Source organism: Salmo trutta, chromosome 21, assembly GCF_901001165.1.
Source record: "Salmo trutta chromosome 21, fSalTru1.1, whole genome shotgun sequence".
NCBI lineage: Eukaryota > Metazoa > Chordata > Actinopteri > Salmoniformes > Salmonidae > Salmo > Salmo trutta.
This window is the reverse complement of record NC_042977.1, coordinates 3,485,247-3,629,425: the sequence shown is the minus strand read 5'-3', so window position 1 is coordinate 3,629,425 and position 144,179 is coordinate 3,485,247. Positions and strand designations below refer to the sequence as shown.

The window sequence follows — 144,179 nt, the reverse complement described above, 5'->3', positions numbered from 1 at the left end:
TAGCACAGTAGTTAAGGACTGTATCTAATAACCAGGTATTACATAAAAGTACAATAATAACATCTTACCTAATACCATACAATGAGGCTATACAAATGGGCAACATAAATAGCAAGTATTACACATAGAAATTACACTAAAGGTAATAATACTAATAACAACTTCAGAATATAACATTGTAATAGCTACGTAGTTGTCACGTCCTGGCCAGTATATAAGGTTAATTGTTTTGTAGTTTGGTCAGGGCGTGGCAGGGGGTATTTGTTTTATGTGGTTCAGGGTGGTGTGTTTGTTCAAAGGGGGGTTTGATTTAGTATTTCCGGGGTTTTGGGTTGATGTTCTATGTTTATGTATTTCTATGTGTAGTCTGGTGAGTGTGTTTCTATGTTGTGCTGATTGGGGTTGGGACTCTCAGTTGAAGGCAGGTGTTGTCTATCTGCCTTTGATTGAGAGTCCCATATATTAGGGTGTGTTTGTGTTTGTTATTCGTGGGTGATTGTTCTGTGTTAAGCTTAGCTTGGCCAGACTGTTTGTAGTTGTTCGTTCGTTCGTTTCTTTGTTATTTTTGTACGTTCATTTTTTGTAGTCATTAAAACTCAAGATGAGCATACACGTACCTGCTGCGTATTGGTCTACCTTTTCAGACGACGATTTCGCATTGTCGTCAGAAGACGAAGATAACCGTGACAGTAGTGATATACAAAGCCAAGCTAAACAACATGAGGATAATGGCGCCGGAGGGGATGGCAGCTGTTTTACGGGCTCCTGACCAACTGTGATATTTTGTGTGTTTTTTCACATTGTTTGTACTTATTTTGTACATAATGTTGTTGTTGCCGTCTCATATGACCGAAAAGAGCTTCTGGATATCAGAACAGCAATTACTCACCTCGAACTGGACGAAGATTTTTTCTTTAATGAGTCCGACGCGAAGGATATACTGCGTGCTCAGTCCCCTCCTGTGCTCCCTGTTCACTCATGACTGCACGGCCAGGCACGCCTCCAACACCATCATTAAGTTTGCTGATTCTGCTGATCATTAAGTGATCATTAAGTCATTAAGTTTGCTGATCAGGCCTACCACACAACAGTGGTAGGCTTGATCACAGACAACGACGAGACAGCCTATAGGGAGGAGGTCAGAGACAACAACCTCTCCCTCAACATGATCAAGAGAAAGGAGATGATTGTGGACTACAGGAAAAGGAGGAACGAGCATGCCCCCATTCTCGTCGACAGGTCTGCAGTAGAGCAGGTTGGGAGCTTCAAGTTCCTTGGTGTCCACATCACCAACAAACTATCATGGTCCAAACACACCAAGACAGTTGTGAAGAGGGCACGACAACACCTTTTCCTCCTCAGGAGTCTGAAAAGATTTGGCATGGGTCCTCAGATCCTCAAAACGTTCTGCAGCTGCACCATCGGGAGCATCCTGACGGGTTGCATCACTGCCTAGTATGGCAACTGCTCGGCCTCCGACCGCAAGGCGCTAGAGAGGGTAGTGTGTACGGCCATTACATCACTGGGGCCAAGCTTCCTGCCATCCAGGACCTCTATACCAGGCTGTGTCAGAGGAAGGCCTAAAAAATGGTCAGACTCCAGTCACCCTAGTCATAGACTGTTCTCTCTGCTACCGCACGGCAAGTGGTACCGGAGCGCCAAGTCTACTGTAGGTCTAAAAGGCTCCTTAACAGCTTCTTAACAGACTGCTGAACAATTAATAAAATGGCCACCCGGACTATTTACATTTACTGATGCTACTCACTGTTTATTATCTATGCATAGTCACTTTACCTCTACCTACATGTACAAATTACTTCAACTAACCTGTACCCTAACACATTGACTCAATACCGATACCCCCTGTATATAGCCTCGGTATTGTTCTTTTATTGTGTTACTTTTTATTACATTATTTACTTTGGTTTATTTAGTAAATATTGTCATGACTCTATTTATTGAACTGCATTGTTGGTTAAGGGCTTGTAAGTAAGCATTTCACGGAAAGGTCTACACCACTGTTGTATTCGGCGCATGTGACAAATAAACATTTATTTGATTTGAACAGCAACAACTTACTTTGTGTTCACGTATCCCACACACATAACTCCACCCACAATAACACTCAAGCTCAGGAGTATATTTATACACTTGACAGAGCATGCAAACGGCCCAACTGGCCAGTGCTGGGCTAGCTATGATCATCTGACCAATCACTTGATGCGGTATCAGTGCATGGGCAATGTGTGGGGTGCATGGGGACAGTCTGATTGGCTGAAGCTACAAGCTGGAGGTGATCTATAACTCTCACAACACACAAGCTGGAAATTTGTCACACAGCTCCCTTGGCAGGGGGACTCTGTAAGACTGTAGCTTGGACTTATTGTAGCCGTTACTGAAATGGTTGTTCCAGTTCATATATTTAAGGTAGTCTCATATCTTAGTCTTCCCAACCCTGGCAGTCATTCTGAATGCAGGTTGCGGGTGAAGAAAAATTCTAAATGTTGGAAATTCCCATTCTGTCTGGATTCCAATGGGAATTACACATCACACAAGCCAGCATAATAATGTGGCCTGTACAACTAGGCCCTCAAAATAAAGCCTTATGAAATATATATTGTATTGTCTAATTAATTTAATTTGGTGAACTTGGTGAAGGCCACAGGACAGGAAATGTATGACTGCAACAACCATGACTCTATCACTAGAAAATGCAGTCACGTGCGTTATTTTTTTGTGGTTCTTCAAAGAACCATCCCATTTGTGGTTCTTCAGAGAAACTCAAATTGTTCCCCTTATGGTATCGCTCTCAAGAACCTTATTTGGTTCCAACTTGCACCTTTATTTTTAAGAGTGTGGGGACCAGCACTAGCATCCAGCACTAACATCATGATTCAACTCGACTTATCACCAAGCCCATTTTCAGTTGAATCAGCCATGTTTGTGCTGAGATAGAAGAGAAATGTGCACCCCCTGGGGGTTCACCAGGAATGGATTGGCATACAATTCTCACCATGACAGGTTGGGCTCTGATGCTATATGATACTGGCATCCACCCATGTTAGGAGACTAATATTTTGCCTTGATCCACGATTACTATTTTTGCACTACTTGTTTCTTATAGGTTAACTCTAGATTGACTTCATCAAATGTATAAGTCAGATCAATAAAAATAAATTGTCATTGTGAGAGGGGATTTAGGGGGGATGGGGAATGTCAAAATCAAAACATTTATTCAGTGTTTGAGGTGGGGGATGAATTTCTCCCACATTTCTTGAGCACTACAGTCTCCTAACCCCCTGGGTGCAGATGCAGATCTCTAGAATAGTCCGTTTGAAATATTTGATTAAAAGATATAAAACAATTTTTTGGGGCAGAGGTCTACCTCTTTCTGTAATTTGATCAGAATGGATGCTACCCTTTGTTGCGTTCAGAATTGATGAACGTGAAATTAACTCATTGCATTGCCTTGAGGTGGAAGTAGAATAGTCTGTTTGAAGTATGTGATTAAAATATATTTTTTTTTAATTGGGCAGAGGTCTACCTCTCTCTGTAATATGATCCTAGTAACCTCTTCCCAGACGCATACCACCCTGCATACCTCCGCTGGCTTGTTTCTGAAGCTAAGCAGGGTTGGTCCTGGATGGGAAGCCAGATAATGCTAGAAGTGGTGTTGTATTACCAGTAGAATGCACTCTTCCCTCTGGTCTAAGGAAAGCCCAATACCCCAGGATAGTGAAGAGGACATTACAGGGTGCTATCTTTCAGATAGGATGTTAAATGTGTGACCTGACTCTCTGTGGTTATTAAATACCCATGGCACTTATTGTAAGGGTTATAATTGTAAAGGCTTAGCAGATAAAAATAATAGACGATTAGTATTTACCTAGCTAAAAGAGAAGGAATATAATATCTATTGTCAACAGAAAACTCATTCAACAATTTTAAATGAAGTTGAGTGGGAAAAGGACTGGGGAGGAAATATAATTCTCCCATTGGCAAAGAAACTAAATAGGGGTGATGATATTAATTAACAATTTTGATGTGAATGTGCCAATTGTTCAAACATATCTGCAAGGTAGATGGATTATTTTAAATATGTTATTGGACCATAAAGAAATTTGGCAATTTGGACCAGCCACCACCGGCCTGAGGAGAGACACATGGAACGAGGGATTAATACGGTAATCTGGGGGAAGCTGTAACCTGTAGCATACCTCGTTCAGTCTCCTCAGGACTTTGAATGGCCCCACAAACTGCGGGCCCAGCTTCCGGCAGGGCAGGCGGAGGGGCAGGTTTCGGGTCGAGAGCCAGACCCGCCTCACTGCGGTGGCGGTCGCCTTCTACCGCCTCACAGCCCATTGCAGGTGCACATGAGCGGCGTCCCAGGTCTCCTCCGAGCGCTTAAACCATTTGTCCACCGCAGGAGCATCGATCTGGCTCTGATGCCAAGGTGCCAGAACCGGCTGATACCCCAGTACGCACTGGAAGGGGGAGAGGTTAGGGGAGGAGTGGCGGAGGGAGTTTTGGGCCATCTCTGCCCAGGGGATGAACGCCGCCTACTGCACCGGCCCGTCCTGGCAATATGACCGCAAAACCCTACCCACATCCTGGTTTACTCACTCCACCTGCCCGTTACTCTCGGGGTGAAAACCTGATGTGAGGCTGACCGAGACCCCCAGACGTTCCATGAACGCCCTCCATACCCTGGACGTGAACTGGGGAACCCGATCAGAGACTATGTCCTCAGGCACCCCATGGTGCTGGAAGACGTGAGTGAACAGGGCCTCCGCAGTCTGTAGGGCCGTAGGAAGAACGGGCAAAGGGAGGAGACGGCAGGACTTAGAAAACTGATGCACAACGACCAGGATCGGGGTGTTGCCCTGTGAGGGAGGAAGATCCATCAGGAAGTCTGGTAGGGGTTGTAACTTCCCTCTAGGCAGGTGCCTGGGAGCCTTGCACTGGGCGCACGCCGAGCAGGAGGAAACATAAACCCTCACGTCCTTAGCCAAGGTGGACCACCAGTACTTCCCACTAAGACAACGCACCCTCCGACTGATGCCTGGATGACCAGAGGAGGGTGACGTGTGGGCCCAATAGATCAACCGGTCACGGACAGCAGATGGAACGTACAGACGCCCAGCTGGACACTGGAGAGGAGTGGGCTCTGTACGTAACGCCCGCTCGATGTCTGCATCCAGCTCCCACACTACCGGTGCCACCAGGCAAGAGGCCAGGAGTATGGGAGTGTGATCCATGGCCCGCACCTCTGTGTCATACATCCGGGACAGTGCATCTGCCTTAGCGTTTTGGGAACCTGGTCGATAGAACAGGGTGAACACAAAACGGGTAAAAAACTTGGCCCACCTTGCCTGGCGAGGGTTCAGTCTCCTCGCCGCCCAGATGTACTCCAGATTGCGATGGTCAGTCCAGATGAGAATTGCGGTGGTCAGTCCAGATGAGAAAAGGGTGTATCGCCCCCTCAAGCCAATGTCTACAAGCCTTCAGAGCCTTGACGACAGCCAACAGCTCCCGGTCCCGAGCTGAGCTTCTTCGAAAAGAAGGCACAGGGGCAGAGCTTCGGTGGCGTACCTGAGCACTGAGAGAGCACGGCTCCTATCCCAGCCCCGGACACGTCCACCTCCACTATGAACACCAAAGAGGGATCCGGATGAGCCAGCACGGGAGCCGAGGTAAACAGAGCCTTCAGGTGACCAAAAGCCCTGTCTGCCTCAGCCGACCACTGCAGTCGCACCGGTCCCCCCTTCAGCAGTGAGGTAATGGGAGCCGCTACCTATAGCGGAGTATATCAGAATGTCGTTGATATACACCACTACACCCTGCCCGTGCAGGTCCCGGAAAATCTCGTCAACAAAGGTCTGGAAGACTGATGGAGCATTCATCAACCCGTACGGCATGACGAGGTATTCATATTGCCCTGAGGTGGTACTAAATGCCGTCTTCCACTTGTCCCCCTCCCGGATACGCACCAGGTTGTAAGAGCTCCTGAGATACAATTTTGTGAAGAAGCGCACCCCGTGCATTGACTCGATCGCACTGGCGATGAGAGGCAGCGGGTAGCTGTACCTCACCGTGATCTGATTGATACCCCGATAGTCAATACATGGGCGCAGACCTCCATCCTTCTTCTTCACAAAAAATAATCTCGAGGAGGCAGGTGAAGTGGAGGGCCGAATGTATCCCTGCCCCAGGAATTCGGAGACATATGTTTCCATAGCCTCCGTCTCCTCCTGTGACAGAGGATACATGTGACTCCTGGGAAGTGCTGCGTCTACCATGAGATTTATCGCACAATCCCCCCGTCGATGGGGTGGTAATTGAGTCGCCTTCCTCTTCCAGAAGGCGAGAGCCAAATCGGCATATTCTGAGGGGATGCGCACGGTGGAGACCTGGTCTGGACTTTCCACTGTAGTCGCACCGATGGAAACCCCTACACACCTTCCTGAACATTCTCGTGACCACCCCTTGAGAGCCCTCTGTTGCCACGAAATAGTGGGGTCATGACAGGCCAACCAGGGTAGGCCCAGCACCACGGGAAACGCAGGAGAATCAATAAGGAAGAGACTGATTCTCTCCTTGGACCCTCCTGCGTAACCATGTCTAGTGGAGCGGTGGCCTCCCTAATCAGCCCTGACCCTAATGGTCGACTATCTAGGGTGTGCACAGGGAAGGGTATATCCACAGCAACAAGGGGGATCCCTAAACTATGTGCAAATGAACAGTCAATAAAATTCCCAGCTGCGCCTGAATCTACGAGCGCCTTATGCTGGGAATGCAGGGAAAACTCAGGAAATGTAGTAAACACATATATGTGAGCAACAGGGGGCTCTGGGTGAGCCTGGTGCCGACTCACCTGGGGTGACACAATAGTGCCCTGCCTGCTGCCTCGACTCCCTGAGGAACCCCCCCGGCACCGACCAGCAGTGTGCCCTCTGCGGCCACAGATGGTGTAGGGAATGGCCCCTCCTCCAGTTGCCCAAAGCGCAGCACCTCCCAGCTCCATTGGCGTCGGAGAGGAGGTGTTGGGGGATGGAACTGACAGGCCCCGGTCCGGAAGTCCGCGGGTAGCCAGCAGGTTGTCCAGCCGGATGGACAGGTCCACCAGCTGGTCCAACGTGAGGGTGGTGTCTCGGCAGGCCAACTCCCGACAGACGTCCTCGCGCAGACTGCACCGGTAGTGATCGATCAGGGCCCTGTCGTTCCATCCCGCGCTGGTGGCCAGGGTCCGGAAGTCCAAAGCGAAATCCTGCGCACTCCTCGTCCCCTGCCTCAGGTGGAACAGACGTTCACCCGCTGATCGACCCTCAGGCGGGTGGTCAGAAACTGCCCGAAAGCGGCGGGTTAACTCTGCGTTATGGTCCAACGCCGCGTCTCCTTCACTCCATACGGCGTTTGCCCACTCCAGGGCTTTACCTGAGAGGCAGGAGACGAGGGGTGACACGCTCTCACGGGTGGACGGGTGGACGGTCGCCAGGTAGAGCTCCAGCTGGAGTAGGAACCCCTGGCATCCGGCAGCCGTCCCATCATACTCCCTCGGGAGCATGAGCCGAATCCCGCTGGGACCGGGTGAAGGAGGGGTGGACAGTGGAGTCTGCTGTAGTGGGGCTGGTGAAGGCGCTGGAAGACCTCCTCTCCCAACGATCCATCGTCTGCAGCATGCGATCCATGGCGGTGCCCACAGACTTTGCAACATGGTCGCATGCTGCTGGACGCGCTCCTCTACTGCCACAGGGAGGGCGTCTGCTCTTGCTGACTCCGTTCGGTGGTGAGTAATTATTTGACAATGCCTGTGTGTTGCTGGTTTAGAGGAGTCAGGCGCAGGACAGCAGAGATGAGTAATACATGTAATTTTACTCAAGACTTACAAATACAAGTCGATAATACCTTGCCCACAATACGGACCGTAAATACAACAAACAATCACTCACAAACAAACATGGGGGAACAGAGGGTTAAATAATGAACAAGTAATTGGGGGAATGAAACAAGGTGCGTAAGACAAGGACAAAATAAATGGAAAATCAAAAGTGGATCGGCGATGGCTAGAAGGCCGGTGACGTCGACCGCCCGAACAAGGAAAGGGACCGACTTCGGCGGAAGTCGTGACAGTGGGAGATTATAATACGGTTTTAAATACCTCATTGGACTGTAAAGAAAATCACACTACAAACTATCACTCTTATCTACTTAAGGAAATCACAAATATAATGAATATATTGGAACTAGTGGATATATGGAGGCTTAAATATTGAAACCTAGTGAGATATACATTGTGGAGGCTCAATCAAGCTAGTCATCTTGACTACTTTCTTATGTAATTTCGCTGGCACCAAAGCTTTAAAAAGTGTTGATAGGGGACAGAATGCAGTCCATATGGAAAGTATTCAGACCCCTTCCCTTATTCCAACATTTGTTACGTTACAGCCTTATTCTAAAATGGATTAAATAAAAAAATATCCTCATCAATCTACACACAATAACCCATAATGACAAAGCGAAAACAGGTTTTTAGATATTATAGCAAATTTATTAAAAATAAAAACAAAAAAAATGTATTTACATAAGTATTCAGACCCTTTGCTATGAGACTCGAAATTGAGCGCAGTTCCATCCTGTTTCCATTGATCATCCTTGAGATGTTTCTACAACTTGATTGGAGTTCACCTGTGGTAAATTCTATTGATTGGACATGATTTGGAAAGGCATATAAGGTCCCACAGTCTATATAAGGTCCCACAGTTGACAGTGCATGTCAGAGCAAAAACCAAGCCATGAGGTTGAAGGAATTGTCTGTAGAGCTCATAGACAGGATTGTGTCAAGGCACAGACCTGGGGAAGGCACCATAAATCCAGAGAATGCTAGACTTTGATGATAAAATTTGACCACGAAGGACCGCTGCCCCACCTTCCTGTTCAAGTGAGCACAGCACAACAAGATGAGTCCAAAAATGTATTGTATGCTGCTGCATAAATTATGTAATATGACAGGGAGATATGTATAATGTAGCTAAGAAAGTAATACTAAGTGTATGTTGTGTAGTAAGATGTTAGTAGCCCATGTGCCTGACCCTAATAATTTGATCTATTTACCCTTCTTAATTTTGCCTACCGTTCTGACTTGGTGGTGCACATGTAGCCTAGAACCTGTTTTAGAGAAATGTAATCATTGAATGTAAGGGCTTTCATTATCTGCTTATATACCCCTTTTATTTATCCTACGGTTCTGACTTGGTGTACAGGGAGAACACTGTAAGAATGGCCCATGTTCTGAATTCTGTCGCTGTACATTTCAAAAGTGCTAAACAAATAGTTATATTGACTACGCCCTTCCTAGCTCGCTCATTGCCTCTTATCTGCTTGTCGTCCCCTTATGCCATAGTTTGTACATCTCAATTGCCATTAGAAACCACATTTGTTTAAGCAAGTCAACCATATCAGCTATGTTTTTTTAAAGGCAGTAAAAGAGGCGGAATTAACTGTTTCGCTGCCAGACAAGGCTCCTCTGATAGCCAGGTGTAGCAGTGGTAAGATGTTGGGACTGCTGTTGGTACGACTTTATATAGGCCATTTGTGGGCACCGTTTGCCACCGTTATAGTGCAATTAATGTGTTGTGTTGTGTAGTGGCTAGGCTGGCATGCATCCCCCCCCCCCACCAAGATTTACATGCTAAAATTGCCAGGGGTGGTAGGGTTGGGGGAAAATAATAAAGGAAAATATATTTTAAAATATATATATTTTATACACAGTACCAGTCAAAAGTTTGGACACACCTACTCATTCAAGGGTTTTTCTGTATTTTTGTCACGGTTGTCGTCGGTGAAGGAGGGCCAAAACGCAGCAGGTATGTGCAGGCTCATCTTGACTTTTATTCACTATCAAAATGAACGTACAAAAATAACAAAAACACGAAAACTAACGAACGAACAACAAACAGTCTGGCAAAGCCTAAGGCTAAACACAGAACAATCACCCACGAATCACAAACACAAACACACCCCAATATATGGGACTCTCAATCAAAGGCAAAGAGAAAACACCTGCCTTCAATTGAAAGTCCCAACCCCAATTAATCACCCATAGACATACACTCACTAGACTCCACATAGACATACATAAACCTAGACCATAAACCAAAACCCCGGAAATACTAAATCAAACACCCTTTAAACAAACACACCACCCTGAACCACATAAAACAAATACCCTCTGCCACGTCCTGACCAAACTACAATACTAATTAACCCTTATACTGGCCAGGACGTGACAATTTTTACCATTTAATTTGTCATAGCGTATGCTGTCATTAAATGTGAAGACCGTTATAGTATCAAATCAATTCTCTATGTGGAATTATTCCGTGATTAAATGAATCACGTTAGAGTAATTAACTAGGAAGTCGGGGCACCACGGGAAAATGTTGTTTATAGAGTTGCAGTTTCCCGAATATAACTCTTCAGATATTTTATTATCTTATCGATTACAGTCTTCTATTAATGTATTATTACCTCATCAGTCCTGTTCCTGAACGTCGCAAACCCTTCGATATCTGCACGAACTCTAGCATCATAAATCATGAATCAGCGATATACAAATTGGCTTAATTATTTATTTACTAACTAACTAAGCAATCACAGAATTACATAAACACACACACAATAGTTATACATTGGTTACTGACATGATACATGGAAAGTCCCTAGTGGGCTAAGCCGATATGACGGCTTTGTAGACAAAGGAAAGGGGTGGGGCCAGCTCAAGAGCGGGAAACTCAGTGGACCCCCGTACATACAGTCAATAGCTACACTCATGGAAATGCTAATACTTTGAACATGAACAACCGCTCATTCAAAAAGAAAATGCAATTTACATATTTACGAGTGTATGCCTTTGTTGTCCCTCTACAATCGCTGGTCCGTCTGCTGCATAGATTGGCGCCAGAAAGTCTTTGGTTGTCCACCAGAGATCAAAGTCTTTCGTAGTTGTATCTTGTTATAATGGATATGTCAGAGTACCAGTCAGTCGTTCGACCAGTTGCGTTTACCAGACTAAAGTACTTAAACAGCTGCAGCCTGAATAAGTGTTCTTTAGTTTGTAGATTTCTTAGCCATTTCAACATAGGAATGATCTCCACGTTCTCTGGTCTTGTCCTTTGGTAGAGTTGCCAACCATTTCAACATGTAGCGACCGCTTCCATGTTTTCTGGTCTAATGTAAATTTTATTGGAAGTGGGTTTTATACTTTTAGTAGAAGCAGATTATTTCCATGACGCTGTGTAACGTCTGTGCTTACGGGGACGTGGCCACTGACTTATCTTAAGTTACTATAAAAAGCAATTTTCATTTAGAAGACTAAGATCACATTGTTATCTTTCCAAAAGTATTCTTATGCTTAATCATTTATTTTATACAACATTCAGATGCAAACCCCATAATTGAGAAGTGTATACAAACAAAGAAACAGTATTGTGTGTCTCCTGTCCTTCATGAGGTCACCAAATGAAACAAACTCGACATGACTGTTCCTTATGTGTCCACAGACCACTCCAACTGCTTGGAATACAGAAACGCTGTTCAATTATTCAACCATTGATGTCCAAGTGTCTCTCTGTGTTCCACAGTCACATTCCAATCTCAAATATTACAGAGCCCAGAAGCAGAGTATTTTATGACCACCATAAAGCAGCCCCCTCTACCTCTGCTTGAGAGAGAGGGAGCTGTAGTGCGGATCCACTGTAACCCGATCCTTAAGATCTTCACAGGAGAGTTATGACAAATACATTGTAAAATAATAGTGAGGACATCAAAACTATGACATAATACATATGGAATCATGTACAGTAGTAAGCTCAACATTAACTGTTCAGAGGAGACTGTGTGAATCAGGCAAAGAAACCCCTACTAAAGGACACCAATAATAATAAGAGACTTGTTTGGGCCAAGAAACAAGAGCAATGGACATTAGACCGGTGGAAATGTGTCCTTTGGTCTGATGAGTCCAAATTTGAGATTTGTGGGACTGCAGAGTAGGTGAACGGATGATCTCCGCATGTGTGGTTCCCATGTGAAGCATGGAGGAGGAGGTGTGATGGTGTGGGGGTGCTTTGCTGGTGACACTGTCTGTGATTTATTTAGAATTCAAGGCACACTTAACCAGCATGGCTACCACAGCATTCTGCAGCGATACACCATCCCATCTGGTTTGTGCTTGGTGGGACTATCATTTGTTTTTCAACAGGATGTTGACCCAACACACTTCCAGCCTATGTAAGGGCTATTTGTTGAAGAAGGAAAGTGATGAGTGCTGCATTCAGATGACCTGGCCTCCACAATCACCCGACCTCAACCCAATTGAGATGGTTTGGGATGAGTTGGATCGCAGAGCGAAGGAAAAGCAGCCAACAAGTGCTCAGCTTATGTGGAAACTTCTTCATGACTGTTGGAAAAGCATTCCAGGTGAAGCTGGTTGAGAGAATGCCAAGGGTGTGCAAAACTGTCATCAAGGCAAAGGGTGGCTACTTTGAAGAATCTAAAATCTAAAATATTTAGATTTGTTTAACACTTTTTTGGTTACTACATGATTCCATATGTGTTATTTCATAGATTCTACAATGTAGAAAATAATACAAATAAAGAAAAACCCTTGAATGAGGAGGTGTCCAAACTTTTGACTAGTACTGTATGTATTTAAAAAATATATATTTGTGGGATTGGAAATGATGCAGACAATTACATTGATGGAACCCACAATCTATCTGCAATATTAAATCTGATATCCCCCCCCCCCAACCACCACACACACAAAAAAAGTGTAGGGGTGTTAACCCCGGTGTCATAGCTAAATTCTCACCCTGGCCCCATTCCATCATGGCCACCTAATCATCCCCCTCATTCCTAATTGGCATATTCCACTTGATAGCTGATGTGTGGTGAGTGTTCTGGCACAAAGACGGTTGCCGTGCATTACCCAGGTGCCACACATTGTTGAATGAGGTGAGTTTCCCCCTTACTATTTATTAAAGTGCTTTGAGTTGGTAGACAAATGCTACATCAATTAATTAACATCACTCACTGATAACACGATATAAAAGATTTCTCAGATTTCAACCAGAAATGACATCAATATGACATCCCATGCCAAATGTCTGTTATCTCCACTTGTGTGTCTCGGACACTTTCAATTTCTTTCTTGTTTACCTGATACCCCAAAGCGGGTCATCGATTTTATCTTTTTTGCGATGCTATGAGATATTGAATGACTGGTCATGCTGGATGAATCCATCTGTGGGGGGGATTAAGGCTAATACGAGGCAAACATGCAGACAGGGGCTTAGCCACACTGGGTTTTACCTAAACTCTGTTAGGATGAGCAACGGTCACCTTTGCCAGTCACAATAGAGAAAGACAGGGGATATGTTCAATCAAAACTGGCAAACAGCTGTCTGGGGTTACATTGAAATGCGTTTTTTTTTATTTTCTTGTGCTCAATTACCTAAGTTATTTTCTTTGTTGGGGTGATTCGAGGCAGGTTGACGTTTATTGTCGTAAATCATTCCCTGGAGGCAGGTTGACGTTTATTGTCATAGATCATTCCCTGGAGGCAGGTTGACGTTTATTGTCGTAAATCATTCCCTGGAGGCAGGTTGACGTTTATTGTCGTAAATCATTCCCTGGAGGCAGGTTGACGTTTATTGTCGTAAGTCATTCCCTGGAGGCAGGTTGACGTTTGTCGTAAATCATTCCCTGGAGGCAGATTGACGTTTATTGTCGTAAATCATTCCCTGGAGGCAGGTTGACGTTTATTGTCATAAATCATTCCCTGGAGGCAGGTTGACGTTTATTGTCATAAATCATTCCCTGGAAGGAGGTTGACGTTTATTGTCGTAAGTCATTCCCTGGAGGCAGGTTGACGTTTATTGTCGTAAATCATTCCCTGGAGGCAGGTTGACGTTTATTGTCGTAAACCATTCCCTGGAGGCAGGTTGACGTTTATTGTCGTAAATCATTCCCTGGAGGCAGGTTGACGTTTATTGTCGTAAGTCATTCCCTGGAGGCAGGTTGACGTTTGTCGTAAATCATTCCCTGGAGGCAGGTTGACGTTTATTGTCGTAAATCATTCCCTGGAGGCAGGTTGACGTTTATTGTCATAAATCATTCCCTGGAGGCAGGTTGACGTTTATTGTCATAAATCATTCCCTGGAGGCAGGTTGATGTTTATTGTCGTAAACCATTCCCTGGAGGCAGGTTGACGTTTATTGTCGTAAATCATTCCCTGGAGGCAGGTTGACGTTTATTGTCGTAAATCATTCCCTGAAGGCAGAACTGAGTGATATCCGCTAGATGGGCAGTTGCAAAGTCAAAATTGGCTGTATTGTAAAAATTCATGAAATCTAAAATGAGCTTTTTGATGTTAATTTAAGGTTAGGGTTAAGGTTAGAGTTAGGTTTAAAATCAGATTTATGACTTTGTGGCTGTGCAAGCTGGTGACCACTCTGCATATTTTAAAATGTGAAATATTTAATGTAACAAAATTAACACTTTGTACAGACATTGGTAACTTGTCCTACTTTTACCCTAGTAGCCATAATGTCATAATGTTCTTACCTTGTACAATATATTTCAGTGCCAATGTCGTATCTAGGTAATTTATCCTATAATGAAATATTTATGTGCCAAAGATTTTGATGGGCAGATTAAATTGATTCATGAATAATTTATGTAGGTCTTCAATATTTTATGTTTTGTTATAGTTTATGAACTTCAACATTATTTTATAGTTCATTTTCATTTTATGTTTGGGGCTGTTATTGACTTACTAAAACATGGTTGGGTCATTACAGTTAGTCAGTGATGCAAAAACTTCCACAACTACTAAGAGTGTGAGGCTAAACATCATTAACGCTTAGTCTCAATTTAATTAATTTCAGTAATCAAACATACATGTAATCAGAACTTGAGAGTTTGTAAATATTTCTCTTCCTTTTCCTCTCATGGCCCACACATAATGACCCATAAAACTGTCATGAATCTAGCAAAACTGCCTTGAATCTTGAAATTGTAGGAAATAATATCTACAAGTGGCATCGTTAGGCCACGTTTTTTATCCAGCCCTGAACCTTTTTTTTTTTTACATTTCAGTCTGATAGGATTTTCCACAAACACCCATCACTTGCACTATGCAGTATTTAAAAAAAAAAAGTTTTACTGACACATTGTTATGACAAAAATAAACAATACAGTATACTGTGCTAGGCACTAGCAGGCACTGCAAGAAGCCCCTGGAGCGACAGAGTGCCTGCTGTGATTAGTCTAGATTTCACAATGCAGTGGACTGCTCACGTCTCTTGAACCCTCCCCCGCCCACACAATGTCATCCCTCAGCAAAACGCCTGTCACTCAGTCATTGTCTGGATATTGGGAACTTCTTCCAAGAGTGGCAAAACAAAGTGACCAGGTTGAGCGGGTTGAGGAAGCAGTGAATGCGGTGGAGATGACAGAACAGCCAGGAAGTCAAAGTGCAGCAGAGTTAGCCACAGGTTTGTGCAGGGTTGGTGTTGACAAACAAGCTAGTCTCCCATCGGCATAAGGGTTGGCTAATGCTAATAAGCTAGCGTTAGTGTTCAGCATCCTTAAACTATTGGGTGTCAGTCAGAGTAATTTAACAGTATATTTAGGGAATGGGCAAGCTAAGGATGTTAATATAAGCCATGATATTAGGAAGTGTTTATTTCCAGCGAGTGTATTTGATGGGTTTCAATTCTGTAGCTAGCTTGGCTTGCTAGCCTCTTCGGTAGCTACTGGCTGGCTAGCTAGCTGAGACCCAAAGAAAGGAGAGAACGTTATTCTGACTGAAGCATTATCTTCTGACAGTAACCCAGTGACACCCAGTGGACCGAAGCTGAATTTTACGCCAACATTATATTGAACCCTGTTTAAAATGAAAGGGGCTATCAGCAGTTGCTACATCCATTTTTAGACTTACAGTATAAAGTAATGATATGTAACCATTGATTCTTATAGAATATTACTTAGAAATGCCTCATGAGCTTATTTCAACAGTGGTACCCCATCAGGCCCCAAAATATAAGCATGTTTTCCTCCAATGTTTGTAAACAAAGAAAATGTAAACAAACACTATAGCCTCAACACATGGTTAAAACTATAGTGTTGAAATCATGGATGGTCAATCCTTGTATCCATAGCTCTGTCTATGAATTTGAGAGTGAATACATTTCTCCAGAGCCATCCCTCAGCTTTTTACAGAACCAGGAGTGAGGTGACTGCTTTGTTATTGTTTCTACTGCTGATTGCTGCTTTAAGGTCTTATAGCCTATTCCATTCTGCAGGTAAATATGGTTGGCTCATGTATGTTATTTCCATATAGGCTATGTAACTATTTGTAAACAAAATGACAACCCATTGAACTTAGGTTTTTATTCACTTGGCTACTTATATTTTTGTTTCATTGTCGAGAGGTTAACCTTCAAGTAAGCATTTAATTGCACTGTGTACTCCATGTAAATAATGTGTATATGACAAATAAACAAACTTGAACTTAGAAGGGGAGGGCAGCCAGAAAGAGAGGGGAAAAGTTGGCCAGCTTTGTGGTTAGATTGTAGGTGAACAAAACATTGAAAATACATTGGCCCTTAAATTGTGTCCTCGAATGTTATGTAATCTAAAAATCTCACATTAATTGGAAGAACTGACTAAATTAAATGAATCACTTTAATGTTTACATACTGCTTTACTCATCTCTTATGTATATACTGTATTCTATTCTTCTGTATTTTAGTCAATGCCACTCTGACATTGCTCATCCTAATATTGATATTTCTTAATTCCTTTCTTTACTTTTAGATTTGTGCGTATTGTTGTGAATTGTTAGATACTACTGCACTGTTGGAGCTAGGAACACAAGCATTTAGCTACACCCCCAATACCATCTGCTAAATATGTGTATGTGACCAATAAAATTTGATTTTCCATCCAATTTACTTCAGATTTTCATGTGAATATTCAAAACATCTGCATAAAACAACATGCTCATTTTCCCACCAGAGATGTGTTTCCATCAAACTAACTTTTTGTTGATTAAAGGCTGTGCGTGGTGACCTAATGCCCATAAAAATAACTTTTGCCGTTAAATTCCTATGTGCCGAATGAAAAATACAAGTTAAATTGCTTTCCATCGCATTTCCAACTCTGCTGATGGTATTGTCACAAAAACTGTTGCGTCATATAGCAAATGTTCCCACTCTGGTTTTGGCACATGCGCTCTAGCTAACAGCTCACAGATACATTGGGTGTAGGCTGTCTACATTGAGATTATTACAAATATTATTTGTATTTGTCAAACAGCAGCCAAGCATGGATCATCATGTCAGCAGAATAAGACCCTCAATATTTATTGGAAAGGAGCATCAAGCTCATCACCTTGCACTTTCACCACCCTGTGATGTTCATCATTTATTTCATCTGTAGCCTAATAAACTGTATGCTTTCCCAAGTCATACTGGGATGGCCACACAACATATTGTGTGACTCCAGGTTTACTTCAATATGATGGTAATTATATCAATATTTGCGCATAAAAGTGTTTCCACTGCCATTTCTAGCATAATTAATTTTACAGACACAAAAAGTTCCCACCATGTCTAAAGAACAAATTGTCTGTTGGCATTTATATCTATCTATATATATATATATATATATATATACCGGCATTTCATGTTACCATCAGCCCGGTTGTGACTTTTTTCATGCGTCAGGTAATTCATCCGCATGAAATGGTTGGATGGAAACGTGGTTATAGAGGTCTTACAACTTATTCCATTTATTGGGCTCTTGTCTCTTTATATTCACAAAGCCTAGGAGCTATGTAGTTTCTTATCTGTCATGTTTGGAGTTGTGTTGCGCTGTTATGCAGGCACTTGAATTTTTCTTTACAGTTGAGTTGCCCTGGTCAGGTCAGTATACAGTAACTTTAAAGAGCAACTGCCCCTTAAAAAAAACTTCTCATTTAGAAAACAGGCTATGTGGCATTGACCTGAGTCAAGCATTTATTCTTGTGTCAAAATTGACTACAAAGTGTAAATAGGATCATTTTGATCATAAAGTCAGTCTTGTCCAAAACATAGTTACATTTTTTTTAGATTTGTGGTTGTGACTGCATCACAACGTAAATTAAGTTTGGGTTTGTTTAAATCATGCCCACAGCTGGCAGCACATAAGCAATCAGCAATTTGGAGTGCAGCTGCAAGCGACCCGATCGTAATGCCTGTGGTAAATTTGGGTTGACTTTGGATTTCCCAATGGGGCTAGTTAGGGACCATCAGTAGTAAACTACACAATGTACATGGGGCAATATGTTAACATCCCAATAGCTCCAAATTTCACTGACTTAAAAACCTCAAACTAACTAAATTGTAGAAATGCATATACAAATATTTAAAGCATTTAATGAGAACTAAAATGTGTGCAACGTGAAAATATTGTCTCATTTACAGTACATATTGACGGTCCCTAACTAGCCCCGGAGATAGGCTATCCAAAGTCAGTCAGGTCGCACACCAACCGGCTGAAGCTAATTGGCAAAATCATTTGGCTAACTCTTCCCACATGGGAACACACACACACACACAAGATACCCACATCAAGCCACACCCGAATTCAGTCATGGCCGCTAGCATTTTATCAGAACTCAGGAAAAGACCCAGATGCCGACAGCTAGAATCAGATGTTTATTGACCCAAACGGGGCAGGCAAAAGACAGGTGAAGGGCAGACAGAGGTAGGTAATCCAGGGCAGAGTCAATAAGGTACAGAACAGCAGGCAGGCTCGGGGTCAGGGCAGGCAGAGGTTCGTAATCCATGGCAGAGTCAGGTAAGTATAGAATGGCAGGCAGGCAGAATGTTCAGAACCGGGGAAACTAGGAAACAGAAACTTGAGAAAGCAGGAAGACGGGAAAGCACGCTGGTAAGACCTGACAAGACGAACTGGTAACAGACAACAGAGAACAAAGGTATAAATACACAGGGGATAATGGGGAAGATGGGTGGAGAAAAGCACAACGACAGGTGAAACCGATCAGGGTGTGCCACCTTTCTTAATTAACCAGATCTAAAACAAGGCCAAAGCAGGAAGTACAGTCGCCCTTTAAAACAAACTAATGACATGTTGCACCTCTACCTTGCTACCTTTCAGATTAGCCAAGGAGGAGGACCGATGATAACGGCAGGCCAGTGGAGCACTTAGAACAGCAGCAGCTAGGGCAAATGGTAGGGAAGAAGATGATTTAAGTGACCCAGACACAGTCCCAAAACAAGTTTAACTACCCCAGTATCCCCTTGACCGTTTTGGATTGTAAAACTAAAGACACACATGAGACAAGACACAGAAAGCAACAGAAGAGTAGATGATGCAGAGAGACACCAGACAAGACACAGAGACAGCAACAGAAGAATAGGTGATAGAGAGACACCAGACAAGAAACAGAGACCGCAACGGAAGAATAGGATATGATGGAAAGAGACCAGATGAACAGAACAGGCCATAACAGAAGAGGACAGACAAAGGAGACAGTAACAAACAATAACCTGAGACAGCAACAGACAAGATACAGAAGAGGGCAGATGGAGAGAGAACAGAGGTTTCAAGCTGCTCTATAGATTCTAATTCGTTTTATTTATTTGCACAAATTATCAGAGGTGAAATACCGATAGTGAAATAGTAAAACATGGTTTACAAGGAATTTGCAGGTGAGGTGAAAAAGCCTGTGAAATTACTATTAAAACAATTGTTTACTTTTACACTTTTTACAACCAGGATAGGACGAGAGAAGAGGGTACACAAAGACAGCAACAGAAGAGGGCAGACAAGCGAGACAACAACAGACAACACAGATAAAGCTATGGAGAGATGCAGAGGAGGCTTATTGGACAGTTTGGCTAACTGGACAGGTCAGAGTCTGTTTGAAGTTTTTGGTTGTTTTGTGACAATACACGATAGATGTGTTCCAGAGTAGAGACTCACAGTAGCAACTGTAATTGAGTACTGGCAGTGTCTGCTGTGGCAGGTGGGAAGGTGCAAGTTACCTGAAAAATATCTAATCTCTTAATGTTCTAACCTTTCAATGTTCATCTCAAAGTGCACCAAATTCATGCATTTAGCTGTTGAAATTCCTGTTTTTTGGCCGGGGGAGAATGCACTCGGACCCCCCTACTGGCTTTGGGTTAAGCCCCCAATGTCTTCAAATCCTAGAAACGCCCCTGATTTCTACCCAACAAATCACGCAATATCAGTTGACTATCTGAGAAGAACACTAGGATGTTGAAAGAAGGCAAATTAAGGAAGTTAACTTTATTGCTTATACATCTAGTATAAGCATTACTATAGCACAATACAACCATATAATTTCAAAAGTAATACAATGAAGGGTCTAACTACCAAATAACCACAATCTCTACAACTCCCAAGCACAAAGGCTTAACTCCTCGACTGCAAAGTGTAGTCCTAGCATTACTGCAATAAATCATAACTGGCACGTGGACTGGTAGAAATGGTAGAATAAATTGTAAATTGGCACTCCACATGAAAAAGGTTGCAGACCTGTGGATTTACACATTAGTTCTCTATTCCCATGCCTTCCGCTCCAACAGATCCATGGAAGATGCCATTTCCATCGCTATTCACACGGCCGTAACACATCTGGACAAGAGGATGCTGGTTATTGACTAAAGTTCAGCATTCAACACTATTGTTCTCTCCAAGCTTCACTCCAAGCTCAGAGCCCTGGGTCTGGACACCACCCTCTGCAACTGGATCTTGGACTTCCTGACGGGCAGACCACAGGCTGTGATCGGAAACAACACCTCCTCCACTGACTCTTAACACAGGGGCCCCCAGGGTTGTGTCCTCTACTGTACTCCCTGTTCCCCCACGACTGTGTGGCTTTGCACGACACCAACTCCATCAAGTTTGCCTGATAACCAACAACAATGAGTCAGCCTATAGGGAGGAGGCAAGTGAACTGGCATTGGGGAATCATGACAACAACCTCTCCCTCAATGTCAGCAGAACAAAGGTGTTGATTGTGGACTTCAGGAAGCCGAGGAGGGAACATGCTCCGATCCGCATCAATGGGACTGCAGTAGAAAGTCACACGTTTTAAATTCCTCCGTGTCCACATTGCCAAGGACTTGACATTGACCAACAACACCACCGCTCTTGTCAAGAGTGCGCAACAGCGTCTCTACTTCCTAAGGTGGCTGAAGAAATTCGGCATGCTGCTCAGGGTCCTCTCCAAATACTAACGCTGCACCTGTTATGCGGAGCAGGTGAACCCAAGAGCAGACTCAGACGAGGAGACTGGGATAAGGTAACCAATGTATTTATTGAAAACCAGGGGGAAGATGGAATGCAGGCCAGCAAAAGCTTGGGCGGGTTGCAGGGAGCCAGGTACTGAGGCTGAGGCTAGAGCGAGGGGAGTTGGGGCTGGGTAAGCAGGTCTGGAGAGGAATCCAAGGAAGCAGTAGAGTGGGAGGTCCAGGACAGGGTAGCAGGACTGATGGGACTTTGGACTGGAGACACGGACCAGAGTAAGAGCGGACAGAACTGTAGCGGAGAGGAAAACAGCGTCAGGGAAGGGCAAACAGTCACAACACGAAAACAGGATCTATGCAGGAACAAACGGCTAAAAACGCAGACTGACTGAGCAGAGGTTACGATCTGGCAGCGTGGAAGTGGCAGGGCTGAGTATTTGGAGAGGTCTTGATTATGGAACAGGTTGCAGCTGATGGGGATCTCCAGCACACCTGTCTCCATCCACACAATCACACAGACACACAGACACACACACACACACACACACACACACACACACACACACACACACACACACACAGAGGGAAAGAGCACTGGGGGAGTGGCGGCAGGTTAGGGTAACACAGGATGAGCAGTAGAGGGCTTGGCAGGCGCAGATGTAACAACACCATAGAGAGCATCCTGACCATCACTGCCTGGTATGGGAATTGCTCCGTCCACGACCGCAAGGCCCTTCAGTGGGTGGTGAAGAGAGCCCAGTACATCACTAGGACCGTGCTCCTACCCATCCAGGACATCTACTCGAAACGGTGCCTGAGGAAGGAACACAGCAGCATCAACGACCTATCCTCGTGCAGACGGTATCGAAGCATGAGATCTGATTCCAACAGGCTCAGATAAAGTTTCTATCTACAAGCCATAAGACTGCAGAACACTGGAACTGGCCTGACCACCTGCTCTGATTGTTTGCACCTTAGCACACATGCACACACACACACACACACATCACAACTGCTGCTACCAGACTCTTATTGTATTGCTCAGTTTATACACTTGCCCCCCCCCCCCTCCCAAATGCATGTGTAAATATTGGACTATAAATTGTGTCTTCCTGTATTATCCTTATGCTAAAATGTAAATTTATGTTCATATCTTTTATTATTTCTTATTGTTGCAGTAACCTGAAAGTAAGCATTTCATTGGATGATGTTACCATGCGTATTACATTTACATTTTAGCAGGCGCTCTTTATCCAGAGCAACTTACAGTAGTGAATGCATACATTTCATTTCATGCATTTTTTTTTTGTACTGGCCCCCCGTGGGAATCGAACCCACAACCCTGGCATTACACACACCATGCTGGCATTGCAAACACCATACTCTACCAACTGAGCCACAGCATATCCCATACATACAACTAATAAAACTTGAAACTTAATCTGGGGACAAAATACCAAATACCAAAATACTTAAGATTTAGCATCTCTAAAATTGTCTAAAGGATTTAGGGTTAACTCCCCTACTGCAAAGTATAGCCCCAGAATTACTGCAATAGAGTATGCATTAGTGCCATCTTCCCATTGTTATCTGTATAAGCATAGCTGAAGTAGTCTTAACATAATGGCTAAAGTTGAAGCCTGAAGGGGGTGATTCCTATGTTACAGTACTGTAAGCATTAGGGGGGTCCACCAGCGGGACACCTTCCAAGGGCTTGGGCTGATTAACTTGAGGGTTAAACTCCTACCCCCGGTCCTCCATGATGGCTCGGGATTATCCCCGCTCACTGATGGTCTGCTGGGATTGGAAGAGGAAGGCCTGGCAGATGGTGGGAGTGAATTAGACCTTGCACGCTAGGATGGATAAGGCCCACTGCCCACTGCAGATGCCCTATGCCCTGGAGTAGGGCCTCTAGTCTTACACAGTATGCTGCCATAATGCGCTGTCGCTAGAACCCTAGCAAAATTGCTGCATTGTGTACAGTAGTCTGGTATCCTCTGTCATAGGTCTTTTAGCACTTAATGTTGCTGGCATTTCTACTTTAATGGGGAAGAATTCACTGATGCTGTGATTTACCAATTATGTTGCTTGAGAATTGTGATATGATAATTAGGAGTCGTCAGTATTGTGTTGGGTGTTTGTCATGTCATTCATGTTGCCATTCATGTTGTATAGCCCAACAAACCTCACCTCAATAGGATTTTCCCTAAAACTTCTGAATAACATTGTGGACAGACAACATCCCTGCCAATCCTGCATAAATGTAGTAAGCCAATTAGTTGGATGTTAATGGAATTAGCATTGCTGATTTGCTGATGGCTTTATCCATTTAGCCCCTGCAATCCACACAGTATCCCCTTACGCTACATTAAAACCGTTATCCTGGGCAGACTGGGACCAAGAGAATCGGCAGATTCCACGCTCCATTCATGGCCTTTTACACTCAGCACAATAAATGGCCGTCGCCAAGGATACACTGTATACCTTTGAGAGGTTCGCATAGCCTACTGTATGATTCTGCTGTTCAGCATTGTTGGATTGAGGCAGAGAGAATCGATGGGGGGAAAACGGCAGCAGTACTGAGGAGCTTATTACTGGGTTGTACTGTAGGCTTTGAAAATGTAAAATGCTACCCAAGGATTGCAAGCAACGCCACTCAATGTTGTGGGATGGTGAAATATGGAGAAAAGTATTACTTTGAAGCTATTACACTGGAATATAGACATGGAACAGTGAAAATAGTATAAATTGGTGTTCACTTTTGAATTTGGAGAGAGGAATTGGGGAAAACAGTGAAGTACCGTGGAAAAATCCCACAGGAAGTGACTGCTGTAGAGAAAAATGGATGAACAAAAATGGTGATAACTCAGGGAAAAACCCTACCAGCCATGACTAGTTCACTTACTGCTGTAGGGGCGGAGAGATAGTGAAATTATACTCTTAGAAAAAATGATTCGTAAAACGTTCTTCGGCTGTCCCCATAGGAGAACCCTTTCTGGTTGTAGGTAAACAATTTTTGGTCTCGGGTAGAAACATTTTGGGTTCAATGTAGAACCCTCTCTGGAAAGCATTCTACAGGGAACCAAAAGGGTTTTACCTGGAACCAACAAGGATTCTTCAAAGGGTTCTCCTATGTGGACAGCCGAAGAACCCTTTTAAGTTCCAGATTATAAGGGCACAAGGCGAGACCCAAATGCAGATGGTTGAGCGCCGATATTTATTATAACAATAGGGGTAGGCAAAAGGCAGGTCGAGTACAGGCGAGAGTTCATAAACAAGGTCAGAGTCAAAACGGTACAGGACGATAGGCAGGCTCGAGGTCACGGGCAGGCAGAGTGGTCAGGCAGGCGGGCTCAGAGTCAAGACAGGCAAGGGTCAAAAAAGCAGGCGCTGAGACACAAAAACACCGGTTGACTTGACAAACAAGACGGACTGGCACAGAGAGACAGCAAACACAGGCATAAATACACCAGGATAAAAAGCGACACCTGGATGGGGTGGAGACAAGCACAGGTGAAACAGATCAGGGCGTGACATAGTGCGCCATCGTCCATAAATGTATTTTGTCCTCCCACACCAAATGCGATCACGACACGCAGGTTAAAATATCAAAACAAACTCTAAACCAATTATATTAATTTGGGGACAGGTCAAAAAGCATTAAACATTTATGGCAATTTAGCTAGTTAGCTTACACTTGCTAGCTAATTTGTTCTATTTAGCTAGCTTGCGTATGCTAGCTAATTTGTCCTGGGATATAAACATTGAGTTGTTATTTTACCTGAAATGCACAAGGTCCTCTACTCCGCCAATTAATCCACACATAAAATTGTTTCTAGTCATCTCTCTTCCTTCCAGGCTTTTTCTTCTATTGACTTTATATTGCGATTGGCAACTTTCATAAATTAGGTGCATTACCGCCACCGACCTCGTTCGTCTTTCAGTCACCCACGTGGGTATAACCAATGAGGAGGTGGCACGTGGGTACCTGCTTCTATAAACCAATGAGGAGATGGGAGAAGCAGGACTTGCAGCGCGATCTGTGTCACAAATAGAACTGACTTCTATTTTAGCCCTTGGCAACGCAGAAGCTCCTTGGTGCGCGCGAGCAGTGTGGGTGCAATAATTGAATAACATAGATTTAAAAATGTATTTTGCAAGGCTCGCACACGCGACCCGAGCGGTGTGGTCAGCCTTGGCAATGCAGACGCACGTTGGCGTGCGCAAGCAGTGTGGGTGCAATAATTGAATAACATAGATGTCTACATTTATTTTGCGCGAGCGGTGTAGTCAGCCTGTAAGAGTGTACTCTTACCCAAGACTGTCAGCAACACACTGTGAAAATCAACCTTCACTGCTGATGTGGTGTGGGAACAACATGAACAAACAGAAGAAAATAAAGACCTGCAGCCCATAATTTTCTTCAAGTTGCTCACTGCAGGCACCCAATACGAAACAGTGAAATATCCCTTCCAGAGTAGAGATTTCACATCTGTTTTAGTTGTTCACTGCCAATGAGTAGGGACAATCACTCCAGGAGAGCTATTAAAGGGATAGTTCACCCAAAAGGTCTAGGAAGGGGGGCATCCTCTCACGTGACTATTCTCTCCAAATCTCTTTGTTGTAGCCACTGGAGCTGCTGTGGCTGTTTCGCATCCGGCGCCTTTTCTCTTTAATTCCCGGTTATTGAAACCAGATTTGGTTTTATGAACGGAAACGTACCGGGAGTGTAGGACTACTTACATTGATTCAAAGGAAGATTCAAGTGAGGTGTTGTTTTGAAAGGAGGGATTTGCCTCGGTGTTAAATCCGGGGCGTCAGATAAGTCATAAAACGACCCAGAGCGTGTTGGAAGGACGGACTGCGAGGATGCTGTTGCTGCTTCTGTTGTCGTCTTGGGGAATTTCGTAAGCCACCGAGGTTTCATAGATGACCACCTCGTTTATTTGGAGTAAAGAGCCTTCAGAATTGTGTCCTCTGCATCTAAGAATACCGCTATATTGTTTTTGCATCGCGTCCCGTTGTCATAGTGCGTGTTTTTTCGTGCATGCATCCCTGCTTCTATGCTGTGTTCTTTCATTCAACACAATTTACCCTTAAATATTTTCGTCAAGTTGTCGAACTGACTTAATTTTGGATACATTCTGTGACAGTAGCCTTGTTTGGTTATCGTCTCCATCCTTTTCATCATGGTTGGAAGCTTGCGACCTGGTAGGTTGCCCGGACCTTTGGCTGGCTATTCCTTTGCGTTCCTCTGCTTCGTGGCTATCGCTTCATTGCCTGGATCATTGGCATCCTACCTACAAAGTGGCGAATGCAAAGGGAAAGGAAAAGACTGCACAGGTAAGGGTGCTCAAAATATGATGCTGCCGTCTATTTTGCTTACGTTTACGCACGGGCTGTGAACGGTGTCACAATGTTTAAATATCCTATTCAAACATGTGTCGGATTAGAAATACCTTGAGTTTGCCACTCAATGCGCTCCCCTAGTAGGCTAGTAAATGTTGCTCTGTGTATACCTAGGAATGGGCCATTGAATAGCTCATCTAAAAACGCGGAGATTGTCATATTTCAACGGTCAGAGATGTAGCCTAATGCCTGTCACTCAGGTGTAGCATGTTGGAAATAATCTAAGAATGGAACCCCGCCCTTGCCAGTTTGTGTCCCTCTATCTCAACTCTGTCATCAACCCTTTTCATGTAGGGAAGAAAAATGCACCGCAGCTCTTGCCGTTAGCCAATGCTGGAACATCCGTCCTGTTATATATTATTAACAATTTAAGAGGAAGATTGTCTTTTTCTTCTCGTGCGTGGAGATTTAAAAGAGGACTCTACTGTAGCCAACTCACTGGAGGGTGTTGGAATAACCTGGTATACATGTTTTATTAATGAACCTCAGAATTGCCTTTTCCCATCACATTAAACATTAAGCATTTCAATCATAGACCACCGATGCACTGTGAACCTAATTCTTCACTCTTTCCAAGCGACCACACATAAATGGAACAAAATGCCATATCAGTAAAGGCAAATGAGATGTTCTATTTCACTACCCAAACTAAATAACTTAACTGCTGCACATAATGCAGTTGCAGTTAGCCTATGCATAGTAATACACTCCCAGCTAACACCCTAGGCCTTGTGTCCAAATCAATTACATTTGTTTCTAAACTATATTTGTATTAATCGTAGAATTTCATTACAACAGAGTATTAACAGAGGTTTTAGCCTAAGCAATCTTCTGGGAGCAAAGCAGCAGCTTATAGACCAACATTATAATGGGAATTGGCCAGAACAAGTAGGAAGACAGCTCTGGAGGAACTAGCACTATTAATGGAAGAGTTTAATATTTTGTGGTTTGTGCCACAGAATGTATATCAGGATGTTTATGGTTGTCAGTAAGTACACAAGTAAAGGGACTTATGAGGAAAAATCAGGCCTGGGCCAAGGCTACAAAAATGGACTGCTGATGCTGATTGGCAGCATTTCAGGCAATTGAGAAATAGATGTACTTCCTCAATGAAGAAAGCTAAACCAAGCTACTTTCTAGTTCTATCTCAGACTCTGCTCTACTTTGGAAAGTTAATGCACTGAAGCGTGGAAATTCCTATACTTCCCTGCCTAAGCAAGTTGTCTCAGTCTCTGGCATCATTACTGAGAAAAAATTGATAAGTGATGCTTTTAATTAGCATTTAGCTCTGTAGGCTTTTTATTTGAAAGAAATTGTGGTTTAACTGACCCTGGTCATTGAGTTGACTGCTCTTCCCTCTCCCAGCCTCCATTTGGCTCGATGGAAATTCAGTCAACTTCTAGTGAATATTTGTAACCGGTGTTACCTAAATAATGTATGCCTCATTCCCAAGCTCTCTTACCGAGCAAATATTCTAGAATCATTGGTAAATACTCAACTTAGATCCTTTTTAACTAGGAAATGTATTCTAAATGTACACCAGTCAGGTTTCAGACCAGGTCATAACACCATCTCTGCTACTTGTTTGGTTTTAAATGATGTTCTTAATTGTTTGGATAAGAAGAAACTCTGTGCGGCCCTTTTTTATTGACACTGTGGATCACTCATTACTTATTCAGAGGCTTTCATCAACTGGCCTGGACCAGGCTGCATGTAGCTGGTTTCAAAATGATTGAAAGGACAGAACACAGTGTTACAAGTGTTATTTACTGCTGGTGTTAAATCAGGTTTTATGGACATAACAAAGGGTGTCCCACAGGGATCGATACAGACCTGTTCCTACAGAAGTAGCCCATTTTAATTATATATTTATTAACTCATCAAAATGCTTTTTGAAAGAGTTTTTCGTCAATCCACAATCAATAAGGGCACCATCCAATGTACGTATGCATAACAGACCTGGGTCCAAATAGTATTTCAAATATCTCAATTGTTTTCACATATATTCAAAGTAAGTATTCCGATTATATTTTATTTGAAAAGACAAGTTGTTGAACATTTTAATACATTTGGAAATACAATTGGAAAGTATATATTTGTTTTAAAAATATACGCAGACTCAAATACACCCATGAGTTTAACCCAGGTATTAAGCCAACAAGAGGCTGGGGAGGGGCAGGCAGTCGACTAGCTGACCAGGGTCAGTTCAACCACCATTTCTTTCAAACAAAAAGCTTCATTTTTCTCATTAATGATACCAGATTCTGACAACTTGCTTACGCAGGGAAGGACAGGAATTTTCACACTTCAGTGCATTAACTGTTTTCCAAAATTGAAGGATCTCCAGCAGAGTCTAAGATATAAAGTAGCTAGATTTTGCTTTCTTGATGGAGGTATTGCATCTATTTCCCTTCTTAGGCAAACTTGTTTCTCACAAGTGTAGCAGGTTGGGAACTCTGCAAACAACGTTTCTACTCCGAGAATGGTAAATTATTAATTTATACATGAATTAACAGAAATTGATGCAACCAAATGACGGGGATGAATGGTACATTTACTTCTGGTGACATATCTAATGGGGGATTGACCAAATTAAATTTTTTTAAGGGCAAACAATTCACACAATGAAACAATGAATCCAGGGGCCTCCTGAGTGGCGCAGCGGTCTAAGGTGTTACTACAGACCCGGGTTCATTCCTGGGCTGTGCCACAACCGGCCGTGGCCCCATAGGACGGCGCACAATTGGCCCAGCGTCATCCGGGTTAGGGGAGGTTTGGCCGTTGGGGATTTACTTGGCTCATTGCATTCTACTGACTCCTTGTGGCAGGCTGGGTGCCTGCAGGCTGACTCTGGTTGCCAGTTGAACACACACAGAGTTTCTTCTTATCCAAACAATTAAGAACATCATTTAAAACCAAACAAGTAGCAGAGATGGTGTTATGCCACCGATCGATGTTTCACTGTTCGTTTGGTTTTGTCTTTATTGTGTACACCTGTTTTTGATTTCCCTAATTACGTTATTATTTAACCCTCTGCATTTCCTGTTTGTCTTGTCGGTGATTGTTTCCTGTTTTGTGTTCTTGGAGGGGTTGTTCCCCAATCCTGTATTTTGTATTAGAAGAAGTTTATTCATGATTTTTAGTAAACACGTATTTTGTTTACACTCATCCATGTGTCCTGCGCCTGACTCCGACACTTCTTCTAACTAGTGCATTACAACTCCTGAACTTATTTAGGCTTGCCATAACAAAGGGTTTGAATCCTTATTCACTCAAGATATTTCAGCTTTTCATTTGTAATTATAATTTGTAGAAATGTCTAACATATTACCACTATGACATTATGGCATATTGTGTGTAGGCCAGTGACACAAAACCTCTTTTTAATTATAAAAAAATGTAGGCTGTAACACAACAACATTTTTAAAAAAGTCAAGGGGTGTGGATTCTTTCTGAAGGCACTGTATATGCGAGCATCTAAGTGTAGTTGTCTGTGTGTGTGTGCGTGTGTGTGTGTTCATCAAGTTCTTCTGCCCAGCAATTTTTTTTAAGGGTGCTGATCTTGTAAACCAGTTTAGAGCTGGACTGTGTAATTGTATGGTTTACAGGGCTTCTTATTAGTGACATATGTTCACTGAAACAAAAGAAGATTTTGCTGTGGGAGCGTCCGCTTCATTCCCTCCATAATGAAACCCTTGCCTCTCAGAGGCTGCATCTAAAATGGCACTGAGTTCCCTATGTAGTGCACTTCTTTTGAACAGGGTCCATAGGGTTCGGGGCAAAAGTTGTGCACTACATAGGGAATAGGGTGTCAGTTGGGACGTATCCCAAGTCTCCACCACTAACAGTTTGAGGTTGTGGTGGATGGAATCCGTTGCCTGGCTATCGAGACTCCTTGCTCCGGCAAACCGCTAAGCCACGCCAACGGACGTAAGTTTCTTCTCTGCATCTGAGTACGTCCCTGATCCTTCACCGAATGCGAACCCTTTCGGGGTTGTCTGACTGGTCCAGAAACCGATGGGTTGGGCCAGAGGCAGAACACACGTGGGTAAAGCGGTGGTTAGACATTTTTCATTGCTTTGATACTCTGATTGGTTACAGGCGATCCAATCACTAATGACTTTGTTTTGTACAACGGCCATCGTGCCCACCTTTACCGCAAACGACTTCAATGGGTCTAAATTATCTAGCGAATGACAGAGCAGCGGAATAATTTAGTGTGAGTTGTCAGGCTATGGAATCGGTGGCTGCGTCATGAAAGCATTTACACTACATGACCAAAAGTATGTGAACTCGAACAGCACATGCCAAAATCATGGGCATTAATATGGAATTGGTCCCCCTTTTGCTGCTATAACAGCCTCCACTCTTCTGAGAAGGCTTTCCACTAGATGTTGGAACATTGCTGTGGGGACTTGCTTCCATTCAGCCACAAGAGCATTAGTGAGGTTGGACACTGATGTTGGGCGATTAGGCCTGGCTCGCAGTCGGCGTTCCAATTCATCCCAAAGGGGTTCGATGGGGTTGAGGTCAGGCCTCTGTATTTATTATGGATCCCCATTAGCTGCTGGGGTCCAGCAGAATTAAGGCAGTTATACATTTTTAAAACATTACAATACATTCACAACAGATTTCAAAACATTGTGTTTGCCCTCAGGCCCCAACTCTACTACCACATATCCACAACACAAAATCCAAGTGTGTGTATAGTGTGTATGTTATTGTGTGTTTGTATGCATGTGTCTGTGCCTATGTTTGTTGTTTCACAGTCCCCGCTGTTGCTTAAGGTGTATTTTTATGTTTTTTATCTAATTCTACTGCTTACATCAGTTACTTCATGTGGAATAGAGTTCCATGTAGTCATGGCTCTATGTTGTACTGTGCTTCTCCTGTAATCTGTTCTGGACTTGGACTCTGAAGAGACCTTTGGTGGGGCATGCATGGGTGTCGGAGCTGTGTGCCAGTAGTTTAGACAGACAACTCGGTGCATTCAACATGTCAATACCTCTCACAAATACAAGTAGTGATGAAGTCAATCTCTCCTCCACTTTGAGCTAGGAGAGATTGACATGCATATTATAAATATTAGCTCTCTGTGCACATCCAAGGGCCAGCCGTGCTGCCCTGTTCTGAGCCGATTGTTCTGAGTCCCTCTTTGTGGCACCTGACACCACGACTGAACAGTAGTCCAGGTGTGACAAAATTAGGGCCTGTAGGACCTGCCTTGTTGATAATGCTGTTAAAGGGGAATGGAAACACTAGGATTTAGGACTCCAGCTAACTGTAAATCGGCAGATTGGCATTGTAACGTCACTGGCAGGAGTGAAAAGTTTGGAACTCCCAAAAATGGCTGAATTTACTGAGTCGTTCCGAGTCTGAAAATGAGTTTATAACAGAGAATGAAATAACATTAGATAGGGAGCAAATCAACCTACTGAAGCCGTTCCTGTTTGAGCCAAACGTTTCCCCAGATCAGAGTTTGTTCTTGTTGCAGTAACAACACAGATATGCCGCCTGAAACACATCAGCTAGAGGGTCGGCGTAGTGGTGACACAAACTGGTGTGAGTGGGGATGCTGCCAGGTAATGGCTAGAGAGTATGAGTGTGTGTTGTAGAGAGATGGTGGTGATACAGCACAAAATCCCAGTGGATGGTGACTGTATTACATCCAGTCAGAGGTTCCTGTCTGTCTGGATGGTGATGTATTACATCCAGTCAGAGGTTCCTGTCAGTCTGTCTGGATGGTGATGTATTACATCCAGTCAGAGGTTCCTGTCAGTCTGTCTGGATGGTGACTGTATTACATCCAGTCAGAGGTTCCTGTCAGTCTGTCTGGATGGTGATGTATTACATCCAGTCAGAGGTTGCTGTCAGTCTGTCTGGATGGTGATGTATTACATCCAGTCAGAGGTTCCTGTCAGTCTGTCTGGATGGTGATGTATTACATCCAGTCAGAGGTTCCTGTCAGTCTGTCTGGATGGTGATGTATTACATCCAGTTAGAGGTTCCTGTCAGTCTGTCTGGATGGTGATGTATTACATCCAGTCAGAGGGTCCTGTCAGTCTGTCTGGATGGTGATGTATTACATCCAGTCAGAGGTTCCTGTCAGTCTGTCTGGATGGTGATGTATTACATCCAGTCAGAGGTTCCTGTCAGTCTGTCTGGATGGTGATGTATTACATCCAGGTCAGAGGTTGCTGTCAGTCTGTCTGGATGGTGATGTATTACATCCAGGTCAGAGGTTCCTGTCAGTCTGTCTGGATGGTGATGTATTACATCCAGTCAGAGGTTGCTGTCAGTCTGTCTGGATGGTGATGTATTACATCCAGTCAGAGGTTGCTGTCAGTCTGTCTGGATGGTGATGTATTACATCCAGTCAGAGGTTCCTGTCAGTCTGTCTGCATGGTGATGTATTACATCCAGTCAGAGGTTCCTGTCAGTCTGTCTGGATGGTGATGTATTACATCCAGTCAGAGGTTCCTGTCAGTCTGTCTGGATGGTGACTGTATTACATCCAGGTCAGAGGTTCCTGTCAGTCTGTCTGGATGGTGATGTATTACATCCAGTCAGAGGTTCCTGTCAGTCTGTCTGGATGGTGATGTATTACATCCAGTCAGAGGTTCCTGTCAGTCTGTCTGGATGGTGATGTATTACATCCAGGTCAGAGGTTCCTGTCAGTCTGTCTGGATGGTGATGTATTACATCCAGTCAGAGGTTCCTGTCAGTCTGTCTGGATGGTGATGTATTACATCCAGTCAGAGGTTCCTGTCAGTCTGTCTGGATGGTGATGTATTACATCCAGTCAGAGGTTCCTGTCAGTCTGTCTGGATGGTGATGTATTACATCCAGTCAGAGGTTCCTGTCAGTCTGTCTGGATGGTGATGTATTACATCCAGTCAGAGGTTCCTGTCAGTCTGTCTGGATGGTGATGTATTACATCCAGTCAGAGGTTCCTGTCAGTCTGTCTGGATGGTGATGTATTACATCCAGTTAGAGGTTCCTGTCAGTCTGTCTGGATGGTGATGTATTACATCCAGCCAGAGGGTCCTGTCAGTCTGTCTGGATGGTGATGTATTACATCCAGTCAGAGGTTCCTGTCAGTCTGTCTGGATGGTGATGTATTACATCCAGTCAGAGGTTCCTGTCAGTCTGTCTGGATGGTGATGTATTACATCCAGGTCAGAGGTTGCTGTCAGTCTGTCTGGATGGTGATGTATTACATCCAGGTCAGAGGTTCCTGTCAGTCTGTCTGGATGGTGATGTATTACATCCAGTCAGAGGTTGCTGTCAGTCTGTCTGGATGGTGATGTATTACATCCAGTCAGAGGTTGCTGTCAGTCTGTCTGGATGGTGATGTATTACATCCAGTCAGAGGTTCCTGTCAGTCTGTCTGCATGGTGATGTATTACATCCAGTCAGAGGTTCCTGTCAGTCTGTCTGGATGGTGATGTATTACATCCAGTCAGAGGTTCCTGTCAGTCTGTCTGGATGGTGACTGTATTACATCCAGGTCAGAGGTTCCTGTCAGTCTGTCTGGATGGTGATGTATTACATCCAGTCAGAGGTTCCTGTCAGTCTGTCTGGATGGTGATGTATTACATCCAGTCAGAGGTTCCTGTCAGTCTGTCTGGATGGTGATGTATTACATCCAGTCAGAGGTTCCTGTCAGTCTGTCTGGATGGTGATGTATTACATCCAGTTAGAGGTTCCTGTCAGTCTGTCTGGATGGTGATGTATTACATCCAGTCAGAGGGTCCTGTCAGTCTGTCTGGATGGTGATGTATTACATCCAGTCAGAGGTTCCTGTCAGTCTGTCTGGATGGTGATGTATTACATCCAGTCAGAGGTTCCTGTCAGTCTGTCTGGATGGTGATGTATTACATCCAGGTCAGAGGTTGCTGTCAGTCTGTCTGGATGGTGATGTATTACATCCAGGTCAGAGGTTCCTGTCAGTCTGTCTGGATGGTGATGTATTACATCCAGTCAGAGGTTCCTGTCAGTCTGTCTGCATGGTGATGTATTACATCCAGTCAGAGGTTGCTGTCAGTCTGTCTGGATGGTGATGTATTACATCCAGTCAGAGGTTCCTGTCAGTCTGTCTGGATGGTGACTGTATTACATCCAGGTCAGAGGTTCCTGTCAGTCTGTCTGGATGGTGATGTATTACATCCAGTCAGAGGTTCCTGTCAGTCTGTCTGGATGGTGATGTATTACATCCAGTCAGAGGTTCCTGTCAGTCTGTCTGGATGGTGATGTATTACATCCAGTCAGAGGTTCCTGTCAGTCTGTCTGGATGGTGATGTATTACATCCAGTCAGAGGTTCCTGTCAGTCTGTCTGGATGGTGATGTATTACATCCAGTCAGAGGTTCCTGTCTGTCTGGATGGTGACTGTATTTCATCCAGTCAGAGGTTCCTGTCAGTCTGTCTGGATGGTGATGTATTACATCCAGTCAGAGGTTCCTGTCAGTCTGTCTGCATGGTGATGTATTACATCCAGTCAGAGGTTCCTGTCAGTCTGTCTGGATGGTGACTGTATTACATCCAGTCAGAGGTTCCTGTCAGTCTGTCTGGATGGTGATGTATTACATCCAGTCAGAGGTTCCTGTCAGTCTGTCTGGATGGTGGCTGTATTACATCCAGTCAGAGGTTCCTGTCAGTCTGTCTGGATGGTGATGTATTACATCCAGTCAGAGGTTCCTGTCAGTCTGTCTGGATGGTGACTGGTTCCTGTCAGTCTGTCTGGATGGTGACTGGTTCCTGTCAGTCTGTCTGGATGGTGACTGTATTACATCCAGTCAGAGGCTCCTGTCAGTCTGTCTGGATGGCAATGTATTGGCCGTGTCACTAATCCTTATGAAAGACTTCCTGGCAGAAGAGGTTACTCGACCTGTCAGCAGGCAGTATGCCAGTTAAATATTTGCTGAAATTTAGCTTTGTTATAAATAGTCTAAAGTTAACATTAGTAGTGGGTAGGTGCTCAATATATACACAACAGTCAAGTTTTAGAACACCTACTCATTCAAGGGTTTTTCTTTATTTTTACTATTTTCTGCGTTGTAGAATTATAGTGAAGACATCAAAACGATCAAATAACACATATGAAATCATGTAGTAACCAAAAAAGTATTAAACAAATCAAAATATATTTTATATTTGAGATTCTTCAAATAGCCACCCTTTGCCTTGACAGCGTTGCACACTCTTGGCATTCTCTCAACCAGCTTCACCCGGAATGCTTTTCCAACAGTCTTGAAGAAGTTCCCACGTGCTGAGCACTTGTTGGCTGCTGAAACGACAGTCCCTGGGTTTCAACCCCACCCTGTGCAATTGGGTCCTGGACTTTCTGACGGGCTGCCCCCATGTGGTGAAGGTAGGAAACAACATCTCCACTTCGCTGACCCTCAACACTGGGGCCCCACAAGGGTGAGTGCTCAGCCCCCTCCTGTACTCCCTGTTCACCCATGACTGCGTGGCCATGCACGCCTCTAACTCAATCATCAAGTTTGCAGACGACACAACAGTAGTGGGCATGATTACCAACAATGACGAGACAGCCACCTGGCAGGAGATGAGGGCACTCAGAGTGTGGTGTCAGGAAACAACATCTCACTCAATGTCAACAAAACTAAGGAGATGATTGTGGTCTTCAAGAAACAGCAGACTGAGCACCCCCCCTATCCACATCGAAGGGACAGCAGTGGAGAAGGTGTAAAGTTCGAAGTTCCTAGGCGTACACATCACAGACAAACTGAAATGGTCCACCCACATAGACAGTGTGGTGAAGAAGGCGCAACAGCGCCTCTTCAACCTCAGAAGGCTGAAGAAATTTGGCTTGTCACCCAAAACCCTGACAAACTTTTACAGATGCACAATGGAGAGCATCCTGTCGGGCTGTATCACAGCCTGGTACGACAACTGCTCCGCCCACAACCACAAGGCTCTCCAGAGGTTAGTGCGGTCTGCACAGTGCAAACCATGACACCTACAGCACCCAATGTCACAGGAAGGCCAAAAAGATCATCAAGGACGACAACCACCCGAGCCATTGCCTGTTCACACTGCTACCATCCAGAAGGCGAGGTCAGTACAGGTGCATCAAAGCTGGGACCGAGAGACTGCTAAACAGCTTCTATCTCAAGGTCATCAGACTGCTAAACAGCAATCACTAACTCAGAGAGGCTGCTGCCTACATTGAGACCCAATCACTGGCCACTTTAATAAATGGATCACTGGTCACTTTATCCAATGCCACTTTAATAATGTTTACAAATCTTACATTACTCATATCACATGTATATATTGTATTTTATACCATCTATTGCACCTTGCCTATACTGATTGGTTGGCTATTTGAACCAGTTATTCCCCTACCTAAGTTATTCCCCTTCCTAAGGATAGTAAAGCCCTATCCTTAGGTAGCGGAATAACTTTAGCTTCTTTACAGGCCTGAGGGCACACACTTTCTAGTAGGCTTAAATTGAAGATATGGCAAGTAGGAGTGGCAATATCGTCCACTATTATCCTCAGTAATTTTCCATCCAAGTTGTCAGACCCTGGTGGCTTGTCATTGTTGATAGACAATAACTTTTTCACCTCTTCCACACTCACTTTACAGAATAAAAAATGACAATGCTTGTCTTTTCGTTATTTGGTCAGATATACTTGGATGTGTAGTGTCAGCGTTTGTTGCTGGCATGTCATTCCTATGTTTTCTAAACTTGCCATTTAAAAAAATCAATAAAGTAGTTGGCAATATCAGTGGGTTTTGTGATGAATGAGCCATCTGATTCTATGAATGATGGAGCTGAGTTTGCCTTCTTGCCCAAAATTGAATTTAAGGTGCGCCAAAGCTTTTTACTATCATTCTTTCTGTCATTTATCTATGTTTCATAGTGTAGTTTCATCTTCTTTTTATTCAGTTTAGTCACATGATGTCTCAATTTGCAGTGCGTTTGTCAAACCGTTGTACAGCCAAACCTATTTGCCATTTATTTTGTCTCATCCCTCAACCATACAATTTTTAAATTCCTTATCAATCCGAGGGGATTTAACAGTTTTTACAGTAATTTCCTTAATGGGTGCATGCTTATTAGTAACTGGGATTAACAATTTCATAAATGTGTCAAGTGCAGCGTGTGGTTGCTCCTCATTACACACCACGGACCAACAAATATTCTTTACATCAACAATATAGGAATCGCTACAAAACTTATGTATGGCATCTTATACACTAGATTAGGCCCAGCTTTTGGAACTTTGGTTTTCCTAGATATGGCTGCTATGTTGTGATCACTACATCCGATGGACTTGGATACTGCTTTCAAAAAATGTATGCAGCATTAGTAAATATGTGATCAATACATGTTGATGATTTCATTCCTGTACTGTTTGTAACTACCTTGTTAGGTTGATTGATAACCTGAACCAGATTGCAGGCACTAGTTACAGTTTGAAACTTTTTCTTGAGTGGGCAGCCTGATGAAAGCCAGTCAATATTTAAATCACTGTCACGTTCGTGAGGAGAGACGGACCAAGGCGCAGCATGATTGGAGTTCCACATCTTTATTTCAGTGAAACTTAAACAAACCAGGAAACAAACAACGACCATGAAGTACCGTAGTGCTACATGAACTCACTCAAAACAATATCCCACAAAACACAGGTGGGGAAAAAGGCTACCTAAATATGATCCCCAATTAGAGGCAACGATTACCAGCTGCCTCCAATTGGGAACCGTACAACTCACCAACATAGAAATACAATGACTAGAACACCCCCCTAGTCACGCTCTGACCTAAACACCATAGAGAACCAAGGGCTCTCTATGGTCAGGGCGTGACAATCACCCAGAAAATATACCTCTCTGTTGATATCACATACATTACCAAGCATTGCACACATGATATCCAGATACTGACTGTTAGCACTTGGTGGTCTATAGTAGCTTCCCACCAGAATGGGCTTTAGGTGAGGCAGAGAAACCTGTAGCCATATTACTTCAACAGTATTTAAAATGAGATCCTCTCTAAGCTTTAGTCCCGCTGTAGCTCAGTTGGTAGAGCATGGTGCTTGCAACGCCAGGGTTGTGGGTTTGATTCCCACGGGGGTCCAGTATGTAAAAATGTAATAAAAATGTATGCACTCTAAGGTGCGTAAGTCGCTCTGGATAAGAGCGTCTGCTAAATGACTAAACTGTAACTTTACAGGAATGTGGTTATGAATACAAACAGCCACACTGCCCTGTTGGCATTTCTATAGATCTTATAATCATGTATTGCTACCACTGTATCATCAAAGGTATTATCTAAATGAGTTTCAGAGATTGTCAGAATATGAATGTCATCTGTTACTAGCAAATTATTAATTTCATTAACCTTGTTTCTTAAGCTTCATATGTTAACGTGGGCCATTTTTAGCACTTTTCTGGGATGTTTGATTGTTTTCATTACTTTACTGGGAAGCTTAGCAGAGGTAGACATGCTCAGGTTTTTTATGTTAGTGCAGGGTGAACTGCACACAGTGGACTTCCTTCTAGGGCACACCACCTCAGTGATAACAGTGCTACTTACATTGTCTTCCAACGCCTCTGGGATAATGTACATTTGCTGAAGCATTATGACAACTCAGCGACACAATGGTAGGGATTAAATGAGCTGAGCTTGGGTCATTGATAAGTCATTGTCTCAACGATGCTATGAATAGTCTCGTAGGCAGATATGAGGGCTAAAAGTCTGTTGAACTGTTAAATGCTACGATTTAGGGAGTGCAGAGTGCCAGATATTATGGGGCGTTTGTTGGTGTCAAGTAGTGAACAATCAGTTCTATACAATCCGTCTTCAGCTGTTCTGAGCTGCCCTTCATAATGTCATTCGACCCCACATGAACCATGACAGTATCAGCCCCCGGTGACTGACGCACAGCCTCGGGAAGCAACCGGGTGATATCCTGAACTTTTGCCCCAGGAAAACACAAAGTCTTGGCCCCAGGTACAGATATATGCCCCACCATCGAACTCCCTATCACAATAGCCGGAATGATCCGGTCTCTGCCGTGTCTCAAAGCTGATTTCGAGGCCAGAGCCACAGATCTCACCTGAGAAGACAGCTGCTTAAACGCCGACTGCGTGCAGGCCACAACAACCAAAGGGACAGAACTCTGATCCAGAGAGCACGGCCCAGCAGAAGGGGGCCGCGGTGGTCCGGCTGTGCCCAGGCAATTGATTGACTTGGACAGGGAGAGATAGCTGAAGGGACATCCATACCGATGTGCTGGCCAGTCAAGTTCTCCCACACCGATCTCAACAAACCATTTCTGTATGGACCTCGCCTTAAGCACCAGGGCATTGTCATGCTGAAACAGGAAAGGTCCTTCTCCAAACGGTTGCCACAAAGTTGGAAGCACATAATCGTCTAGAATGTCATTGTATTCTGTAGCCCGAACCATGAAAAATAGCCCCAGACCATTATTCCTCCTCCCCAAACTTTACAGTTGGCACTATGTATTGGGGCAGGTAGAGTTTTCCTGTCATCTGCCAAACCCAGTCTGTCGGACTGCCAGATGATGAAGCGTGATTCATCACTCCTGAGAGCGCATTTCCAATGCTCCAGAGCCCTATGGCGGCGAGCTATACACCAGTAAGGCCATTCTATGATCAATGTTTGTCTATGGAGATTGCATGGCTGTGTGCTCGTCTTTTTTATTTTTTATATTTTTTAATACACCTGTCAGCAGCGGGTGTGGCTGAAATAGCTGAATCCCCTATTTTGAAGGGGTGTCCACATACACTATATATATATATATATATATATATATATATATATATATATATATATATATATATATATATATATATATAGGGCGAGCTATACATTTATATATATATATATACACAAAAGGTATCTTAGATCACACATGCGGAACACATGCACTGTGTTACACACCGACTGAGAACATAAATCGGGAGTTGTTTCAAAGTCTCAAGTTTGAATCTTAATTCGACTGTCATTGATGGAGCATCACGTCTTCATTACCTCCCAAAGTGCTACCTGATTGAGCGATTTTCACATGCCTTTATGATATTCTTAGAAATGGTCCTATCACACTGGTGAATCTGATAGATTTGAACAGGAGCTCCAGCATTAGCTTTGATGGATGAATAATAATATTTATTGTCATTTGTGTCTCGTTACATTAATTTTTTTTTTGCTGAAATCGTTATTAGACTTGCTTGGAATCCACTTATAGCTTATACATGTATAGTTTACAAGTTCAAATTCCATGTGGGTTCAAGCTCGTATTCAAGGCTGATCTAAAATCATTGTCAAGTCCTGTAATGGCAGTATTTCTACAAACTGGCTAATTTTGCTGTAATGTTATTAGACATGCATGAAATCTGATATACCTGTGTAGTTTACAAGTTAATAGTTCTTACTCATCGTGGGTTCAAGATTGCCTTCCAGGCTGATCTGAAATCAGTGTCCTGTAATGGCAGTATTTCACAAAATAGGCTAGTATGCATAACAGGTCCTAATCTTAAATGGGGCATGCTCTTGTTGTGCCCTTGGGCAACAGCACACTTAGCTTGAATTGCCTCAGTGTGAAATTCAGCTACGACATGAATGACAATTTTAAAACCCCCAGACACATACACAATTCTAATGGAGAAGTCACCTATTCAATGTTTGGATGAACACGAACATCTCCACAATACAAAGTGAAGGAGATTAGAATTTTAAAACACTGTCTGGTTTATATGGTTAGAGGCCCAGTGCAGTCAACAACTGCTCAATCATTTAGCATTTATATGCATTTCCACACTGGTCACAGGCGGTAAATTAGTTAATAGACGAAATAACAAAGAGTTCCAAACCTCTCTGCCAATAACAACTCGTTTTCAGTTTTTCCTTCTCCACATAGACCACTCCCAGACAGTCCTAGCAAAATTCTTGCTTGAGAAATTGCTAAGAAGCTTTTTTTTTTCTTCTTTTTGATAATTTGTATTGAAAACAATCACAGTACTTAATTGGACCTTTTAACAAGAATGATATTCTTGGTAATCGAGCATAAACAGTGGAATGATAAAATATTTTTTCATTTTCTCCTCTATGAAGGAGAAGGGCGATTTTTATTCCAATCAATGGCAGCAGATTAATTGTATTTTTGGATGATGAGCAACAACAACAACAGCCCCTCATTGTCACAATTTTTTTTTTTTTATATCAGGCAATTGAAAGTATTTATGGAAAGGCTTTTTCAGAGTGATCACATCTCACGCTTTAATGAAGATGGAAGACTCAAGAACTTGTGTTATTGCATTTATTGTCACAGCTAAAGGGAAAAGCAAAGCTGAGCCTGCATTGATACACTATATATACAAAAGTATGTGGATACCCCTTCAAATGATCGGATTTGGCTATTTCAGCCACACCCATTGCTGACCGGTGTATAAAATCGACAAACATTGGCAGTAGAATGGCCTTACTGAAGAGCTCATTGACTTTCAACATGGCACCGTCATAGGATGGCACCTTTCCAAGAAGTCAGTTCATCAAATTTCTGCCCTGCTAGAGCTGCCCCCGTCAACTGTAAGTGCTGTTATTGTGAAGTGGAAACGTCTATGAGCAACAACCGCTCAGCCGCAAAATGGTAGGCCACACAAGCTCACAGAACGGGACCGCCAAGTGCTGAAGTGCATAGCACATAGAAATCGTCTGTCCTTGGTTGCAACACTCATTACCGAGTTCCAAACTGCCTCTGGAAGTAACTGTTCATTGGGAGCTTCATGAAATGGGTTTCCATGGCCATGCACACAAAGCTAAGATCACCATGTGTAATGCCAAGCGTTGGCTGGAGTGGTGTAAAGCTCACCCCCAGTGGTCTCTGGAGCAGAGGAAATGCGTCCTCTGCAGTGATGAATCATGCTTCTCCATCTGGCAGTCCGACGGACAAATCTGGGTTTGGCGGATGCCAGTACCAACTGTAAAGTTTGGTGGAGTAGGAATAATGGTCTGGGGATGTTTTTCATGGTTAGGCCCTTTACTCCCAGTAAAGGGAAACCTTAACGGTTACTTAATGCTTAATCTTTCTTATTAAAGTAAGGCTAAGCATACTGTGTACATATAGGTAGGGGTAAAGTGACTAGGCAACAGGATAGATAATAAACTGTAGCAGCAGTGTATGTAATGAGTCAAAAGAGTTAATGCAAAAAGGGTGAATGCAGATAGCTATTTGTTTAACAATTATGGAGTCTTATGGCTTTGGGGTAGAAGATGTTCATGGTCCAGTTGGTTCCAGACTTGGTGCATCAGTGCTGCTTGCTTTGCGGGAGCAGAGAAAACAGTCCATGACTTGGGTGGCTAGGGTCTTTGACAATCTTTAGGGCCTTCCTCTGACACCGCCTGGTATAGAGGTCCTAGATGGTAGGGAGCTCGGCCCCAGTGATGTACTGGGCCGTACACACTACTCTATGTAGAGCCTTGCGGTCGGATGCCAAGTTGTTTGCATTTCAAGCGGTGATGCAGCCAGTCAAGATGCTCTCAATAGTGCAACTGTTTGAGGATCTGATGGCCCATGCCAAATCTTTTCAGCGTCCTGAGGGGAAAGAGGCGTTGTCGTACCTTTACGATTGTGTTGGTGTGTGTGGTTTGTGGACCATATTAATTCTTTAGTGATGTGGACACCAAGGAACTTGAAACTCACCTGGGAGGGGCCCATCAGGAGGTCCAGGATCCAGTTGCAGAGAGAGGTTTTAGTCCCAGGATTCTGAGCTTAAGGATGAGCTTGGAGGGCACTATGGTGTTCAACGCTGAGCTGTAGTCGATGAACAGCATTCTCACATAGGTGTTCCTCTTGTCCAGTTGGGAGAGGGCAGTGTGGAGTGCAATAGAGATTGCGTCATCTGTGGATCTGTTGGGGCGGTATGTGAATTGGAGTTGGTCCAGGGTGTCTGGCATGATGGTGTTGATGTGATTCATGAACTGTCTTTCAAAGCATTTCATGGCTAAGATAGTCATTTAGACAGGTTACCTTGGCGTTCTTAGGCACAGGGATTATGGTGGTCTGCTTGAAACATGTAGGTATTACAGACTGGGTCACACAGAGGTTGAAAATGTCAGTGAAGACACTTGCTGGCTGGTCAGCGCATGCTCTGAGTATGCGTCCTGGTAATCCATCTGGCTCTGTGGCCTTGTGAATGTTAACCTGTTTAAAGGTCTTTCTCGGAACAGCTGGTGCTCTCATGCATGATTCAGTGTTGCTTGCCTCAAAGCGAGCATAGATGGCATCTGGTCGGCTCCCCTCACTGGGCAGTTTGTGGCTGGGTTTCCCTTTGTAATCTGTGATAGTTTGCAACCCCTATCACATCCGATGAGCGTCAGAGCCGGCGTAGTAGGATTAGATCTTAGTCCTTTATTGAAGCTTTGCCTGTTTGATGCCTTGTCTGAGGTCCTAGTGGGATTTCTTATAAGCGTCCGTGCTTGCCTTGATGGTATAACGCCTCGTAATATCTCTGTTCTCGCTGCTTCAATCTCCTCCTAGAATATTAGTGAAAACATCAAAACTATGACAATGCATATGGAATCATGTAGTAACCAAAAAAGTGTAAAACAAATCAAAATATATTTTATATTGTTCAAAGTAGCCACCCTTTGCCTTGATGACAGCTTTGCATACTCTTGGCATTCCCTCAACCAGCTTTGTGAGGAATGTTTTCCAACAGTCTTGAAGGATTTCCCACATATGCTGAGCACTTGTTGGCTGCTTTTCCTTAACTCTGCGGTCAAATCAAATCAAAATGTATTTGTCACATACACATGATTAGCAGATGTTAATGCGAGTGTAGCGAAATGCTTGTGCTTCTAGTTCCGACAGTGCAGTAATATCTAACAAGTAATCTAATAATTTCCCAACAACAACCTAATACAGACAAATCTAAAGGGGTGAATGAGAATATGTACATATAAGTAGATGGATGAACGATGGCCGAGCAGCATAGGCAAGGTGCAATAGATGGTATAAAATACAGTATATACATGTGATATGAGTAATGTAAGATATGCAAACATTATTAAAGTGGCATTATTTAGAGTGGCCTTGTATAAAGTGGCCAGTGATTGGGTCTCAATGTAGGCAGCAGCCTCTCTGAGTTAGAGATTGCTGTTTAGCAGTCTCTCGGTCCCAGGTTTAATGCACCTGTACTGACCTCGCCTTCTGGATGGTAGCGGTGTGAACAGGCAGTGGTTCGGATGTCCTTGATGATCTTTTTGGCCTTCCTGTGACAGAGGGTGCTGTAGGTTGTCATGGAGGGCAGGTAGTTTGCCCCCGGTGATGCGTTGTGCAGACCGCACCACCCTCTGAAGAGCCTTGCAGTTGAGGGCGGTGCAGTTGCCGTACTAGGCTGTAAAATAGCCCGACAGGATGCGCTTGATGGTGCATCTGTAAAAGTTTGTCAGGGTTTTGGGTGACAAGCCAAATTTCTTCAGCCTTCTGAGGTTGAAGAGGCGCTGTTGCGCCTTCTTCACCACACTGTCTGTGTGGGTGGACCATTTCAGTTTGTCTGTGATGTGTACGCCGAGGAACTTCAAACTTTCCACCTTCTCCACTGCTGTCCCTTCGATGTGGATAGGGGGGTGCTCCGTCTGCTGTTTCCTGAAGACCATAATCCTCTCCTTAGTTTTGTTGACGTTGAGTGAGATGTTGTTTTCCTGACACCACACGCCGAGTGCCCTCATCTCCTCCCTGTTGGCTGTCTCGTCATTGTTGGCTATCAAGCCCACTACATTACAACGGAACGATTTGATTAGTGTAACGTTAGCTAGCTACATAGTTGTCTTTGTATCAAAGATAAAGGTAAACGCAGCCACTGCTAGCTAGCCAACTCTACCAGCTACCAGCTAGCAGTACTGTATAATTTTTAGTCAATAAGATTTTTGCAACGTAAGCTTTCGAGTTGTGTAGTCCACTTGTGTAGCTAGCAGGACTGACTTTGTGTTAGCTAGCCAACGTTTAATTACTTCTGCGTTATGAAAGGAACTAGACACGGACACGAATGATCCATTGGTAGTTTGTTGTAACCAAGTATTGGTGCTAACCGTGTGTTATTGGATGCTAGCATGCTAGTTGGCTACGGCGTCATAAGACACGGTGCACTGGGTGGGTTTCAAGGAAGAATACTGTACCAAGTTATCTAGCTGAATAAACTAAGTTTGAGCCTATTCCTGGAAACATTGAACCACTGTAGTTTACATCAATTATAATTTCTAAGTGGAAGTTGGAATAGTTATATTTGAGTGTTTCAGCAAATGGTTAGTGAGGGAGGCCCTGCTCTCTCGCTTCCCCAGTTGTTTAGTTAATTTTCATTCCAATCTCCTTTGCATTAGCGTAGCCTCTCCTGTAGCCTGTCAACTATGTGTCTGTCTATCCCTGTTCTCTCCTCTCTGCACAGGCCACACAAACGCTTCACACCGCATGGCCGCTGGCACTCCAACCTGGTGGTGCTAGCACGCACGACCCACGTGGAGTTCCAGGTCTCTGGCAGCCTCTGGAACTGCCGGTCTGCGGCCAACAAGGCAGAGTTCATCTCAGCCTATGCTACCCTCCAGTCCCTCGACTTCTTGGCGCTGACGGAAACATGGATTACCACAGAAAACACTGCTACTCCTACTGCTCTCTCCTCGTCTGACCACGTGTTCTCGCATACCCCGAGAGCATCTGGTCAGCGGGGTGGTGGGACTGGAATCCTCATCTCTCCCAAGTGGACATTCTCTCTTTCTCCCCTGACCCATCTGTCTATCTCCTCCTTTGAATTCCATGCTGTCACAGTCTCTAGCCCATTCAAGCTTAACATCCTTATCATTTATCGCCATCCAGGTTCCCTTGGAGAGTTCATCAATGAGCTTGACGCCTTGATAAGTTCATTTCCTGAGGATGGCTCACCCCTGACAATTCTGGGTGACTTTAACCTCCCTACGTCTACCTTTGACTCATTTCTCTCTGCCTCCTTCTCTCACCGACCCACCCTACTCACAAGGCAGGCAATACGCTTGACCTCATCTTTACTAGATGCTGTTCTTCTACTAATCTCACTGCAATTCCCCTCCAAGTCTCCGACCACCACTACCTTGTATCCTTTTCCCTCTCGCTCTCCTCCAACACTACTCACTCTGCCCCTACTCAGATGGTATTGCGCCGTCGCAACCTTCGCTCTCTCTCTCCTGCTACTCTCTCCTCTTCCATCCTATCATCTCTTCCCTCTGCTCAATCCTTCTCCAACCAATCTCCTGATTCTGCCTCCTCAACCCTCCTCTCCTCCCTTTCTGCATCCTTTGACTCTCTATGTCCCCTATCCTCCCAGCCGGCTCGGTCCTCCCCTCCTGCTCCGTGGCTTGACAACTCATTGCGAGCTCACAGAACAGGGCTCCGGGCAGCCGAGCGGAAATGGAGGAAACTAGCCTCCCTGCGGACCTGGCATCTTTTCAGTCCCTCCTCTCCACATTTTCTTCCTCTGTTTCTGCTGCAAAAGCCACTTTCTACCACTCTAAATTCCAAGCATCTGCCTCTAAACCTAGGAAGCTCTTTGCCACCTTCTTCTCCCTCCTGAATCCTCCTCCCCCTCCCCCCTCCTCCCTCTCTGCGGACGACTTTGTCAACCATTTTGAAAAGAAGGTTGACGACATCCGATCCCCGTTTGTTAAGTCAAACGACACCGCTGGTCCTGCTCACATTGCCCTTCCCTATGCTTTGACCTCTTTCTCCCCTCTCTCTCCAGATGAAATCTTGCGACTTGTGACGGCCGGCTGCCCAACAACCTGCCCGCTTGACCCTATCCCCTCCTCTCTTCTCCAGACTATTTCCGGAGACCTTCTCCCTTACCTCACCTCGCTCATCAACTCATCCTTGACCGCTCGCTACGTCCCTTCCGTCTTCAAGAGAGCGAGAGTTGCACCCCTTCTCAAAAAACCTACACTCGATCCCTCCGATGTCAACAACTACAGACCAGTATCCCTTCTTTCTTTCCTCTCCAAAACTCTTGAGCGTGCTGTCCTTGGCCAGCTCTCTTGCTATCTCTCTCAGAATGACCTTCTTGATCCAAATCAGTCAGGTTTCAAAACTGGTCATTCAACTGAGACTGCTCTTCTCTGTGTCACGGAGGCTCTCCGCATTGCTAAAGCTAACTCTCTCTCCTCTGCTCTCATCCTTCTAGACCTATCTGCTGCCTTTGATACTGTGAACCATCAGATCCTCCTCTCCACCCTCTCCGTGTTGGGCATCTCCGGCGCGGCTCACTCTTGGATTGTGTCCTACCTGACAGGTCGCTCCTACCAGGTGGCGTGGCGAGAATCCGTCTCCGCACCACGTGCTCTCACCACTGGTATCACCCAGGGCTCAGTTCTAGGCCCTCTCCTATTCTCGCTATACACCAAGTCACTTGGCTCTGTCATATCCTCACATGGTCTCTCCTATCATTGCTACGCAGACGACACACAATTCATCTTCTCCTTTCCCCCGTCTGATAACCAGGTGGTAAATCGCATCTCTGCATGTCTGGCAGACATATCAGTGTGGATGACGGATCACCACCTCAAGCTGAACCTCGGCAAGACGGAGCTGCTCTTCCTCCCGGGGAAGGACTGCCCGTTCCATGATCTCGCCATCACGGTTGACAACTCCATTGTGTCCTCCTCCCAGAGTGCTAAGAGCCTTGGCGTGACCCTGGACAACACCCTGTCGTTCTCCGCTAACGTCAAGGCAGTGACCCGATCCTGTAGGTTCATGCTCTACAACATTCGCAGAGTATGACCCTGCCTCACACAGGAAGCGGCGCAGGTCCTAATCCAGGCACTTGTCATCTCCTGTCTGGATTACTGCAACTCGCTGTTGGCGGGGCTCCCTGCCTGTGCCATCAAACCCCTACAACTCATCCAGAACGCCGCAGCCCGTCTGGTGTTCAACCTTCCCAAGTTCTCTCACGTCACCCCGCTCCTCCGCACACTCCACTGGCTTCCAGTTGAAGCTCGCATCTGCTACAAGACCATGGTGCTTGCCTACGGATCTGTGAGGGGAACGGCACCTCCGGACCTTCAGGCTCTGATCAGTCCCTACACCCAAAGAAGGGCACTGCGTTCATCCACCTCTGGCCTGCTCGCCTCCCTACCTCTGCGGAAGCACAGTTCCCGCTCAGCCCAATCAAAACTGTTCGCTGCTCTGGCACCCCAATGGTGGAACAAGCTCCCTCACGATGCCAGGACAGCGGAGTCAATCACCACCTTCCGGAGACACCTGAAACCCCACCTCTTTAAGTAATACCTGGGATAGGATTAAGTAATCCTTCTAACCCCCCCCCTACCCTCCCCCCCAAAAAGATATAGATGTACTATTGTAAAGTGGTTGTTCCACTGGATATCATAAGGTGAATGCACCAATTTGTAAGTCGCTCTGGATAAGAGCGTCTGCTAAATGACGTAAATGTAAATGTACTGTTGTGTCGACTGCAAACTTGATGATTGAGTTGGAGGCGTGTATGGCCACGCAGTCATGGGTGAACAGGGAGTACAGGAGGGGGCTGAGCACCCACCCTTGTGGGGCCCCAGTGTTGAGGGTCAGCGAAGTGGAGATGTTGTTTCCTACCTTCACCACCTGGGGGCGGCCCGGCAAAGTCCAGGACCTAATTGCACAGGGCAGGCTGAGACCCAGGGCCTCCTGCTTGATAATGATCTTTGAGGGTACTATGGTGTTGAATGCTGAGCTGTAGTCAATGAACAGCAATCTTACATAGGTGTTCCTTTTGTCCAGATGGGATAGGGCAGTGTGCAGTGTGATGGCGATTTCTTTGTCTGTGGACCTGTTGGGACGGTATGCAAACTGAAGTGGGTCTAGGGTGGTCGGTAAGGTGGAGGTGATATGATCCTTGACTAGTCTCTTAAAGCACTTCGTGATGACAGAAGTGAGTGATACGGGTGATAGTCATTTAGTTCAGTTATCTTTGCCTTCTTTGGTACAGGAACAATGGTTGAAGCATGTGGGGACAGACTGGGATAGGGATTGATTGAATATGTCTGTAAACACACCAGCTAGCTGGTCTGCGCATGCTCTGAGGACGCGGCTAGGGATGCCGTCTGGGCCAGCAGCCTTGCGAGGGTTAACAAGTTTAAATGTTTTTCTCACATCAGCCACGGAGAAGGAAGGGGGGGCACTTTGTTATCCTCAAAGCGGGCAAAAAAGGTGTTTAGTTTGTCTGGAAGCGTGACGTCGCTGTCCGTGACGTGGCTGGCTTTCTTTTTGTAGTCAATGATTTCCTGTAGACCCTGCTACATATGTCTCGTGTCTGAGCCGTTGAATTGCGACTCCACCTTGTCCCTGTACTGGCATTTCGCTTGTTTTATTGATTGCATTGCATTATATTCAGTCATATTCCCAGACCTCTTTCCATGGTTAAATGAAGAAAGTCTTCTTCTTATTAGTGTCCTTTAGTAGTCGTTTCTTTGTGGAAATTCGACCACGAAGGCCGTATTCATGCTGTGTCCTCTCGACAGTTGATGTTGAAATGTGTCTGATACTTGAACTCTGAAGCATTTATTTGGGGTTGGTATCTCTAATGAGCTTATACTCTGCAGCAGAGGTACCTCTGGGTTTTCCTTTCCTGTGGTGGTCCTCATGAGACCCAGTTTCATCATAGTGCTTGATGGTTTTTGCGACTTCACTTGAAGAAACTTTCAAAGTTGTTGAAATGTTCTGTATTGACTGACCTTCATGTCTTAAAGTAATAATGGACTGTCGTTTCTCTTTGCTTATTTGAGCTGTTCTTGCCATAATATGGACTTGGTCTTTTACCAAATAGGGCTATCTTCTGTATACCACCACTTCCTTGTCACAACACAACTGATTGGCTCAAACGCATTGAGGAAAGAAATTCCTCAAATGAACTTTTAACAAGGCACACCTGTTAATTGAAATACATTGAGAGAATGCCAAGAGTGTGCAAAGCTGCCATCAAGGCAAAGCGTGCCTACTTTGAAGAATGTCAAATATAACATTTTGATTTGTTTAACACTTTTTTGGTTATTACATGATTCCATATGTGTTATTTCATAGTTTTGTTCTTCAATGTACAATGTAGAAATTAGTAAAAATAAAGAAAAACCCTTGAATGAGTCAATACATGTTAGAATCACCTTTCACAGTAATAACAGCCGTGAGTCTTTCTGGGTAAGTCTCAGAGCTTTGCACACCTGGATTGTACAATATTTGCCCATTATTATTAAAAAAAGTATTATGTCAAATTGGTTTTTGATCATTGCTAGACAACCATTTTCAAGTATTGCCATAGATGTTCAAGTAGATTTAAGTCAAAGCTGTAATCTGGCCACTCAGGGACTTTCACTGTCTTCTTGGTAAACAACTCCAGTATAGATTTGGCCTTTTTGTTTTAGGTTATTGTCCTGCTGAAAGGTGAATTCATCTCCCAGTGTCTGTTGGAATGCATACTGAACCAGGTTTTCCTCTAGGATTTTGCCGGTGCTTAGCTCCATCCTGTTTCTTTTTTATCCTGAAAAACTCCCCAGTCCTTAACGATTAAAAGCATACCCATAACGTGATGAAGCCATGCTTGAAATATGGAGAGTGGTACTTAGTAATGTTTTGTATTGTATTTGCCCCAAACATAACACTTTGTATTCAGGACAAAAAGTGAATTGCTTTGACAAATTTTTTGCAGTATTACTTTAGTGCCTTGTGCAAACAGGGTGCATGTTTTGCACATGCTTCCTTTTCACTCTGTCAATTACGTTAGTATTGCTGAGTACCTACAGTGTTATTGATCCATCCTCAGTTTTCTCCTATCACAGCCATTAAACTCAGTAACTGTTTTAAAGTCACCATTGGCCTCATGTTGAAATCCCTGAGTATTTTCCTTCCTCTCCGGCAACTGAGTTAGGAAGGACACCTGTATCTTTGTAGTGACTGGGTGTATTGATACACCATCCAGAGTGAAATTAATAGCTTCACTCAAATGGATATTCAATGTCAGCTTGTTGTTTTTACTCATCAACCAATAGGTGCCCTTCTTTGCGAGGCCTGATCTTTGTGGTTGAATCTGTGTTTAACATTCACTGCTCAACTGAGGGACCATACAGATAATTGTGTGTGTGGGCTACAGATACAAGGTAGTCATGCAAAAATCATGTTAAACACTATTACTGCACACAGAGTGAGTCCATGCAATTTATTATGTGACTTGTTAAGCACATTTTTACTCCTGAATTTATTTATGCTTGCCATAACAAAGGGGTTGAATATTTATTGACTGAAGACATTTCAGCTTTTCATTTTTAATACATTTGTAAAAATTTCAATAAAATGTAATTCCACTTTGACATTGTGGGGTATTGTGTGCAGGCCAGTGACAAAACATCTCAATGTAATCATTTTTAAATGCAGACTGTAACACAACAAAATGTGGAAAAAGTCAAGGGGTGTGAATACTTTCTGAAGGCACTGTAAATTAAATCCAGGTTTTATTTCACATTTTTTTATGTATTTTTTTATTCTAAAACTTTGGTGAAATGGAAACGGGAACAAAATCATAATGGTATTCACTCGCCTTATCGGTCATCAAGTATTTCTGTAGTGCCACAGTCTTCCTTCCCAGGTGTGTGTAAAGTGTGTTTTCCTTGCCTGAGTTATAATACTCTACACCTCCATTCATTTTTCACATTGTGAATTTAACAAAAATTAAACTTAATTGTGTGTTTGGTGTAGGCTTACCTTGCTTGGCCTCACGTTTTTAATAGCCGTGTGGTTCTCTCTAGGACAAGTTGTGAGTTCCCTGTAAAGAGGAGAGACATTAACAAATGCTTTCAACGCTGCAGGAGCTGTTTATTTAGCTTAATTCCGGGACAATGTGGACCGCCCGGACTTTCAACGTAGCAACTGTTTTCTTGCAGAGGACCACAGTGGCTACTCTTAGCAAACAAGTAGCCAACCTACACAAGCTACTAGGTAATCCATGCCTGCCTACATTTTCTTTCTCTTCTACCCCAGTAGCCGGACGCCACTCTGGCCCGGTGGAAGTGTCGCCGCTGTGTTGGCTCTCCACAGCCGACTGGCCGGTACTCTGCAGGGATCCCTCCCCTAAGGGAGAATGGTTTTAGTAGGATGCTCCTGGATGACTTGGTGGATGTTCTTAATCCAACCAACCAGCCATGGAGATATGTCACTCGCTGTAACACTCGAAAACAGTGTCCTCTGGCAACGTGAGCCTCCTTGGAGATGTTAAGCCTGGACCGGACACAGACTAGCCCTGGATCCAGAAGTTCTGGAGCCTTCTTCTCTGGGGGTTTACTATTCGAGATCGGATCCGGAGGTACCTGCGCCTTCGTCCTCAGTTCTGTCTCCCTCTCTGGTGGTTTCTACCTCGGGTTCAGATCCTCAGACCTCCCACCCTCATCAGACCGTGAGGCTGTCTGAAACTCCGGCCCATTCATCATCCATGGTTGATACTACAGCTGGCTAGGGTCCATCGGTTTGCGAAACCACTCGAGCGGTGTCGTGGTAATTCTAACAAAAGGTGGGAGACTGTATTCTTCAAAACAACTTTATTATGAGATTGGCAAAAATGAAGCAATCAATAACAACCACTCAACAGTGCATCGTTAGGAAAGCCCAACGAACAGAGTTGTTTCTCTCGTCTTGTAGAAAAAGTACAACCTATTTTGTCTGTGGCAGTTTATCAGATGGGTGGAAACAGGGATGGAACATGGTGTGTAAAAGCTGATTTAGCTTGTCTATGCAGATTAAGATAGCTGACGTTGCCACCGTTGTCTGTAACTTCCTGCGTGTTTCCACACATCTAAGTTCCTGCAGATTGTAAAAACAGGATGTCACATACTGCAGTCGCACCCAAACAGCTCTTATCTGTACGCCCAGACTTATGACTAAGTCACACAAGACAAGCCTGTATCAGCAAAATACTAACATAACAATGGACAATTCTCTAAGTAAAAACAGCATAGTATGTCTGTCTAATTAAACAACATAGTAGGTAATTAAATTTCCTCCACAGGCGAAAGAACAGCTGGACCTCCTCAGCCATTGCACCAGCTGTTGTCATCGGCAGTTCTATGGTAAGAAACACAGGGGCAAAAACCCTGTGCTATTCTGGAGCATGAGTACAGGACATTACAATGCTGCTTCTGACCATTCTACGACAGCTGCCGGGAGCTGACACTGTTGTAGTCCATGTGGGGTCAAACGAAATTAGGAGGGCTAGCTCGGCACTTCTGAGAATGTATTTTAAAGAACAGATTCTAGCACTGAAAGATTCCAAAATGCGGCCAATTATTTCAGATCCGGTACCATCGTTGGGCCGCGGTGTGAAAGATTCAGCAGGCTACTGGCATTACACATCTGGCTAAAAGACTACTGTAGCTCTGTTGGAATCACTTTTATAGAGAACTTTGACACCTTCTGGAAACAAAAAATGCTCTACAGGAATGACGGAGTCCATCCAAATCATCTTGGCTCCTGGACTCAGTCCACGCATTTCAAGGCTGCATTGAGACAATGACTTATCAATGACCCAAGCCCTGCTCCGTTAATTCCTACCATTGTGTTGCTGAATCAGCTCAAACATAAATAACATAAAAATAACTTCTGATAAGCTTTCCTGTAAAGCAATAAAAACAATCTAACATCCCAGAAAAGTGCTAGAAATAGTCCACATTAACATATGTAGCCTAAGAAACAACGTTCATGAAATCATTAACATGCTACTAACAGATGACATTCATATTCCTAATATCTCTGAAACTCTCTTAGATAATGCCTTTGATAATACAGTGGTGGCAATACATGGTTATAACATCTACAGAAAAGACAAATGCCAATGTGTGGTGGTCTATATTTGATTTGATTTGGATCTCTTTTAGTCCCCATTTGGACTAATCTTCCAAGAGTCCTTAAATATTAAAATACAATTTATATACGAACACATTTTCACATATAACACACTATTACAAACATACATAATATACTAACGTAATAAAAATAAATAATCAATCTAAAAAATATGAATTCTTCATCTACTGTAATCCCACAACATTTCTGTGTATTATATTTAAATTGTTTTAAAATAATGTTTAAATGTATATATTGAAAGGTTTCTGGTTTGCTCAGTTTAATTTATTCCATTTCTTTATTGCTCTAAATCGAAATGTTCTTTTGCCTATTTCTCTTTTCTGTCTGGATAACGCATAGATGGTGGACAATCTATTCCTAGTATTTACGGAATGTCTGTCTCTTACCAACTGATTGCCGTTGTGAATTGTACTTGGCCGTTTTAAATGATGTATATTATGAAATAAAATAAGCATGTTTTTTTCAATTATCTTGTCGATTGATGACCAACCAAGAACATCGCGTATGACTGCAACAGAAAAACCATATCTCCACCGTAAAACAATCCTTGCTGCTTTGTTCTGTGCAATCTGCAGCCTCCTAACTTCACTTGATGATGCATTTCCCCAGACCACAGAACAGTAGTTCACTTGACTCTCAATTAAAGCTTGTGTTATTTGCTTAAGAATTTTTCCTGGTAAATATTTAGCTATCCTTCTGATTATGCATGCTGTTTTAATAATTTTTTTACATAGATTAGTTATTTGAGATGACCATGATAAGCAGTTGTCTAGCTGCACTCCTAATAGTTTGGTTTCTGCCACTTCTTCAATTTGTACTCCTCCCATACTTAATTGTATCCCATGCTGTTTTGGCCTTTTCCTAGTGGAACAGACCAACATAACTTTGGTTTTCTTGGTGTTTAAAACAAGTTTATTCTGGCAAACCCACTCCCTAATATTCTCCAAATCTCCTTGTAAAGCTTGCTGTACCTGTTGAACCGATTGTCCTGCTGCATAAATTGTAGTATCATCTGCAAATACAGTAGCTTGAGTTTCAGCTAGGGCATAGGAAAGGTCGTTGGTATATATTAAATAAAGAAGTGGCCCAAGGCAGCTGCCCTGCGGTATTCCACAGTTTAAAGCATGAGGGGAAGAAAAGGAACCATTGATATAGGTGGACTGTTTCCTGTCAGTTAGATATGACTGTACCCAATTCAATGCTACCTCCTTAAAACCATAATGCATTAATTTTGTCAAAATTATCTCATGATCCACTAAATCAAATGCTGCACTGAAATCTAAAAATAGTACCCCCACAAACTTGCCATTATCCATAGCATTGAGCCACTGGTCAGTCATGTCAACCAATGCAGTGGTAGTGGAATGATTTTTGCGATAAGCATGCTGATTGGCTGTAATCAGATCATTATTTTCCATGTACTCCCATATTTGTCTACTCACAATACCCTCCAATATCTTACTGAGTGTAGGGAGTAGACTAATTGGTCGACTATTGGCAGGAGTAGCGGGTTCTTTGCAGTCTTTTGGAATAGGACAAAGTTTAGCATGCTTCCATACATTTGCAAACATCCCCTTTTCCAGTGACCAATTAAATATGTATCTCAGTGGAACTGCAATCTGGGGAGCAGCACAGCGAAGCAAAAAATTGTCCATAAGATCATAACCTGTAGATTTCCCATCAGGTAATGACTTCAAAAGGTTTAACACCTCCTCCACTGACACCGTTTGCAGACTAAAAGAGCAGATCTTGTTGCTCATAATATGATCATCAATCCATTGGACAATAGCTTGTTTGGAAGAATGTATGTTTACATTGTTGCTCAGTAAATTAATTTTCTTTGTGAAAAAATCTGCAAAATGATTGGCAATATCAACTGGTTTTGTTATTATTCTCCCGTCAACCTCCACACTAGATGGGCATGATGAGATAGATGTACCAAGTAAACCCTTAACTGTATTCCATACCTTTTTAGAATCATTTTTACAATCAATAAAAGCATTGTTGAAAAATAACTTTTTTTCCCTTTGATTCAATTTAACTGCATAATTACGAAATGTTCTATAATTCTGTTCATCAATTTCTAGTTTTGACTTGGCTGCTAAGACTTTTAACATATTTCTTTGAGAAAAAGCCTCACCCAGTTCATCATCAATCCATGGAGATGGACGTGCACCAACTGTACTCTTTCTTATAGGGGCATGATGGTCCATAACCTCAGTGAGCAAATCAATAAAACATTCTGTAGCGTGATTTAAATCATCCTCTAGATAAATCAGCTCCCAGGGTACAGCAGCCAAATCATTTAGAAATAGCTCATAATTAAATGTTTTAAAATTTCTCTTGACCACAATCCTAGGGGTTTTCTTTGGAACCTTGGTGTTCATGGTTACGGTCACAATATTATGGTCTGTCCAGCCCACTGGCATTGATCTGGCTTTTAAGCATTGCGATGGTATATTACAGAAAATCAGATCAATGCATGTGTCTGAACGATGACCCAACTTAATTGATGATCTAGTAGTATCATTAACCATTTGTTTCAAACCACAGTTCATAGCATATCTCATCAATTTTGTTCTATTGAAATTATTGTGATCCTTCCAATTTATATTAAAATCACCCAAGATAAATACATCTCTGTTGCTATCTGTGGCCTTGTCAAACCCAGTGCATAAGTCATCCAAATAGGACACCTTAGAGCTAGGAGGTCTGTACACACATCCCACCAATATGGCTGCCTGGTGAGGCAGATGTACTTGAGCCCATAGTGCCTCTACTTGACATACATTAAGGTCATCCCTCCTCTTAAAAGGTATCTGATTCTGAATATACAGTGCTACACCCCCACCATTCCTATTCCTGTCCCTTCTAAGTAGACTATATCCATGAATGTTAATTTGCCCATCATTTACAGATGCATCTAAATGCGTTTCGGTCAAGGCCAAAATATGAATATTATTTATCTTGACCAAGTTAAAAACCTCATGTATTTTGTTAGGAAGGCTACATACATTAACCTGAGCTATATGCAACCCTTTCCTTGTCAAGTGAAGATCAATAGAGAATGTATTCGTTATAGTTGAAGTTGTCATGATACACTACAACATACAAACTCAAATTTGAACATTAAATTAAAATAGCCAGGGAGTTACTCTAGAGTCCCGATACAATTGCCCGTTGATATAAAGTTTATCCATCACCATGGAGACTCGTTGATTCAGGCAACGTTTTTCCTTCATGATGGGATATAGTTTTTTTCTCCTTTCATTGATCTCGGTGGGGAAGTGATCATTCATTCCAAAATCAGTGTTTCTGAGTTCTCTGCCCATGTTCTTCGTCATTTCCTTTTGCTTAATTTTGTCAAAACATGCAATAATAGCCCGTGGCCTATTTCCAGAGGTCTTACCTATTCTATGGACTCTGGAGAAAGTTACATCACGCACAACATCAGTGGGCAGTTTTAGTTGAGTTGACATAAAATCTCGGACTGTGTCCTCACAGCCTCTGCTGTTGTCATTCTCCGGTATCCCTGAAAATATGAGATTGTCCCGCATTGATCGACACTGTACATCAAGCAAGGTTTCTTTAAGTTGTTTGTTCTCCCTTTGTACCACCTCCACCTTGCTATGAATAGAGTCTACAGTACCTTTTAGCGCCATGTTCTCTTTCCTTAGATCATCAATCTGACGTTGGCTAAATTCTAGACTAGCACATAATGCATTGATGTCCTCTCGTAATATATCCAAGATATCAAGTTTGGCAAGCCTTTCATTGATGGATTTTAACAAGTCAACATCCATATCTGTAAACCTCTCCCCACTCGCCACACGCGCCCTCTTACTAGGGGATGGTTTGGTTCCATCGTTGATACCAATTGTCCAACCTGATTTTGGTTTGTTTTGTTGATTGGGTTGGTTGTCCTTAACAATGCTTGAGTCCTCCGAAGCTAGCGACATGTTTCTAAGAGTTCGTAAGTATCTCTCGTCAATGAATCGTTCAAGCTCTTCAATGGATTCTGAATCATCCAGCGTGTTTACAGACAAAGTTTAACAAACAAACAAATTGTTCAGCTGCGTGAGTTGAGTGTGGCGCAATTTCCGACAAATGCCAATGTGTGGTGGTCTATATTCAGAACGACATTCCTGTAAAGCTTATAGAGGATCTCATGGTAAATACTGTTGAAGTAATATGGCTACAGGTTCATCTGCCTCACCTAAAGACCATTATTGTGGGAAGCTCCTATAGACCACCAAGTGCTACCAGTCAGTATCTGGATATCATGTGTGATATCAACAGAGAAGTATATTTTCTGGGTGATTTTAAATATTGTCTGGCTTTCATCAAGCTGCCCACTCAAGAAAAAGTTTCAAACTGTAACCAGTGCCTGCAACCTGGTTATCAATCAACCTAACAAGGTAGTTACAAACATCACAGGAATGAAATCATCACCATGTATTGATCACATCTTTACTAATGCTGCAGAAATGTGCCTTAAAGCAGTATCCAAATCCATTGGATGTGAAGATCATAATATAGTAGCCATATCTAGGAAAACCAAAGTTCCAAAAGGACATTCAACAAGCACAGCACTTACACAAATGACTGATGATTGGCTGAGAGAAAGTGATGATAAATTGTGGGAGTTGTTTTGTTCGACTTCAGTGCGGCTTTTGACATTATCGATCCTAGTCTGCTGTTGGAAAAAACTCATGTGTTATGGCTTTATACCCCCTGCTCTATTGTGGATAAAGAGATACCTGTCTAACAGAACACAAAGGGTGATCTTTAATGGAAGCCTCCAACATAATCCAGGTTGAATCAGGAATTCCCCAGGGCAGCTGTCTAAGCCCCTTACTTTTTTCAATCTTTACTAACGACATGCGGATGACTCAACACTATACACGTCAGCTACTACACAAAAGATGCAGTTCGTTTCAGAATGGGTGGCAAGGAATAAGTCAGTCCATTCACTTTACAGCTTTATCACTTCATTTGTTTTCACATTTACATAGTTTCATGCTGGTGCTGTCTATGATCTCTTTAGAGATCTTCACAGGACAGCACAAACTGGCTCTAGCCAGAATAGAAAGAGGAGTGGGAGGCCCCGGTGCACAACTGAGCAAGAGGACAAGTACATTAGAGTGTCTAGTTTGAGAAACAGACGCCTCACAAGTCCTCAACTGTGTTTTGCGGGTACTATTTAATGAAGCTGCCAACTTGATGCGTGCTTGGCCAAGCAGTCATGGGCGAACAGGGAGTACAGGAGGGGGCTGAGCACGCACCCTTGTGGAGCCCCAGTGTTGAGGATCAGCGAAGAGGTGTTGTTTCCTACCTTCACAACCTGTGGGCGAACCGTCAGGAAGTGCAGGACCCAGTTGCACAGGGCGAGGTTCAGACCCAGGGCCTCGAGCTTGATGAAGAGCTTGGAGGGTACTATGGTGTTGAATGGTGAGCTATAGTCAATGAACAGTATTCTTATATAGGTATGCCTCTTGTCCAGATGGGACAGGGCAGTGTGCAGTGTGCAGTGTGGTGGCGATTGCATCGTCTGTGGATCTATTGGAGCAATAAACAAATTTAAGTGGGTCTAGGGTGGCAGGTAAGGTTGAGGTGATATGATCCTTGACTAGTCTCTTAAAGCACTTCATGATGACAGAGGTCAGTGCTATGGGGCGATAGTAATTTAGTTCAATTACCTTTGCTTTCTCATGTTGGGACAACAGACTGGGATAGAGAGCGATTTAATATATCTGAACACACCAGCCAGCTGGTCTGCGCATGCTTTGTGTACGCGGCTAGGGATACCATCTGGGCCGGCAGTCTTGCGAGGGTTAACAAGTTTAAATGTCTTCCTCTCACGTTGGCCACGGAGAAGGAGAGCCCACAGTCCTTGATAGCGGGCCGCGTCAGTGGCACTGTATTATCCTCAAAGCGAGGGAAGAAGGTGTTCAGCCTGTCTGGAAGCAAGATGTCGGTGTCTTTGACGTGGCTGGTTTTCCTTTTATAATCTGTGATTGTCTGTAGACCCTGCCTCATACGTCTCGTGTCTGAGCCGTTGAACTGGGACTCAACTTTGCCCCTATACTGACGTTTAGCCTGCTAGATTGCTTTGCGGAGGGAATAACTGCACTGTTTGTATTCTTCCATATTCCCAGTCTTCTTGCCCTGGTTAAATGCGGTGGTTCTGTGAGGACCGACGCCGGAGATGAGAAGCAGGTACGGGGAGTCAACATTTAATCAGGAACAGACAGGTAACAGAACAGGAACAGCGTCAGCACACGGGTAAACAAAGACAAACGACAATTAATGCTGAAGCAGGGAACAGAGCCGGTAACCAGACCTATATAGGGAAGGTAATGACAGAGGTGATTGAGTCCAGGTGAGTCCAATAATCGCTAATGCGTGTGACAAGGGGAAGGCAGGTCTGCGTAATGATGGTGGCAGGAGTGCGCAATGCTGGCGCCCTTGACGCCAGGGGGGAAGAGCTGGAGCAGGTGTGACAGATTCGCACTTTCTGTTTTTCTGAAATGCTCCCATCTATCCACTGTTTCTGGTTGGGGTAGATTTGAATAGTCACAGTGGGTACACGTCCTGATAAACTCATTCACCATATCGGTATATGTGTCGATATTATTTTCTGAAGCTACTCTGAACATATCCCAGTCCGCGTGATCAAAACAATCTTGAAGCGTGGATTCCAATTGGTCAGTGCTGCAGAAATGTTTTGGCACCCTTCCCAAGATATGTGCCTCGACACAATCCTGTCTCAGAGCTCTACAGATAATTCCTTCAACCTCATGGCCTGGTTTTTGCTCTGACATGCACTGTCAACTGTGGGACCTTGATATAGACAGGTGTGTGCCTTTCCAAATCATTGCCAATCAATTGAATTTACCACAGGTGGACTCCTATCAAGTTGTAGAAACATCTCAAGGATGATCAATGGAAACAGGATGCACCTGAGCTCAATTTCGAGTCCCATAGCAAAGGGTCTGAATACTTATGTAAATAAGGTATTTCAGTTTTTTACATTTAATACATTTGCTAAAATGTATAACCTGTTTTCGCTTAGTCATTATGGGTATTGTTTGTAGATTGCTGAGGATTTATTTTTATTTAATCCATTTTAGAATAAGGCTGTAACGTAACATTTTGGGGAAAAAGTCAAGGGATCTGAATACTTACCGAAGGCACATCTTGATATCTTCATTTTGCATAGGGATGTCACTTGTTCATAAGAATCTCAATACATCTCTGTCCATTTCGTTTAGTGAGGTTTGCGGAAATGCTTTTGTGATGTCTGCCTTTAACACTACTCTGTGCTGCCTGCACTTAATCAGAATACTCAACAGGTCCGGGTGTAGATTAGTAAGCAGTCGTTTAATGAACAACTATCTCTCTCATGAAAGGATTCATCAAACACTACTCTGTGCTTGATAGTTGTCCTCTCCGGTAAGTAGTATACAGGGTCATCTGAATGCTCACCAAGCACCTGCTCTAACATACCTTAGCTTAGATAATCTTGAATGACGTCGTTGTATTTGTCATACAGAGACACATTGTTTCTGAACTTATTATTATTGTTATTATAATTTTTTACAACTTTTTAGCCCTTTTTTCTCCCCAATTTGGTGATATCCAATTGTTAGTTACAGTCTTGTCCCATTGCTGCGACTCCCGTATGGACTCGGGAGAGGTGAAGGTCGAGAGCCATGTGTCCTCCGAAACACGACACTGCCAAGCTGCACTGCTTCTTGACACACGCTTCACCTGGAAGCCAGCTACACTAATGTGTTGGAGGAAACACCGTACAACTGGCGACCGTGTCAGCGTACATGCACCCGGCCCACCACTGAAGTCGCTAGAGCGCGATGGGACAAGGACATCCCGTACAGCCAAACCCTCCCTTAACCCGGATGACGCTGGGCCAATTGTGTGACGACTCATGCGTCTCCCGGTCGTGGCCGACTGTGACACAGCCCGGTATCAAACCCGGGTCTGTAGTGACGCCTCTAATACTGTGATTCAGTGCCTTAGACCGCTGCGCCACTCGGGATGCTGTTACTGAACTTTCTTATCAGACTGTGAAATACATTTTCTACCATTTACATAACTGGATGATAGATTCACCTGCTCCTCTCTCCACTGAAGCCTTACTTCATATATCCCGTCAATGTACTTCACATTCTCTGCAGTGTGTCTTGATTCAACTGTCTTGTGCTTTGCTCTTATTCCATGTGAATAACCGATAGATTCAGTTTCCCAAAACATGCCTAATTACTCAGAAAGAGCTTGCTCTTCTCCACCACTCGTGCATTACTCCGATGTCTTGAGGTTCAGTTGTGACTGATAACACTGAACTTTCTGTGTCTAGCTCTAGCTATCTGTATGTGCTCTCCAGATTCACTGGGCCTTCGTTCAGTTTTTCAATAATGATCACCTATTAGAATAGACAACTCTTCTGTAGCCATACCTCTGTTTGGGATGTCTGCCACTTGCAGTCTTCTCTCCTCAAGGTTTCTTCTCGTCTGATCACTTGACACTTTCATATTTAACCTGCACACTTGGGGTGTCTCCAATAGCTATATCTCTACCCCAGGGGTGTGAATGTTTAAATGTTAAAACTTTTAAACGAAGTTGGGGTCCTTCATATTAAGAACATTCGGCTTCCTATTTCACAACAAAGCATCCTTCACTCATGCTGCCAAACATACCCTCGTAAAACTGACTATCCTACCGATCCTTGACTTCGGCGATGTCATTTACAAAATAGCCTCCAACACTCTACTCAGGAAACTGGATGTGGTCTATCACAGTGCCATCCGTTTTGTCACCAAAGCCCCATATACTACCCACCACTGTGACCTGCATGCTCTCGTTGGCTGGCCCTCACTACATATTCGTCGCCAAACCTACTAGCTCCAGGTCATCTATAAGTCTTTGCTAGGTAAAGCCCTGCCTTATCTCAGCTCACCGGTCACCATAGCAACACCCACCCGTAGCACGCACTCCAGCAGGTATATTTCACTGGTCATCCCCAAAGCCAACACTTCCTTTGGCCCGCCTTTCCTTCCAGTTCTCTGCTGCCAATGACTGGAACAAATTGCAAAAATTACTGAAGCTGGAGTCTTATATCTCCCTATCTAACTTTAAGCATAAGCGGTCTGAGCAGCTGTACCTGTACACAGCCAATCTGTAAATAGCACACCCAACTACCTCATCCCCATATTGTTATTTATCCTCTTGCTCTTTTGCACCCCAGTATCTCTACTTGCATATCATCATCTGCACATCTATCACTCCAGTGTTAATGCTAAATTGTAATTATTTCACCTCTATGGCCTATTTATTGCCTTATCTCCCTACTCTTCTACATTTGCACACACTGTACATAGATTTTTCTATTGTGTTATTGACTGTACGTTTGTTTATGTGTAACTCTGTGTTGTTTTTGTCGCACTGCTTTGCTTTATCTTGGCCAGGTCGCAGTTGTAAATGAGAACTTGTTCTCAACTGGCCTACCTGGTTAAATAAAGGTGAAATAAAAAAAACAAAAAAAACATTCCTTAAAACCTCTTACATCTACACGTTCCGCTAGCGGAACGTCTGCTCCAATATCCAATGATGGGCGGGGCGCGAAATTCAAACTCCTCTAAATCCGAAAACTTACACTTTTCAAACATATGACTATGTTACAGCTATTTAAAGACAAGACTCTCCTTTATCTAACCAAACTGTCCGATTTCAAAAAGGCTTTACAGCGAAAGCAAAACATTAGATTATGTCAGCAGAGTACCCAGCCAGGAATAATCACACAGCCATTTTTCAAGCTAGCATATCATGTCACATAAACCCAAACCATATCTAAATGCAGCACTAACCTTTGATGATCTTCATCAGATGACACACCTAGGACATTGTGTTATACAATACATGCATGTCTGTTCAATCAAGTTCATATTTATATCAAAAACCAGCTTTTTACATTAGCATGTGACGTTCAGAACTAGCATTCCCACCGAACACTTCCGGTGATTTTACTAAATTACTCACGATAAACGTTCACAAAAAGCATAACAATTATTTTAAGAATTATAGATACAGAACTCCTCTATGCACTCGATATGTCCGATTTTAAAATAGCTTTTCGGATGAAGCACATTTTGCAATAATGTAAGTACATAGCCCGGCGTTACAGGGCTAGCTATTTAGACACCCTGCAAGTTTAGCCTTCACCAAAATCACATTTCCTATAAGAAAAATGTTCTTACCTTGCTTGTTCTTCATCAGAATACACTGCCAGGACTTCTACTTCAATAACAAATGTAGGTTTGGTCCCAAATAATCCATCGTTATATCCAAACAGCGACGTTTTGTTCGTGCGTTCTAGACACTATCCCAACGCTAAATCTCGGCCACGAGCATGACGCAAAATATGACAAAAAATTTCTAAATATTCCATTACCGTACTTCGAAGCATGTCAACCGCTGTTTAAAACCAATATTTATGCAATTTATCTCGTAGAGAAGCGATAATATTCCGACCGGGAATCTGCCTGTCTGTAAACTGAGGAAAAAACCGAAAGCCGGGGGCGGGGCGTGTCACGCGCCTAAGGCTTAGTCCATTGACTGACCACTCAGCTTTTGCTCTCGTGTGCTTCAGCCAGGGCTTTGAATTACATCATTCCTGTTTTTCCCGGGCTGTGAGACTCCATTGTTGACGTGAGAAGTGTCACGTAAGAGCAGAGATCCTTTGTAAACGATAGAGAGAATCAAGAAGGGCAAGAAATGTTCAGACAGGGTACTTCCTGAACAGAAGCATCTCAGGTTTTTGCCTGCCATAGGAGTTCTGTTATACTCACAGACACCATTCAAACAGTTTCAGAAACTTTGGAGTGTTTTCTCTCCAAAGCTAATAATTATATGCATATTCCAGTTTCTGGGCAGGACTAATAATCAGATTAAATCGGGTACGTTTTTTATCCAGCCGTGAAATTACTGCCCCCTAGATGTAAGAGGCTAACAGAAAAACAATGTGCAGTTAGGCTTTAACAAGGAAAATAATGTTTTGTGCTAACTAGACGGTAGGCAATAAATGCCTGGGGGAAGCTGTGTAATTTTAAATAAAAACAGAGAGAAGGAGGTGAACTTTAGGTTACTCTGGTGAATTTGCGAGGCATGCAAGACAAGACATTGTGATCTGTATCAGACCCACTTATTACCAAGACATTATTTACGCCTGCCCCCTGTCTCTCTCCCTCGTGCTGGCTCGCCTGCTCTTGCTCTTCGCCAGAGATATGAGATCCTCATGTCTCCGCCCTAATAATGCGAGTACTCGTCCCAAAGGCGGGAAGGCAAGCTACAAGCTTAGGTCCAAATGAAACCCATAAAAACACATTGGGCTTATGGACAGATTTTGGTGAGAGTGAAACCTCTCGCTTCACCTCTTCCTCTCTGTCTTCGTTAAGGATTCAAGTGTGTGTTCAGTCTTCGGACTGTTGAGTGTAGAATTTACTAACCTATTGATGATAGGCCCTGCTTTACAGAAGTTGTGAGACATTGCATGCCAAGAAATTGCAAGACACATCATTACATTTTACTTTTACATTTCAGTCATTTATCCAGAGCGACTAACAGTTAGTGCATTCATCTTAAGATAGCTAGGTGGAACAACCACGTATCACAGGCATAGTAAGTACACTTTTCCTCAAAGTAGTTATCAGAGAAGTCAGAGCTGGAAAGGGGGGGGGCTCAATTGAAAGTGTTGGTTCAGGAAATTTGAGGTGAGGAGGGGGATTATTTAAGGTACTCTTTGAAGAGGTAGGGTTTCAGGTGCTTTCGGATGATGGGCAGTCACTTTGCTGTCCTAGCTTCAGGGGGAAGCTGGTTCCACCATTGGGGTGCCAGGACAGAGAAGAGCTTGGACTGGGGCTGAGTGGGAGCTGCCCTGGTCAAGAGACCAGAGGTGGAAGAACGGAATGCTTGGGTTGTTGTGTAGGGTTTGAGCATAGCCTGAAGGTAGGTACTGGCAGTTCCTCTTGCTGCTCCATAGGCAAGCACCATGGTCTTTTAGCGGATTCAAGAATCGACTGGAAGCCATTGGAGTGTGCGGAGGAGCAGGGTGACATGGCAGAACTTAGGAAGGTTGAAAACCAGGTGGGCTGCAGCATTCTGGATAAATTGCAGTGGATAAGTTGCAGAGGTTTGATGGCACAAGCGGGGAGCTTAGCGAACAGTGAGTTGCAGTAGTCCAGACGGGACTGGAAAGGTCTTTGAGCTGGCAGGCCTTCCCAAAGAGCAGCTTCGTCTTGTCGAGGTTGAGCTTGAGGTGGTGGGCCGACATCCATGCTGAGATATCTGCCATGCAGAAAGTGGGGAAGGTGAAAAGTACTTGAGTGTTATCTGCATAGCAATGATAGGAGAGACCATGTGAGGATATGAAGAAGCCGAGTGATTTGATTTATAGAGAGAAGAGGAGATGGTCTATAATTGAGCCTTGGGGGACACCAATAGTAAGAGTACATGGTGCAGACACAGATCCTTTCCACGTTACCTGGTAGGAGCAGCCTGCCAGGTAGGATGCAATCCAAGAGTATTCAGAGCCTGAGACGCTCAGCCCTGAAAGGGTGGAGAGGAGGAGCTGATGGTTCGCGGTGTCGAAGGCAGAGGATAGATCTAGGAGGATGAGGAGAGAGAGTCAGCTTTGGCAGTACGGAGAGCCTCCATGACACAGAGAAGAGCAGTCTCGGTGGAGTGACCTGTCTTGAAGCCTAACTAAGTGACCCGTCTTGAAGCATTCCATTGCGAGATGCAGGTTTTGAATGTCGATAGATAGGGTTTCCACTATTTACCACAGCCACAAAATCAAAATTGGCTATATCGTAAAAATGTATGAAAACAAAAATTTGCTTTTTGGTCTTAATTTAGGGTTAGGTATAAGGTTAGCAGGGTTGTTGAGGTTAAGACCCACTGGTTCATGCTTATTTATAAAACCCTCTTAGGCCTCACTCCCCCCATCTGAGATATCTACTGCAGCCCTCATCCTCCACATACAACACTTGTTCTGCCAGTCACATTCTGTTAAAGGTCCCCAAAGCACACACATCCCTGGGTCGCTCGTCTTTTCAGTTCGCTGCTGCTAGCGACTGGAACGAGCTGCAACAAACACTCAAACTGGACAGTTTTATCTCCATCTTTTCATTCAAAGACTCAATCATGGACACTCTTACTGACAGTTGTGGCTGCTTTGCGTGATGTATTGTTGTCTCTACCTTCTAGCCCTTTGTGCTGTTGTCTGTGCCCAATAATATTTGTACCATGTTTTGTGCTGCTACCATGTTGTCATGTTGTGTTGCTACCATGCTGTGTTGTCATGTGCATCTGCCTTGCTATGTTGTTGTCTTAGGTCTCTCTTTATGTAGTGTTGTCTCTCTTGTCATGATGTGTGTTTTATCCTATATTTATATTTTATTTATTTATGTTTAATCCCAGCCCCCGTCCCTGCAGGAGGCATTTTGCCTTTTGGTAGGCGTCATTGTAAATAAGAATTTGTTCTTAACTGACTTGCCAAGTTAAATAAAGGTTCAATTAAAAAAGATCAACAACAAGTGTGAGGGACGCGGCCTGTCTACCACGGCACACTCCACTGCCGTGGTGTTGAAATAACTGCAACAGAGGCAATGAGAAACCAGTAGTGCGTAACCAGTAATGCGTTTTTCTGGATTTTTGTTGTTGTTATTCTGTTGTTATTCTGTTATTCTGTTCAAATAAACCTACCATTAAAATTATAGACTGATCATTTCTTTGTCAGTGGGCAAACGTACAAAATCAGCAGGGGATCAAATACTTTTTTCCCTCACTGTACATTCCTCCCCTTTAGCCTCCAACAATGCAGACTTTTATTAGGGATGATTGTTGCTTTTCCTTTGACTTGGCATGTGGTTGTGGATATTCTGTACTTTCTTCTGGTCGGTTGTGCAATAGTAGTGTTTGTTGTACTGGTGTCTATGAAGGAGCCTTGTAGCAAGAGGGTGCGTTCGGACAATAACAGCTGGAGGAAATGGAGATGACTAATGTTCCTGGTATGATTCTGTTACAGATGTCCTTGAAGCCCAACAGAACACAGTGTTGATATTTTCTCATAACAGCCAAAGGATACACACTGTAAACTGTGGTCCAGTGCACACACTGAGAGTAAAGGGTTTCAACCAAAACAGGCCCTCCCTTTAGGGAATGCAATGAATGCCGTTTGTGAAAAATGCCTTGCACTGAGATTCTGAATAAGAAATGAAATGGATGCTTTAAAGAGGGCCATTGCTCCAGCACTAAGAAAATGTACATTTAAATATGAACTAGACAAGCTCAAAACCGTTTGAGGCATTAGAGTTCATGCATTGTTGTACAGTGTTTTAAAAATATATATATTCATGAAAAATAAAACAGATATATTTCGATTAGATAAGTATTAAACCCCCTGAGTCAATACTTTGTAGAATCACCTTTGGCAGCGATTACAGCTGTGAGTCTTTCTGGATAAGTCTCTAAGAGCTTTGTAAACCTGGATTGTACAGTATTTGCCCATTCTTTAAAGTATTTCCGCAGTTTTTCGAGCCGATTTATATCAAAACTTTAACTAGGCCACTAGGGAACATTCAATGTCGTCTTGGTAAGTACCTCCAGTATATATTTGGCCTTGCGTTTTATGTGATTGTCCTGCTAAAAGGTGGATTTGTCTCCCAGTGTCTGTTGGAAAGCAGACTGAACCAGATTTTCCTATAGGAATTTGCCTATGCTTAGCTCTATTCCTTTTTTTATCCTAAAAAACTCCCCAGTCCTTTCCAATGTCAAACATACCCATAACATGATGCAGCCATCACCATGCTTGAAAATATGAAGTGTGGTACTCATTGATGTGTTGTGTTGGATTTGCCCCAAACATATTACTTTTTGTATTCAGGACAAAAAGTTAATTTCTTTGCCACATTTCTTGCAGTTGTTTGCCTTATTGCATCCTGTTTGCCATATTGCTGTCACAGGGGTCGTTGAAAGGGGACCAAGGCGCAGCATGTAAAGTGCTCATATTTCTTTTATTTATGATAACACTTCAACAAAATAACAAACGACAGCCAACAGTTCCATCAGGTACGTATACAAAATGGAAAACAACTACCCACAAATCCCAAAGGAAAACAGGCTGCCTAAGTATGGCTTCCAATCAGAGACAACGAAAGACACCTGCCTCTGATTGGAAACCATACCCGGCCAAAACCTGGAAAACAAAACATAGAAATAGAATACTAGAAAAAACCCACCTATAAACAGAAAACCCAAAACCACCCAACACAACCACCTGTCATGCCCTTACCGCTCTACTATGGCAAATGACCTCTTACAAGGGTCAGGACGTGACAATTGCAAACAGGATGCATGTTCTGGAATATTTTTATTCTGTACAGACTTCCTTCTTTTCACTCCGTCATTTAGGTTAGTATTGTGGAGTAACTGCAATGTTGTTGATCCATCCTCATGTTTCTCCTGTCACAGCCATTTAACTCTGTAACTGGTATAAAATCACCATTGGCCTCATGGTGAAATCCCTGAGAGGTTTCCTTCCTCTCTGTCAACTGAGTTAGGAAGGACGCCTGTATCTTTGTAGTGACTTGGTGTATTGATGAGGGGTTGGAACCGGTTCAGGGAACAGAACCGAAAACAGGAAAATAACAAACATTTTCAAGGAACAGAAACGGAACTTGGAACGAAATTGATCCATACTGTTCTGGAACAGAACCGTTATTTTAAAAGCATGGGAACCAACCGGTTAATAACGTTATTTTACGTTCCAGGCATTTTTTTTCTAGTCCCACATCAAAAAACAACAAAGCGCCTATCCAAAACCCTCACTCTGTCACTCAGAAACTTTATTCGAGTTTCTGCATGCAAGCTGAAAATCTTTGCCTGTGCTTGTGTGTGTTTAGGCTACCTGCCCCTCCCCCTTCCGAAGCGTAGACTACTGTACGTTGCAAGCTTGATTCAGAAGATGGGGAAAGGGATTTTTTTATTAGCAAGAGAATAATGGATAAACTTTTTCAATGCTAGTAAAGGATACTATAGGTCTAGGTTTCACGTTGGATTTATTAGCTACAAAAAGGTAAGATGGGTTTTTAATTCGGGTGCAACTCTGCACAGTCAAGCTTGCTAGCTAGCTAAACTCAGCAAAAAAAGAAACATCCTCTCACTGTTAACTGCGTTTATTTTCAGCAAACTTAACATGGAAATATTCGTATGAACATAACAAGATTCAACAACTGAGACATAAATTGAACAAGTTCCACAGACATGTGACTAACAGAAATGGAATGATGTGTTCCTGAACAAAGTGGGGGGGGGGTCAAAATCAAAAGTAAGTCAGTATCTGGTGTGGCCACCAGCTGCATTAAGTACTGTAGTGCATCTCCTCCTCATGGACTGCACCAGATTTGCCAGTTCTTGCTGTGAGATGTTACCCCACTCTTCCACCAAGGCACCTGCAATTTCCCGGACATTTCTGGGGGGAATGGCCCTAGTCCTCACCCGCCGATCAAACAGGTCCCAGACGTGCTCAATGGGATTGAGATCCGGGCTCTTCACTGGCCATGGCAGGACATGACATTCCTGTCTTGCAGGAAATCACACACAGAACGAGCAGTATGGCTTGTGGCATTGTCATGCTGGAGGGTCATGTCAGGATCAACCTGCAGGAAGAGTACCACATGAGGGAGGAGGATGTCTTCCCTGTAACGCACAGCGTTGAGATTGCCTGCAATGACAACAAGCTCAGTCCGATGATGTGACTCACCGCCCCAGACCATGACGGACCCTCCACCTCCAAATCAATCCCGCTCCAGAGTACAGGCCTCGGTGTAACGCTCATTCCTTCGACGATAAATGTGAATCCGACCATCACCCCTGGTGAGACAAAACTGCGACTCGTCAGTGAAGAACACTTTTTGCCAGTCCTGTCTGGTGATGTCTGGTGAGGACCTGCCTTACAACAGGCCTACAAGCCCTCAGTCCAGCCTCTCTCAGCCTATTGCGGACAGTCTGAGCACTGATGGAGGGATTGTGCGTTCCTTGTGTAACTCGGGCAGTTGTTGTTGCCATCCTGTACCTGTCCCGCAGGTATGTTGTTCGGATGTACCGATTCTGTGCAGGTGTTGTTACTCTTGGTCTGCCACTGCGAGGACGATCAGCTGTTCGTCCTGTCTCCCTGTACTGCTGTCTTAGGCATCTCACAGTACGGCCATTGCAATTTATTACCCTGGCCACATCTGCAGTACTCATGCCTCCTTGCAGCATGCCTCCTTGCAGCATGCCTAAGGCACGTTCACGTAGATGAGCAGGGACCCTCTCTCCCCACCCGCAATATTTCAGTCGTATCTTGCGCCGTAGGCTACATTTTCATTTTAGTAGACACTCTTATCCACAGCGACATACAGGCGCAATTAGGGTTAAGTGCCTTGCTTAAGGGCACATTTACACCGACCTTTCGGTATCTGGCCCAATGCTCTTAACCTGCCTCCTCAACACCTGTCTGTCCATCAAACATGTAAACAACTAGCTTGATTTCTCTATCCAGACTGATTGGTGAAGTAATTTATGTTGAGTTCACAGGTTACAAAGAACAATAAGGAACTATATACACTGTTACTTGCTTTTTGAAACGGTTCAAAACGTTATTTTGCTGATCGGAACAGTGGAACGAAACAAAAATTGTGGTTCTGTTCTCAATGAAACGATTGAAAAATAATTTTGGTTCCAACCCCTGGTATTGATACACCATCCAAAGTATAATTCATAATTGTAATAATAACTACCAATACAGTAGGTGCCCTTCTTTGCGAGCCATTGGAAAACCTCCCTGGGCTTTGTTGTTGAATTTGTGCTTGAAATTCACTGCTCGACTGAGGGACCTTACAATTATCTGTATGTGTGGGGTACAGAGATGATGTAGTCATTCAAGACCATTATTGCACACAGAGTTACTTATTATATGCAACTTGTTCTCTGATTTGTTAAGCACATTTTTACTCCTGAAGATATTTAGTCTTACAATAACAAAGGGATTGAATCAAGACATTTCAGCTTTTTATTGTTTATTAATTTGTAAAACATTCTAAAAACATAATTCCACTTTGACATTATGGGGTATTATGTGTACATCAGTGACACAAAATCTAACTTTAATTCATTTTAAATTCAGGCTGTAACACAACAAAATGTGGAAAAAGTCAAGGGGTGTGAATACTTTCTGATGGCACGGTAGTTTACAGTTTTTCTCCACTTGCTCACAGAGGAGTTGCCTTGCCTTGATGTTATAACAATGAAATCCTAGCCTTGAGCAGCAACATAAAGTATAAAGAAAGCACAGAAAAGCACAGTTTCTCCTTCAGACTTAGTCTCATAATTGGCCTTTGTTAGTTATTTGAATGGTTAAATCTCACCTTTTTGGTAAAAATAGTTATAAATTGCAGAGATGTGGTCACTTTTAAGGACACTAGCTCAAGTACACAGTACAAATATGAAAATATGACATTTTATGATGTATTTCCTATTCAACAAATCTGTGTGAATAAGGCTTGAAATGACATGTGCTTTTTAAATATAGTTGAATAAAATTATAGAACCATTAACTATAAGATTTCACCTTCATTATACCTGTAAAATACATATTTCTACATTTAGTGTTTAAGAAAATGTTCATATTTTCTGATGGTCTCTCTTGATCAAAACTACTTCCCCACTGCTTTGCATGTCACACAGAGCTCTGTCTTGGCTTCCTGAACTCAATAGGAATTCCCCTTTCATCTTAAATTCATCTTGTCCATCTATGACACATAATAGTTTTATTTGTTTAAAATCTATGAATTATTTTTGATGAATGGCTATAAATCGATCTCTGAACGTGCTATAGTTATTTAAACCTCTCTCTCTTGCTGCGCTACGATGTAAGGATTGCAGGCATGTGCTTTGTCAGTGGCTGTGATGTAGGGCTCAGCCAGGAGATGGACAGTCGGAAGAGCGAATTAAATGGTAGGAGGAACATTCCAGCTTCAAGTGCTTTCAGGTTTCACATTCTACGTCACGCTGGCGTTGAATGTGTCTGTGGGAACCAGGGCTATCGCTCAATGCAAGCCATTTCGATCTACAGTGTCCACAGATGGATTTATAAGTGAAAATGTTAGTTTGAACCTGTACCAGAACCACGCCGATTCCCTAAACAGGGAATTTTACATCTAAGAGGCTAGTGTGAGTGGGTGCATGACACCTTGCTGCCCTCTTTTAACGGCTTTTCCTTAATTGTTGAAAGACTGTAAACAAGTCTCCCCCACTGCATTTGGACATTGAAGTTCATGGGACTCAATGAAGTTAATTTGAAATAGTGACCCATTGAGCAAGGCAGTTAACCCCCAACAACAACTGTTCCCCAGGTGCCAGTGACGTGGATTCAGAGGGGTTGGGTTAAATGTGGAAGACACATTTCGGTTGAATGCGTTCAGTTGTGCAACTGACTAGGTATCCCTTTTCCCTTCTAATTTGTTCACACTGCATCTTGTCTTTGTTCCTCGGCTTCAAGACACAGATGCACAACAAGGAAGTTATGGTCTCAGGATTTATTTAGTAAGACCAAGTCAATCAAATTCAATGACATTTATTTTATAAAGCCCATTTTACATCAGCAGTTGTCACAACGTGCTTATACAGATACCCAGCCTAAAACCCGAAAGAGCAAGCAATGCTGATGTAGAACTACAGTGGCTAGGAAAAACTCCCTAGAAAGGCAGAAACCTAGAGTGGAGATTATAAGAGTACATGGCCATTAAGGCCAGGTCATTCTTCAAGATGTTAAAATGTTCATAAATCACAGTGGTTATGGAGGGTGCAACAGGTCAGCACCTCAGGAGTAAATGTCAGTTGGCTTTTCATAACCAAGTCCATTACTTTAATGTACACATTCTTCATGCGAAGCACTGCTTTGTGCCAAAGCCATGGAAACAAAAGACTTTCCGTGCCAGGCGGGCCCCCATTTGCGGAATGTTGTGTCTGCATTGAATTTGAAGCGCTCTCCTCCTTTGTTTTTCTTCTCTTGTAGACACAAAAATGGTGAACGCTTGTTTAGCTATGCTAATTTTGATATTAAGCATGCATGTCAGCTTGCCTGCAACTGAGCCATTCTGTTTTTGTGGAGGCTTTCCCAAAACCATGTTTTGTGACGAGAGCACTTCCAGTGTCTACAAGACGACAAGGCTGCATTGAGGCAAGTGCACAAAATGTACATATGTCAAAAGAATGGCTAAATTTGTGGAAGATGGCATCCTGTCTTTTTATCTATGCAGCCAGTTTGTTAAACCGAGGGTACGGTCTAGCTCTAGCTACTGCATATATTGATGTGCTTTTTGATAGCAAAATAACTTATTGTGGTCTCTATTGTACATTCATTTATACCTGACAAGGTGATATTTTCAATGAGATGTGTTTCGTATTTTGATTCCATATATTCACATATTTCTTATTGATAGCAAACTTATTGGTATGCATTTATATGCTTGGTTTGACCAAGGGGTCTGTGGAATAAGTTTAGAGGTTGCAATACACTACAATGCAATGTAATATTAATCTACAATATAGGCTACTCTTATATGCACACAGGGCCTGGGAGGCTCACAGGGATCCACAGTACTCAATCAATGATAGTTTTCAACTCAATACTTATTGTATACCCTAAAATGTTTACATAACTGCACTGTCATTTTAAACTTTAAAACAGCTAATTGTTTCCCTGCCACATGGGAAAATGTGTAGAATTACAGGAGATTACCTTAAAACTGCAAAATTGTCTCTCCGATTTGAAGATGGGGGGCCTTTAAGATGTTTTTTTCCCAGGGCCTGAGACTTGGGGCTCTATTCAATCCGTATTGCAGAAGTCCAGCGTTACTGAAATTTAAAGGGAATGGACACTGCATTCATGGTAAACACTGCATAAGTCGGCTCAATCGGAAATTACCTTTACATTTCTGTCGTGCAATCTGTAATGCTTCAGCAATACAGATTGAATAGAGCCCCTGGTTAGTCCAGCCAGGTGCTGCAGCAGTCATAGTAAAACTCCTTGTGTGCTATTTTTAGCGCATTCTAAAGTCGAGTTGTGTTCTGATTTTGAAGGGCCCCTGATGAATTTGCTAACACGAAAGGGGTCCCCGTACCCAAAAAGTTTTGGAACCCCTGATCTAGGGCAGGCTTTTGTTTCTTTCCTCTCTAATATTGAACCGTCCAAAGCAGCTCATATTGGCTGTAGGGTCTGTTATGCAGTCATTAGAGGCATTGGGTTGGGGTTAGCTTTCCTTCCCATTGATTGTGGATAGACAAAAGAAGCATAAGAAGGATGGCCCTGTCTGTGCCTTGAACAGCAGCAGTAGGATCTGCCATCTCCTCTTACACAGCTAAAGGAAGCAGAATTTAGAATATGCTAGATAGAATGGGCCTATGTTAAGTAGAATGCATCAAGTTGGGCGTCCTCTTGTGTGTGTGCCCAGAATTGTAATGAGGGCCTGATTATTCTCGTATTACTGCGTCCTTGGCCAAATTCATTCAACAGCATTCTATGCACCAGCAGAACAGAAAGGGTTTTGCCTCAAAAAGTGTCTCATGCTTGTGGTGGTTAATTTCTGTATTACCAAATAAGGAGAAACAAACTTCACACACCAGTCAGAGTTATACTTAAACTACATCTTTAATAACAAGAGCTTTGCAATAGCACTGACTTTCAATGATGCACCATTTCTAATGAACCATTGAAAGTGACAACACAAAAGTACAAAGATCTTTTATAGCCAAGATACACCCCTCTCAACCTACATGATGAACAACAGATACATAGAATGGTCACAAGGTTAAGATTTGTATGAAAGATATCTATAATACATTGCAGACAGCATATGCTATGTCAACAGTTTTCATTGTACAGACCAGTGTCTGGCCCTCCTACTCCAAACTGGAACCGTCTCTTCCTGGTACGGTATAGAACAGAAACATTAGCTCATCCAATGGCATAACTCAATTGTCAACTCTAGATACTCCCATCTCAAGTAAAACCCCTTCTTGACCCCACTCCTGGACAAGCTCAGTGAGTCTCTAGGTCATATACTATCCCAGGATAAGTGTAACATCAGAGAGGACATACAATGGTTCCATACACTGCCATACACCTCCCCCCAATGCCAAAGGAGGGAGTGACTTGCGCACAGACATTGTGGAGACAAGTAATTGGTTCCCCATTAATCACGCCATCCCTTCACATGGTTTAAGAATAGGTAAAGACACATTCACATATGAAGACAATGTTCCATCCTGTCCTCTTCCCTTTCTGATATTCTGCATAGCACCAGAGACATGTAAAAGACAAGTCTGACCTCTCCCCTCTCTGGGCCCCAGGTGACTGAGCCCCAGCTGAGGGAAGAAGTGCAACTGCCAACACCAGAGTCCAAAGGGATACATTCTAATGACAAGTATCTCGCATAAGCATATTATGCAGATAAGACATCTTAATTATCTATGTTACCCAACTAATTCTGATTCATCCGCCACATGCTATAGACAGGTAGAAAATATCACATATTGCGCAAACATTCTGGCCATATTTCTGATTGTGATAATCTTGTGGTGTAGCCTAGCGGTTAAGAGTGCTGGTTTGAATGCCTGAGCCGACTTGGTGAAATATCTGTTGATTTGCTCTTGAGCAAGGCACCAAACCCTAATTACCCCTGTAAGTTGCTCTGGATAAGAGTATCTGCTAAATGGGTACTTTGATTTAGTCATTTTTAGTCATTTTAGCAGACGCTCTTATCCAGAGTGACTTACAGTAGTGAATGCATACATTTTATACATTTTTTTCTCCCATACTGGTCCCCCGTGGAAATCAAACCCACAACCCTGGCGTTGCAAACACCATGCTCTACCAACTGAGCCACACAGGACTACAGGCCACTTTGACCGTACAGGCCTTACAATAAATCCTGATTTGTTTTATGGATGTATTTGTGATTCAGTGGTAGGCCTACATCACTGCATCGTAGAAATTGATGTACCTTTTAGAATTTAGTTTTACATCACCTAATTTATTGTTGTTTATCACTGTAACTCACTCGCAGATGCTGCCTTTCTTGTTCTGCTTTTCCGGCCCCGACTGCAGCAGCAAATTGTGCAGTCTTGTGGATCTGTGGAGGGGCAATACTCACCGCTAAATCTGTTTAGTGTTACAGAAGAGAGTGATGTCGCTTGTCACAAGAAGTAGTAAAATCAAATCGAACAGCGCTTGAATCGGTTGGGTCTCTGCTTTAAATCAATACTGGGCGAGAATTTCCCTCCTCCATAACACGCTCACTTTGAGATTCATGCGATTGCATGGATCGGGAGAAGACGCGCTCAAGACTGCAGTAAGATGAAGGTTTAGGGATGTGCAGACTGTGACAACTAGTTACATTTGAGGACAGACACAGGCCAATGAAATGAAATGAAATTGAAGACAATCTACTACAGTTATTGACTATTCACTAGGGTTAGAGGATGTGTGGCAAAATCTGCATTGCTTGTCATTTAATCTCTGGCATTCTGCGTGTTAGTGGTGGTTGCTGTGCTCCCTTCCAGTCTCTCCCATAAGGCTCCCATAAACAATAAGAACATGCAGAGAGGATATTAACACTCTTCACGAGGGACTGTGAGAACTGCCTGAGAGAAGACAAAAGCCTTTTCCATTGACTTTCAAAACAGACATTTATGAAGCCTCTTTGAGCTCCATGCCCCACTTTAAGACAAAAGCAACTTCCAGAATGAACCACTATAAGGAAGGACAGTTTTGTGGAGATCTGTCATGTCCAATGGCAACGAGAAAGGCAGTGCAACATATAGATTGCAGTGTTCACTCACATTGGGAGACCAAACAAGCTGTATTGAATTGTAGTACAGTAATAATGCATATAGTTACACCAATGGTAGGGGGAAGGGATTATGGATGTTGACATGGGGCCAGAGATTGATAGTAGGCTGGTTGGTGTCCAATCTGTGACCACGCCATTTGCCAGTTGTATTGGCCTCCCAGCTGCACCAAAGGCTACACTGCCAAGGCTGATGCCTCTGGAGGCGTAGGCTTTCTTACCCTGTCTTTAGGGTTTTGTGTGTGTGAGAGAGAGAGGGGGCGAGAGAGCAAGGGTGTGTGTCTGTGAGAGAGAGCGCGACAAAAATTTGTTTGTCATATGTTTTTCCATCTCTACGTTTGCCCGTGTATAACTGTCCAAGTCTACGTTTGAGTGTTTGCATGTCTGGCAGGGAGACAGAGGAGGCGGAGAGAGGGAGGCAGGGCAGGCTGCATTAGAGGATGTTGGCCGGTCCATAGGGAGAGGTTTGGGAGTCTCTGCCAGTAGGTCTCATTTCATCAGGAGCGGAACCAGCAGACATCCAGGTAGGGAGGTGGTGAAATCCATCAGATTAATGGATAGTGGTTTTGCTTGGCTATTCCCTACACTTAGGTCTGCCGTTTCTGGCAGATGGATCCAGGGATAGGCTGAGAGAGTGTGGATACCAGGTAGTTTCAGTAATCATTAAATGAACTCTCTTGTTCGATGTGTTGCAGCTGAAATGGAGAATCTAACACGAGGCAGCAAACGTCACTGAATCTGGAAAACAAAAAAATAGTCATGAATGTATGGAGCCATTTCAGTGTGATTTCAAACCACTGGGCACACCATATCATTTCGGCATGGACAATTGGGTAATATTTGTTTGAGATGTTGATCAATGAGATTTTAAATGGATGACTTTTGCAAATCCGATGTATTTTACACATATATTCCACATCACAATGTGTTGACAAATTATGTTGAAACAATGTTGATTCAACCAGTTTTTGGCCAGTGGGAAGTAACTCAAAGAAAATCAATCTAAACTGCATATATGAACGCCTCAAAGATCTGAAAGCATCTCAAATACCTGAACAATGGCCAAACCTTGGACAGTCTGAACAAAGTCAGAGACCTGGACCATTTGAAGATACAAATGGTCTCAACAATACTTGTTGCCTTTTAGGATCTGACGTATACAGTACATTAGCCATTAGTCACTCAGGAAAACCGGGGGGCCTAGGACCAACCCTTGGGGGTGACACCATTGTTTTTGCTATTGCCTTTAATTTTCTATGTAGACCTAGCCTACCATCACCACGGTTTATCTGAGGTTATCTGCACTGGCTGGGGTCAGAGGTTTGCCTTAACCCGGAACATGGCAGGGGGTCGGTGGACTGTAAAGTGAAGCAACGACTGAACACAGTGTATTACTTGTGTTGATTGTGGGAGGAGATAAAACATTGGCTGAATGGAGGGGAATCGTGGTATGGAGTGGATCTTTGGTTGGCTCGTCCTGATTGAGGGCCTCGTCCATCCAGGCTCTCCCCAACCCTGAGCTGGCAGATGGTCCTCCTCTAGAGGTCTTGTTGTGCTTCTGAAAAGGCCACTGGGTCTTTTGTCTTGTTTACACAGACAGATGGAAACCTCTGGAAAGAAGACCCATTGAGGGCACTGCATGCCTCGCTCTCTTTCGCTCTGTCTTCTTCTCCTCTAAGGGTTTGTGGGGGATGCTGGCTGTTTCAAATGTTTGTCTATTTGAGGACTGTAAAAGAAAACATTTTAGTCCTGAAGTGATTGGATTTTTTGTTGTTGAGTCAATTGGCGTCAAAAGTCGTGTTTCTCTCTCTCACTCTCTCTACATCTACATCTCTTTCCATCTCTTTCCATCTCTCTCGATCTCCCTTTACCCCCCTGTCTCACCCCCCCTCCCTCTTTCTCTCTCTCTCTTCTCTTTTCTCTCACACTCACACCAAAAGCGCCTGCGTGCAGCTGACAGGCTGAATGGCCTGGGGTCACTCAGCCTTTGAATTCCCCCAGCACTTAAATCTTTCATCGCGTCAGCCTCTTCATCCCCCTGTTCCTTCGCCGCCTGCTGAGAAGCTCCTGCTCTTTCTCTGTGGTTTTAGTTAGTTATTTCATCCCTCCCCCTGTAAGATTTCTGTCCCCTCCTCCTTTGTAACCATGTGCTGGGATAGATATTCATGCCTCTTTGAAGCAAGAGGACACAACCACAATATTGTTTTTTTCTTCAGGAGTGTGGAGTTTGCTGGTCCACCAAAGGTGTAGTTTAGTATGAAACACAGATTGCAATGTCAGTTTTCTATTTGGAATGTTTTCTGAATGTTGAATTCTTAGGGCTGGAGTGCAATACGTTTATTTAAGGCACGGACAGACCACAGTAGGATTGCAGGCTGAGAGTACTTAGCACCTCTAAACCGAGTGCAAACCTATTCTACATGTAGAAACGGGCGACAATAACATCCATCAGTCACACAGTGGTCCCTGTAACACACCGCACTGACAGCAAGTGGACGAACCACCCCCTAGTGTACAGAACGACAATCGGTCTGGTGAGTTTTTCTCCTTTAAAGTTTAGAAATGTAATCTTTGGATGAGGGTTAAGGTAGGAAGGTTAAAAAGGCTCTGCTATTTTGACACAAACTATGAACGTGCACTTATACAATTAAATAATGACTTCTTTGTCATTACAAAAGTTTACAGTTGCCAATTTATATTGCAAGCATATACAGATTCTCTTACCTTTGTGTCCTCTAGTTACTCGATGGCATTATATTTAAATCATATTTATTTCAAAATAGAAAATAGATCCACCTTTGGTAAGCAGGAAATTGTAACATTTACTATATCTGCGCTGTATCCTCTCAGCCTTCAGTTGACATAGCAAAAGTCATTTGGTTGTGCTTTTTAGTTGTAAACCAGGCGGTGGGTTTGGAATTTGGATTTGTTTTGACAGAGTCACCACCCTGGCTTTGGTGTTTGAAGCTGAAGCTGAACTTATTTGACTGTGCCCCAAACTAAAGTCCCATTGCATTGTCTTTGACTGAAGCTTAGGTTTCTGAAGCCTGTGGTTTCATGTTGTGTTATTTAGGCATCTGTCATGTTATGAGACTGTAAACAAAGTATGTATTGCTTCAAATCAAGTAATATTGCTCATGGAACGTCATTCCTTGAGCACTCCAGATATATCTTAGAAATCGAGTGCTATTTGAACGTTAACACTTTTTGGAATGGATATGCATGGTTGTTTGTAAAAAAAAAATGATTGGTGGTCCACACTTTGATGGCATGTAGGCTACATCTTAAAGTGTGTTGCTTTAAATTGGAAATTTGACACTTTGAGCATTTGACATTTCAAAGCAGTTTTGACTGAAAAATAATTGTTTACTTAGTATATGACGTTGATTCGACCAAGGTCAAAAGCAGTACGTGAGTTCTGCGCCACACAAGCCAATCTTCTAGCATCCCACGTTTGTGCTCACCTCGTAGAAAGCCAGACACGTTCTCCTTCACCTGTGCTGCCTGCACACTTAGTATAGAAAGAGACACACTCATTTAGACACCTCCACAGGAGTCGCGGATCACTGGGATGACTTGGCAAACAGGCCCGCACTGTAATAAGCAAAGCCTTCTGTCTACAGGAGAGGGGGTTCTTCCTGAGGGAGCCATCTTGGATTTGTTCAATATTTATTATTCTAGCCTAATGAATTCCAAGGTGGATGAATCTATTGCATTGCTCTATTCCTATTCCTTGAAATTACATGGCATAAAATGTTGATTTACCATATACCAACACTGTATGACATGAAACATTTCTGAATAGGTAAATTCATATTACACTAATTGTCCGAGGGTGATTGTAGACATTTCAGAGTGCATGACTACAGCACATTGTAATACACTGATGCCGTAAATGTTCAAGAATTCTTATCAAGCCAAAGTACCATGTAAAGCTCTTGGAAGCATTATAACACAATGTTTGTACCCATTTACCTTAAAGTCTCCAAGATTATGCTTGTCACACAGAGACTAGAGAAAAAAGGCTACGGACAATACGAGTCTAATTTTACCATATAAAAAATTGCCCAAATCGATTTTCAATTTTTTTCATGGTTGGTGCATTTTTCTGCTTCCTGTAGCAAATGGGCACAAAAAGACTCCGGGTGAAAAATGGAAAATATCATGTTTTATTCAAAAACCAAAAGCAGGCATTTTTGCTCGTGGTGTGAAGGGAACAGTGAAAGGCTTTTTAGAGGATGGTAAAAAAAAAGTGCCAACTAATCTTTCTTTTGTGGTCAAGCTTTTTTTGGTCTTGGAAACAACAATAGACAATCACATTTCACTCCTCATTGTTCATCAATTTGCAAAGCAGCTTCTCTAAGGTGTTATTGTCTTGATTTGTTTAGAAACAACGGTTTCCTCATATCAACATTTGTTTTTGGGCATGTTTTGCAGCGGAAGATATGAAGTCATTGTAAATATTCACACCCCTGAAAGTGAGTCAGGGGCTGAACAATGTCTGTAGTTGACAATGGAAGTAGAAATAAAGGTTTGCTTGTTCTACACTTCCAGTATAGCAATCTTAGTTATTGAGGCTTAATTACAACATAGTCTACCTGTGTTCTACAAGAGTGTTTACACCTTAAACAACTACTCTATGTGGACTTCCTTGCTCAAAACCTAAGCAGACCAAAGCGTTTGCAAAGGGCGTGTGTGTGGGTGGAGGGGATGAGGTGGGTTTAAGCCCTCAAGGAAGTCATCCAGGAAGTCAACTAATCAACCCAGCAGTGAATAGCAATGAAAGATTGTGTGTGTGTCTGTCTGCACTTTGCATGGTGTGTGTGCATCTACACACTGCATGTGAGCGTGTGCGTGTCTGTTTTACATGTTCGTGTGTGTGTGTTTGTTAGATGTGTCCCTCTATAAATCTCGGGTTAAGGGTCTGAAAAGAGACCGGCTATCACTCAGCTACCCGGGTGGCAGGTGGAGTCTGTGCTTCCGAGCCAGAGCCTGTTATTCAAATGAAGTAATTAGACAAACCCATCAGTCGTCCTGCTGCACTTACATTTAAAAAGTGAAAGACTGTAGTAGGATAAAAGTTAGTGGTTTACTAAGAAGTGGTTTTACTCATTATGTGACTGGGAAAGCCTCTTTTTGCTGTGTTTCACAGAAGACTAATATAACAAAACCATTAAATATACACTGCTCAAAAAAATAAAGGGAACACTAAAATAACACATCCTAGATCTGAATGAATGAAATAATCTCATTAAATACTTTTTTCTTTACATAGTTGAATGTGCTGACAACAAAATCACACAAAAATAATCAATGGAAATCCAATTTATCAACCCATGGAGGTCTGGATTTGGAGTCACACTCAAAATTAAAGTGGAAAATCACACTACAGGCTGATCCAACTTTGATGTAATGTCCTTAAAACAAGTCAAAATGAGGCTCAGTAGTGTGTGTGGCCTCCACGTGCCTGTATGACCTCCCTACAACGCCTGGGCATGCTCCTGATGAGGTGGCGGATGGTCTCCTGAGGGATCTCCTCCCAGACCTGGACTAAAGCATCCGCCAACTCCTGGACAGTCCGTGGTGCAACGTGGCGTTGGTGGATGGAGCGAGACATGATGTCCCAGATGTGCTCAATTGGATTCAGGTCTGGGGAACGGGCGGGCCAGTCCATAGCATCAATGCCTTCCTCTTGCAGGAACTGCTGACACACTCCAGCCACATCAGGTCTAGCATTGTCTTCCATTAGGAGGAACCCAGGGCCAACCGCACCAGCATATGGTCTCACAAGAGGTCTGAGGATCTCATCTCGGTACCTAATGGCAGTCAGGCTACCTCTGGCGAGCACATGGAGGGCTGTGCGGCCCCCACAAAGAAATGCCACCCTACACCATGACTGACCCACCACCAAACCGGTCATGCTGGAGGATGTTGCAGGCAGCAGAACGTTCTCCACGGCGTCTCCAGACTCTGTCACGTCTGTCACGTGCTCAGTGTGAACCTGCTTTCATCTGTGAAGAGCACAGGGCTCCAGTGGCGAATTTGCCAATCTTGGTGTTCTCTGGCAAATGCGAAACGTCCTGCACGGTGTTGGGCTGTAAGCACAACCCCCACCTGTGGACGTCGGGCCCTCATACCACCCTCATGGAGTCTGTTGCTGACCGTTTGAGCAGACACATGCACATTTGTGGCCTGCTGGAGGTCATTTTGCAGGGCTCTGGCAGTGCTCCTCCTGCTCCTCCTTGCACAAAGGCGGAGGTAGCGGTCCTGCTGCTGGGTTGTTGCCCTCCTACGGCCTCCTCCACGTCTCCTGATGTACTGGCCTGTCTCCTGGTAGCGCCTCCATGCTCTGGACACTACGCTGACAGACACAGCAAACCTTCTTGCCACAGCTCGCATTGATGTGCCATCCTGGATGAGCTGCACTACCTGAGCCACTTGTGTGGGTTGTAGACTCCATCTCATGCTACCACTAGAGTGAAAGCACCGCCAGCATTCAAAAGGGACCAAAACATCAGCCAGGAAGCATAGGAACTGAGAAGTGGTCTGTGGTCACCACCTGCAGAACCACTCCTTTATTGGGGGTGTCTTGCTAATTGCCTATAATTTCCACCTGTTGTCTATTCCATTTGCACAACAGGATGTGAAATTTATTGTCAATCAGTGTTGCTTCCTAAGTGGACAGTTTGATTTCACAGAAGTGTGATTGACTTGGAGTTACATTGTGTTGTTTACGTGTTCCCTTTATTTTTGTTGAGCAGTGTATATATATACATACACACACTACTGGTCAAAACTTTTAGAACACCTACTCATTCAAGGGTCTTTCTTTATTTTTACTATTTTCTATATTGTATAATAATATTGAAGACATCAACATGATGAACTTACACATTGAATCATGTAGTTACCAAAAAAGTCTTAAACAAATCAAAATATATTTTGTATTTGAGATTATTCAAATAGCCACCTTTGCCTTGATGACAGCTTTGCACACTCTTGGCATTCTCTCAACCAGCTTCACCTGGAATGCTTTTCCAATAGTCTTGAAGGAGTTCCCACATATGCTGAGCACTTGTTGGCTGCTTTTCCTTCACTGTGCGGTCCGACTCATCCCAAACCATCTTAATTTGGTTGAGGTCGGGGGATTGTGGAGGCCAGGTCATCTGATGCAGCACTCCATCACTCTCCTTCTTGGTCAAATAGCCCTTACACAGCCTGGAGGTGGGTTGGGTCATTGTCCTGTTGAAAAACAAATGTTAATCCCACTAAGCCCAAACCAGATGGGATGGTGTATCGCTGCAGAATGCTGTGTGCCTTGAATTCTAAATAAATCACAGACAGTGTCACCAGCAAAACACCCCCACACCATAACACCACCTCCTCCATGTTTTACAGTGGGAAATACACATGCAGAGATCATCTGTTCACCCACACCGCGTCTCACAAAGACACTGTGGTTGGAACCAAAAATCTCCAATATGGACTCTAGACCAAAGGACAAATATCTACCGGTTTAATGTCCATTGCTCGTGTTTCTTGGCCCAAGCAAGACTCTTCTTATTATTGGTGTCCTTTAGTAGGGGTTTCGTTGCAGCAATTCGACCGTGAATGTCTGATTCACTCAGTCTCCTCTGAACAGTTGATGTTGAGATGTGTCTGTTACTTGAACTCTGTGAAGCATTTATTTGGGCTTAATTTCCGAGGCTGGTAATTCTAATGAACTTATCCTCTGCAGCAGAGGTAACTCTGAGTCTTCCTTTCCTGTTGTGGTCCTAATGCCAAGAGTGTGCAAAGCTGTCATCAAGGCAAAGGGTGGCTATTTGAAGAATCCCATATATAAAACATATTTAGATTCATTTTTTGGTTACTATATGATTCAATATGATATATTTCATAGTTTTGATGTCTTCACTATTATTCTACAATGTAAAAATAAAGAAAAACCCTTGAAAGAGTAGATGTTCTAAAACTTGACCTGTAGTGTATATTTATTATTTATGAAATCAATAGCTGTTTGGGTATTAAGTCCCTATAATGTATTTCTGATGGTGACATTTTACATGAATTGCTCAGCACCCCCCTCTCATGTTTCTTTTCAGAGAATGGCATCGCAGACGCTCCCTACAGTCTCTCGTTGCGTTTAGACAATATCAATATGATACAATCGTCCTTGAAAAGGTTGTTTTGCTATGAAATGAAAACGTTTGACTTCTGCCATGAGTTGTGTATTGTGTGCGTGTGTGTGTGTGTTTCTATGTGTACATGCTCACGTGATTGTTTGTAGTTGAGGGCAGCACATATCTCTTTTAGCACAAGTACGAATGCTACTCAACTGTCGAGTTGTGTACAATGTCAAACATCCAAGGTTCTCCTTTGAAATGTGTTGGCTTGCAAGGAGTGAAGGGGAATGGAGGTTTGTCCATGATTAAACTGTCAAGAGAAGAGGCGAGGCTCGCGACACAATATTCCATTTGATCTGACAATGTTCAACACAACAGGGAGGAATCCATAGACACTTTGAGCTGTCCTTGAGCAAAGTCTAAATGTACATTCAAAACAGATTTATGTCCAACTATGAATGGCGATGAATAAGAATGGTCTGAATTCAGTATCATAATATATCATATGTGCCATTAAGAAGACGCTTTTATCCAAAGCAACTTAGTTATCTGTGCATACATTTTCATATGGGTGGCCACAGCTGGAATCGAACCTTTAATCCTGGCGTTTCAAGCCGAAAAACAGTTTCAAGCTGAAAGGGGTAAAAGCTAAAAGACCCTTTCTGTCTGAGCCGAGGAAAACCAGCGAAGTGTAGCCCCAGTCTACCAGACAGGAGTTGAAGTATTGACGTCTACTAGCCTGGAGTCACGGGGGCCCGGCATAGATAACGACCCAGGAGACAGACCGCTAGGTGGGCATGACTACTCAGGCAAGCGGGGGGGATTTGAGACAGAGGTTGATCTGCGCTCAGCCCAGACAGCCACGGACCACTGAGTTCTCTCCAGTTCTGGCTGAATAAGGAATTATGTTGCATTTCTAGTAGGGCTGGGAATTGCCAGGGACCTCACTGTACGATATTATCATTATACTTAGGTGCCAATACGATATGTATTGCAATTCTCACAATTTTAAAAATCGAACGATTCTATATGTATTGCGATTTGATACTCCAAACATATTGATCACTATATTTCTTCTGCAGAAATACGATAGAACGTGAGAAAATGAGATTTGATCAGCCAGGGAAATAAAAGTGCTGTAAACACTATTTAACTTTTTCTTTTTTTTAAAGATGGAGAACAAGCTATAGTATGAAAAATACAGAGGTTTGGCACAGGTACTTGGAGTCAAAAATTGATATGATATCGTCCAAAAATAATATTGTGATATATAACTGTATATAAAAAATAAATACAAAAATCACAAATTTCTAGTGAGTTTCTTGGAATATATAGCCTATATTCCAGGGAAAATATCAAATAGATAGACAGTGCTCTGTTGAAAACAAGCACCCACACAGATATACGCAGACATCTCTGTTAATAGATACATTTGGCGTCTATGTATATGAAAGTTAAGCACACAAATGCCTGCAACTGAAATGTTTACTCCCAAATACACTCAAACTCAGACACACATGCTTCCTCCTCAACCGCACCAGGCACAATCTACCCTGATGGATGGGGCGATGGCTTGGCTTAATTAGCCATGAAAGGCACACTAGCCAGCGGAAGGAAGGAAACAATGAGAGATTGAAGCCGGCCAGCAGTGGACAGCTGCCGTAAACAGCTGTCGTTGACAGCCCCTCCCCGGAACAAATTAAACTACACAGACGGTTCAGGGTCCTGGCCACCTCAACACACTCCTCTCTCTGCTCCTCTCCGCTCTGCTATGACGTCGACAGCCGGTCAGAAGTAACATTGCGTAGTCAAACGAGAAAAGATACAAATCAGCCAATTTTGTGCTGGTCGGGAGAGATTCGCTTAAGCAATACGTATCTCTTTGATGCTCCATGAAATTGTCTAATTTGGCTCAGTCTGGAATGATATGTGTGGCTAAGTAACAATATTTATAGTACAGGAGACAAGGCCTATACACTGTGTACAAAACATTGATATAGACTGACCAGGTGAATCCAGGTGAATCCAGGGTGAAAGCTATGATCCCTTATTGATGTCACTTGTTAAATCCACTTCAATCAGTGTAGATGAAGGGGAGGAGACAGGTTAAATAAGGATTTTTATACCTTGAGACATGGATTGTATATGTGCCATTCAGAGGGTGAATGGGAAAGATAAAATATTCACGTGCCTTGGAACAGGGTACAAGGTCGAAGGTGCAACGGTTTGTTCAAGAACTGCAACGCTGAGACGAAGATAAACGATTTAGGTTTGCAAACATCTACAAAGTTCTGGAACAAGACATTTTGTACAATATATGCAAGGCGTTATCCACTCCAATGGGTTTTCCATTGGAATATCTTACATGGTTCTTTGTCTAAGTGGTCGGTAAGCCCAGAGAGCAGCTTCTCTAACTTAGGACTCATCCCAAATGGCACCCTATTCCCTATAACGTGCAATACGTTTGACCAGGGCAAATAAGTTTCTGGTCAAAAGTACTGCAGTATGTAGGGAAAAGGGTTGCTATTTGAGATGAAGAGTTAGACTCTGCGAGATTAACAAATAAAATGGGGACAGGTTTTACATTACGTGTGCATTACTTATATACCAGTTTACTTACACACCAGCTTGTCGTTCCTGGTGTTAAAGTTGCGACAGTTCGTTTCTGGTAACAGAACAAAATAGTCAGCACATAGTAACTTCTGATTTAGCTGTACTTTAATTAATGCAAACACGTGTATGGTAAATGTGTCGTTCGTATACGGTCTCTCTGTGACACCTCGCAGGGCAAACAGGAAAGAGAACGACTCCTCCTTTGTTCTCTCTTTTATTCTCTGACAGAATTAGTTCCTGCTCAATGCTGGCCTGTCAGAGCGAGGAGGAGCGTGGTTTAAACTTGCTCCTCCTATCGTCGGCGTGCAGGCTGGTCCCAGCCTCGTGACGCACTTCCTGTTGCCGGTTGTAGTTCTTGTCTTCAACATTTAATTTACCCGTATTTTATATACTTAATATTGTAGCATAGCTTCCCCGGTATATTATAAAGGTTATGCATACAAATAGCCAGTTCAACCCTAACACTGGAAAGCTGAGTTTACTTTGCACATCTTAGGCTGTCTTCATTCTGATTTCTAAACCAACCCCAAACCCCTACTACACTCTTATAAAAAAGGGTTCCAAAATAATTATTTGGCTGTACCCATAGGAGAACCCTTTTTGGTTGCAGGTAGAACCCTCTGTGGAAAGGGTTCTACATGGAACCCAAAAAGGTTCTACCTGGTTCCAAAAATGGTTATTCAAAAGGTTCCCTTATGTGCACAGCAGAATAACCCTTTTAGGTTCTAGATAGAACCTTTTCTTCTAAGAGTGTACCTTGGCCCTCCTGTAGATCTCAAACAATTGGATAGGTATAAGCAATAAGGGACAAAATTCCACCCAGTCTAGGGCAAGGTAATCTTGGAAACCCATAAGTAAAATCTTGTGTAATTGTGTCAGATGCTCAATTAAGTTCTGGGGGAGATGTGTTAGAAAAGATACTATGGACGCTGGGTGGTAGCTCCACCCCTTCTCTTTCCAGGTTTCGGGCAAGTCTTTAGGCTAAATTTGAAAGATGCAAGCACCTGTGAAATCGCAATTTTTCCCCCCCAAATGATCAGTGACAAGAAATCAGGGCACAGGAACAAAGTTCATTGTTAGCCGTCCGCATCCCACGGTCTGTTGACAGAGGCTACGATACCATTTATATTACGTGCGTCTGTCCAAGATAGTATGGGCAAGGGGATGCAAATATCGCTTAAATGTATCAAATCATTTCAGATCTACATGAGCGGCTAGACATGGGGTCGGGGTCGACTTGAAATGTAGAAGTAGTGTAGTCTTACTCACTAACACGGTAGCACTGTGTTTTTGTGTCTCGTTCTGGGAGCAACATTGAAAGCCTGGTCTGGTTAGCGCAGAAAGTCGTTAGCTAGTCTAGGCTGGTCCAAAAGTGGTAATTACAGACCATAACACGGCTCTTCAAAGCCCACTCAGGCATGGTGTGTGACACGTACAGAGGCATGACTGAGTAATACGCTGCTACCTCTACATCATTTGGTGTAGATTTCCTCCCTTTGATCTCTGCTGAGTTTGTTGCTAAACGTTGCTAATTTAGGCACTCTGCACATGTTTGTAGTCACCAGCCCTGTCATTACTATAGAACCAGTGGTGTAGTGGTGCCTGGAGAAGTGGGTATACTCTAATTTTGACAAACATTTCCCAAACGCCCCGCCTTCTAAAGGAAAGGCGCCCTGTGTGAAAAATTCAATGAGAAACACTAACCACTTTTACATCCACCGTTTTTATGCATGTAAGGTCATACCATGTGTTTTTTTTTAAAGCACGTAAAGCTATGATGGAAACCGGTCGTTTCGGTACAATTTTATAAATGCAGACAGATATTTGTTCGTTCGACACGGTGGAGTCTTTTTGTGTCTGTAAAATTAATTCAGTGAGAAATGGTGGTGGAAATGTCTTTATGCGCAAATATTGATATAATAACCATCATATCGAAGTAAACTTGGAGTCACGCGATGATACGGTGTGTGGTCCTCCCATAATGACTCGGGAAACCATGCTGTTTATTAGACTACAGATGAAATAAGTGATGATGCACTTCACAGGGTGGTGAAAGTGCAAGGTGATGAGCTTGATGCTCCTTTCCAATAAATATTGAGGGTCTTATTCAGGTGACATGATGATTGATAATTAACTGCTGTTTGACAAATCAAAATATTCGGACATATCCATAATATTCTCATTATGTAGACTAGTTTACCAGCACAGCCTGCCTGCACTGTATCTGCGAGCTGTTGGCTAGAGCGCAAGTGCCAAGACTAGAGTCGGCACATTTGCTATTTAACGCGACAGTTTGAGACAAAACTATCGGTAGAGTTGAAAATGCGACACAAACACATTGAACTTCAGATTTTTATTCAGTACATGAAAATTTAAGCGAAAAAGTACATTTTGTGTGCACTACGTCATCACGCACTGATTTTTATCCGCAAGAAGTCCATTAGGTGGAGACACACCGCTAGTGGGAAACTGAGCATATTTTCGTCATGCTGATTTTTGAATATTTGCGTGATTGCATGGAAACCTAGTTTGCGACACACTCTTGAATGACCTAAAATGATTAATCCCATATTGGGTCTTTCACAGTCAGGCTAACCCAAGCTGTACTGTGCAAGTAGGCTAATTGTAGACCTGCTATTGAAACGGATAAATGAGTCAGAAATTCACAGGTTTCTGAATTGTCCCATTTTAAGTCACACTTTTAAATAGAACATCCAATTCTGTTGTTTTTCTAAGTCCACAACAATGCTTAAACCACATCAGGAGACTTTTGAGGTCTAGATGAATTGTTGTTCAATATTTAGTTTATCAATAGATTATTGGGTTTATACACTATATATACAAAAGTATGTGGACACCTCTTTGAATTAGTGGATTCAACTATTTCAGCCACACCCGTTGCTGACAGGTGTATAAAATTGAGCACATTAGCCATAGACAAACACTGTCATAGGATGCCACCTTTCCAACAAGTCAATTCGTCAAATTTTGCCCTGCTAGAGCCGCCCCGGTCAAATGTAAGAGCTGTTATTGTGAAGTGGAAACATCTAGGAGCAACAACGGCCGAAAGTGGTAGGCCACACAAGCTTACAGAAAGGGACCGCCAAGTGCTGAAGCGCATAGCGAGTAAAACTCGTCTGTCCTCGGTTGCAACTCTCACTACCGAGTTCCAAACAGCCTCTGGAAGCAACGTCAGCACAGTAACTGTTTGTCGGGAACTTCATGGAATGGGTTTCCAAGGCCGAGCAGCCGCACACAAGCTAAGATCACCATTCGAAATGCCAGGCGTAGGCTGGAGTGGTGTAAAGCTTGTATGGCTCCTTCGTGAAAATGAACCCATCACAGCCACAAAAGGGGAAGAATATATTCTGCAATGGCTATGAAAATAAAATAAATAGGAAACAAATTCCTATGTCTAATTTTAATATGCCTATTTCAAGGAAAATACTATTCTAATAAATAAAACATATTTTCACTCTTCTCAGTAATGGCAAATGGCTACATCCTTGTTAGTATGTTTTTTTGTTTTTTATGAATAAGATTTTCATCATATCCTCGATTTGTACAAAATACTTGCCAGCTTGCAATACAATATTTCAACCACTAGCGGATGTGCGTACGAATGGTCTAAAGTTTGCGGGGAGGTTAGTCCATTCTCACGTCAAGTAGCAACTTTTGCGTGAACTGGTGCACGCACATTTTGGGGTATATTTTATACGTACATACGGTTTATAAATGAGGCCCCATGTACCTAGCACGGTTGTTTGGTTAGTGGTGTTTCTGTAACACATGTTTGCAAAACAAACATGTTTTACAAAACAAATGGCCACTGGATTGATGCAAATAATCATGATATCATTCTGCTAGGTAGGCAAAGGCTACTTTGTAACTAGTTAACATTTAATTGAGAAGGTTTCTGGGAAAGCCTTTCCATTTACCAGTAGACAGTTATCATTAGCATCGCCATAATTAACGTCACTATATTTTTCCTGTTCCTTTGAAACTTGGACATTTACTTCATATTTTGAATCATTTCTTACCTTGTTTCAAAATATCCTAGAGCCAAATTCCCACCATAGATACGCGGAGGCAATTATTTTATAAAGACTTCATATGTGTTCTCCTGTTCTATTGGTTTTCTTTCAGCTTTCTTTCATTGTCTAGCAGACAAAGTCATTATCCCAGTCATATTAGCAATGATAATTGTTGCATCTTTAGATCTCCCTTCCCTCTCTAAATTTCAAATAAATACTTCCAACTCTGTCCATGAAACCGCTCGCCCGTGCGGTGTGAATTTTAGAACAGTGTTTTCCCACAAAATGTTTAACATTCGCACCATTCTAGGCCTACCACTGTGGTAGGCCTAGAATGCTCTGCTGAAAATTAAGAAATAATAGTTTATCAACATTTTAAGCTAAACATACTGATCTGTTCAATCAGCCTTATTAATTGAAACGGCGTATACTTCCACTTCACTAATTTGCTACACATCCTGCGGATTAAGAAGTGAGTATAAGCAATGCTCACTGAAAAATACGTGGGTATACCGCGTATGCCTGCATATACCCTCCATTACACCTGTATAGACCTGGGAAGGGAGTCCAAGGGACAAACGAACTCCTTACCAGAACCAACAAAAGCAATGTGCTTGGCTTACCATGTGTTACTGTGTTGCTTTGAAGTGACTGTGGTGGTGGTGGGGCATTGCTGTGGAGAAATCTTAGGTTTTCCATTTTTGGTTTACTGAACTCGCATTTGAAATGCTGTAGATTTTTATGCTAATTTGTAGTCTTGCGATTTTTGATGCAGACTCTATCTGACATTTCTTATATGGTGGTGATATATTTATTTTCTGAGGTGCAAACATATCTGATGCAGTCCTACTGTGACAAATAGATTGGATTAATTAATTATTTCAATTTTGCCCTTTTCCCTCCATAAAGGGCATTTATGAATCCCAAATGAGCATCAATCATGTAAGGTATTGCTTTATTACATAGCACTCATACTATGCACTAGTATTATGTGACACTTCTTCCAATATTTCCATTTGCGTTGAAATCAAGCTATTATCAAATGAAATCAAAGTTTATTGGTTGCGTACACAATTTAGCACATGTTATAGTGGTGAGTTATATACAAAATGGGTATAGGTATGTATAAACAGTGTAACTAAAATGCAATGTACAGTGGTAGAAATACTATGATGAACTATGTCAAGAATAAATTATTTAAATACACAGTACAAGACCCCATGGCAAAATGGATAGAATTGCAAGAAATGATCTTCCGCATCTGATTAAGGAATATAAATATACAGTGAGGGAAAAAAGTATTTGATCCCCTGCTGATTTTGTACGTTTGCCCACGGACAAAGAAATGATCAGTCTATAATTTTAATGGTAGGTTTATTTGAACAGTGCGAGACAGAATAACAACTAAAAAATCCAGAAAAACGCATGTCAAAAATGTTATAAAATGATTTGCATTTTAATGAGGGACGTAAGTATTTGACCCCTCTGCAAAACATGACTTAGTACTTGGTGGCAAAACCCTTGTTGGCAATCACAGAGGTCAGACGTTTCTTGTAGTTGGCCACCAGGTTTGCACACATCTCAGGAGGGATTTTGTCCCACTCCTCTTTGCAGATCTTCTCCAAGTCATTAAGGTTTCGAGGCTGACGTTTGGCAACTCGAACCTTCAGCTCCCTCCACAGATTTTCTATGGGATTAAGGTCTGGAGACTGGCTAGGCCACTCCAGGACCTTACTGTGCTTCTTCTTGAGCCACTCCTTTGTTGCCTTGGCCGTGTGTTTTGGGTCATTGTCATGCTGGAATACTCATCCACAACCCATTTTCAATGCCCTGGCTGAGGGAAGGATGTTCTCACCCAAGATTTGACGGTACATGGCCCCGTCCATCGTCCCTTTGATGCGGTGAAGTTGTCCTGTCCCCTTAGCAGAAAAAGTTTCCACCTCCATGTTTGACGGTGGAGATGGTGTTCTTGGGGTCATAGGCAGCATTCCTCCTCCTCCAAACACGGCAAGTTGAGTTCATGCCAAAGAGCTCAATTTTGGTCTCATCTGACCACAACACTTTCACCCAGTTGTCCTCTGAATCATTCAGATATTCTTTGGCAAACTTCAGACGTGCATGTATATGTGCTTTCTTGAGCAGGGGGACCTTGCGGGCGCTGCAGGATTTCAGTCCTTCACGGCGTAGTGTGTTACCAATTGTTTTCTTGGTGACTATGGTCCCAGCTGCCTTGAGATCATTGACAAGATCCTCCCGTGTAGTTCTGGGCTGATTCCTCACCATTCTCATGATCATTGCAACTCCAAGAGGTGAGATTTTGCATGGAGCCCCAGGCCGAGGGAGATTGACAGTTCTTTTGTGTTTCTTCCATTTGCGAATAATCACACCAACTGTTGTCACCTTCTCACCAAGCTGCTTGGCGATGGTCTTGTAGCCCATTCCAGCCTTGTGTAGGTCTACAATCTTGTCCCTGACATCCTTGGAGAGCTCTTTGGTCTTGGCCATGGTGGAGAGTTTGGAATCTGATTGATTGATTGCTTCTGTGGACAGGTGTCTTTTATACAGGTAATAAACTGAGATTAGGAGCACTCCTTTTAAGAGTGTGTACCTAATCTCAGCTCGTTACCTGTATAAAAGACACCTGGGAGCCAGAAATCTTTGTGATTAAGAGGGGGTCAAATACTTATTTCCCTCATTAAAATGCAAATCAATTTATAACATTTTTGACATGCGTTTTTCTGGATTTTTTTGTTCTTATTCTGTCTCTCACTGTTCAAATAAACCTACCATTAAAATTATAGACTGATCATTTCTTTGTCAGTGGGCAAACGTACAAAATCAGCATGGGATCAAATACTTTTTTCCCTCACTGTATATGTATATGTTGGTTATAGACAGTATGTGAATAGAAAAGGTGTGTATAGCAGTAGTTATATGGGATGAGCCATGGCTAGAATACAGTATATACATGAATGAATGAATGAATTACATTTTATTGGCAACCCATCCCTTATGGGATTATTTGACACATAAACAAACATTACAATAACTCACTGTGGTAACTGAAGTCTACACTCCAGGCGAGTTGGTGGTGGTAATGCACCTTAATGCACCTTAAAACCATATAAAGTCCAAATAGTAAATAAGACTATTCAAACAATAATTATATCCCTAGAGCAGTAAAATAATATACACATATAAAGCGGGTAAAACAGTATGTAAACATTATTTTTGCTTACCTCATCGGAGTATAGCAACTATCCAGCTCAACTAGAAGAAACCATACAAAGTAGTATGCTAGTATGGATACTGGAACGTAGCCTGTGTGTTTCATCCATCCTAAGTTAATTTAATTGGTGTGCTACCTATATCCCACACAATGACACCAAATTTAGCATTTTGATCAACGTTGGTGTTAGGACTTCTCTTGACATGTCCGGCTGTCAGGTTATATGTCTGTATCCCAAATTGCACCATATTTCCTATATAGTGCTATACTTTTGATCAGAGTCCTACACTACACTAAAAAATGATGGGTTGTTTGGTTGGCCCAACTACTGGGTTGCAGGCGTTGGGTCACTTAGTTGTTTTTTTAAATGAGCAAGGTTGGTTTTTGATGCTGGGCTATTGAGTTATGACCCAGCGGGTCAGATCAGAAGACTGGAGGTATAGTTTAGTAGGGGCGTGGCTTTCAGATTTTTAGCAACCTGTGAGAGTAAATCTCATTCCCGTTCATCTGGTCTATTGTATAGTTATCACGTCACGTCACGTTATCACATTGACATTGGTAGCTTCAATGATGCTTACATGCTGACCACACTGCTCACGTTGTGTGCGCCAAGGTCTCTTTTACAGATAAGCCCTGAATTACATAAATTACAAAAAATACGCACATCAAAATATAAATACAAAATGCAAGCAGAAAGAAAGAAAAACATGGTCATAAAAAACAAACACATTCATCATAATAAGGTCCTCAATCAGTTTTCTAAATTGCCCTATGCACCAGAACATCAAATTTAAGAACATTTGGAATATTATTCCACAAATAAGGTGCAAGAAACTCAAATCTAATTTACCTAACTCAGTAGAGACCAAAGGAATTTCAAGAGTTAGCAAACCCTGATACCGCATGTGGTAACTCTTACGTTTAAAGTTGTTAGGTATGATGTTAGGTACGGTGGGGTGGGACTTTTTGGAAAGGGCTTTATAAATGGAAACATAGCAATGCATCAACCTACGTGACATCAAAGAACTTTCTGGTAGAGAATGCAGTGATGAGTACATAAATTGTTGCCCCGTAATAAACTGCATCTTTTATTTAATTGTATTTATTTAACCTTTATTTAACTGGGCAAGTCAGTTAAGACAAATTCTTATTTACAATGACGGCCTACCCCGGCCAAATCTAGCGGCTTTAATGAAGTGGCAGGTGCGTTCATATAGAGGATAGTCTAGGACTGATAGGAACGTTGACTGAATAATCAGCTTTTTACTATTCAGTGAGTAGCCCATTTTTATTCTCAGCTTCTAAGCTTCAATATGCTTTTTAAAAGATAGATTTTCATCTATCCAGATGCCCAGATATTTCTAAGCAGGGACACGATCAATATGGACACCATCCAAAGTACATATGCTTAAATCATCAAAGTTAGTCTTATGCACTCTAGAGGACAACATACTTAGTTTGACCTGAAATGAGTATTGAATGCAGGTTAATCAAGTCTTTCTGTAATACAATGAAGGCAGACTGTCACGCCTTGACCATAGAGAGCCATTGTTTCTCTATGGTGTAGTAGGTCAGGGCGTGACTAGGGGGTGATCTAGTATATCTATGTCTATGTTGTGTTCTAGTTTATTTTTCTTTGTTGGTGTTTTGTATGATTCCCAATTAGAGGCAGGTGGTAATCATTGTCTCTAATTGGGGATCATATTTAAGTAGTTATTTTTCCCACCTGTGTTTGTGGGATCTTGTTTATGTGTAAGTGCCTGTGAGCACTGCAGTAGCTTCACTTATTGTTTTTTGTATTTCGCTAAAGTTTCACGTTATAATAAAGATGTGGAACGCTACTCACGCTGCGCCTTGGTCCAATCATTACGACAATCGTGACAGAAGATCCCACCCCAAAAATATTTTCGGGCTGTCTTTTGGGCTGTCTTTGTGGCCGCGAAACCCGGCGTCGTCGCTGTCCTCCCTTCTCTCCCTGCGTCTGCTTCCACGGAAGGCTTTCGTGTCCTGACATGATCTCTTCCCAAGTCCAGGATATTTTCTCCTCGATCTCCTCGTAAGTCCAAGATGCCATCTCCTCCTGGGCACGCTGCTTGGTCCTGTTGCCAGCTCCTCACACTCACCATGCGAAGTGTGTCATAGTTCCGATACAATTGATGCCGGCTATACGCACCAGGTCTCCAGTGCGACTTCACAGCCCAGTACGTCCTGTGCCAGCTCCTCAGACTCACCGTGCGAAGTGTGTCATAGTTCCGGTACAATTGATGCCGGCTATATGCACCAGGTCTCCAGTGCGCCTTCACAGCCCAGTACGTCCGGTGCCAGCTCCACGCACCAGGCCTCCAGTGCGCCTCCCCAGTCCGGTACGTCATGTGCCGGCCCCACGCATCAGGCCTCCAGTGCGCCTTCACAGTCCAGAGTTTCCGGCGACGGTTCCCATTCCAGAGCTTCCGGCGACAGTTCCCAGTCCAGAGCTTCCGGTGACAGTTTCCAGTCCAGAACCTCCTGAGATGGTCCACAGTCCGGAACCTCCTGAGACTGTTCACGGTCTGGAACCTCCTGAGACTGTCCACGGTCCGGAACCTCCTGAGACTGTCCACGGTCCGGAACCTCCTGAGACTGTCCACGGTCCGGAACCTCCTGAGACGGTCTACGGTCCGGAACCTCCTAAGACGGTCTACGGTCTGGAACCTCCTGAGACTGTTCACGGTCCGGAACCTCCTGAGACGGTCCACGGTCCGGAACCTCCTGAGACGGTCAATGGTCCGGAACCTTCAGCGAGGGTCAACGGTCCGGAGCTTCCAGATACGGCGTCCAGTCCCGCTCCATGGCAGGAGCCTTCATCGGCACTGATGTCCAGGCCAGGGCTGGCGTCCAGTCCCGCTCCATGGCAGGAGCCTTCCTTGACACCGAGGTCCAGTCCAGGCACAGTGTTCAGCCCGGGTCCATGGCTGGATCCGCGGGATGAGCGGGTTCTTCGTCCCGCACCAGAGCCGCCACCGATGCTGGCGGATCCGCAAGCTGAGTGGGTACTTCGCCCCGCACCGGAGCCGCGACCGACACTAATCACCCCCCCACCCTCCCCATTTGGTTCCAGGTTTTGCGGCCGGAGACCGCACCTTTGGGGGGGGGGGGGTACTGTCACGCCCTGACCATAGAGAGCCATTGTTTCTCTATGTAGTATGTCAGGGTGTGACTAGGGGGTGATCTAGTATATCTATCTCTATGTTGTGTTCTAGTTTCTTTTTCTATGTTGGTGTTTTGTATGATTCCCAATTAGAGGCAGCTGGTAATTGTTGTCTCTAATTGGGGATCATATTTAAGTAGTTATTTTTCCCACCTGTGTTTGTGGGATCTTGTTTATGTGCAAGTGCCTGTGAGCACTGCAGCAGCTTCACGTTTCGTTTGATTCATTTATTGTTTTTTGTATTTCGCTAAAGTTTCACGTTATAATAAAGATGTGGAGCGCTACTCACGCCTTGCCTTGGTCCAATCATTACGACGATCATGACACAGACTGTAGTTCAGATAGAGCCTGGTCAACTGTGGGAGCAATAGCATACACAACACTATCATAATACAATGAAGGCAGACTGTAGTTCAGATAGAGCCTGGTCAACTGTGGGAGCAATAGCATACACAACACTATCATAATACAATGAAGGCAGACTAGTTCAGATAGAGCCTGGTCAACTGTGGGGACAATAACATACACAACAGTGTCATAATACAATGAAGGCAGACTGTAGTTCAGATAGAGCCTAGTCAACTGTGGGGACAATAGCATACACAAAAGTATCATTGGCATACAGTTGCATGTTACAGTTTTTGAGAGACAAGTTGATATTGTTAAACCATAACAACTACAGGACCCAGAATTGACCCGTGTGGGACACCTTTCGTAATATCCAGGAAACCTTATTTAACAGCATCAGCAGATACACATTGATTTGTATCTGTCAATTAATTACATACAACCTGGTCTATGACAAAGCCTCTGAATTAGCAGTGAGTAATCAACAGTATCGAAAGCCTTTGACAGGTCAATGAAGATGGCAACACAATGTTGCCTTTTATTCATACAGGAAACTACATCATTTATAACTAAGGATGCAACAGAGATAGTGCTATGACCTGGTCTAAAACCCGACTGATTTACATTTGTAATACATTTCTAAGATTTAAAAAAAAAGACTTTAGCAGAGAATTGTAGCTAGGCAAGAGATTTTAGAAATAGGCTGATAATTATTTAGGTCACAAGGGTCACCACCTTTGTGAAGGGGGAGTACATGGGCTGCCTTCCAAACCTTGGGGATAGAACCAGATTTAATCATCAGGTAAAAGGATTCAGCTGTCAGGGTGGCAGAGAGCCACCCTGACAGAGAGCAAAGCATCTAGAACATCACAGATAGTAAATTGTTGAAATGAAAACAAAGATTCACTCCATGTTGGGTAGTAGTGAACACATCATGTTGGGTTATTTACGCAGCCCAACTGACTGGGTCAAAATAACCCAACATGTGTTCTGTCCAGTATTTACCCAGGGCTGGGTTACCAAATAACCCAAATTGGGTTGTTTTTAATGCAGCATTTTTTGAGTGGTGGGACTTGGTCAAAAGTAGTGCGCTAAATAGGGAATAGGGTGCCATTTGGAACGCACAGATGTGTAGCCTGCATTCAAAATTAATGACTGACCTCTTTTTTTCTTTTTTCCTTTGTCTTACTAGATCTGTCGGAGAAGAAGAGCGACCTACGAGTGTGTGACGACTCCAGCTGCCGTTTTGGAGGTGTCTGCAGGGATGACGGGGCCACGCTGAAGTGTGTGTGCCAGTTTCAGGTATGTGGTGTAGTTTCTACAATATTTTGTGTGCGTGTGCGTGTGTGTGTGTGTGTACATGTTTACCTACGTTATCAGGATCAGAATGTCCTGACAAGTCACCAGAATGTCCTGACAAGGTAGGAAAACACGAGCCTGCAGTGTGGGTTTTTGTGTTGAAAACATTATGAATGATATGCTTGGCAGAGGTGGATAGAGAATACTGAAAATCTGGACTTAAGTAAAGGTACTGTTACTTAGATTGTAATTTACTCAAGTAAATGTAAAAGTAGCCCTCTTAAGAAACTACTCAAGTAAGAGTAAAAAGGATCCTGTCAGAAAACTATTTAAATACTAGTCACACATTTAGTTTGGTAATTTTTTACACCTTATGGTAAAATGTGACAGTAAACAAAGATAACAACAATTTAGTGCAATTGATTTGAAATGCATTATTTAAGCCTGCCAGAACCATCTTGCAGATGTCCTCCAGCAAAGTTACTCCCTTCACAGAACAGCACAAACTGGCTCTAAGCAGAATAGAAAGAGGAGTGGGAGGCCCCGGTGCACAACTCAGCAAGAGGACAAGTACATTAGTGTCTAGCTTGAGAAACAGACGCCTCACAAGTCCTCAACTGTCAGCTTCATTAAATAGTACCCGCAAAACACTAGTCTCAACGTCAACAGTGAAGAAGCGACTCCAGGATGCTGGCCTTCTAGGCAAAGTTGTAAAGAAAAAGCCATATCTCAGACTGGCCAATATAAAGAAAAGATTAAGATAGGCAAAAGAACACAGACAATGGACAGAGGAACTCTGCCTAGAAGGCCAGCATCTCTTCACTGTTGACGTTGAGACTGGTGTTTTGGGGGTACTATTTAATGAAGCTGCCAGTTGACAACTTATGATACGTCTGTTTCTCAAACTAGACACTCTAATGTACTTGTCCTCTTGCTCAGTTGTGCACCAGGGCCTCCCACTCCTATTTCTATTCTGGTTAGAGCCAGTTTGCTCTGTTCTGTGAAGGGAGTAGTACACAGCGTTGTACGAGATATTCAGTTTCTTGGCAATTACTCACATGGAATAGCCTTCATTTCTCAGAACAAGAATAGACTAACGAGTTTCAGAAGAAATTCTTTGTTTCTGGCCATTTTGAGCCTGTAATCGAACCCACAAATGCTGATGCTCCAGATACTCAACTATACTAAAGAAGGCCAGTTTTATTGCTTCTTTAATCAGGACAACATATTTCAGCTGTGCTAACATAATTGCAAAAGTGTTTTCTAATGATCAATTAGCCTTTTAAAATGATCAACTTGGATTAGCTAACACAACGCGCCATTGCAACACGAGTGATGGTTTCTGATAATGGGCCTCTGTACGCCTATGTAGATATTCCATAAATCTGTCATTTCCAGCTACAATAGTAATTTACAACAATGTCTACACCGTATTTCTGATCAATTTGATGTTATTTTAATGGACAAAAAATGTAATTTTCTTTCAAAAACAAGGACATTTCTAAGTGACCCCAAACTTTTGAATGGTAGTATATAATATTACAAAGGTAGAAGGTAATTAATGTGCAACTTAACTCCGATCCCGTTTGGCTAAGAACCCACAATAAAAATCTCCTTAGGATTGAAGACATGTGCTTCACTTCAAGAGCTGTGGTGGAGATACAGGGTTTGATGGACAACAGAGCCAATAAATGTATAATCACAGAGTAAAATAAATGTATAATCACAACAGTCACTAGGTTGTCATCTGACAGCGACAATAGAGTAATATAAATCTATGTAACTCAAGTGATTTGGTAAAATGTAACAGAGTAAAAGGTAAGTTACTTTCTTTAGAAAATACTTGAGTAAGAGTACAGCCCACAGAGAGTAACTAGAAAAGTACTAGTTCTTCCACAAACTGACTTAGGTGCATGTAAAGCGTTACCTGTTGTGCGTTACTACCCACCCCCGGTGCATGGTATAGCTTCGGAGAGGAGTGCTGTTGTTTTCACCCTCTAGTCGAGGTTGCTTTCTGTAGTCAGGTGCTGAATGAGAAGGCCACCATATTTCTCTCTAATGTGACTGTAATTGCAACAGAAGGAGGACAGGTGTGTGTGTGTGAAGAGACCAGAATACCTTAGAGACATAGTCTAATGGGGAGACTGAGCAATAGCCTACAGTATGTCTTCAATTAGTCCTTGCCTGCAAAGCCTTTATGAAGCGTCCTAGATGCGACATGACATAGGTTATAACCATTCATGACATTCCCTCATAATGAATGATAGGTGACTAGAATTTACAGTGCATTCGGGAAAGTATTCAGACCCCTTGACTTTTTCCACATTTTGTTACATTACAGCCTTATTCTAAAATTGATTAAATTGTTTCTTTCCCTCATCAATCTACACACAATACCCCATAATAACAAACTAAAAACAGTTTTTTAGAAATGTATAAAAAAAACCGGAAATATCACATACATATTACATACATTTTCAGACCCTTTACTCAGTACTTTGTTGAAGCACCTTTGGCAACGATTACAGCCTCGAGTCTTGTGTGTGACGCTACAAGCTTGGCACACCTGTATTTGTGGAGTTTCTCCCATTTCTTCTCTGCAGATCCTCTCAAGCTCTGTCAGGTTGGATGGAGAGCGTTGCTGCACAGAAATGTTCAGGTCTCTCCAGAGATGTTCGATCGGGTTCAAGTCCGGGCTTCCCTCAATCCTGACTACTCTCCTAGTCCCTGCCACTACCATGCTTCACCGTAGGGATGGGGCCAGGATTCCTCCAGACGGGACGATTGGCATTCAGGCCAAAGAGTTCAATCTTGGTTTAATCAGACCAGAGAATCTTGTTTCTCATGGTCTGAGTCCTTTAGGTGCCTTTTGGCAAACTCCAAGCGGGCTGTCATGTGCCTTTTACTGAGGAGTGGCTTCCGTCTGGCCACTCTACCATAAAGGCCCTATTGGTGGAGTGCTGCAGAGATGGTTGTCCTTCTGGAAGGTTCTCCTATCTCCACAGAGGAACTCTGGAGTCACCATTGGGTTCTTGGTCACCTCCCTGACCAAGGTCCTTCTCCCCCGATTGCTCAGTTTGACCGGGCGGCCAGCTCTAGGAAGAGTCTTGGTGGTTCCAAACTTCTTCCATTTAAGAATGATGGAGGCCACTGAGTTCTTGGGGAACTTGCTGCAGAAATTCTTTGATACCCTTTCCGGATCTGTGCCTCGACACAATCCTGTCTCGGAGCTCTGCGGACAATTCCTTCGACCTCAGGGCTTGGTTTTTGCGCTGACTGTCAACTGTGGGACTTTATATAGACAGGTGTGTGCTTTTCCAAATCATGTCCAATCATTTGAATTTACCACAGGTGAACTCCAATCAAGTTGTAGGAACATCTCAAGAATGATCAATGGAAACAGGATGCGCCTGAGCTCAATTTCAAGTCTCATAGCAAATGGTCTGAATACTTATGTAAATAAGGTATTTCTGTTTTTTATTTTATAAGGCTCTAACGTAACAAAATATGGAAAAGGGAAGGGGTCTGAATACTTTCCGAAGGCACTGTATATTTATATTATGGCTTTGGATACTCGATGACAGCTTGTGCATTGGCTAGCTTACTACTATTTCACAACTACCTATTTCACATTTTCTTGTTGTGAAAGTATCTGCACTTTTATATTGCCTCTTTGCATGATGTAGACGCACTCACTTTTTTGTTTTGTTGTCTTCTGCTTTTAATTTCAGTGCCACAAAAACTACATCCCTGTGTGTGGCTCCAACGGCGATACCTACCAGAATGAGTGCTACCGGAGACAGGCCTCCTGCAAACAGCAGAGGCTCATATCACGCTCATCTGTTGGGCCATGCTCTGCAGGTGAGTGTTTCCACTTCTACTTTAGGAAAAAAATCCAAATTCCCTCAGACCACAGCAATTTGACTCATACGTCCACTGGTCAACCCATCACAGCCCAGAACAGAACATTCACTTGAATGGAAATGTCTGTTCTAGTAATTGTATTTATATTATTACAATAACGTTCAATGGATGTAGACTTGTTCAGGGCTGCAGTCTGATTGTCTACCTTTCACCCCGATGTGTGCACTCCTTCACTCCCCTCGTGGATTTAAAAGGAACAGACTGGTGGGAGAAATATGGTAAAAACTCTTCCAGCACTAGTTCTAGCTGATGCCAATCCATTTAGCATTGACGTCCATGTGGGGGAGTGAGCAAGTACATACTTCAGGGAGAAAGAAGTGTAGGGAATTAGTACGCAACCCAGGTGTTCTCAATCCCAGTCCTCAAGGGCTGCCGTGTCTACAGGGTTTCTACTCTCCTCAATACTTTATTGATTGCACTGATTGGTTTGAGATTCCGCTCACCTGGTTTCTTAGGTCTACATCAATTAGCAATTAAAGACAAAGATGGAAAGCAACTGGTTCTGTTGGGGATACCTGTTGTCTAAATCACCATTTCAGAATAGGTGTGTTTAGAAGTGTTAGTTATTTGCTTGTCATTCATCAGGGTATGGCTTTGAATAGGAAATATCTGACTGGTTCACCAGGTCTAACCCAGAAGCCAATTCTGAGGCAGAAACAAAAGCCCTGCACGGATTGCCCACAGACACACAAACACACACTCACACACACATCACTGGTTCACCTGTGCCTACACTAAGACAGACAGGTTTTCTCATCGAGTATCACAGACATCCCCTAAGACAGCCAGGGGTCACATTGTCATCACACATAGCAAGCGTGTGAGAAACTTTGAGCAACAGTTTCCAGCTCGTGTCGTGAACCCAATCTCTCGGGGCGGTGGCCTGATTTCCCTGGTGACGCACGGCAGCAGTGCACTCTTTTTACGACTTACCGAGTGTTCTTGCGCCGCAATATGCCCTCTGCTTCCTTCCCCTCTCTCCTTGCTTAGTCCAATTTCCTCTTGCCTATATTTATGCTTTCTGTCATTGAAGCGTTTGGCGGCTATGAGCCGACTGCCGAGGCAACACCATGAATACTAAGGACCCTGATAAGGGCACCCTATTCACTATTTAGTGCACTACTTTTGACCAGAGCCCTATGGGCCCTGGTCAGAAGTAGTGCTCTATAAAGGGAAAAGGGTGCCATTTAGGATGCAGCAATAGGGCTAAGCACTTTTTGCAGTTGTGGTAGGAGTAGTTACAGTAGTGTCCGTGTAGGCCGGGATGAATAGGATGCCCTCCACTGTCCAAGAACACATTAAAAGGGGCATGGATAGAGGAGACATCATACATCGTGTATGATAAGCAATAAACATTTGCTGGGATCAGGGAGTCAAAATTGGTCAGAGTCAAGGGTGTCAGAATTCGGATAGGAAAAAACTTATTGTTTGGGTTACATAATAGAATTAGCATTCAGTATAAGAGTTGTTAAAAAATGTATCAAACCCACACCAATAAGTGTGTCAATGTTACTTAGGATCAGGTTTTTCACTCAGTAAATGTTAGCTACCTACAGTGAAACAGTCATTTTTCTGCAGTATGGATTTGAACAAATCAAAGTTTACAACCTTACAGTGAAATGCTTACTTACAGGCTCTAACCAATAGTGCAAAAAAGGTATTAGGTGAACAATAGGCAAGTAAAGAAATAAAAACAACAGTAAAAAGACAGTGAAAAATAACAGTAGCGAGGCTACATACAGTAGCGAGGCTATATACAGTAGACAGGCTATATACAGTAGCGAGGCTATAACAGTAGACAGGCTATATACAGTAGCGAAGCTATAACAATAGAGGAGCTATAACAGTAGCGAGGCTATATACAGTAGACAGGCTATATACAGTAGCGAAGCTTTAACAGTAGACAGGCTATATACAGTAGTGAGGCTATATACAGTAGCGAGGCTATATACAGTAGCGAGGCTATATACAGTAGCGAGGCTATATACAGTAGTGAGGCTATATACAGTAGCGAGGCTATATACAGTAGTGAGGCTATATACAGTAGTGAGGCTATATACAGTAGTGAGGCTATAACAGTAGAGAGGCTATATACAGTAGTGAGGCTATATACAGTAGCGAGGCTATATACAGTAGTGAGGCTATATACAGTAGTGAGGCTATAACAGTAGAGAGGCTATATACAGTAGCGAGGCTTTAACAGTAGCGAGGCTATATACAGTAAAGAGGCTATATACAGTAGCGAAGCTATAACAGTAGAGAAGCTACATATAGGCACCGGTTAGTCGGGCTGATTGAGGTAGTAAGTCCATGTAGATATGGTTAAAGTAACTATGCATATATAATGAACAGAGAGTAGGAGCAGCGTAAAAGAGGGGTTGGGGGGTGGTGGGTGGGACACAATGCAGATAGCCCGGTTAGCCAATGTGCGGGAGCACTGGTTGGTCGGCCCAATTGAGGTAGATTGAACTACAGTCAATGTTTTTGCAGTCAAGACTGGGCTGTGGTTTTGGGTTGAGTTAACCTTGAAGCTGATCTTTGGTAGCTTCTAGAGAATTTACGTCTGCTCCCTCTGTTAAAGGTTTTCGTGAACTTTGAATTTGGATAGAGGTGCTGTAAAAGAAAGCTGTGGTGAACTTTAATTCAACAATGCAGCCAATATTCCTCTCCTAATGCAACAATACCATGCCAAAATCTTGGAAGCATGTGTCCATTTCTTAATTCAAGCACACTGTGCCAAGATTTGTGTTGCCAGGGTCCATTTCTTAATGCAACAACACTATGCCAAGAAATATAGGGAAGCAGTGTTTTTGAAGGGCATATACCATATGTGGACTAGAATTGTGACAACGTCTTTCCTGTCTTCACAGATACTGGCTCCGGCTCTGGAGATGGAGGTACGTGGTATACTCTATGGTTAATCCTGTGTTAAGCATATACATCAGATATGGTTTTATAACTACACATATCATATATGATAAGAAATAATCTGCACCTCCAGTCATTTGTTCTGTGACTTAGGCAAATATATCAGTGAAACATACTTACATACCTCAAAGGCCCTAAAATGACCACATTGGACAAGAAAGGGGCACACCTAAAACCACGGATTGTGCGGTTTCACAAGTTAAGAATGACGGTCATATGTGCATATGAACCATTTAGGTAAAATGTGAGGTAAACAATAAGTTAATAAACGATATCTTAACCGCCATTGATAAGAAACAATACTGTGCAACCGTATTCATTGACCTGGCCAAGGCTTTCGACTCTGTCAATCACCACATCCTCATCGGCAGAGTCAATAGCCTTGGTTTCTCAAATGATTGCCTCGCCTGGTTCACCAACTACTTCTCTGATAGAGTTCAGTGTGTCAAATCGGAGGGCCTGTTGTCCAGGCCTCTGCCAGGCTCTATGGGGGTGCCACAGGGTTCAATTCTTGGGCCGACTCTTTTCTCTGTATACATCAATGATGTCGCTCTTGCTGCTGGTGAGTCTCTGATCCACCTCTACGCAGATGACACCATTCTGTATACTTCTGGCCCTTCTTTGGACACTGTGTTAACTACCCTCCAGACGAGCTTCAATGCCATACAACTCTCCTTCCGTGGCCTCCAACTGCTCTTAAATACAAGTAAAACTAAATGCATGCTCTTCAACCGATCGCTGCCTGCACCTGCCCGCCCGTCCAGCATCACTACTCTGGACGGTTCTGACTTAGAATATGTGGACAACTACAAATACCTAGGTGTCTGGTTAGACTGTAAACTCTCCTTCCAGACTCACATCAAACATCTCCAATTCAAAGTTAAATCTTGAATTGGCTTCCTATTTCGCAACAAAGCATCCTTCATTCATGCTGCCAAACATACCCTCGTAAAACTGACCATCCTACCGATCCTCGACTTCGGCGATGTCATTTACAAAATAGCCTCCAATACCCTACTCAATAAATTGGATGCAGTCTATCACAGTGCCATCCGTTTTGTCACCAAAGCCACATATACTACCCACCACTGCGACATGTACGCTCTCGTTGGCTGGCCCTCGCTTCATACTCGTCGCCAAACCCACTGGCTCCAGGTCATCTACAAGACCCTGCTAGGTAAAGTTCCCCCTTATCTCAGCTTGCTGGTCACCATAGCAGCACCCACCTGTAGCACGCGCTCCAGCAGGTATATCTCTCTGGTCACCCCCAAAGCCAATTCCTCCTTCGGCCGCCTCTCCTTCCAGTTCTCTGCTGCCAATGACTGGAACGAACTACAAATATCTCTGAAACTGGAAACACTTGTCTCCCTCACTAGCTTTAAGCACCAGCTGTCAGAGCAGCTCACAGATTACTGCACCTGTACATAGCCCATCTATAATTTAGCCCAAACAACTACCTCTTCCACTACTGTATTTATTTATTTTGCTCCTTTGCACCCCATTATTTCTATTTCTACTTTGCACTTTCTTCCACTGCAAATCTACCATTCCAGTGTTTTACTTGCTATATTGTATTTACTTCGCTACCATGGCCTTTTTTGCCTTTACCTCCCTTATCTCACCTCATTTGCTCACTTTGTATATAGACTTATTTTTCTACTATATTATTGACTGTGTGTTTGTTTTACTCCATGTGTAACTCTGTGTTGTTGTATGTGTCAAACTGCTTGCTTTATCTTGGCCAGGTCGAAATTGTAAATGAGAACTTGTTCTCAACTTGCCTACCTGGTTAAATAAAACAATTTAAATAAATAAAATTAATAAACTTCCATACTGCCTCTTTAACTTTTAGCCCTTTTTGAAGATGTTTCCTCATACAACATAGAAGGGTGTACCAAGTCCTAGGAAGTACACAGGCTTGATACACCAAGCACTTATTTCCTATTCTGTTCATGCTGAATGCTAATGCAGTCCCTTGACTGTGACAATTGGTTTGTCGGCCATTTCTGGAAATGACTATTTAGATTGCAGTTTAACTTTAAATTCCCCTGCTTATTCACTACTTCTGAAAGCTTCCAACTCTGAGTTTGTCTCGGAATACATTTCAGACAATACACAACAAATTCCTTTAATGAATACTCAAGCTGATTTTTGGATGATTTATGAATGGGGGTTACGCTAGCCAGTGAACCACCCGGCTTTGTACACAGTCTGTGAGCGAGCTGGAATATTAAGTCCCTAATAATGGTCTGAGAGAAAATGGCCGTTCGTTCGTCCCATTAACTTCTCCTGATGGAGGCATTGATATTTCACTAACAATATTTGGATAGTCCATCTACAGACTATCACTAACACTATTTGGATTTGGATAGTCCATCTACAGACTATCACTAACACTATTTGGATAGTCCATCTACAGACTATCACTAACACTATTTGGATAGTCCATCTACAGACTATCACTAACACTATTTGGATAGTCCATCTACAGATAGTCCATCTTTAGCATCTCAACCATATATATCATCATTTTCAACAAGCTATAGATGCTCAACAAACCATCTGTAGACTATTAGCACCATTTTCAACAGCATATCTGTAGCCTGTCAGTAATATTTGAACAGTATATCCCCTCACTTGCACAAATGCCAAGCCCATTGAGACATTTTGTGACCATCTGCGTGTGGCGACCGCAGCGTTTGTTGTTTAATGTGGTTTTAATTGGAAAGCAGTGACTGGGGACCCAATATCTCTACCATCTGCAAAGGACTGGATAGACGTGCATAATCCCCTACAGGCGATTGGCTGAGCTGTTTATGATATCAATTATTAAAGTGCAATTGAGCTCTGATGCTTGTGTATCTGTCTGTGTGCTTTGGATGTGTTTTGCTGTCCCCTTTGAACACGGTTGGGTGTTCACAGTGGTTCTCTGTAGGGATAGTGATTCTGTTCATGGGTGTGTTTGTGTTTTTAGTGTGTGTGTGTGTGTGTGTGTCTGTGTGTGTGTGTGATTGCTGTGTCTGGTGTGTTTGAGGATTTTCTGGTGTGTGTACCTAATATGTTGTGTATCAGAGGTGGTTGGACGGGAGGACAGGCTCATGGTAATGGCTGGAACGGAATTATGGAATGGTACCATGTGTTCGATACCATTCCATTTACTCCATTCCAGCCATTGTTGTGAGCCTGTCCTCTCCTGACCAGCATTCCTGTGGTGTGTGTGTGTTTCCGTGTGTGTGTGTGTGTGTGTGTGTGTGAGTGAGATGGAGAGAGAGAGCGAGAGAGAGGGAGAACTGAGAACAGAATGTTTGGTACACTCAGCCTTTGTGTGTGTCTCTGTGGATGGCTCATGGCTGTTGTGTGTTTGCGCACAGGCGTAGGCGTGTTGTAATAATGTAAAAAGATGGATAGAAGGTAACACGTACACTGGCATTGATTGAGTGGGGACGCACAGTGAGGTACTGTACAGCCGTTTCCATGGAATGGTAGGTTGCTAGCAATGTGAAAGGGTTATTGTGGGGTGGTAGGGTTGTGTTCACTTCAGGTGTATAATATCCTGCTTTGGCAAAGCAAAACAAATCTAATCAAAACAAGGACTGGCTGACTGAGTGTCATAAAGCTAATATATTCTATCTAGAGAATGGAGAATTGCTGTTAGTTTGGGCGGGCTGCTGGATGTGGGCGGGCTGCTGGAAATAATGTTCACATCTCTGTTTTATCACACAAGTAAAGTATATGAATCGAATCTGTAATAACATGCTAAAATTTAAGGGGAAATCTGGGGTGTTAAAGTAACGATATAGACTACTGTATACAAAGCCATTTATTCTTGGAGAATATAACGTATAAATGCCTCATGAGCTTTTAATGTGGTACATATAGTTTCTTGGGTAATGCTGACAGAATCTGGTGACCCAGGTTAACCTAGCCTAGTAGCGACAACAAAGCCTTAGCAGATCTGTATCTATTGATCCTGTGTCCTCCCGACTAAACACAACTGAGCACCACAGGCAATACAAGCATGAACAGCGGGCCAATCTGTCAGTACAGAGCGATAACCCATATTCCCCCCGCGACGGCCGCCCTGGTTTATTGCATTTGATCAAATGTGGGTTAATTGTAATCCGCTTTGACAGTGGTGGGCGTGTTTTACATTAGGAAATTACACAGGATGATTCTCTAAACGGCCCTCGACGAATACAGACCCAATCATCTGCACACATATGATTGTGATACCTCACCTCGTTGATATCTGAATTTGGGTGTTATTGCCTTGTCTGTAGTGAATGCTCTGCTCCACTGGAAAATCATTACTAAACTGCCAGATAATAGTAATGCATCACTATAATTCCAAAATACCATGTTTTGTCTTGATTATCATGGTTTGTTTTCACTGTCATTATATAAACCCCTTTACTCATTCAAGGTGACGTAATAGAACGTGTGAGTCACTGGTGTCTATTTTCCCCCTTATCCGCCTCCAGTAATGAGAGGGATGGAAACAGGAAGTTTCGGTACAATTGTATAAATGACGGCAGATCATTTGTTCGTTCGACATGGTGGGATCTTTTTTGCGTCGGTAAAATGTATTATGCGAGAAATGGCAGTGGAAACGCCTTAATGCGCAAATATATGATATATTCACCATCATATCGAAGTAAACTTGGAGTCACATAATGATATGGTGTGTGTTGCCAATTGAATTGAAACCTAGCGAATGATACAGTCATGAAAAACCCCAAGCCCCTAGGCCTTACGCGCTGAAAAGATTTGATTAAGAATATGGCAAAACTTCCTACTTGCCTATCAGAGGGCCAGGTGAAGCTACTACCATGCCTATTTATTTTGGTCCTACATAAAGTGACAAGGGGCTAGGGGTTGCTTCTATACTGAGCCATTGTCTGAGCAAGAGAGAGTAGAATGGGAATAAGTAAGCCATGGTTCAGGATGCTGTGAGACAAACTATGAATGAAACCCAAATAGCTGGTAACACTGTTTTGGATGTCCACTCTGCTCTTCCAGAATACGAAGGCTCAGGCACAGACGTGGGGAAGAAGTTCACTAAGTGCGGCACGTGCAAGTATGGAGCAGAATGCGACGAGGACTCAGAGGACATTTGGTGAGTTTCTGTAAAATAGTAACTATCTCATCTAATATATTTTTCATATCATACAATAGGTCATAGAATATTGAACTTAAGCGTTGATGAGTTGTCTCTGGCCTCATTGTAGGGACCAACAATATTAAACACATTGTCATTAAAATCTAAAATACATTTTACATTTCAGTACTATATCGTACTGCGTCAATATATGGAGTATAATCATACATAATCACCCTCTAAACATACACGTCAAGAGATCTTCCTAATATTCTGTAGTCGACGCTGATGGATGAAGACCAGTAGTTTGGAGTGAAACAATAAGGGTTAAACATTTTCCTCTTTTTCTGTCAGGTGCATATGTAACATTGACTGCAGTGGACACAATGAGAACCCTGTGTGCGCCACGGACGGAAACTCCTACAACAACCCCTGTCTGGTCCGAGAGGCCTCGTGCATGAAGCAGGAGCAAATCGACGTCAAGCATCTTGGGAGATGCCCAGGTGAGACTGAGCATTACGCTCTGCAACTAGCAAAACTGGTTTACTGCTTGTAAAATGTTTTTATTACATTTTTTTCATTTGGGGACACAAACTCACAACCTACTGTACACAACTGGGTTGAATTGGTGTACTTTTATAATTCACAAAGGTTATGGTGCAGCTTTTCAAAGCCCAGCAAGACCAGATTTGGGGATTTTCCCATTTTGACATAGTAATCAACTGAAATTCCAAACTTTGAACAAGCATAGCTCCTGTCCCATTTGAACTTGTTTTTAATTGTTGTCACTAATTGGCTCGCTCTGTACTGACAGATTGGCCCGCTGTTTATGCTTGTATAATCCTATGCTACTACAAATGCTAGCTAACCCTCTGCTAGCTTACCCCAAAAGCTGTAGTCCCATTGTAGCCTCATCACACAAGTTATACAAAGTCACAAGTCACACTTGACACAAAGCTGTGGTAATGCTAGGCCCCGTTTCCACTCGTAGAGTCCTTCATGCTCGCCTGACTGAAGCTGCTCGCAGCCAGATAAGCCTCACCAAGCAGACACCTGTCGTCAGCACTGAGCCGATCGATCAGTCACTAAAATCAATGAGCACCAGGCAAGCGTATCAAAGCCTCAGAAGTCTGTAAACAAACACACAAGCCCTGACCAGCGCCTCAAAAGGAATAACATTTATTTATACTCCCCGCCGCCGTTCCAAACCCCTGTCACGTCGAAACCTTCCCAGAATTCAATTTACTCAGCCGTGATTGAAGCTCGCTTCGTCTTGTGTGTTTCAGAGGCATCTTTTGAGGGAAAAAGCTCAAATTAGTTCTGTTATCCCAGGTCACTGTATGAGAAGTTTTGATCTAGCCACTGCTGGATGACTTTTTGGTAGGAAGTAGGGGAGAGGGGCTCATTTGTAGTCCTGTGTTGTTGTCTGATGTTTCCAGACTCTGGGGTTGACAGTGCCGACACCTCAAGCTATTTCAGCTAACCATCCTCAGAGTATATCTTCTTAGACTTGATTTATTCAATAACCCCCCCCCCAGAATTCTATATGCCTACTTATTTTTTACACAACACTTGGCCGATAGCCTAAAACGAGTGTTCCCACAGGTTCTAATAGAAAAAATGCAGGACCTTTTATGGATTTCTTGTTGGTTGTTTAAGGCAGTCAAATGTCCAGACTTGGGATCAAGAAGTATTTGTTTTCTTTCAAATACGTTGAGCATCTGATTGAGCCTGTCTGTATTGCCAGGTGGGAGAAGTTTGCATTTTGCAGACTATTCAATTGGTTCTGCTGTGCCAGACATGCTCAATCAATCCCAGGTCAATTATTTGAATGAAAGCATAATATTATTTGGAACCTGGTTTGCGAATGTCAGGAGCAGCTTTGACAGAGCTACTGATTGCCTCTGTGGGAGAGAAGTCTAAGCGACAGTGTGCCTTGCAGGATCTGGGAGGAGGAGCGCCTGCCTCAGTATGTAGAGCAACAGACCAACTTGCCAGGATCGCGCCGGTTTCCTTGACACAAACAGGGATTAAGATATTTTGTGACGCTCGAAAGCCCACATGCCAAATGTTATCGCAGTATCAATTAATACTTTCCCCGTGATTTTATTTTAGCAGATTCATTCGTTCAACCACAGTGTTATTGATTAGAGTAGATACATATTTGATCATATTTAAATTCCTTTAGGTTGTACACTAACTCAAGGGTTAGTAAACTCGACAGCTTCAAAATAAAGCACTTGCATTTGTTTGCATGTGGCACTACATATTTAACCACTGTTGCATGTTAGATTTTTACACATCAAAGAAACAGCAAGGTAAAATCTGGAGCTATCTCAGTAATGCGACATCTCGCAGCAATTCTCTCATAGTCAGGCACACACTTTTCTAGGTTAAAACAACCGGGATTACCCCTCTAGAATTTTCTACAATCACTGACTTCCCACTGTGGCTGCATTGTGAGCCACTACACAGTGCAACATCAAAAACAAACACAAAAGAAAGAAGCACTGTCAATATTTCCAGAGGAAGGATAGAATCTAAAAAATGGATGAGTATGTGCTGCTGTGTTTACTTATTCACAGCCCCACTCTATTCCCCTTTTCCTCTCATCTCCCTGTTTAGCATGCACCCCACCAACCGCTCTCGTCCGCGGGCCATCGCAACAAGACGAGAGCGGCGTTGTGTCAAGCCAGCGTTAGCTGTCGACTGTTTTGTATGATAGGAAGACTACAAAACAGAGACACAGATTGACACACAGACACATACACAGACACACACACTGTCACAGCAACAGGCACTGGCACAACTCCCTGCACTCGCTGTCACAGACCGGACTCACCTCACCTCGAAAAGGCCCATAACACATAGATAGACCTCTTTACGCCAGACAGATGGACAGGACCTGCGTCCAGCCGTCTCTCGTGTAGACAGACTGACAGACATGCAGACAAGATAAACAGGCAAAAAGACACAGACAGACAGGCAGGCACACACAGACAGACAGGCAGGCACACACAGACAGACAGGCAGGCACACACAGACAGACAGGCAGGCACACACAGACAGACAGGCAGGCACACACAGACTGACAGGCAGGCACACACAGACTGACAGGCAGGCACACACAGACTGACAGGCAGGCACACACAGACTGACAGGCAGGCACACACAGACTGACAGGCAGGCACACACAGACCGACAGGCAGGCACACACAGACCGACGGACAGGCACACACAGACAGACGGACAGGCACACACAGACAGACGGGCAGGCACACACAGACTGACGGGCAGGCACACACAGACAGACGGGCAGGCACACACAGACTGACGGGCAGGCACACACAGACAGACAGACAGGCAGGCACACACAGACAGACAGACAGGCAGGCACACACAGACAGACAGACAGGCAGGCACACACAGACTGACGGGCAGGCACAGACAGACAGACAGACAGACAGGCACACACAGACAGACAGACAGGCACAGACAGACAGACAGACAGACAGGCAGGCACACACAGACAGGCAGGCAGGCAGGCAGGCAGACAGACAGACAGACAGACAGACAGACAGACAGACAGACAGACAGACAGACAGACAGACAGACAGACAGACAGACAGACAGGCAGGCAGGCAGGCAGGCAGGCGCACACACACAGACAGACAGACAGGCAGGCACACACAGACAGACAGACAGACAGGCAGGCACACACAGACTGACGGGCAGGCACACACAGACAGACAGACAGACAGACAGACAGACAGACAGACAGACAGACGGGCAGGCACACACAGACAGACAGACAGACAGGCAGACACACACAGACAGACAGACAGATAGACAGGCAGACACACACAGACAGACAGACAGATAGACAGGCAGGCACACACAGACTGACGGGCAGGCACAGACAGACAGACAGACAGGCAGGCACACACAGACTGATGGGCAGGCACAGACAGACTGACTGACGGGCAGACACAGACAGGCAGAGACGGGCAGGCAGATGGACAGATAGACAGACTGACGGGCAGACACAGACAGACAGACTGACGGGCAGACACAGACAGACAGACTGACGGGCAGACACAGACAGACAGACTGACGGGCAGACACAGACAGACAGACTGACGGGCAGACACAGACAGACAGACTGACGGGCAGACACAGACAGACAGACTGACGGGCAGACACAGACAGACAGACTGACGGGCAGACACAGACAGACAGACTGACGGACAGACACAGACAGACAGACTGACGGGCAGACACACACTGACTGACTGACGGGCAGGCAGATGGACAGACATACAGACAGGCAGGTAAACGGACAGACATACAGACAGGCAGGTAAACAGATAGACTGACGGGCAGACACAGACAGACAGAACTCCAAGTCCTCACAGGCAGACATAGGGCCCAATCCCAAACCCATTAGTCCCCCCTCGTGGATCTGAGAGGACTTGACAGACAGGCAGAGGCAGAAACTCCATCCAGCATACCAGATGGGTGATGGCTATATATCCAATCCTGATCAGATCAGGAAGTAGGCACCAACACAGACCGAACAGTAGCATAGGCTACATTTACCAACTCTTAAAAAGACCTCAGGAGGAATGCGTATCCAAAACCTTGGTCATATTCTGACTGTATTCATGATGAACAACATAAGCGAATGAGTGTGTGTATGTGTAATCACATGATTAATTATAATTTGGTGGGTGCTTATGTCTCTCCTATTTCACACATATGCTATATATATATGTGTATTATATGCATATATGAATGTGTGTGAGAGCGAGCGAGCGCTTCAACTTATCTTGTCTTATTTCTACCAGCAGATAAAGAGAAAATGGGGAAGAAAGATGACGTCAGTTCGTACAATCTTTTAGGCAAGCATATTTTTTATTGACTCCATTTAATCTACCTGTCATTGTGTTGCAATTGTTGATTTATGTAGTAGCATTGAAGTCATAATCCCACCATAAAGCTACAGTAGATTAAAAAACCGCTCGGCGAACATACTGTAATGCAGTATACCAAAACACCAAATTATACCACTTCACCTACTTACTGTAGCATAGAAGCAGATCAAAAGAAGAACAGATACCACAGAATTCAAAAAGCACCCAGGACTGTATTTTGCATCTTTTCATTTTGTGCATTGCTATTATAATCAACTCAATCTCTCTTCATTCCCATAAAGCTCTGAGCATTTTGAATCAATGGCTTCAGTGCCGATACAATTCATAATACTGTGCAATGAAATGTTACTGACAAAGGTTACTATAACAATGCCTAACATACACATGACATAAAACTGTTCCTAACGAGAGAGGGTATCGAATAAAAACGGGCATGTGATTTCATCACATATCATCACCGCAAATGCCATTCTCTCCTTATTTTTTGGGAATGTTTGTTTTCATTTTAAGATTTAGTAATTTATTTGATTTTGATGTATACATTCGCAGCTGACAGCTAAATTGCTGTACACACAGTAGCTTGCATGTCCTAGGCCGAAATAAATAAACAGTTGAGCTCAAAAGAAGTCTACAAATAATTAGGGATCTGGCTATTGCTAGGAATAGTTTTCAAAGTTACTTGGGTTATGTCTTTTCTTCTAAAATCCAATTTCTCAGACACCGCAGACCCAGGGGATGGCTTCTACGCTGGGATGCACATCCCCTGTGCGGAGAGCTACGCTGGCTTCTGTGTACACGGGAAATGCGAGATCAAGAACAACATGGCCACCTGCAGGTCCGTCTCATATCTGTCATGGCTCCTCCTTTCACTTCTTCTTTCCCTCGTTCACGTTGACACGCTGTAGGCTGATTGCTGACAAGGCTAGACGCCCCGCTGTTTAGACATATGAAACGGTCAGGTGATCTGTATGCCATGTGTCTGTCATAAATGGAAGGGTCAGATCATTTTGTGTATAATAGAAATGGAGCATTGTGACATTGTACAGCATTCCTGGTCTCAATGTCATTTTTTCCTCATGGCTCTGTCTCCTTGTGATGGCGCCAACAGGTGTGACTCGGGCTACAAAGGGGCGCAGTGCGAGGAGCCCCAAGACTTCAACATCCTGTATGTGGTGCCCAGCGGCCAGAAGCTCCACTATGTCCTCATCGCCGCCATCATTGGCGCCGTACAGATCGCCGTCATCGTTGCCGTGGTGATGTGCATCATGAGGTAAACAGCTTGGCGTCACAACTCTCACGGAGGGTGTGACGTTTCGGTCTTTCACGTTGTCATCAAGTTCAGCGACGGAGAGGGTTGAAAATAACCCTAGGCGTAAGGCGTGAACGGCTTAAAGCCAAGGAAGCCGACCGTATGTGTGGCTGACGAGGGTTTTAAACCTAGGTCTCCTGGGTGGCACTGGACTGTTAGTCCGCTGAGCTAAAGCCTAGCTGTTCAAATCTTAGGCAAGGTTACTCATCGCATGATAGTAATTCCGTGGAGTAGGTGTATGGATGCTAAGAAATAACATCTGGATCAAAGGCAATCAATTAACATGCTGTCTAGTTTTATTAAGTTATTCAGTGCTTAGAAGAGAATAGAATATTAATGTGTGTGGGGAAAGTTAATCTTCCCTAGCCGACAGTTAAACAAATCATCCATCATCAAACAAAACCACATAAATCTCTCATAGCTTAGTTTTAAGCACTGACTTAGAATCTGAGGCTCAAAACTAATTTCCTTTTTTGTACTTACAGGAAATGCCCAAAAAACAACAGGGGCCGTCGACAAAAGCAAAACCTGGGAAACTTCTCATCAGACACTAACTCCAGGATGGTATAGCTCGTGTTTTTAAATCTATTTTTCTTACAACGTGGAACACAATTTTTTTTATGTAAGATGTGTCATTTTATTATTTTATTCTTCCAAAAAATATAGAAGAATAAGGATATTTATTTCAGGGACCTTACTTTTCTCTTTCTCTGGTGGATATGTAGCGTATATTGCAGCGCTATTTTTGCATTTTCCAGCCACATACTGGTATGAGGAACCGTCGACCAAGCCGCTCGTCGCTTACCCTTATATCGGCATTTTTGTTTAGTTGTATTTTTAATCCCGTTTGTTTACTTTCCGCTTTTTTCGAAAATACGGTACCTTCGGCGAACTGGAAAATGAATCCCAAGGAAACATATACAGCGTCTGCCTATATGGAATGTGCTACGTATTGGAAACAATTATTTCCAAGACTCTCTCTCTCTCTCTCTCTTTCTATCTCTTTTTACAAATGATGTGCAGCTGATCACCAAAATGAAGTTTTTATTTATTGGGTGAGGGGTCAGCCAGCAAGGTGGATAATATGTTTACACTTATTCTTTGATATGTAATTACAATTTGAAAGAATACACTGTGTTTAACTAGGTAATCATTTATTTTGTAATTTTATTCATGGTTACATTTTTTACGTTTACATTATTATTACGAGGATTCTTTTTCTAATTCTAGTTACTGTACTGTATATTGCATGACTTGTGAAACTGTTCTGTGGTGTAGTTTTAACTTAAAGAAAATATGACAAGTCTCTAAGCTTTCATCTCAGCAGCTCTACCAGCACATTATGATAGGCCTCCATGTAAAATAGAATTCGGATGGTAGATTGATTGATTTGTCAGTGGGGCAAAAAAAGGAATGTGTAATGTTTAAAATAAGTCTCCTGTCAGTCTTCTCAAACCAGTCATACTGGGTTACATCAAAGTATCTATGACTGGAGTTTGACTTTGATGGTGGAGACATGAAAGTGGATTGTAATGTGTTGGGGCAGCATTTTTGGGGGGTCTTTTAACTGTCTTACAATCACAGGATTTTAATGAAAGAGCTGTTGACTTTGGGGGAGCAGTGGTATTTAATTTAATGATACAAAATGAAGGACTACACATTGAGATACTACTATCATCCCTTTATGATACTTTCATCTAATTAAAAACGTATTGGTTGCCGAAATGGATGTAATCAAGGGTTTTCTTTGAATGTGAGGATGTAATGCTGTTGTTTCTCCACAAAACTTTACTTACATTTGCTCCTCAGCAAGACATTCCAAATACAGAGAAAATGTTGAATGGACGAATGAATAGGATGAAAAAGAACACTTCCGAGGTCCAAAGTGTAATGCTTAACTGCCAGTTTAAGTAGTTACTTTTTTCATCACTGGGGCCTTTATGTAAATGTCTTTAGTCTGCCTTCATCTGGTCGTAGGTCTTTGAGCGAAGTGTTTCTACTTGTTCTTTACCATCTCAGCTGTGACTATAAATGTGACTAGAATGTGTTTGACATGTCGTTGATCTTCTGCATGTAGGACTTCATAGGCAATTTTTGTCCCCAAAAAATAAAATGGAAATGTTTTTTAATGTAACATGTCATGGTTTGGAATGCATCATTTGGAATGAAATGTCCTTTTTTACTACACTGTCATCCCTCAACAGAGAGGGAAGGGTAAAAGTATGGCGTCAAATCAGCTTCTATTACATGCTGACCACACCGCTCGCGTTCTATTTGTGACGCTTGACGCGCTGCAAGTCCCGCCTTTCCCATCTCCTCATTGGTTTTTAGGAGAATATACCCACGTGGGTGATTGAAAAATGAACTGAGGTCTGTACTCCAGTCCAGTTGGTGGTAATAATGCACCTTAAAAAGTTGGTTGCCAACCGCCATAAAAAGTCCAAAGAAGAAGCCTGAAGGAGGAGAGATTACTAAAAATGAACTCGATTTACCCTTTTATCTGTGGATTAATTGTCGGAGTAGAGGACCTTTTGCATTTCAGGTAAATTAACAACACAATGTTTATATCCCAGGACAAATTAGCTAGCAACAGCAAGCTAGCTAGCTAAATTTCCATAAATGTTTAATAGTTTTTGACCTGTCGCCAAATTAATATAGTTGGTTCAGAGTTTGTTTTGATATTTCAAACTGCGTGTCCTGATCACGTCTGGTGTGGGTGGACAAAATCAACATATGCATGATGGCGCACGTGGACGCCTGCTCGCGAGCGGACTGGTCAGCAAGATGAAACATAATTGAGCAAGCAAACACTGAGTTGAGAGGGCAGAGGATGGGTCCCGCGAGCAGAGGATGAGTGCCGCGAGTGCACAGGTCAGTCGAGAGAGTTGAACTTTGGTCAAGAGAGTGGAGGATGTGTCCCGCAAGCAGACAGGCCAAACTTGAGAGCTTGCAAGTGTGACGTTGGGCGAGCAGAACATCATCGCTGCAGAAGCAGATGCGTGTCTAGAAACCTTAGATTGGTCACATTCACTGGAGTGATGGACGAATTAACAAATGCTAGTCAACACCATCGTCCCAGAAACCCTAGACCCACTCCAATTTGCATACCGCCCCAACAGATCCACAGATGATGCAATCTCTATTGCACTTCACACTGCCCTGTCCCACCTGGACAAAATGAACACCTATGTGAGAATGCTATTCATTGACTACAGCTCAGCGTTCAACACCATAGTGCCCTCAAAGCTCATCAATAAGCTAAGGACCCTGGGACTAAACACCTCCCTCTGCAACTGGATCCTGGACTTTCTGACGGGCCGCCCCCAGGTGGTGAGGGTACAGTTGAAGTCGGAAGTTTACATACACTTAGGTTGGAGTCATTAAAACTAGTTTTTCAACCACTCCACAAATTTCTTGTTAACAAACCATAGTTTTGGCAAGCCGGTTAGGACATTTACTTTGTGCATGACAAGTAATTTTTCCAACAATTGTTTACAGACAGATTATTTCACTTATAATTCACTGAATCACAATTCCAGTGGGTCAGAAGTTTACATACACTAAGTTGACTGTGCCTTTAAACAGCTTGGAAATTCCAGAAAATTATGTCATGCCTTTAGAAGCTTCTGATAGACTAAGTGACATCATTTGAGTCAATTGGAGGTGTACCTGTGGATGTATTTCAAGGCCTACCTTCAAACGCAGTGCCTCTTTGCTTGACATCATGGGAAAATCAATAGAAATCAGCCAAGACCTCAGAAAAGAAATGGTAGACCTCCACAAGTCTGGTTCATCCTTGGGAGCAATTTCCAAATGCCTGAAGGTACCACGTTCATCTGTACAAACAATAGTACGCAAGTATAAACACCATGGGACCACGCAGCCGCCATACCGCTCAGGAAAGAGACGCTTTCTGTCTCCTAGAGATAAACGTACTTTGGAGCGAAAAGTGCAAATCAATCCCAGAAACACAGTAAAGGACCTTGTGAAGATGCTGGAGGAAACAGGTACAAAAGTATCTATATCAACAGTAAAACGAGTCCTATATCGACATTACCTGAAAGGCCACTCAGCAAGGAAGAAGCCACTGCTCCAAAACCGCCATTAAAAAGCCAGACTATGGTTTGCAACTGCACATGGGGACAAAGATCGTACTTTTTGGAGAAACGTCCTCTGGTCTGATGAAACAAAAATAGACCTGTTTGGCCATAATCACCATCGTTATGTTTGGAGGAAAAGGGGGAGGCTTGCAAGCCGAAGAACACCATCCCAACCGTGAAGCACGGGGGTGGCAGCATCATGTTGTGGGGGTGCTTTGCTGCAGGAGGGACTGGTGCAATTCACAAAATAGATGGCATCATGAGGCAGGAAAATGTTGTGGATATATTGATGCAACATCTCAAGACATCAGTCAGGAAGTTAAAGCTTGGTCGCAAATGGGTCTTCCAAGCATACTTCCAAAGTTGTGGCAAAATGGCTTAAGGACAACAAAGTCAAGGTATTGGAGTGGCCATCACAAAGCCCTGACCTCAAACCTATAGAAAATGTGTGGGCAGAACTGAAAAAGCGTGTGCAAGCAGGGAGTCCTACAAACCTGACTCAGTTACACCAGCTCTGTCAGGAGGAATGAGCCAAAATTCACCCAACTTATTGTGGGAAGCTTGTGGAAGGCTACCCGAAAAACGCTTGACCCAAGTTTAACAATTTAAAGGCAATGCTACCAAATACCAATTGAGTGTATGTACACTTCTGATCCACTGGGAATGTGATGAAAGAAATTACATCTGAAATAAGTCATTCTCTCTACTATTATTCTGACATTTCACATTATTAAAATAAAGTGGTGATCCTAACTGACCTAAGCCAGGGAATTTTTACTGGATTAAATGTCCGGAATTGTGAAAAACTGAGTTTAAATGTATTTGGCTAAGGTATATGTAAACTTCTGACTTTAACTGTAGGTAACAATACACCCTCCCCGCGCTGATCCTCAACACAGGGGCCCCTCAGGGGTACGTCCTCAGCCCCCACCTGTACTCCCTGCTCACTCATGACTGCACAGCCAGGTACGACTCCAAAACCATAATTACATTTGCCGATGACACAACAGTGGTAGGCCTGATCACCGATAACAGCGAGACCGTGCCAGGACAACAACCTCTCCCTCAACATGATCAAGACAAAGGAGCTGATTGTGGACTACAGGAAAAAGAGGACCAACCACGTCCCCATTCTCATCGACGGGGCTGCAGTGTAGCAGGTTGAGAGCTTCAAGTTCCTTGGTGTCCACATCACCAACAAACTAACATGGTCCAGGCACACCATGACCGTCGTGAAGCGGACAAAACCTATTCCCCCACAGGAGACTGAAAAGATTTGGCATGGGTCCTCAGCTCCTCAAAACGTTCTACAACTGTACCATCGAGAGCATCCTGTCTGGTTGCATCACTGCCTGGTATGGCAACTGCTCGGCCTCGGCCTGAAGTCTAAATTTGATTTTTGGTTCCAACCACTGTGTCTTTGTGAGACACGGTGTGGGTGAACGGATGACCTCCGCATGTGTGTTTCCCACCGTAAAGCATGGAGGTGGTGGTGTGATGGTGCTTTGCTGGTGACAATGTCAGTGATTTATTTAGAATTCAAGAAATACTTAACCAGTATGGCTACCACAGCATTCTGCAGCAATACGCCATCCAATCTGGTTTGGGCTTAGTGGGACTATCATTTGTTTTTCAACAGGACAATGACGCAACACACCTCCAGGCTGTGTAAGTGCTATTTTACCAAGAAGGAGAGTGATGGTTTGGGATGAGTTGGACCACAGAGCGAAAGAAAAGCAGCCAACAAGTGCTCAGCAAATGTGGGAAACCCTTCAAGACCTTTGGAAAAGCATTCCAGGTGAAGCTGGTTGAGAGAATGCGAAGAGTGTGCAAAGTTGTCATCAAGGCAAAGGGTGGCTATTTGAAGAATCTCAAATATAAAATATATTTTGATTTGTTTGACACTTTTTGGTTACTACATGATTCCATGTGTGTTATTTAATAGTTTTGATGTCTTCACTATTATTTTACAATGTAGAAAATAGTAAAAAGAAAGAAAACCCCTTGAATGAGTAGGTGTTCTAAAACTTTTGACTGGTAGTGTAGCTAAATATAATCACTCCATTGTTGGGAATAACATGTGGGTACACACATAATAATGGCATAAAGATGATAACATGGAAAGAAAGGAAGGACTACTGGGCTAGTTAAGAGAAAGTGCAGGAATTGAGATGAAGGCATGATCCAATATTACAGTATGTATTAAGTCCAAGGGCAGACACACACACAGCATGTAGACAGAAAGCAGTACTGGAGCGTCAACTCTAGTTCCAAAAGATTTCTTAACAGCTTATTCCCCGAAGCCATAAGACTCCTGAACAGCTAATCAAATGGCTACCTAGAGACACATTTACTCTCGCTCCCCCTCTTCGGCGCTCAACATCGCCAGTTGTCTCATTACGCACACCTGCCACCATCGTTAAGCGCACCTTGCGCCTCATGACACTCACATGGACTCCATCGCCTTCCTGATTACCTCCGCGACAGTATATCTGTCACTCCCCTTTGTTCTTTCCTGAGGCGCTATTGTTTCTGTTTCATGTTTGTACGCTATTCATGTTTCTTGTTTGTTCCATGTTTTATTTATTAGTTAATTTGCACTCCCTGTACTTGCTTCCCGACTTCCCAGCATACCCGTTACAGAATAACGCCTCACCAAAGGGAAGCAACAGGGATTATATATTTTTTATTATTCATTTTTTACTGGTGATGTCGGGTCCAAGTGCCGCTGCTGAAGCAAGCGGGATGCCTCAGCCGGCTCGTCAGGCACCCGCGTCTCAGCACAAGCGACCGGCCCGCTCTGGGTCCCCGGGACCATCCCTCTGGTTTGCGTCGGCTGGTCGCTGGAGCCGTGCGTCATGGAGGGGGCACTGTCACGTTAACTTCCGCTCCCCCTCTCTGGTGCTCGACGTAGCCAGTTGTCTCATTACGCACACATGCCACCATTGTTACGCACACCTGCGCCTCATGACACTCAGCTGGACTCCATCACCTTCCTGATTACCTCCCCTATATCTGTCACTCCCCTTGGTTCTTTCCTGAGGCGTTATTGACTCTGTTTCATGTCTGTATGCTATTCGCGTTTCTAGTTTGTGCCATGTTTTATTTATTATTAAATTTGCACTCCGTGTATTTGCTTCCCGACTCCACGTTACGCCCAGACTATTTGTATTATTCCCCCCAACCCCTCTTTTACGCTGCTGCTACTCTGTTTATTACCGACACCCCCTGTATATATATAGCCTCGCTACTGTTTTTTTACTGCTGCTCTTTAATTATTTGCAATGGTGTAAAGTACTTAAGTAAAAATACTTTAAAGTTGTACTTAAGTAGTTTTGGGTGGTATCTGTACTTTACTATTTAGATTTGACAACTTTTACTTTTACTTCACTACATTCCAAAATAAAATAATTTACTTTTTACTCCTTACATTTTCCCTGACACCCAAAATTACTTGTTACATTTTGAATGCTCAGCAGGATAGGAAAATGGTCCAATTCATGCACTTCACAAGATAACATCCCTGGTCATCCCTACTGCCTCTGATCTGGCGGACTCACAAAACACAAATGCTTCGTTTGTAAATGATGTCTCAGTGCTGGAGTGTGCCCCTGGCTATCCGTAAGTAAATAAAAAACAAGAAAATGGTGCTCTCTGGTTTGCTTAATATAAGGAATTTGAAATGATTAATAATTTTACTTTTGATATTTAAGTACATTTAAAACCAAATACTTTTAGACTTTTACTCAAATAGTATTTTACTGGGCGACTTTCACTTTTACCTGAGTAATTTTCTTTTAAGGTATCTTTACTTTTACTCAAGTTTGACAATTGTGTACTTTTTCCACCATTGATTATTTGTTATTTTTCTGTTATTTTTATTTTTTACTTAACGTTTTTTTTTACTTAACACTTATTTTTCTTAACCACATTGTTGGTTAAGGGCTTATAAGTAAGCATTTCACTGTAAGGTCTACATCTGTTGTATTTGGCGCATGTGACAAATCAAATTTGATTTGATTTTGAATTATATCAAATAAAATGTTATTGGTCACATACACGTGATTAGCAGATGTTATTGCGGGTGTAGCGAAATGCTTGTACTTATAGCTCCGACAGTGCAGTAATATCTAACAAATTATGGAAAGGTCTGCTCAATCCAAGGGTACAACCAATTGATTACAGCATTGCCCCAAAAATGGAGGAAGCAGGTGGCAGCGGGAGGAGGTAAGGAACTGGTCTGTCTGCCCCATATAAATGATCAAAACTGGTGGAGAAATAAAAATAGCATAAATAGGAAAGTATATCAGTTTTATTTGAGGGCCAGGATGTTGACAACTGTGCCATACAGATTACAAAATAGTTGGGAAGAGATTTTTGATGTACCGATTCCATGGTACAAGGTGTATGAGTTGATATAAAACAACGCAAGGTTCAAGACTTCGCGCTTTTCAGCTAAAATTATTATATAGAATTCTTGCCACCAACAAAATGTTGAATATTTGGGGCATAAAATCATCGAAGCTCTGCAGATTTTGGATACAAAATCAATAGACCATTTATTTTGGTATTGCTCTCAGGTAGCCTGTTTCTGGTCTCAGGTTCAGTAATGGCTGAAAATGCATAGCATTGATCTAAAATTGACCCTAGAAATAGTACTGTTAGGAGATCTGGAAAGACCGGGTCAGTCAATTACTAATACTCTTAGTAAAAGTATTTATCAACTCGCAATCTGTGGATTCTAGTCGATTAGATAGATTGAAATTGTACATTTGTCATCGTGTGTGAAGGTGGCAGGGAAGTCAGGTGCAGGAGAAACCAACTTGGTATAACTGGAGTAGTTTAATAAAGAAATAAAAGCAAACTCCAAAACCAACATAGATAAATAAAATGGGTAAAATAAACCCGTCGCACACGAATACAAAATACACAAGCACATAACAAACACACAATCTCTGACAAGGACATGAGGGTAAACAGAGGGTTAAATACACAACATGTAATGAATGGGATTGGAACCAGGTGTGTAGGAAGACAAGACAAAACCAATGGAAAATGAAAAATGGATCAATGATGGCTAGAAGACCGGTGACGTCGAACGCCGAGCACCACCCGAACAAGGAGAGGCATCGACTTCGGCAGAAGTCGTGACAATGTTAAACATCACAGCATAGTTGAAAGATATGTGTTGCTTAGAAACCCGAAGTGGGTGGCCAGCAGAGATAGATGGAATGGGCTAAGGGAAGCTGAGGGTTGGTATGTGGAATTGGAGACAAGTGGGAGTGGAGTTGCTGTGTGAGAGATAGAATGATGGTCAGTAGAGTTCTTAAAAATAAAACATAATAAAAAGTACATTTGAATGACACTAAGTGGCAGTGTTTGTACAGCTAATTCCGGTTTGCCTGAGGCTGATGCCGTGCAGGTGTTTGTACACATGCATATACACACACTCTCATTCAAATAAACACATACAAGAACACACACATACATGTGTAATAGTGCCAGACATGCACACAAACATTTACAGTTGGCATTGTTGTTATGATTTTAGTTGTCCTTGATGTCCTTTGTTTTACATTTATTTATTTATTTTTTGCATTGTTGTTTGCTGTTTTCTTCTGTCTTCCTTTTTTCTCTTTAGTTCATTCTCTTAGTTGTTGGTGCATTGGGGGGTTCTTGGGGGTGGGGAATGGAATTAATTGTATATTTTTTATTTTATTTATCTTCCTGGGGGGGGGACTGTGGGAGGGGTCTCGAATGGTTGAGGGACAGCTATTGGGGAACTGTGGGGGGATCTTGGAGGGTTCGGGTTCACGTTTTTTGGCCTGGTGGTAGATCGGTCAACATGCCATTGACCCTGGATGCTTCTGTGTGTCACTCTGAACGGGAGTCTGTTGGATGACTGGTATGATGTAGTTATTGACCCTGGATGCTTCTGTGTGTCGCTCTGAATGGGAGTCTGTTGGATGACTGGTATGATGTAGTTATTGACCCTGGATGCTTCTGTGTGTCGCTCTGAATGGGAGTCTGTTGGATGACTGGTATGATGTAGTTATTGACCCTGGATGCATCTGTGTGTCACTCTGAATGGGAGTCTGTTGGATGACTGGTATGATGTAGTTATTGACCCTGGATGCTTCTGTGTGTCACTCTGAATGGGAGTCTGTTGGATGACTGGTATGATGTAGTTATTGACCCTGGATGCTTCTGTGTGTCGCTCTGAATGGGAGTCTGTTGGATGACTGGTATGATGTAGTTATTGACCCTGGATGCTTCTGTGTGTCGCTCTGAATGGGAGTCTATTGGATGACTGGTATGATGTAGTTATTGACCCTGGATGCTTCTGTGTGTCGCTCTAAATGGGAGTCTGTTGGATGACTGGTATGATGTAGTTATTGAGCGGCTTCACTGCAAGTACATTGTATGTTTTCAATATTCAATAAATTAAAAAAATTAAAAATAAATCTAACAAATTACACAACATATACCCAATACACAAATCTAAGAAGGAATGAAATAAGACTATATACATATGGACGAGCGAAGTTAGAGTGGAATGGACTAAGATACAGTAGAATAGTATAGAATACAGTATATACATATGAGATGAGTAATGCAAGATATGTAAACATTATTAAAGTGACTAGTGTTCAGTGGCCAGTGATTTCTAGTCTATGCCTATAGGCAGCAGCCTCTGATGTGCTATTGATGGCTGTTTAACAGTCTGATGGCCTTGAGATAGAAGCTTTTTTTCAGTCTCTCGGTCCCAGCTTTGATGCACATGTACTGACCTCGCCTTCTGGATTATAGCGAGGTGAACAGGCAGTGGCTCGGATGGTTAATGTCCTTGATGATCTTTTTGGCCTTCCTGTGACATCGGGTGCTGTAGGTGTCCTGGAGGGCGGGTAGTTTGACCCCGGTAATGCGTTGGGCAGACCGCACCACCCCTTAGAGAGCCTTTCGGTTGTGGATGGTGCAGTTGCCGTACCAGGCGGTGATACAGCCTGACAGGATGCTTTCAATTGTGCATCTGTAAAAGTTTGAGGGTTTTAGGTGACAAGTCAAATTTCTTTAGCCTCCTGAGGTTCTGTTGCGCCTTCTTCACAACACTGTGTGTGGGTTGTCCATTTCAGTTTGTCCGTGATGTAAACGCTGAGGTACTTGAAGCTTTCCACCTTCTCCACTGCGGTCCCATCGATGTAGATAGGGGGTGCACCCTCTGCTGTTTCCTGAAGTCCACGATCATCTCCTTTGTTTTGTTTACGTTGAGTGAGAGGTTGTTTTCCAGGCACCACACTCCCCTCCTCCCTGTAGCCCTCACCTCCTCCCTGAAGGCTGTCTAGTCATCGTTGGTAATCAAGCCTACTACTGTTGTGTCGTCTGCAAACTTGATGATTGAGTTGGAGTCTTGCTTGGCCACGCAGTCATGGGTTAACAGGGAGTACAGGAGGGACACATGAAAGGAAGAACCTGCTACATTAACAGTACATAACCAGTGCCAAATAATAGAATGTAATCTGACATTAATAGGATTAACCAGCTAAACTCAGGTTAACATGTCATCATGTTACACACAGCATTCAAAGGAGGACTGAGGACAAAGCAACACCATGCATTCACCAAACCTTTAACTGAGAAAAACATGTTTTATTGTAATTTTAGTAATCTTCATGTTGACAAATACTGTATTCATAGCATATGACGATTTCTGATGCATTTCTGAGTTTTCAGCACATGCTCAATAATTTGAGATTTCGGAGGTCCAGATTGGATACATGTAGAAACTGTCTCAATACAGAGAATATCCTAGCGCCGTATATGAAATTAAGGACGTGTGTCTGGAGCATGTCTACTCCTTATATCTAATAAAATGTCAGATATCCAGAAATGTATTGTAACGGCCGTCGTAGTGAATGGACCAAGGCGCAGCGGGTTGAGTGCTCATCTTTAACTTTTATTGAACACTAAACAAAAACAAGAAACCGAACGACAGCTAGACAGTTTTGCAGGCTACACACACACAGCAATGCAAAATCAACTTCCCACAAAAGACAGGTAGAAAAAGGGCTACCTAAGTATGACTCCCAATCAGCGACAACGGTGTACAGCTGTCCCTGATTGAGAGCCATACCAGGCCAACACAAAGAAATACACAACATAGAATGGAACATAGAAATAGAAAATACAACAAAACCCCGAAACACACAAAACAAACACACCCCTGCCACGTCCTGACCAAACTACAATATCAAAATGACCCCTTTACTGGTCAGGACATGACATGTATAGTTAAAGATAACCCCTGATATTGACCCTTTTTGCCCAGTGATTATTGAGCTATAAGAAACCTTCCTTAGACCTTTAGTTAAGAAACACATAAATGAGCATACAAGTATGTGTAAGGATATTTAAGAAGTCATGCATGACTTTTGGGAGCACGGTGCCATAACTTTAGCTCCCTGGTGCAGCAGAGTTCTTAAATATCCTTACACATACTCGTATGCTCATTTATGTGTTTCTTAACATATGGTCTAAAGAAGGTTTCTTGTGGCAGATGTCTCTTGTGGGGGTCTCGACCACGCTCTGGCTGTTCTCCAGACAGCAGAAATACTGGAATGTGTCCCATTCACTGTTGGTGGCCACGTCACCTCCCTCAGAACCAGTGAAGATCTACAGGTTCTTACAGTGGGGCCTCAGCACAATCTATCGAGAGGACAGAAAGATACAGAAGATGGAATTCGATTTAGTATGGAGTCAAAAGGCTGAGTCCCAACTTAAAATCCTTGTAGCTCAAATATTTATGCAAGTGTCCAAAGCATGATTTACGCAAAAGTCCCAGTTGTGTCTAGGTGTTTAACAGTGTGTGCGGGAACTAACCGAGTTGATGAGTGTGTATGGGGACTGGACATCACAGAGTGGAGAGTAGAGGGGCAAGCTCAGACCAACAGTGTAGCCCATCCCTGTCTCAAAACACTGTTCTGGGTGGATGGAGGGAGGGAGGGAGGGAGGGAGGGAGGGAGGGAGAGCGAGCGAGCGAGAGAGATCACAAAACAAAACACTGCAATAAATAAGACACAAGAAAAGTGTGTGCAAACAAAGCACAGGCATGTTTACCAGTGGCGGTCAGTGATGTTTAAGATGAGGGAGGATTTTTTATTTTTTATTTTATGAGCTTGGCCTTATTTTTATTACAGCATATTGGATGACTGTCATTCATATTCTATTCACCCAGGTCAATGTAACATTGATAGGTTTAGGCTACTACATGATACAAACATTTTCCCTACACCCATCATGAGGTTGCTACAACCTAGCCTATGAATGAAAGTTTACAAAGTAGGTGCACAGGTCGAGAGACAATTTTTTATATTCAAGGTGACAGACAGTGACACATCCAACATTGCTTTGCACACTCTTGCCTGCATCTAGCTGATCTAGGGTGTAATCATTAGTCCAACAGTTGCAAACGAGAGTTTCTATTGTAAAAATTCAGGTATGTTTATCCTCGTTTCATTCCATTTGCTTCCGTTGTAAGAAACTGTTTTTTTCAACAGAATCGCCGGAATGAATGAACATCACACGTAAACACAGTTCACTTTCATAGCAGCCACATACAAACAGCATGAACATTTTGCTTGTTATATAATGCCTTCTCAAATCTACCTTCAGCTCCCTGCTCTCCTCCTCTCACCTTTTCCCTTCACTTGTGGACTTCAGCACAACATGTCAGCTGTCTGTGACCAGGCGAAAAACCTTTCCAAGTCAAACCTTCATGTCATAACTGCTAACCGCTACACACAGCCTGCATTGCTGTCACCATATTAGCTTAAGACGTTAGTAACTTCATAGTCAACATAGCTAGTAGAACTAATGCATAAGTAAACCAGCTACAATCATGCAGTGCAGTGTACAGTCACAAGCAGTTTAGCAGTTACACCGGCAGGCCCTGATGGCAATAAATTAATAAAACCAAAAGCATACTTGACTTGACTTGACTTGGAAGAGTTCCAGTTTTGGATAGCCATAGCCAGCTAGCTAACATAGCATCCCTCTCTGTTTGAGCCAGGTGTTTGTGTAGGCTAAACTAGCATGCTGCATTCACTAGCTAAGTGAAAGTAAAGGAAATACAACTATCTCTTGCTTCTCCTTCATTTTTTTAGAAATACATTTGTTAAAAACTGTTCAATTGTTGTCTTTCTCTCTCTTTGAGTCAACTACTCACCACATTTTATGCACCGCAGTGCTAGCTAGCTGTAGCTTATGCTTTCAGTACTAGATTAATTCTCTGATGCTTTGATTGGGTGGACAAAATGTCAGTTCATGCTGCAAGAGTTCTGATCAGTTGGAGGACATTGAGTTTTCATAATTACTGTGTAAGTCAATGAAAAGGGGTGAGAACCATAAGAATCCTAGGTTTTGAATTGAAGTCAATGTACTCAGAGGAGGACGGAAACTATCTGTGCCCCGGATACACCACGGTGCTACCCTACAGAATGCTGTTGAGGCTACTGTAGACTTTCATTGCAAAACAGTGTGTTTTAATCAATTATAATGTGACGTGAATATATTTAGTATAGTTTTATCCTTAAAGGATAACTTTTTAACTGTTTCACCATTTCAATTTTTATGAAATTCATGGTCCTCCCCTTACTCTGCTGAGGAGCCTCTACTGGTGTATACAAACTCAAAGTAGACTCATATGTGACTCGTTTCAGGAAAGTAGGTTTATATTACGATATGTGATCAAAATGCATTTTTTGACAGAAATGCCTTCTGGAACATCTGAACTTTCATGTGCCTTGAAAAACAAATGTGTATGCCATCTGTAAATCTGAATAAAATTGTTATATTACGAGCCTAGTTGGTTTAGCCATGGAAAAAGTCAGCAACCTTCCCGCTAGCCATGATTGGCTGCGATAATGGATGGGCTGCACTTGCCGACAGCGGAGTTCGGATTGGTCTGCCATTTAGCTAGCTTAATATGAGCTGCTTAGTATGTGAGCTGCTTAGTATGTGTAGGTAATGCTTTCTAAAGTTGCTTTTAAAAAAGATATCACGAAGAACTGCACAAGTGTTGCTAAGGCTCTCCACTTTCTGGAGAACCGAGTTTTGAAATCAGTGGAAGCAGAGTATAATAGCTAAGGAGATGGAGAAAATTCAGCCGTTTGATTGCAAATGCGGAGGGAGTCGAAAAGAGAACACAGAAGGCTGTTGTATAAAACATCTGTCTGGACTACATCTTCAAACTAAGGGCAACCATGGCAACTGTGACAGAGAAGGGGAAGTGTTCATCCATGTATACGGGTAAGAGAGTCTAACTACCGTAATTTCCGGACTATTAAGCGCACCTGAATATAAGCTGCACCCACTGAATAAAAAAAAAAAGATTATTTTGAACATAAATAAGCCGCACATGTCTATAAGCCGCAGGTGCCTACCGGTACATTGAAACAAATGAACTTTACACAGGCTTTAACGAAACACGGTTTGTAACAAAAATAAATAGGCTTTAACGAAACACGGCTTGTAACAAAAATAAATAGGCTTTAACGAAACACGGCTTGTAACAAAAAATTTAAAATTAGCAGTAAGCTTTAGTTGTCTTTTTGCACTGAGTCAATTCCTCACGCTGCTGTTTCCAACGTCTTATCATCGACTCATTAAGACCAAGCTCCCGTGCAGCAGCTCTATTTCTTTTTCCAACAGCCAGATCAATCGCCTTCAACTTGAAAGCTGCATCATATGCATTTCTCCGTGTCTTTGCCATGATGAGGGTGACAAAATGACTACCGTAATCAGAATGATGGGAAGTTTGAGAGCGCTCGATTTAATCTAAACAGTAAACAAAAAAGTTGTTTGACCTTAACCCGTTCGGCAATTTCATTGGTCTAATGAAAGCTTCATGCCGCCAAAAAACTGAGCACGTCGCAGAATGTATTTTTGGAAGAAAAAAAATTGAAAGTGGGAAAAATCCATATATTAGCCGCGTCATTGTTTAAGCCGCGAGGTTCAAAGCCTGGGAAAAAAGTTGCGGCTTATAGTCCGGAATTTACGGTAGATACATTTTCAGATATTATACGTTTTGTCAGAAAGTTGTTTTCACTGTAAGTTAAAGCGTACTGTTAGCTAGCTATCTAACGTTAGCTCGCTGGCTGGCTAGCTAACATTACGTGTATGATCTGTGTAGTAATGTTATTCGTATCTCAGAACCATTTGCATTGCTAGTTATAGCCTAATGTTGGCTAGCTACTTTAGCTACCTGTAGATTCATGCAGGGTGGTAACGTTATGAGTTGGGATAATGGTTCATTGTTTAGCTAGCTAGCTAGTTACATGTCTAAACAAAAGACTCCACTATGCAAGTAACAATTTCACTCTACCGTTTACACCTTCTAACAAGCTAGAAATGAACCAAAAACATTGTTTAGAAAGTTGCTTTTAGTTGGCTTGTTTGCTAGATTGACAAACACTAAATTCATTTTTAAACGGATGGATTTATTGGTATTAAAATGCACCAGTTATGCTATTTTGGATACCCAGGCTGATGATATCATTCATCCTGTCATTTTAGTGTTTATACTTTTTCATAACGAGAACGTCTGTATACAATTGTCACTGCGACAATTGTATACAGACATGTCGATAGAAGTAGTATGAACTAATCTTTGGTTGTACACTACCATACTCACTGCTTATCACATGGCCTCACATCTGAATCCTTAAAGAGATGGGTGTGTCTAAGGCTTAAGAGTGTGTGAACGATGCTGAATGGGTGTAGACAAAGAAGAGCTCTCCAGTAAGTGTCCCAAAACATTCAAGGCCCATTTCCTCAAAAGTTTATCAACTTTCAAAGCAGAATTACTTTCCCATTTGTATCTTAACTGCAGTGTATGATATACCATTTTCTAGCTCTTGAGTCTCTACTTTTATCCAATGTAAAAAACACATTTTCAAATTTTGCTACATAAGACCGAATCAAGGTGGTTGATCACATATACACAAAACGTATATCCTACACAGCACACACACTTGCATATACAGACTCATTACTCATCCTCTCACACAGAACAAACATACACCAGGAGAGAGACTAAGTGTGTGTTTACTGGGGTGGAAGAATATCATCTGGTTGTCGTCATCAGGAATAGTGTTGACACAACAGGTGTTTGTTTAGATCACACTGGGATGCATCACTGCCATCAACACCTCCTCTCACTGGTCCAGTAACTTTACCAACATAACAGGTACATATACATTGGAGTTTGATAACCTAGCCAGAACTCCACTGAGGAAGGTGGAGGGATACGTACACTGAGTGTAGAAAACATTAAGAACACCTTCTCTTTCCATGACATAGACTGACCAGGTGAATCCAGGTGAAAGTTATGATCCCTTATTGTTGTCACTTGTTAAATCCACTTCAATCAGTGTGGATGAATGGGATGAAACAGGTTAAAGAAGGAGTTTTAAGCCTTGAGACATGGATTGTGTATTTGTGCCATTCAGAGGGTGAATGGGCAAGACAAAAGATTTAAGTGCCTTTGAACGAGGTATGGTAGTAAGTGCCAGGCGCACTGGTTTGTGTCAAGAACTGCGATTGTGTATCAAGAATGATCCACCATGCAATGGACATCCAGCCAGCTTGACACAACTATGGGAAGCATTGGAGTCAACATGGGCTAGCATCTCTGTGGAACATTTTCGACACCTTGTAGAGGTGGCTTTCGAGTCTGTTCTGAGGGAAAAAGGGGGTCCAACTCAATGTTAGTATTAGTGTTAGTGTTCTTAATGTGTTGTGTAAGGCACAAAATAAGTTAGGGAACACCCATGACTCCAAAAGGCTTAGAAGAAAGTTATGTCAAGGTCAAAGGTGACTCACAGGTCAAAACTCGGTGTCCTCAGCCTCGTAGGTGTAGTGGTCCAGGACGATGAAGTAGAAGCCTGACTCCACTTTGTCAGACATATGTTTTCTTCACACACTGACCCGTCTCCTGAGAACAACTGCAGTGTGAGAGAGTAAAAATATGATGTCAGGAAATAGTTTTTAACTTTAGAAAAGTTTTTAACATCTTAGTGTATACAGAAATGCATTGAACTATGGATAATCATTTAACCAAATAATTGATAACATACCATGTGGAGCTGAGCTGTACCAATCCACGCCACTCGTCAGTCATTATGCTCAGTATTGAACAGCCTGCTGTCATTTCATGCCCAATCCTCATCATGGAGAGCTATCCTCCTATAGGTTTTCACTTCATCCCTTACCTAACCTATTTGTACACATTCTGTATAGAGCCATCCTCTATATAGAAGCACCTTTCTAACCAAATAAATAGCAGTTTGTCACAGTCAGTAACAAGTCTTCCTCTCTACGTGACAAATGTCCTAATAACAATGCTTCGAGACAGTGTCAAAGCAATTAGAGGAGCTCTCAGTACCACTAATGATTAAGTTACGAGGGTGTTTGACAAAAGTCATGGTTACCTGCAGGAAGTTCACATAGTGCTTTGAATAGAGGAGGACCAAGGTACTTGGAACAGAGTGGACTCCTGTATCTCCTATCTCTGTCAGCTAAGCAAAGAACAACTTCCCTACCACATAGTGAAAGTCGGCCTGCATGAAGAGAGGGACGGAGAGAGAGAAACGGTTAGAGGTCATTCTCTTCTATTGTAACTGCACAAAAACTGCCAGACTAAAAGTAATCAAATATGTATTTCAAATAGACTGTATCTAAAGGTATGCAGTTAGAGGTTTACAATATTGGCTATTTAGTTCTGAGTTTAATCAGTCTCTTGGCCCCCCTCATCTAATCTCAATCAAGGGCATCTTCCCCAGTGAGGGCCTTCCCTGTCTGTTCTCACTTTGCCTCTCCCTCCTCCTTCATTCCCTCCCAGTCATGCTGGTCTTCCAACTCCTCCTTCTCTACTAACCCTTCCCCACTGGGCACAGACATCAATTCAACGTCTATTCCACGTTGGTTTGATTTGGAAACAATATTGATTCAACCAGTGTGCCCAGTAGGTCGTTAACTTAGCTAGCTAGCTACAATGCTCTTGGTTAAACCAAAGATACGGGTAACTTTTATATGTGGTTAAACGTAGTTAGCTTCCTAGCTAGCTACTAGCTGTCAAATCAATAGCCAGCTCTAATAACAGAATACCAAATAACTACCTACTTCAATTTCAGTTCTGTAATCATAGTTGATTAGTTGGTTGGTTAGGTTCTTATTGAAAAACTATAGAGCTTACCTTTTTATCCTTGGCGATCGTCCCTACTTCACTACCACCGTTAAAATCTGGTTTCCACTAGATAACACATCCACATCCAGTCAAAATTCGTTGTATCATAAAAATGTATGAAAACCTGATTTAAGGTTAGGGTTAGGCATAAGGTCAGCAGTGTGGTTAAGGTTAGGGTGAGGTTTAAAATCTGATTTTAAGAAGATCAATTGTAGAAATAGACAGGGTGTAGACATAATAATAACGACTTTGTGGCTGTGTTAACTAGTGACAACCATATTCATTGCCTCGCATTTTCACCTGTAATAAAATTATAGTTTGTGAGAGTAAGATTTTTTGGTGTTTGAGGAGAAATCTATGTGGAGATGTGGTGTATATGTGAGAACGCAGTAACTTCTGAGTCTTGACATGTAATATCTATAGCTATCTATAGCATATTGGACTGTTAGCTGATCCATCGGCCAGTTTCTTGGACCACTATACCCATTTTGCCAATTGGACTTGGACCCCTCTGCTACTTGGAACCCTACTAATTCCACGACTGGTCTATCGACGTCACCGCACGAGGAGGCAAAAACAGACTTTCCCCCATCGCAACGTCCCTCTAAGGCCCTTATGCTAGCTTGCTAGCCCCGGCCTGCTAACTGCTAGCTTGCTAGCCCCGGCCTGCTAACTGTCTGAATCGTTGTGTCCCCAGCCAGCCCAACCACTCACTGGACCCATACGATCACTTGGCTACGCATGCCTCTCCCTAATATCAATATGCCTTGTCCATTACTGTCCTGGTTAGTGATTACTGTCTTATTTCACTGCAGAGCCTCTAGCCCTGCTCAATATGCCTTAACCAACCATGTTGTTCCACCTCCCACATATGCGATGACATCACCTGGTTTAAACGTCTCTAGAGACTATATCTCTCTCATCATTACTCAATGCCTAGGTTTACCTCCAATGTACACTCTTCCTACCATACCTTTGTCTGTACATTATGCCTTGAATCTATGCTATCGTCCCCAGAAACTTGCTCCCTTTACTCTCTGTTCCGAACGTGCTAGACGGACAGTTTTTATAGCCTTTAGCCGTACCCTTATCCTACTTGTCCTCTGTTCCTCTGGTGATGTAGAGGTTAATCCAGGACCTGCAGTGCCTAGCTCCAATCCTACTTCTCAGGTGCTCTGATTTGTTGACTTCTGTAACCGTAAAAGCCTTGCTTTCATGCATGTTAACATTAGAATCCGACTCCCTAAGTTTGCTTTATTCACTGCTTTAGCACATTCTGCCAACCCGAATGTCTTAGCCGTGTCTGAATCCTGGCTTAGGAAAACCACCAAAAACCCAGACATTTCCATCCCAAACTATAACATTTTCTGTCAAGATAGAACTGCCAAAGGGGGCGGTGTTGCAATCTACTGCAGAGATAGCCTGCAGAGTTCTGTCTTACTATCCAGGTCTGTACCAAAACAATTCGAGCTTCTACTTCTAAAAATTCACCTTTCCAGAAACAAGTCTCTCACCGTTGCCGCTTGCTATAGACCACCCTCTGCCCCCAGCTGTGCCCTGGATACCATATGTGAATTGATTGCCCCCATCTATCTTCAGAGTTAGTACTGTTAGGTGACCTAAACTGGGACATGCTTAACACCCCGGCCATCCTACAATCTAAGCTTGATGCCCTCAATCTCACACAAATTATCAATGAACCTATCAGGTACAACCCCAAATCCGTAAACACGGGCACCCTCATAGATATCATCCTAACTAACTCGCCCTCCAAATACACCTCTGCTGTTTTCAACCAAGAACTCAGCGATCACTGCCTCATTGCCTGCATCCGTAATGGGTCTGCGGTCAAACGACCACCCCTCATCACTGTCAAACGCTCCCTAAAACACTTCAGCAGACAGGCCTTTCTAATTGACCTGGCCGGGGTATCCTGGAATGACATTGACCTCATCCCGTCAGTAGAGGATGCCTGTTTATTCTTTAAATGTGCCTTCCTCACCATCTTAAATAAGCATGCTCCATTCAAAAAATTTAGAACTAGGAATAGATATAGCCCTTGGTTCACTCCAGACCTGTCTGCCCTTGATCAGCACAAAAACATCCTGTGGCGTTCTGCTTTAGCATCGAATAGCCCCCGTGATATGCAACTTTACAGGGAAGTTAGGAACAAATATACACAAGCAGTAAGGAAAGCTAAGGATAGCTTTTTCAAACAGAAATGTGCATCCTGTAGTACAAACTCAAAAAAGTTCTGGGACACTGAAGTCGATGGAGAATAAGAGCACCTCCTCCCAGCTGCCCACTGCACTGAGGCTAGGAAACACTGTCACTACTGATAAATCCACAATAATTGAGAATTTCAATAACCATTTTTCTACGGCTGTCCATGCTTTCCACCTGGCTACCCCTACCCCGGTCAACAGCCCCACAGCAACTCGCCCAAACCTCCCCCACTTCTCCTTCAAATCAAATGTATTTATATAGCCTTTCTTACATCAGCTGATATATCAAAGTGCTGTACAGAAACCCAGCCTAAAACCCCAAACAGCAAGCAATGCAGGTGTAGAAGCACGGTGGCTAGGAAAACCCCCCTAGAAAGGCCAAAACCTAGGAAGAAACCTAGAGAGGAACCAGGTTATGAGGGGTGGACAGTACTCTTCTGGCTGTGCCAGGTGGAGATTATAACAGAACCTTGCCAAGATGTTCAAATGTTCATAAATGACCAGCATGGTCAAATAATAGTAATCACAGTGAACAGGTCAGGGTTCCATAGAACAGTTGAAACTGGAGCAGCAGCACTGCCAGGTGGACTGGGGACAACAAGGAGTCATCATGCCAGGTAGTTCTGAGGCATGGTCCTAGGGCTCAGGTCCTCCGAGAGAGAGAAAGAAAGAAAGAAAGAAAGAAAGAGAGAAAGAGAGAATTAGAGAGAGCATACTTAAATTCACACAGGACACCGGATAAGACAGGAGAAATACTCCAGATATAACAGACTGACCCTAGCCCCCCGTCACATAAACTACTGCATCATAAATACTGGAGGCTGAGACAGGAGGGGTCAGGGGACACTGTGGCCCCATCCGATGATACCCCCAGACAGGGCCAAACAGGCAGGATATAACCCCACCCACTTTGCCAAAGCACAGCCCCCACACCACTAGAGGGATACCTTCAACCACCAACTTACCATCCTGAGACAAGGCCAAGTATAGCCCACAAAGATCTCCGCCACGGCACAACCCAAGGGGGGGGCGCCAACCCAGACAGGAAGACCACGTCAGTGACTCAACCCACTCAAGTGATGCACCCCTCCTAGGGAAGGCATGGAAGAGCACCAGTATGCCAGTGACTCAGCCCCTGTAATAGGGTTACAGGCAGAGAATCCCAGTGGAGAGAGGGGAACCAGACAGGCAGAGACAGCAAGGGCGGTTCGTTGCTCCAGAGCCTTTCCGTTCACCTTCACACTCCTGGGCCAGACTACACTCAATCATAGGACCTACTGAAGAGATGATTCTTCAATAAAGCATCATTAAAACCGAAGACTTATTTTTATCAAATAACTCTCTGTAATTATTATTACGCGATTAACTGATTAATCGTGTAACTGTAATTAACTAGGAGGTCGGGGCACCAAGGAAAATATTCAGATTACACAGTTATAATTTTCCTAATATAACTGTCAGATATTATAATATCTGATCGATTAGCTTCTGATTTAATGACTTATTATTCGTTTACCTCGTCAGTCTCATTCCAAACGTCGTAAATTGCTGTTACCTGCACGAACCCAGTCTTCACTAAGTCATCCATACATCAATTGTCTTAAAATCATTTATTTACTAAATTCACAGAAAGAATACAAAACAGTAGGTATCGTTACAAAGAAATGGTAGAGGAATGTGCCCTAGTGGGCTAAACCGGCATGGCGGCTTGTTAAACAAACAAGGGGGTGGGGGAAGTGGAGAAGACACTACAGAGTTGATAAATATTAACAATTGATATGCTAATCCTTTGCACATGAACGCTCACTCATTCGGAAACAATTGCAATCAATATATATATTTATGCTCAGTGTGTCGTCGTGATCTTTGTTGGAGAGTTTCGTCCACTCTCTCTCTCTCGCTTGGTTAAAATGGATCTTTCAAAGCGACATTCATTAATGTCGTTATAGAATGGATGTTTCGTCGGTTGTCGCGTTCAATGATACCGAATACCTAGCTGCAGACTAGTAATTAATATCAAAGACTTGTTATTATTCTGTCGGTATCGATAGTCTAAAAGTTTAACCACGTGGTATGGTTAAAGTTCAGTAGAGGGATGCATGGTCAAACCTATTGGCCAACTCGTAATGGAGTGGAGGCCTGGTCTAAAGAAAGAAACCCTGGGTGGGGGTTTATGTACTGAACGTAGAAAAGTCTGTCACATGACGCCAGGTCCTGTCTGTGTCCCTGGGGCGTGCCGATGACTTAGTTAAGACTTTGAACAAAAATACAATTCTCTCACATTAACATCAGTACATAGCATCTCAACATATTCCAAATAGCTTTATACTTATTAATTCAGTTGATACAACCATTTAGATGTAAGTCCCATAGCTGAGGCTATTATATAAACATTATTATGGTAATATGGCCATATTGTCTCTCATGAGTTTCATAAAATTGTATCAAACGGACCAGTTCGTAGCTGGATTCTTCACCGATCGTTTATACCTTCTCCAGAACATAAATGTTGTTCGGTTCCCCCATCCTGTGAGGTGGAAGAATTCCTTTGTCTCTCTATGAAACCTCACTCGGTCTCAAAACTGGGGCCATGAGGCAGGACATTCCCTTTGGAATTTACGACCGCCTTCTGACCACAGCAGCCTGGGTGTAGGAGACAGAGGGAGATGGTGCAGAAGTAGGGGGATGGTAGAGGGGGAGGGGGTCAACTGTGCTCGCTGTACTCAAAGAGGGCAACGTCATGACAAGAGATATAGTACTAAAACACTTGAGTGTCTCCCTTGATCCTAGGTCCTGGCAGAGTTGTGCAGACTCAGGACAACTGAGCTTTGGAGGAATCCGCAAATTTAAAGAGGAGTCCGTAATTTGCTTTCTGATGATCATGATCTTTTCCTCAAAGAAGTTCATGAATTTATTACTGCTGAAGTGAAAGCCATCCTCTCTTGGGGAATGCTGCTTTT

The 144,179-nt window shown here is 43.1% G+C and overlaps 1 protein-coding gene across 2 annotated transcripts; it reads left to right on the top strand.

The window, feature by feature from the left end:
• Window positions 1–25,957: 25,957 nt before the first annotated feature.
• tmeff1a (transmembrane protein with EGF-like and two follistatin-like domains 1a) lies at window positions 25,958–121,787 on the top strand. Of its 2 annotated transcripts, none has more exons than XM_029703980.1 (10): window positions 25,958–26,684; window positions 101,354–101,463; window positions 105,192–105,321; window positions 108,255–108,281; window positions 113,332–113,428; window positions 113,765–113,913; window positions 118,261–118,311; window positions 119,062–119,179; window positions 119,453–119,614; window positions 120,139–121,787. In XM_029703980.1, exons 1-10 carry the CDS (start codon window positions 26,531–26,533, stop codon window positions 120,221–120,223), a joined length of 1,083 nt encoding a protein of 360 aa, XP_029559840.1. In that variant the 5' UTR covers window positions 25,958–26,530; the 3' UTR covers window positions 120,224–121,787. The 2 variants fall into 2 exon arrangements, with proteins under 2 accessions (XP_029559840.1, XP_029559839.1); XM_029703979.1 differs by having other exon boundaries at window positions 118,258–118,311.
• The last annotated feature ends 22,392 nt before the right edge of the window (window positions 121,788–144,179 follow it).

Coding starts and splice junctions, on each gene's coding strand:
- tmeff1a (XM_029703979.1), top strand. CDS start 26,531: ATGGTTGGAAGCTTGCGACCTGGTAGGTTGCCCGGACCTTTGGCTGGC. Junction 113,429..113,764: donor GAGGACTCAGAGGACATTTG/GTGAGTTTCTGT, acceptor TTTTTCTGTCAG/GTGCATATGTAACATTGACT. Junction 113,914..118,257: donor GCATCTTGGGAGATGCCCAG/GTGAGACTGAGC, acceptor TATTTCTACCAG/CAGATAAAGAGAAAATGGGG.